The 111,973-nt window shown below is 42.6% G+C and overlaps 1 protein-coding gene across 5 annotated transcripts; it reads left to right on the top strand.

Moving 5' to 3' along the window:
- Positions 1–49,129: 49,129 nt before the first annotated feature.
- On the top strand, positions 49,130–109,297 carry LOC102940117 (ATP-dependent translocase ABCB1). Of its 5 annotated transcripts, none has more exons than XM_037890571.2 (29): positions 49,130–49,181; positions 55,535–55,641; positions 57,120–57,204; positions 57,295–57,343; positions 58,210–58,363; positions 59,313–59,391; positions 59,585–59,776; positions 60,851–61,022; positions 61,745–61,869; positions 65,304–65,481; positions 67,358–67,471; positions 69,125–69,235; positions 71,567–71,692; positions 73,602–73,805; positions 74,658–74,828; positions 77,691–77,852; positions 78,699–78,944; positions 82,043–82,189; positions 83,147–83,251; positions 83,920–83,997; positions 85,268–85,351; positions 88,286–88,489; positions 95,629–95,729; positions 98,543–98,683; positions 99,190–99,346; positions 101,571–101,768; positions 102,650–102,856; positions 103,829–103,975; positions 105,501–109,297. In XM_037890571.2, exons 2-29 carry the CDS (start codon positions 55,593–55,595, stop codon positions 105,696–105,698), a joined length of 3,984 nt encoding a protein of 1,327 aa, XP_037746499.1. In that variant the 5' UTR covers positions 49,130–49,181; positions 55,535–55,592; the 3' UTR covers positions 105,699–109,297. The 5 variants fall into 5 exon arrangements, with proteins under 5 accessions (XP_037746499.1, XP_043397019.1, XP_043397022.1 ...); XM_043541084.1 differs by lacking the exon at positions 49,130–49,181 and adding an exon at positions 52,885–52,939; XM_043541087.1 differs by lacking the exons at positions 49,130–49,181; positions 105,501–109,297 and adding exons at positions 52,885–52,939; positions 104,613–105,300.
- The last annotated feature ends 2,676 nt before the right edge of the window (positions 109,298–111,973 follow it).

Below are 111,973 nucleotides of genomic sequence, written 5' to 3'. Positions count from 1 at the left end.
TGTTCATAACGATCTGTATGTTGCTTACATGAGCCCTTGGACTCAGCAATGCAAGAGAGAAACCTTGGAAATGATATAGGGCAACATAAGAAGAGAATGTTCTGAATGTTAAGAAAAGGAAAAATGTATCATTTTACCTCTTTTTTTTCTTTCAAAAGCTAGAACGATGACCACAATTTTCATAATTTCAGTGGAAGAGGACGAAGTTGAGGAACTGTTCGAGGCAAAGTATGAGCTATAGCAAATAAACTGATGCACCTACAAAGCCCTCTCCCCATTAACGAGAGTGGTCCTGGTACCAAGCTATGTTGTGCACCTCCCAGTCCTCACCCCTGTTGTGGAATGATGGTAAATGAGCTGTATGAAGCCTTTCTCTTTTTCTACACAGGATGTGAAATGCAGCTATTAAACTGGACTATTACACAGTTATTTGTACACATAGTGATAGTTTTTGGCACCATTACAGCATATAATTTCTTATAATTATTCACGACATTCACCTCATTGCACAGTCCGTGACCCTAATAGGGATTAAGGTGGTTTGGCTCTAATCTAATGCTACTCGTATTGTTTTGCAGATCCCCTTGACAAGGAACAAGCTTGTAGTTCAAGCTCTCAGAAGAGGAGGGAAACCTCCCTTACAGCCTCTAGAGCCTAGGGATGAAAGAGGCTGTGACTTCAACTACTTCTTTGACAACAGTGATGTAGGTGTACTCCCCTACTGTGTAATTTCAGTCTCTGTGTGATTCCCGTTGTGCTAAGGGCAAGATTTGACCCAACATACCTAAAGAAGTATAAGTCGTCTGTGTCTGTGTGAGTGAGAGAGAGAGATCTGTCCAAAAAGATCTGTGCTAAAAAGTACAATGGTTTGAGTAAAGATCTGGATTATGAGGTGGCACTGTAGCAACTGAAAAGGGATCAATGGGAGTGGGGAGAGAGGAGAAGAAGCTGTTATCAAGCTGAGCATTACTAGCAGAAGAGCAGATTTTGAAGGGTGTTGGGGGGGGTTATTTTGTTGATCTGCAATAAAGAAAAGAACCTTAGAAAGATGCACTTGAAACTCTGGGTTTATAACAAAACATTTAAAATGTACAAAATAAATAAAACTTTAATTATATAGGAAACTTGCTTGGCCTGAAATTGTTTGAGAGGGCGATGTCTCCGGTATTGTAAGCATGAGCAAATAACTTGTGGTGCTGAAGCTGCTAGCTCCCACTGATGCTGTTGGGAGAGTGTGCATGTGTGTGCACATCCAAAGAACTGACCCCTAAATGTTTAGCTAACCCAGTAAATAAGATCTGTTCCCCATCATGGGGAGTAGTGGGCGCACAGCACTCACCAACCTCTAATACCTGGACCCACGGCCTACCAAGGCTGCATTGGGAGAGTGTGTCATGCTCCGCTTCAGCTTCTGTGCTTTCCACTCAGCCCAGATCATCATCTGGCCTTTAATCATTTTCTTGCCTTCAAACCAAACAATGCCCCAAAGTATGAATGTTATTGTTCTGTAATGACATTTGTGAATGTAAATAAAGATGCAATAAAACTATTACCAGCAAAACAAATCGTTCAGGTATCAGTTACTGAAGGGACGCTCTCCAATATATTTTTAAATTCCGTCAAATTTTAATTAGCAAACGGAAACCAACACATTTGGCCAGATTCATTACTGCTGTAAAAGAGTGTGCAGCTCCATTGAAATGAACAGAACTGTGCTTGGAACAGGTCTTAATTTGGCTGATGGAGAATGTGATTTCCACCACTGAGGACTCCTCACTGAAGATATCTCACCCATTGACACAAAGGGCATTCTCAGCAATGTTGGTAATTTGTGTGTGTGTGTGAGAAAGAGAGAGAGAGAGAAGGAAGTCTATTGTGCAGGGCACAGTGACTCTCAAATAAGTCAACTTGACCTGCTCTGCAGCCACAGCCTTCTGGGTGTCTTGCAGCATGGAAAAAACACAGTAGTTTCTTTTGGGACTGTCCAGCCTAAAGCAAACAGGGGGATTCTCCAGCTAAGTTGTAGTCTGTGGGTCCCATTGTTTCATGGCCTCTGCAATGGATATGCCACACAATGTGCAAAGTACCCATCAAATACCATAGCTGTGAGTGAGCATAAACATGCATTTGTGTAACTATGAAATTTCTCTGTGTATCTGTCTGTGCCCATGGGAATACATGGAGTTTACTCACTTAGAGGAGAAAATAATTTTGCATGTGAAATGGGTACATGCATATTTTCCATGGCTCAGTTATTGGACAGGACTTTGAAAGCGTGACCTTGTATGTGACAAACAATTAGGAGGTCAATGTTTTCTCATTCTTCAAGAATAGATATGAGGGAGAATGCTTATGCAGACTGTTCAGCAAACCAGCAGAAAGTTGAATTTCCTATTAAGAAAATGTATTGTTGTATGAAAGAGGGAAAACAGACCATCTACCGTGTTACATATTGTCAAAAATTAGTTGGATCAAGTTCCAGCCAAAGAACCAGACCCTTTTGATTTCAATGATTTTATATTAGCCTTGACTTAAGATTTTCTTCTATGTTTTGTTTCAAGTGTCTCCAAAGCTCCGACGGAGAAAATTCTTATCAAGTGGTTGAAGCATGAAATTAGGATTTGGGAATTCTGGCTTGCTCACTAACTGTTCTCTGTGTGATTGGGCAGTCATTTAATAAGGCCAGATTTAATTGCTAACCACCCAAAATACCAGTTGAAGTAAGTCAGAACTATCGGTGCTTTATCACCTTTGAAAATCAAGTCCTTAATTTTGCCTCTGAAAATGGGTATAATGTAATTATATCTGATTTACAAAAATGATGGCATCAATTAATATTTGTAAAATCTTTTGAGATTTCCTAATAATGTAAAAAGTAAAATTTCTTAAATATTTATTTTTATTTTGCAGACCAAAAAATGAAAAACTTCATTTGTTGCCTAATTTGATGTCCCTGAGTGGACTGGGAAGCATTCATTTGTGCTTCCCCACCCCCACGTTTCTTGCCTTTTAGATTTATCTCTGTTTGTCTCAGTGAAAACGGAGAGGTTGGAATAGAACTACTTGAAACTGTAATGCAATGTGCAGTTTAGTAGTTCAGGTTTTTTCCTAAAAGGATCCTGCTTTCCTGGTTAGTTACTTTTTCTTAAGTATATGAATAAGAAATAAATATAGCATATAAATATATAATATATTTTCTTGAAAAATAAAAATTCATCAAATGGGCCATGCTTCCAGCAACACTACAGAAATCTTCATGGGGCAAAGTGAGTTACTAAATTTAATTAATCTCATATGAGTAATTTGATGCTGAATAGTAGTGACCTAGTTCACATAGAATTTAAGTACCTTAACTTGCCAAATTCTTTTTGCTTATTTGATCAGTACCTGGTTACTATGTCTCTCTTAGCATAATGTGGGTGTTTGCCAGTGAATTAAAGCCTGCAGTGGCCTTTGAGATAAAGGAATTGTTATTCTTTTGCAAACTTTGGCAGTGAAGGCAGTGTTATAATTTTGTTATGACTACAGTGCCTGGATTACTGCAGTTATATCCAATTTAAAATCACAAGTGAGACTCATCACTAGGTATCCCTGAAACATCCAGAATAAACTCTAAGTGAATCAGAAATCTCAGTAAACCCAAAGATTAGGGTACAAAGTGAGACTATTAAATCAATTGGGTTTTTTTAATTAAATCACTGTGAAATGTCTCTTTGGCTGACTATAATAACCTTTAAAATATGAACATTAATATAGACCAATATAATATTTCAACTTTCTATAGCACCTTTCATCACACAGGATCCCAAAGCACTTCACTTTTTATAGAACAGTATGCCAGTATTATACAGTGGGGGTCCAAAACACTGTAGCTTGTATTAGTGATACTGTACTGAGAAATGGATAGGCGAGAAAAAGAAAAAACCCAGAGTGATTATGGTGCTCACATGAAGAGCAACTCTTATCCCCCTGCAGCAGGCCCTTAGAAGATTCTCTGCAGTCCAAACCACTGAGACTTCATAAAGGAATTAACTTGGGGCTAAAGTGTGGAGGCCCTTGCAAGGTGAGGCAATGCCATCCTCAATACAAATCTTAATTAATATGTTTCCACTTTTGTTTTACTTTGAGTATGAAAACAATGGGAAGGGGGACTTGCACTTATGAAAGTCTACTTAAAGGGCCAAATCCTGTCCATTTGAAGAAGTAAGTAAATTCAGCACAATGATATCTAAAACAAGAGATCGTATTCTGCTGATAGGCATGTACAAATCCCTCTAACTTCAATGGGAATTGCACATGCATAGCTGAAGGTATGGTTTGGCCCATAGTTTTTGCCTAAAAGCTAGCCAGCTCTTTATCTTGCATGTGTTTCTCGTAACATACATCATTTTGCCTCCCAGAGGTGCCAGTGTCATTTCATCTGGTGAAATTACAGTGATCATCTGCCTTATTGGGAATATCTTTGAAGTATAATTATTATGTTTCTGCAGAAAGACCTAAGTCCCAATGGATAATCTGAAATACAACTCCACAGGTTCACCTCCAGCCAAAAACATTACACATCAAAATAAGACCAAATGTTATTTGCTCCAATTCCAGTTATTGGTAGCCAGTTGTGCGTGTAGCTCACCCCTCTCATAAGTAAGGTCTCGGGTGCACTGGAGATCTGTCCTTATTTCAGCCATCAGTGGCCAGCCACTGATATAGTTGGTCAGTTTCAGCAAGGGTAAGTCCCCCTGGTGCAAATAGTGGCTTTGCTTGTCTCCATTGTAGGGGGTTACACCAATTCATTTTTATTTATGGCTGGCCTCTAATGGCTGAAATCAGGACAGATCTCCAGTGTAGACAAGGCCCAGAAAGAGGGCACTGGGCTACACTGATTAGGGTCTGGGTTTGCATCTGTCAGGAATGCTATACGTATCACTTTAAGAAGTTTATATATATATATATATATATGCATACACACACACGCACGAGAATATGTAGAAAATGTTTCTCTGTAATAGTGTAAAGTTTTCCAGCATGTTTGGAATTGCCAAATAGCTCTGAGGATAAATCGCATAATATTTGCTCTTAGAGCACATGAGAAAACTTCACTTATGCAGCCCCTCCCAACTGAGTCTCAATACAAACAAGATCATTTCTATTGCCATCTTCAGCAACAATAAATACAAGTGTGTAGGATTTTACTCGTCTGCTTGCCATTTTTATTGAAATTACATCTGTAGCAGCTAAATCTTTGTAAAGCTGCAATTTCACACTATTACTTTTTATTATTTGTAGTAGGGCAGGTACTAGACACTATCCACATATGCAAGGATAAGCAGTTCCCGGGTTCTTCCATCTTACTAAATTGGCTGCAAATATAATTTATAATAAATAAATACGGATTCCCAAATTTTCAGAGGGTAAAACTGCTTGCTTAGGCATGGTTCACACAAAAAAATTATGGCACTATAACTGCTGGTTTGGGGGGCAATGGGGGTTGATTTTATTTATCTATTTATTTATACTTTATTTGACAAATATAATTATGCTGGTATAAACCCTACTGTGGAGGCATTATACCACTACATTTTGTTGCACTTCCTGAACCAGAGTAAGTTTTTCACAGATTTTTAAGGCCAGAAGGAAGCATTAGATCATCCAGTTCCAGTCTGACCCGTATAACACAGACCATTAAATTTCACCCAGTTACCCCTGTATTCAGCCCAATAGCTTGTGTATCACCAATGCACATCATCCAGAAAGGCATCCAGTCCTGATCTGAAGACCTCAAAAGATGGGGAATCCACCATTTCCCTGAGTAGATTGTTCCCATGGTTAATCACCGTCACTGTTAAAAATGCCTTATTTCTAACTTGAATTTGTCTGCACTTTTTAGTGGTGTAATTCCATCAGCACTAGACGGGGAGGTTGTACCATATCAGCATGGTGAAAGCACCAAAACTTTCTAGTGTAGACAAGGCCTAAAAGAGTCTATTCTCTCCTCCATCTGTGCTTAAATCTGTATGGGGAATCTGCATATACCAAAGGGAGAATTTACAAATCTAACTTTACAATCAGAAGGACATTATCTTAACTATTTTTATTTGACTTGTCTATGTCTTGCTCAATTTTTATACAAGCAAACTCGGTGTGTGACATTAAAAGAACATGATATATAAATAGCAAGTTCTCAGCCCAAAGGAACCCAAAGCACTTTTACAAATTATAAGCCAAATTCTGCTCTCTGTGACACTAATGTTAATTTATAGCAGTGGTTTACCGCCTTTTTTCATTTGCAGACCTCTAAACAATTTCAAATGGAGGTGTAGACCCCTTTGGAAATTTTAGACATAGTCTTCAGACTCACAGGGGTCTGCAGACAACAGTTTGGAAGCCACTGATCTATAGCAACACTGTTGTCTTCAGCTGAGTTATGCCTGGATATAATACCTGTGTCAGGGTGTTTTTTGTTTGTTTGTTTGTTTTGTTGGTTTATTTTAACATAAATTATTTCACCCCCTATTCAAATGCAGATGTTTATATGTTGGACTGCAACAGCTGTTTATGCATAGTAACACTACACAATACTTCTGGACAGGATGATATGAAGAATTGCTTATCCAGTTGAAACTGCAGATGGAATTTAAGTAGCTAGAATGTAATTACACATAGCGAAATGTAGGGAATACACTAGGCTTAACAACTCTGATGTTGAGAAAACTGATATGGACTCTTTAATGAGCACAAGTGGTAAGGGCCATAGCTTTTCATCTCATCAGCACTGTGTCCCCTACTGCTCAGCTAGTGGGACATTTTGTGCATTAGTACTGACTCAAAGGAAAGAATGCCACCTACACTAACATCACTTCCTACTGAATGGTGTGTTTTCTTGGTGGTTTCTCATTGAGGTAATAAACAGGACCGACCCCATTAAGATCTGGAGAGGCCACAATCCAGGATGGTATGGCTGCAGGCCATAACTAACATGCACTGAGCAGACTTGGAAAAAACAGTTTAGTTTTTCCATATAGAAACCTTGGTCCAGACACAATAGAAACCAGAACTGCGTATGTGTTGCCCAAGGTCATAGAAAAGTGTTTTGTTTTGTTTTTTTTCAGGGTTTCTGCAACATTGCTTGAACTATTGTAGTGTAGAAGTAACATCTTGCTTATTGAAATGGAATTGTAAGGGGCAAATCCTTCTCTCTTAAACTTCAGACGTGAAAGCAACTGCATGTGTGTAATTGGGAGGAAGTGCTGGGCCTTTAGTTGCTGACTGATGGTTTATAAAAAATAATCCATTCTGGCAGAGAAAAGTATAAGTACAAGAAAGTTTAATCCATTGTACAACATTTTACTGTATTTAATCATCAAATTACAGGGTAAAAGCTACCTTTAATTATGAAACATAAGACTCCAACACAGGAGTGCTATAAACTGTGTAAAACATAGTACCGCTTACAGTAGTGTTAAACAAAGAGGCACTCAGAGACAACAGCAATTAAGGTGGCATAATTCCCTCAACAGACAAACAGAACATGAACTGGATATATTTTACAAAATTAATATAGTTTGTTTTAAAGTGACCAGCTGATGGACAATTTAAACTGAAACTGGACTAATTTTAATTCCATATTTTGAAAAAAGTAAAGAACTCGGTGACTGACAATGCAGTACAGTGCAGGAGTCCTCAGTTTACTGTTTATTTCATAATGTATAATACTAACGCTGGGTATGGTGAGGTGGGAAAAGATTTTTAATTGTATTTGATTTCTTGGTGACTGTTTTACTTAGGGATTTATTTGTTCATTTAAACTCCATTTGACAGATAGGGAGAGGAAATGTTATGACAAAGAAGAAGCTAGGAGTCCAAAATTAGTGCACAAGCTGAACGTATCCTGGAAACGTGTATTATTAGTGTATTATTAGCCCGATTTGTATATTAAGTTGAACCTTCCTCTTTGTATTTTAAAATGAATTGGACCAAATTTCCAAACATGGATGTAATGGCCACACCTGCCAAAAATTGCTCTTGCATGTACTCCTGGGTAGCTAGAGTAGGTGTGTAATCCCATGGGCTGCATGTGCAAATGTGGGATTTGGACAGGTGCCAAGTATATTTCCGTTTCATGGCCACATTTTAAAGGGTGAGGCCCACATTCCATTTTTGGACATTTGATTCACTACAATAAGCCAGCAGACCATGGCATTTGCTTCATTGAATTACTTGATATGGGGACATGATAGAATTCAAGATCGCAGATGAGATTTCTGGTCATGTGATAAAACTTCTCAGAAATAGAATCCTTTTCACAAACTGATTGCTGAAAAAAGTGTTTCTCCTTTTAAAGCCCCAATCCTGCAATTGGATGCAGAGGTGTGCCCAGTCCGTGCCATCAATTGTTGGATCCAGGCCTAATTTTTGTTTTTGGGAATGCAACATTTTTGTATTAATGAGGTGCATGTCCTAAAGTCGTCTAACACTTTGTATTATAAATAAAGAGGGAGGGTGTTATCCTAGCTCCCATTAAAGTCAATGGCATATCTCTCATTGACTTGTAATGAACTCAGGATTTCTCCCAATATTTATAATGGACTTAATTCAGCACAGGAGCCTGAAGGATGGAGCCATATTAGGGGGGAGCTCTTATAAGGAGGTAACTGTGGACACTATGTTCATTTGCTGGATAATTAGAACGTTCACATGCTGTAATGGCACATTGAGAGAGATGATGAGCCCCAAATATATTGCTCAATATTTGTGTTTTGTAAAATATGCCAGTAAGTTTATTTCTTAGACAATGGTAGGAAGGACAAAATCTGCAATTCATTTTCCCTGGCAACATAGAGAGTAGAGTCAGTGAAAATCCTTAACTCTTTGAATAGTTAATAATTGTGAACGTTTAAAAAGATAAACACTTAAAGATTAAAGAGCAGAAGCATAACATAAATTTTGGAGAAATCCCACTTTTTTCATGGGTTAGGGTCACAGCATAAATAGCAAATTTTGTGGATGTGTAACACGTCTGTGAAATGTCTTGTTTATGCCATGACCAAGCCATAAAAATGTGTGATTTCTCAGCTGCATTTCTCAAACTGGGGGCCCAGACCCAAAAGGGGGTCACAAGCCTATTAGTGGGGGCGGTACTGCCACCCTTACTTCCACGCTGCTGCTGGCAGCGGTGCTCCCTTCAGAGCTAGGTGCCGGGCCATGAGCCACTGATCTCCACTTTGCCTTCAGAGCTTGCCTCCAAAGACCAGATTTCATGGGGGAGACCAAATTTCACAGTCTGTGACATGATTTTCACAGCCTAAAATTTGATTGACCCCTATTTATAAAGCTGGAGTAATGGCATGGTGAATCAGGCCCAAAATATATGCATTGTAAACACCTGGCTGTAAGTAAACATGCGCTTTAATTCACACTAAGGAATCAGTTGTGGTTTGTGGTATCAGCGAAATTAGTATATTTATTCTATATCAACTGTCATCTTCCCAATTGTTGTACAAGTACCGTAAATCAACACACTGATTTATACAGTGACTCAGTGACACTGCAAAGTTGCAACATCATCCTCTACAATGCATGGGATCTATGCCACCCGAGGAGTCTACTACTTTAGAGTAATCATCCACTAGCCAGCACTGTCAGTTTCAGGTTCAATTTGTCCCCCTAGAGCAGGGAAATTGCAAGAAATTGATTTTTTCTTTTTTTTGAGAGAGAGAGAGAGAAATGTATTTTTAATTGATTCTATGCCTTTAAAGATGAGCATTGTTTTATGAACTGAATATAGAATCTGATTCTAAATTGTAAACTCACAGGAAAAATCTATAATGAAGTATGGCCAATACGCCTTTTATAACAGCATCAATTAGTGCAGCAATTGTATTCTAATAATATCATTATTTCTATTAAAAAAGGACTGTTCTCATGATGAAAAACAAGCTATTACTTAACAGTGATGTCTTGGATCTGTGAAGGAGTATTTGGTAGTATTTAACATGGGCTTTTTCAGTTCTACACAGTGGTTTCAAATCTCAAGGGAACACTCCTTTCCTCATCAAGGAATCCCTCCTCCACATTTAAATTGGTTAGATATTCATATAACTACTATTTTTTCATCTGTTTCTGAATTATGCCTATTAAAAATCTGCTTTGTTACAGTTTGGGAGACTCTGGGATTCTAAACTGGCCATGTGTCATTGTTTCCACCTGTAAATTCTGAGTTATTCTCAATCTCCATAGTTGCTTTGTGTTTTTACAACTTCATGATTATATTTATTTCCTTTCATTTTTACAGGACTGGGATTCTAGGTGCCTTACAAATTTTAAAACCAATCAATTTAAAGTCATAAACACTTAGACTCCACTTCTTGTTTTGTGTGAGGAGACACCTGTTCTCATGCACCTTACTGAAGTCAGCAATACACCCATTAGATACAACTTCCAAGAGCAGGGCCTGCTGGCGAAATTCACCCTTGTGCGGAGGTTCAACACAAGGACTATGCCCCTCTTTAGTTACACTTAAACCTGAGATCTTCAGTGAGATTTGTGGTGCATAGGCATTGTGCTACACAGGGATGAATTGTCACCCTTGTAGAATTTTCCCTTCCCAATAACACAATAGCCCACCACATTGTAGTAGCCTGTAGATTTAGTAATCTAAACCCTCCATACCACAGCATATGTCAAATCAATTTCACGTCTTTCTTGCTTTTTTTTAAAAAAAGGAACCACAGCAAGGTGGGGCACTGGGACAATTTGTACAGTGGGGGTGCTGAAAGCCATTGAACCAAACTGTAAACCCTGTATGTGATAGAAACTACTTCAGGCCAAGAGGCTGTGGTAGCACCCGCAGGACTCCTAGTTCTAGCACCTATGCAGCTAGATAAAATAGTTTGTGTTGTATATTGCATAATAAATAATGTTCTCGAAACATGAGGAGCCAAATCGTAGTCCCAGTAAACTCAACTGTGAAATTCCCATTGACTTCAATGAGAGCGGAATTAGGTCCTATGAATTTTAATACTTTTTTAGGATAATAAACAGGCCAAATTTCATTCTGTTAAACTTCTGTATTGCCACTGAAGACTCACCTGTCTTTATTTCTGCCTTTGTTTACTCCCTTGAAATTAATGAAGCTGCATGGGTGTAAACGAAAGCAGAATTCTGCCATTTGTCTATTGCTCAAATAATTGATGATTTTTTTAATTTGTTAAAATTAGTATTTTTTGCAGAATATTATATACACTTATGGATTCAAACAACTGTGTTTCTTCCTTGCTGTACCTTGTTGGTTTTGCACTTACATTTATTACATTGTTTTTAAGAGAAGTAGTTCAAATTGAGACTGTTCATGTTATTTGTTCAAATTATTTATTCAGTAAAAGAAAAACCGGTTTAGCATTATTTAAGTAGAGCAATTGTGCCATCCAGTGGCTGGCTAGATTAACTCATGTGAACTGTTTTAGTGTGAAAACGAGGCATCCTTGTGGCACCTTAGAGACGAACAAATTTATTTGTGCATAAGCTTTCATGGGCTAGAACCCACTTCATCAGATCCATGGAGTGGAAAATACAATAGCAGCTATAAGTACACAGCACATGAAAAGATGGGAGTTGCCTTACCAAGTGGGAATGAGACAATTCAATTAACAGTAGAATACCAAGGGAGGAAAAATCACTTTTGTAGTGGTAATGAGAGTGGTCCATTTCAAACAGTTGACAAGAAGGTGTGAGTAACAGTAGGGAGAAATTAGGTTTTGTAATGACCCAACCACTCCCAGTCTTTATTCAGGCCTAATTTGATGGTGTCCAGTTTGCAAATTAATTCCAGTTCTGCAGTTTCACGTTGAAGTCTGTTTTTGAAGTTTTTCTGTTGAAGAATTGCCACTTTTAGGTCTGTTATTGAGTGACCCAAGAGATTGAAGTGTTCCCATCAAATTAGGCCTGAATAAAGACTGGGAGTGGTTGGGTCATTACAAAACCTAATTTCCCCCTACTGTTCTAGCCCATGAAAGCTTATGCCCAAATAAATTTGTTCGTCTCTAAGGTGCCACAAGGACTCCTCGGTGTTTTTGCTGGTACAGACTAACACAGCTACCACTCTGAAACCCGTTTTAGTGTGATCATTCAGGTAGTTTCTTATTTAAGGATAGATTTAATTAACATGGATTTTTTAAAGTAAATGACTACAATGTGACGAGAGTAACAGACTGGATGTTGTGGATGTGCAAGAACCCACTCAATGCATTTTCTAAAAATAGATATTTGAGAAAGAAAAATGTGAATAAGATGAATATTCCTATGGACTATGCTGGTGCTGTCACATGCTCGAGAAATTTCAGGCTTGAGAAATTCAATGTAATAGCCACCCTCTTCTGTATATATACATTAATGATGTGGTACACAGTAAGAGGCACGGCTCCATGAGTCAATTCTTTGGAGAAAGAGTGCATCATTACAAGGATGGTGGATTGCTAAATTGTGGATCATGTATTACTCAGCACCAAAAGTGCCCAAACCAGCCCTGTTTCATAATGCAATACAATATGTATGGTAAGTTCAGAAATATACAAAGTTACAATACAAGTAAAGGGCTATATTGTTTCTGGCCCTGCAAGAGAGTTCGTAGGATAGAGAAGGATGCAAGGAGCCTTTTCTCATCCCTCTGCACTTCTGCTTGGGCTTGTCACAGGCCTTGCGCTCCCCAGGTTCAAGTACAAAGACTCCCTAAGGGGGCTGGAAAGGAGTGGAAGCAAAGGAGAGCAGAGCTCCCATCATAAGGCATATGTTGCACTCTGTATTGCAGCTCCCACTCTGATGTGTGCTCCCCCAGAGGAATTCTGACTGAATAAACCATATCAACTCTTAGAACCACCGCTACCAGGGAGTCACGGTTCTCTTTCTCCACACAGCCCTAACATGGACCATGGCTTAATGAATCATGATATTGTCCATAAAGAATTAAATGTTTCCCTGGGAATTGGATACGTATGTTCTGTATGACAAGGGATAACTGCACAGTCAGCAGCTGAGAGTTTCTATGAAATCTCCTGGTAACATTGTAGTGTGATAATGCCCCTGAAAGACTTGACTTGCTATGTGTTCCCACTGTATGGGTTATTTTGCAGTTTGATAGGAAAGAATAGTTGACCCAGTTGTAACTTTCTTCTTAGGGAAACAGTATATGTCTCTTGAGGGGAAGTGCTTTGAGCTACTCAAAATTATATCTTGGCCTACATTTTTTTAAATGGCTAGTTATTTAGGGTGTTTGGGATTTTAGGTGTCCAATTTAAGACACCTTAAAATGGCTTTGTTTTCAGATGGTGGGAACTCAGCCCTTTTTTCAAAATCAGGCCCCTCCAACACATGTCACTTTGGACACACAAAAAGTAAAGCATCCAAAATCACTAGCCATTTATTGGAATGCAGTCTGAGATGCCTGGGTCCCCCTAAAAATATCCACATCTGTAAAACACCTTTGGTATGTGTCATTATATTGTAGCACTGAGGCTGAAAAAGGCACTTTTATTATTAACCTTTATTTTTCAGGCACTGCCAAATTTCATGAAAAGAAATCCCTTGCCCTGAAATCTCATATTTGGTCTCAGGCTGAGGGTGAAATTTTTGGTAAATTTAGTAACCTTACACTGGGTTATTTTTTTGAGTTATTCTTTCAGGGAAAGCCCAATTTTTCATGCTTAAAAAATCAGTTACTTATTTGTCCTTCGATAACTCAAAAATTGCACAATCGCTTTTTTGTTTGTATTTCATTCAATTCTAATTTTTCTCAGTTCTTATTGTTTTCCTTATTGTTGAAGACCAAGGCTTGTTAAAAACACATAAGCTTGGCCTGGATCTAGTTCCCACTGATAAAATGTAATGAAGAGAAGTTAAGGTTGACTGGAGCCACCTGTTCTTGGTCCCAATAGAAATCAAGTCCTGGTTAGCTGACAACAGCTTCTCAATCAAGATTCCACTTAACTCCCCATTAATGCAATTCCGTTTGGGAGAAGGTACATGGACAACTTTAAAGTCAATGCTAAAACTTTAATTGACTTCACTAGGAGTAGGACCCAGGGTCTCTGCGATATCGGGCAAGCTGTTTAGAACTGGATCTTGGATTAACCTTTGTGAGGTCCTCTGAAGAAGAAAAGTGCTAATAGGTATTCTTATACTGTACTCCAACCACATTGTTATCTGCAGTGCAAGTCCCTGCCGGGTATTCTATTAGTGTACAACAAACAGAACCCACAAGTGAAGTCATGGGAGTTCTGCAAGCAGATATGTAACAGAGCTGAGATCTTTGGTATGAATCTGTAAGGGCTATCTTTTCAAAGGCAGGCATCTAAGCTGTTCTAACAAATGTGTGTAAACGTGAAATATTGGGCCTGCATCAGATGCTTGCATACATTTTGCATGGTGCAACTTAAGTAATAATAAGCATACCTAACTCTGTCTTTATGTTGTGTACCCATACCTCCGCCCACAAATTTAATTTGTCATCCCATCATGAGGTTTTTGCCTTATGTAGGCTGCATACTCCTCATAGAGCTTTGTACTTGGCAGCAAAACTCCACGCATAGCTATGGTGCCATAAACATAATTTTAAAAATTAAGTTCGGTCTTTTACACAAAATGGTGAAAATGAGGGACATTTAATCAGATCATTGAGCAGCTCATCATTCGTGGTATTTCCAGTTGAAACCTGGTTTTAGGCATAGGAAAACACACACAGGGGAATAAGGTTAGTTGGCACCAGACACCGTTAGGATTCTCAGCAATGAGGGTGGCATCTGTTCTGTTTAGAGGGCTTTGAAATTATTAGCAAACTTTCTCCATTTGGTGCTGTATCTGACATAGGATATGGGACTGATTGGAACAGAGGTAGGAGATGTAGGTGGCATTCCAGGCTTCCTTCCAGAAGACTTCAAAATGAGGGATTGGAAGTCTGTGCTCTAGTTCTGTAAATACATTTTTTACTTTTGCCTTATTTTAACGTAGTGAAGATACATGGGTTGGAGTGTAAAATCCAGGACTGTTGGCAGCTGTGCTCATCTAATAATTCATTAGATTCTGACTAGAACTGGAAGGTAGGGGTGAGGGGGGGCAGGAGAGCATCACTTGGTCCTTTCATCTGCTCTTAAAAGGCTCTATGCTATCTCTAGAGCAAATACACATCAATCACCCACATTCCAAATTTCCTTCTGAGGATAAATTCATTAGTGTTTGGAAGGCAGTCAGGCCCAGATACTCAAAGGTATTTAGGTGCCTATTTCCCATTGAAATCAGCAGCAAAATATCTTTGAGAATCAGGGCTTCAGTAATAACACTAATGAGACCATAAGTACAGTACTAAACTAGCTAGCCGTCACCGTAGCATTTTGTTAGATAGTAATAAAAATAAGATCCTTAGATAGTAAAGATTGAAAACCACGTACCAGCGTACATAAAAGCAGGGCTGGCTCCAGGCACCTTTATTTGGGTGAGTATAAAAAGTCCTAGTTTGCCTTAATTTTGTGCCCTGCCCAAGTAAATTTTAATAAATATTTTGGGTAAACTATATTAAACTTCACACATGGCAAGTATTTGAAATAACTAATTGAATGTGAGGAACATGTTCCTATTTAGACTAGTAAAACTAGCTAATCCATATCCTACTTAAATGTCTCTAATTTATAATGTCCATTCTTACTTGTCCATAAGTAATTTTCTTTGAACTGGTTTGCATGTAATTTGCACCCACATTCTCCCCATTTTTGTTTAATATTTATTTAACTATTTATTTGTGCCACTGAAATATGAAGACATTGTTAAACCTCGCCACAGAAATCTGTCACACCTACTGACAATACAACCGTCTTTCCTGAGATGTCATTTATTATGTTAGTGCCAAATATACCATGCGCTGTACAACACAGAGAGAAAGACGTTGTCCCTTTTCTTACATTTTACGCTCCTCAGAGAAGACACCATGTATAGGATAACAAACAGTAGAAGGTGAAGGGGCAAGGAAAGATGAGGATTACAACAATAAGATCACACAGGTACTCCATTTAGTTATATGCACATCTTGGTGTTTGAATTCAAAGGTGGCCTTTAAAGACAATACTCAGTATTTACTATAATTGACTCATGTATTGGGGGATCATTCTTTCATTGTTCATTTACAAAACCTTTTCAGTTCACTCTTAAAAGGCCCTGGGTGCTCCAACTGTGCTGACTGGGGAGGAAGGAGACATTGTCTAAAATTAAAATAAAATGCCTATGTTTGAAAAAGGGATGGCAGCGAAGTCATCAGAATTGCATTCATCTCAAGTTGTCTAGAATCAACCCAAATCAAATGGCCAAAGTATGAGAAATTGTATTTAGCATTATGTGAAGCATGCTTTATCTTAGAGAAATAATGGTTTAGATTTTAAAATAATATATATTGTTCTATTAACCCATATATAATCCTATGGATTTAGTTAACAGTTAATTAAGGCCCCCAATTTAATTCCTGTTTAAGTCTGGGCACCTTTCCATTGGTTTTGATGGGAGTTGCACTGGGTCCAAAAGAAGGTATGTTTTCAGAGTGAGCTTTAAATGAAGGAAACTGGATTGCTGATGCTCTGACTTATGACTTTGTGCTTAATATGATCTGGAACAGTTTTAATTGGTTTTAAGGCCTAAAAGATTATTGTTTTATTATTCATTATTTTCCACTGTACATTTTTGTCCTTATATTTGGTATTAAATAATGAGGCAATATTAACTTTTTTAATCTAAAATATTTGGACATATTAATACCTTGTGTACATGATTAATAATGGCTGAAGGAAAGAGATAGGACTTTGGAGGGAACTTTTTTCCCTCTTTTCCTGTCCAGTTGTCCAAGATGCTACTCCCCCAATTCCACCAAAGACAAGCCCACCGCCTCCCTGAGTCATTGAGCTTCCCACAGCTTCATTGACTCAGTTCTGAGTAAAAATGAGATAAGACAAAAATGTGTAAGTAGAAACAGCAAGCTCTTCTTTCTCCACTTAAGACAATATTTCTCCAGTTAACACTCCTGCTCAGTAAATACAACGAGATAGATTTTCAAAAGCAGCTAAAGGATTTAGAAGCCCAGCTGCTTTTGAATATCTCCTTCACAGTTTTTATTAATGAGGAGTAACTGTGTGGGACTTTGAATGGGACTTAGGTTCCTACATTGCTGAGGTGTGTTTGAAAATTTTACCAAGTCCCAATGGAACTTGAGCTCCTAAATTTCCTAGGTGCTTTTGAAAATCTCCCCATGTAGTTTAGTGAGCACCTGGGTAAGCAGGAACCCAGCTGTCCCCAAGAGGTGGTGGGACTGGTTGCAGAGAGGGGGCAAGACTGAGGCAACCAGAGAATACTCGGAATCAGAACACCTTCGCTGCTACCTTGGACAGTGTCTGGGTGGCCTTCTAACATCATCCCCATGAGCAACAATGGATCTGTGTGATTTATGAGATGGCAAGTCCTACTATGCTTAGCTTCTAACCATTGCAGTCAGGCTGCCCCAGGTATTGAATGGGGCTTGGGGAAAAGATTAGGTCGGTTGATGGAGTGATTTAGGTGAAAATCAGAGGCAAGTTTTATGTGGACTGAGGGTGTGAAAGAAGGATGGAACACCACATTGTGTGGGTCAGCAATAACACTACAGATCTCACAGATTCTCTTAACTGATATGTTTATTAAGAATGATGTATTCAGTGAAACATGGTGCAGGGAGTGTGCTCTGTTCCCTGATGGGAAGTATGGTCTAGCAGTCCATACTTCCTATCCTGATTTAAAGAATTCGAGTTACAGAGAATTCACCATTTACACTAGTTTAAACCTGCAAGTGACCCGTGCCCGAGGCTGCAGAGGAAGGCGAAAAACCATAGGGTCTCTGCCAATCTGATCCAGGGGGAAATTCCTTCCTGACCCCAAATATGGCCATCGGTTAGACCCTGAGCATGTGGGCAAGACCCAGCAGCCAGACACCTGGGAAAGAATTATCTGTAATAACTCAGAGCTCTCCCCATCTAGTGTCCCATCACTAGCCGTTGGAGATATTTGCTGCTAGCAGTCGCAAACTGGCAACATGCCATTGTAGGCAGTCTCATACCATCCCCATTAAAGACTATGAGGTGATCAGATGTAATGGTACATTGTATGTTGCTGATGCCAGTCAGCTCTGTATTCTTGGGGAACCAGGGTGCAGTATCCAGCCTGTCTGACTCATGAAAGACACCCCCACCACCAGCCTCTGCTTAAACCAAAACCCATCAGAGAAAAGACTTGCAGAGAGCAATGAAGGATGGATGATAGACACACCTAGACCCCTCCTGACAAGGGTGAGAAGATAAAGACATCTCCATTAGCATACAGAATGGAAAACAGAGACAACTCCCCTAGCCTCATCTGCATGAAAAATGGGACAGGGAGACATCTCAATTTGCGTACAGAATAGAGAACAGAGAACCGCACTGAACTCTGGGACCAGAAAAACAGGGAAGCATAGCATCATGGGGGATCTCTGCTCCTGATGTTAATGAACCTATGCCTGCACACACCCAGCTCAGCAATGATCAGACCAATTCTAGTAATAAATCCTTGATTGATATCCAAAATACTGAAGCAGCCTAGTTGCATTGTGAGCTCCCTGGAAGCAAACACCACCCATAGCCAAGAGTGATCAGCTCCTATTGTCTAACCTAAAGAAAACCCTTGAGTCATCAGTTTACCCATAAACAAATCTAGTGTTCTCCGTTGAACCATTGTATTTTCTCTACAAAAATCCCTACTTATCCTTCAGTCATTGTTCTGATGCATGGACCCAAACTCTGAATCAGTTCCACTGGGACTCCATCTCCTGACTGATGATGCTGGGGGCTCTGCCTTTCTCCAGCACTCAGGACCCTGAGCTACCACCATCACCTGGGGACCCCGACCAGTTCAAGCTCCATGGAGTGGGTGAGATCCCTCTCTCTCTTCTCTCTCTCTCTCTGTTTTCTTTTCTACCTTTAATAATGTAACTGTTATGCTGGTTTAGGCTCTCCTTGTGTAGTTATCACTATTATTCAGTAAATAACTTTTATGGTTAAGCTGGTTGCTTCTCTCTCTTGTTCTGCACTTTACTCTTTTGTTTTTTTAGCTTCCCCCATATACTCTGCAGCAACACTTCCTTTACCTAAGCTAAGGATCCCTGCAGTGCCCAAAATACTCTGGGGTTTGCTCATCAAGTGGGTTACTACCAGTACAATTGTGACGTGAAAGTGGGGATAGGGACATGCTGAACCTGTGGCATATAAGGGTGACAGCTGAAAGTGCTGCTTGGCCCATCCCATTGAGTACAGGGACATATAAGGGGGTCAGCTAGAGAGTGCTGATTGACCTGGTCCACTCAGACTTGCTCTGTTAGTGTGTGCATGTGTGTGTGTGTTCATCTGATTTTGGGGCTGGAGGAACCCAGCCCTGGGAAACCTAGGTCCTGCAGGATAGCGCCATTGGGAGGGGACTTGCAGAAGGAAGGAGTAGAGCTCCTTATGAACACACAAGTGACACAAGCAGCACATTAATAGAATTACATAACTACCACTCCCGCCCGCCCAGAAGAGTAACCCTAATAAATGAGCATACCCCAAAGTAATGGCCACATCTGGTAACAATGTACCTTAGATTGTGACAATGGCTCAGTAGTTCTGCATATGAGTGAAAGGAAAGCAATGTTGCTGTCCCACATTTCTAACTGGCTGTAGCCAAAAGCCTTTCAAAATAACTACAGGCTGGAGTTGAAGAACAATGGCAATCATTGGAGGCAGATTTTCAGTGAGGTCTGTACACACCACTCTAGCATATCTCATTGGCTTTATGTAATGTATTGAGTCTACAGGTCTCACCCAATGAAGTTTCTCCTTCTTTTTTTGCCTTTCAAGAGCCAGTTGTCCTTGCAGGCAAAACTCTCAGAGGTGTAGAGGCAAGAAAATTCTTATCAGTTAGAGAGCTTGATTCACTCTTGTATTAGGCCAGTTTACATGGGTCTAACCCAGTAAAGCATACTGAGACCTCTACTCCATAGTATTGTATGTGTATTTGCTACAAAACTGCACCATGTGGAGGTATCCCCTGCCCCCACATCCCCCCCCCGCCCCCCCACACACACAGCAGAAGGCAGAACAGTCGAGTCTGACCCTTCAGGAGAATTATCTTTTTTACCTGGGTGAAATTATTTATCTTTTGGCCTGCCACATCAGAGTGTCTAGATGAAGTGCCATGTAAAACGTTGTCTAAAGTATTCTGTCTGTAGTGTCATGTTGTCAGTAGTGTTGTCTCTGTTGTTTCCTGGCTCTGAGTGCGATGCTGGATCGTGTTTGCAAAACACTATGAAACAATTTGCTCTTGGAAATGAATTGCTCTAACGGTCTGTGTGGTGAATGCCAATGGTACGATGCCTACCGTAGCTGTGTCTCATTAGGCACAAGTAGTGACTGTGCACATGAATAGAGAGACCCTTATTCACAGAACTTTAAAAGCTGAAGGTAAGGGCATGGATATTTGAAGATGACAGCACATTTAATCTTTGCTGGAATATTTCATTTTCATTTCCTCGCTGGAGCAGTGCCTATCTGATGTTACTTCATTTTTGCTCGCCATTTGAGGGTACAGTAACATCATTTTTCCTCCTTTGTAGTATTGTAATGCCAGTTATCATTTCTCATTATGTTTTCCAAGTTAGTCGCTTAGGTCTAAGAGTCCATTAGCTAATTGTCAGGATTTATATGTCAGCTTTTTGAAACAAGGGGGGTAGTTTAGCAAGTCTTCAGTATCATGTTTAATAAAAAAAAATACAGTGGATGCAGCTAAAAGTCCCTTTCCAGTTCCAAGTAAGTTAAAGTGATTAGAAAAAAAATTAGGAACTGGATTTTTTTCCCAAGTTCTTTTTAGTGTTTATCTAGAAATATTTCAGTCTCAATTACTGTACCTAATGCACTCCTCGTTTCTCATTACGATAACCAGGGAGGGAGGCAACGCTACTAGACAAACAAATTTACATTAAGGGTAGTCATGGAAAGTGTTTACATTATTCACAGCTGACCTGACATTACTCAGCCATAATCTCATGCTCGATGACCTACTTCAGGAAGTTTTATATAAGTATTTCTAAAACTGATTGACTGATGATTCTCCTCCTCCTGTGCTGATAGCACATAGTTTGACAGAAAAGAGGAATGGCTAAGCAAACAAACTACAGAGCATTAAAAACACGTGGAATCTTAAAGTAAATAACCTTTCACGCACTATATAAGGCAATATCCTTTTGTTGGTTTGCTGGTAAATAAAGAGAAAATAAAAGTTTCCAACAGGCATCCCTTCCCTGACAAGAATATTAGACGTCTTATGCTTTAGAAAGTGGATTGGAGGTCTGTTTTCATACAATGAAATATAGACACACGCTTTCTTATTGAAGCTACAGTCAGTAAACATCAATAATGTAGGTAATTAACATAACAAAGACATATTTTGTTTGTGCAGGGTCTAGCAGAATGTGGCCCTGGTTATGATCATAAATAATAGAACTATACAAGTAATATAAATAATAATATAGCATGGAATATGTACAAGTTTATGACCACTGTAGAGATGTAAGCTCATTAATTCCAGAAGAGCAGGATCATGGTTAGTCCATTTTAAAATAAAAAAATTCCAGGTTGTGCAACACACGGGTCTGTGTCACTCAGCTCTGCTATTGCTTTAGAACGTTAGCAAGTCTGTGTTTTCAGGCCCTCTAAAAAAGTTCCCCTGGAGCTGAGAGCTCCTGTGCACCTCAGGCGAAAGCTGATTTGGTTTAGTTTTTGCTTTGCTTTTAGGGAAGTTTGATAACATTTTTTGTTAAGTGAGAGCTTTAGAGAAGCCCACAAAGGGATGACTCATCCTACCCCCACCCTCCCTCACCGACTTGCAGTGTTACTGCAACACAAAGTGCAAGCAGGGCAGAGGTGGAAGGTCTAGGGAGGGAACTGTCACATTCTCAGAAGTGAGAGACCAGGGATGAATACTGTAAGCCCAGAGTTTGGGGTCAAGGGCTTTACATTTTCCCTGACCTGAGTCTAACAACACAGAGCAGATGATGTCAGTTTCTCCCTAAAAAGTAAGAATTCTTGGATGAAGCTGTGGAGCTGTATCCTGTCAAACTGCATGTGAGAACATACAGATGATTGCACTGAGTGTACTTACTTAACGCTTGGGGGCCTGAATTCTTGTACAAAAAAAATCAAAAATGGGAGGAGGGGGGGAGAAATCTAGTAGCAGCTGAAGGAAGGTTCGGAAAGGGCACGGGATGTGGAGATAGTGAGAAGGGAAGGGATGCCAGAGCAGTGAGGAGTGGACTGGCAGAGGAAAGCAAGGTAAGGAGCCATGTGACTGGCAGAGGAAGCATATGACCAGACAAGCAGCAGCAGAAGGGAAGTCCGGTAGTGGAGGTGGGACAGATTGGCAGCAAACTACTTGCTGCCGGGAACATGAGCCACATGGTAGCTGTGTGTACTAGTCAGCCAGTTGGGAAGTGCAGCAGCGCTGCCCCAGGAGAGCAGGCTCTGCGGAGAGAGGGCTGCAATATATATGGTAACATTGCAGCATGTAAGTGTGTATAAAGCCCTCTGTGGCAGACATAACTTTTATGTCTGTAAATTCTCAGCCACAATATTGTGTTAAACTAGTTTGTTCCTCTAAATCGCTCCGTCCTAGAGATTTTGAGTGAGCACCGACAGTAGTTTCTCATTGCCATGAGAAGTACAACACTGCAAATGAAGGGCAACATCCACTGAAGCCATTCTGATGAGAAATGATCACCAGAACAGCAGGGCAAGCGGTGAAAAAGTTCACATAACACTAAGGTGAACGGAAAAGCTTCTGTATGAAAATTTTAAAAATAAAGCGCTAGTCAAATCAACAGACTTTAAAAGTAATTTTGAATTCCTCCGGTGAAGTGGGGCTTGATACACCTGGCAAGTTTTTCTTAATGTTTACATTTTCTTGAGCTCAAATTGCTCCCCTTCATTTGCCTTTGGAGGCCTGATTCTCTGGATCCTATGAACATATGTGCATGCACATGCTTCCTTGCAGTTGCTAGATGGCCTTATACATGCAGAAATGGATTGTTTTTGCTCATGCAAAGCATCGCCTATGCAGGTAGGTGTTTGTGTGAACAATGTGCATCTGCATGCCCAGATGGAAGCCAGGGTTCGCCCCATTAATAATCAGGTTTGTTGTATCCTAGAAGAATTTACACAACATTATGTGAGTTGAATCCCTGCCAACCTTTCCCAAGATATGATTTTAGAGTTGAAGACTTATGATGACTTTATTGGTTATTCATTGACTCTATTTCCAGGCTCACTTAGTTTCGTTCCAGAAACTAAAGCAGTGATTTTTGCTGGCTGTTTATTGGCTGGCTTTGGGAATTGGTAATACTAGATGGAACTCTACCCCTCTGAGGCCCAGCCTTGCTCCTCTTGGGTTATGATGTCAATGGGAGTGTTATTACTGTATATTATTCATTTGTATTACAATAGCACCTGCAGGCCACAACTGAGATCCGGCCCTATTGTGTGAGGCACTATATATATATACCCATAAATGCTTACACCTTAAATAAACATATTGACAGAGGTTGGGCTAAAGGATGTATTATTATCCCCATTTTACAGATAGGAAACTGAGGCACCGAGAAATGGAGTGACTTGCCCACTGTGACACAGGAGGTCTTGGGCAGGAGTTAGTGCTAGGTTACCAGTATGAGGCTAGCTCAGATTGGCAGTAACCAAACAAATTCTTATCTAACAGCTTCAGTGATGTGAGCTCAGCTAGTGGTTTCAATCCAGGTGGCCAGATCACAAGCATCTTTAATTTGGTATTTCCTGACTTTTGAGTGAGTAATTTTAGAAGTTTGATGTTCTCTTAAGAAATTCCAGGGGGGGAAATATCCTTCATTATGTGCTTTAAAACAATACAATACCCATTTGCTAGACGGCAATAGACAATTTGTACAAAGCATGCACTCCTTTAGAAAATGTGCACTCAAAGACATTAAGAACCAAATTTTAAAAAAAATCTTCAGTACCCAGCAGCTCCCATAAAGTGCTGAACACACTTTTGAAAACCTATTTCATTTCGATGCTGAAGGGTATGTCTACATTGCAGTTAGCGGGGTGATTGCAGCCTGGGTAGGAACACCAGGGCTAGCTTTAATCTAGCTATCTCAAGGGCCGAGAGCAGTGAAAGCATAGAAGCAGGGGCTTCCCAGGTGGGCTGTACAGCGTGTGCTGAAGCCCACTCTGCTATGGCTTCACTGCTCCTGGTACCCAAGTTAGCTAGATTAGGGTAGCTCAGATATGTCTAAGCATGCTGCCGTCACAGCTTGGATTGCAGTGTAGACATACCCTAAGTGGGAGCAGAGCTCTTCCTCCTGAGTCTGTGCCTTATTGAATAAGGCACTGGGTCACGCTGAGCCCTGCCTTACTCAGAGCGCAGCTGATGAATGAATGAGTCAAAGTTCAGAAAATGATTCTTAAAGAACTCAAATTCCATAATGGTTCGTGCTCATTGCAGCCCTCCTGCCATTAGACTAGTAGGAGATCACTATGCCCTTAGCGTTATTTTCAACATTAACGCAGTATGTGGAACAGAGCAGAATTGTTAAATCTCCATAATTGGGCCAAATTGAAATGGATTTTCACTAAAACACTGGAAAGAGCATCTCTGAACAAGAATCAGTTTCCAGGCCAAATGTCAGCTTTCTATTATACCCCCATCCCTGGCTGAGCAGCTCAAGCTAGCATCCGAAAACGTTTATATTGGCGAACATGGGAGTTTTATCCTGGGCGTTCGCCAATAGGCTGACTCTCTGCTCCGACTTTCCAAAACCCATTGCCCCCGGCTTTGACATGCTTAACCTAAAGTATCAGCTATTACAAGCACCTGCAAAGGGAGCCTTTAGCATTAGAGGCTTAGACTCCAATAGGCCACGATGAATTAGGATGTAATTATAGGGTTGAACATAAGGGACAAGGAGTCAGAGATTTCATTCTGATCCCCCAACCTGGACTGACTTGCTTTTTTGGTCCTGAGCAAGTCATTTAATCTCTCTTCCTCTACATAAAATGGAGTGATAATATCTCTTTCTTGAGGGTGTTGTAAGGATTCATGAGTTTGTTTGTAAATCACACTGACAATATAAAGCACTTTATCATTATAATAATTATGAGGCGATAAAGCCAGCAACATAATAATATAAAGTCCAAGAATTAAGTTTGAATAATGAGTGCCATCCCACAATGAATCCCACAATGAAATCACAGATTCAGTATTCCAAATGTTCCTGTTTTTATTTTATATAAGACATAGATCAAAATGTTCAAAAATATTCTTCTGTTTTGGCCTTGGGGGTTGATCTGAATCACATCCCAAGTGGCACGCTGACACAGTGGAAGTGCTTGTTTTGATTAGTTACATCTGATAATTCACAGGTGTTATGTTGCACCTGGCAATTACACTTTTTAAAAAGATGAGCTTTCTATTGGATAATGGACTGGAGAGTGTGTTTACAAAATTTGTGATTGCAGCAACCTGGGAGGGGTTGCAAACACTTTAGAGGATAGGATTAAAATTCAAAACAACCTTGACAAATTATTGAAATTCATCTGGTTGATCTCAGACCAATTTATTTAATGATAAGTGCAAAGTAGTACACTTAGAAAAGAAAAAAATCAAATGCACAGCTATAAAATGGGAAATAACCAATTAGATGGTAGTACTGCTGTAAAGGATATGGGGGTTATGGTGGATCACAAGTTGGATATGAGTTAACGTGATCTGTCGTGAAAAAGGCTAATATGATTCTGGACTCTATTTATGTAAGTGTCATATGTAAAACATTGGAGGTAACTGTGCCACTCTGCTTGGAACTGGTGAGGCCTCAGCTGGTGCTGTGTGTCCAATTTTGGGTGCCACCCTTTAACAAAGATGTAGAGAAATTGGAGAGTCCACAGCAGAGCAATAAAAATGATAAATGGTTTAGAAGACCTGACCTATGAGGAAGGGTTAAAAAATTGGGTAAGTGTAGTCTTGAGAAAAGAAGACTGAGCAGAGACCCGATAAGAGTCTTCCAGTATGTCAAGTGCTTTATAAAGAAGACTGTGATCAATTGCTCCCCATGTCCACTGAAGATAGGGCAAAAAGTAATGGGCTTAATCTGAAGCAAAGGAGATTTAGGTTTGACATTAGGAAAAACTTAATTCGAAGGGTAGCTAAGTTCTGGAATAGGCTTCCAAAGGGAGGTTGTGGAATCCCCGTCATTGGAGGTTTTTAAGAACAGGTTGGATAAACACCTGTCAGAGATGGTCTAGGTTTACTTGGTCCTGCCTAAGCCCAGGGGGCTGGACTACATGATCTCTTAAGGTCCCTTCCAGCCCTACTTGTCTATGATTTTATCTTTAGTAAAGTATTGGGGCCTGCTTTTGCAAACCCTTTTGACTCCTGCAGTTCTCACACATGAGTGATCCTGTTAATTCCATTGGGACTGCTTGCATGAGGGTTTTGGGGATCAGGCCTTTAATTTGGCACAGGATCACATACATGATACAATATGAATGACTGCTTTCCGGGGCTGATAGCAGCCTGCTCTTTCCACCTGAGCCAGTGTCTGGTGAGCTTCAGGTACAATGCCAGGCCTATCTTATCATTGCAGTAAAAATCAGATGGCTCATTTATTTGGCCACACACTTTTAGGAGCTTTTGTTTATTTATGGTCATGATTTTTCAAAAGGAACTAGTGACTTTTGGTACCTCACTTTTTGGGGCCCACCTTAGAAGGCCTGACTTTCAGAGGATACATGATCCATGCTTTCTAAGAATCAGGCCCCTTTAAGGTATCTAAAGTTGGGCACCCAAAATCACTAGTCACTTTTGAATATATGGGCCTGCATTTAAAATGTTTTAATACCCACCACAGCTGCAATTGCTACAATAAAAACCAATTAGTAAAACTCAAATGACCACATTGTATAAAGCCTTTGAATTTGATTTCTGATTGTTTCTTAAGCTTGGGCCCAATTCTCCTTTCAAGGCAAAACTGCTATTGACTTCAAAAGGAGTGAGATCAGTTCTACAGTCTTGAAAAATCACATTTTTCAGAAGATGTTGTTCTTTTGAATTTGTTCCAAAGTGTATGATCTGCTGGATACTTTCCTCCTGCTGGAAATTTCCACTTTCTCTCCATGTGGAAACCATTTCACTCACCGGTCTGTAAGATACATCAAATCTAATAAAAGCCGCTCGCACTGCATGGCTGCTTCTGTAGTGATTTTAAAACTTCTTTTATGAATCAGCTGGCCTACTCTCACAGTCCTAAGTCAAACTAGTTAATTCTTTTGTCCTCTTCTGTAATGTTTAACAGGCCAATCACCACCACTATCACATGACAAGATAAAATCCATCATTCCCACTTAGCAAAAATCTTTCATGTCTCTTTCAGAATAGTGGTCTGTGTTATCCTTTTTTTGTTTTGTTTTGTTTTGTTAATGATTGACTCATTTCACCTGATGATGGCTTCTCTTTGTTTAACCTTGTCTATAGTTTTCACATCTGCAATTAAAAACAGCCTGTGCTTGTTATATTTTCTCATTAAACATTCCACCAGATCAAGTGGTGCATGCTAAATATTTTCTGCTAGAATAAAAATCTATACACCTGTCAGAAGAAAGGCCATATCTGTTGCCTTTTTCTGAGTAGAAATATGAATGTATATGGTTACTATACTGGAAAGTTCCAGAATAACTTCTAGCAACCTTACTATTTCACTTTTAGCTGAGCCAAGGATGAAAGCTATCAGAGAAAGAGTACAATATTTTCCAATAGCCCTCAGTAATATAATTTTTTTATTGAAAAAAAAAACTTTTTTATTTAAACAAATTAAAATTGCTTTTAATATTTGTAATAATCCTGGCCTGAGGCAAAAGGTCTCAGCTCCTCAAAAGCAGTTAGGCATCTACTCCCCATTGAGTTCAATGGAAGTGAGGCTAGCTTTGAGGTTCTGGCCAGTTTCTCCGATCTCCACAGCCTGTCAGCATGACAGAGCTACAGTTTTCTTGCATTATGTTTCTCTAACAATATGTTTTCCATAGCATTAAGTCTCAGTGTCTCTCATTAAGAAAACAGAGCTTGACAATTCAACTTCCAGGGATAAATGAACTATCCTTTTACAATCTTGTCAGTTTTCAGAGTAGCAGCCGTGTTAGTCTGTATTCACAAAAAGAAAAAGAGTACTTGTGGCACCTTAGAGATTTCCACTGAATGCATCCGACGAAGTGAGCTGTAGCTCACGAAAGCTTATGCTCAAATAAATTTGTTAGTCTCTAAGGTGCCACAAGCACTCCTTTTCTTTTTGCGAATACAGACTAACACGGTTGCTACTCTGAAACCTGTCATATTACCTGTTTTCCCATTAGTCATCTGCATTGACTGCTGCTTAATATGCCAGCTACCCAGTGATGAGCTGCCAAAATCTTAACAACCGGTTCCCTCCTCACCCCACGAGGGGGTCATGGCCCACCTTCCCCCTCCCCCACCCCAGCCCCGGGGACTCCTGCCCCATCCAACCTCCTCCCCTGTCCCCTGACTGCCCCCAGAACTGGGCAGGAGGGTCTCATGGACCACCATAGTGGGTGCCCACCATGCCCCGAAGAGCCAGAGGGACCTGCTGGGGGGCGAGGTGGGAGTCCCGGCGGGGCTTACCTGGGGCAGCTCCCAGGAAGCATCCGGCAGGTCCCTCTGGCTCCTAGGGGCAGGGGACCGTAGCTGGGGGGGACAGGGGGAGCGGCTGCTTCCCCCACTGATCACATCAAAAGTGGCCCCTTAGGTGCCGACTCCGTGGGTGCTCCAGGGCTGGAGCACCCACGGGGAAAATTTGGTGGATGCAGAGCACCCACCGGCAGCTCCGCACCTGGCCCCAGCTCACCTCACCTCCGCTCTGCCTCTGCCTCCTCCCCGAACGTGCCACCCCGCTCTGCTTCTCTGCGCCCCCCCCACCCCGTTTCCCACGAATCAGATGTTCGTGCGGGAAGCCGCGGAGGGGTGAGAAGCGGCGGCTTCGCGCTCAGGCCCAGGGAGGCGGAGGTGAGCTGGAGTGGGGAGCGGTTCCCCTGCATGCCCCCCACACCCGGTTACCTGCTGTGGCGTGGGCGGCCCTCCTTGCGCCCCAGCTCGCCTCCGCCATCCTTGGCCTGAGCGCGAAGCCGCCGCCTGCTTCTCAGCCACCCCACCCCTCCCCCTGGCTTCCCGCGCGAACTGCTGATTCACGGGAAGCTGGGGCGGAGGGGCGGAGAAGCAGAGCGGGGCGGCACGTTCAGGGAAGGAGGCGGAGGCGGAGCGTAGTGGAGGTGACCTGGGTCCAGGTGCGGGATGGGGCGGGGAGCTACCGGTGGGTGCTCTGCACCCATCAAATTTTCCCCATGGGTGCTCCAGCCCTGGAGCACCCACGGAGTCAGCGCCTAAGGCACCACTTTTGGCCGGTTGTCAAATTTAGAAGCCCGCACGGGACAACCAGTTCTAAAAGGGCTTCTAAATTTAACAACCGGTTCTAGCGAACTGGCTCCAGCTCACCATTGCAGCTACCTATGAGGAAACCTACTTACACTTCCCCAAGTGCCAGATATGTGATTACATTCTATTGTGTTGTCAACTGGCGATTGGCTAAGAGTCCGCCAAACTTTTGCCTAAGTTCCTGAGACTCCAACTGGGTGCTTCAGAAAGATCCTTCTCCAGGGATTTACAGTGCTGCCTGACTCAGGAATATCATGAGAATAGCTTTCCTGACAGTATTTTTGGCCCTTCAACTTCCAGTCCCCTCTGGGATCTGCAGGTTCAGAGAGATGTAAAAATGAAAAATAATATTTTAAAAAGTTAACCAAACTTAAACAATCCTCTAAAATTGTTTAGTTTAGGTTTGGGGCAAAGATTCAGGGAATGCTCCTTTAATCTGAGCTAGTCCACCTATCTCTAATTTCAGTCGTGCGTTAGTAAAATGTAGGAGCAGAGATGATGGTGTGAAGTGCCAGCAGTGAAGTGGTTAATATCAGTAGAGGTCACTGCTTGGTATTGAATGTCAGGGTTTTGTTTTTTTTCCTTCCCCTGACTATATAACTGCTCTATTAGTTTCATGAGAGTGTGCAGTGTACCTGTAAGTTCCCCTGTGTTTTGAATTGACCATCTCCCCTTGAAATGACTTATATAGTGGAGTCTGCTTTTTGGGATATTGAACACGTAATAAGTGTAAAGTTAAAACAGAGATGTGATTTTTTTGCAATACTAATGAGGCCTCATGTGACTAATCTGTGGAGTTACACAAAGTGCTAAGAAACAAATATTCCCATGAGACAGGAATTGCACACAGTAAATGGGGCAAAACATGTTTTAACCTTTCATATGAATGGTTCTGTTTTATTTTCCCAAGGGTGAATGACTGTATTGCTGTATTGAAGCTGGTAAATGCACTGATTAAGCATGCGCTCGGTCTTTTTTGTTTTGTTTTGTTCTTGACTACAAAACTACGCACTTTGGGCCATTCCATTGACTTCTCTGGGCTTTCAGAGGTGTCAGTGAAGAAAGAGTCTGGCCCACTGATTCCTCACACTCTTCCTATTAAATACAGTGGAACTTCACCATAAGTTAAAACTCCTTTAACCTGCTAGAGTCCACTTTGGAATTTGTTACAATCAGCAAAGAACTAGGTCATGGATCTCAGGTGTCCCTTTTAAAATCTGATAATCCATTGCAAAGAAACTGGCCCCAATCCTTGGCCGCAGCTGAGGTATGCATGGCACAGCTTCACACAGTGTATGCAGAGTTGGCTTTTAGTCAACTGTGTGCTACCCCCATACTGCGACAGCTGTTTGCAAGGGTTTAAAGAGTGTGCTAATGTATATTGCTGCCAATAGACCCAGGGTGGCAGTATTGCAGCTGGAGATAGCCAGGGCATAGAGAAACCCTTGGCGTACCCCCAGTGCTGCCAACCAGGGGAAGGTGGCCTAGGAACTGCTACACTAATTCTGTGTCTTGGAGAATCTCTCTACACGGGGTGGGGTGGGGTGGGGGTCTGCTCATGTAGATGGGTGTGTTGGCGTTAGGGCTCTTTCACTCTGGGATGCTCTGAGAAGCAGCCCAATGCAGTCGGGGATCATGGACATTGAATCTAAGAATTGCTGCGGTTTTTTGTGTGGTCACACCAGGATTCCTGTTCTGTGTAACAGCAGCTAGTAAGTGGCATGGTGTTATGGAAAAAGAGAGATAAGCAAAAAGAATGCACAGAAGAGTGACATGCACAGCTGAGTTCCAGAATACAAGATGTATCCATTCCTGGTGGAGTAGACAATAAAGTCAACACGATACTTCCATTAGTAGAGTAAACAGGAGGCAGATGTTGTTGTTATTATCCAGACTGCATAGCTTCATGCAACTGATATGTAATCTGCTTGCTTTTGTCTACGGGTATGTCTACACTACGAAATTAGGTCGAATTTATAGAAGCCGATTTTTTAGAAAGCGATTTTATACAGTCGATTGTGTGTCCCCCCACACTAATGCACTTCCGTATAGAGGGGAGGAGGGAAGGAAAAGGCCACACTGTACTTCAAAACTTATTGAATGCCAGCCGTCTGTTGCTTGGGCAGTCCTCTGGGGTGGAGTGGTTGGGTGCCTGGAGGCCCCCCACACGCCGCATTCTTGGGCGTCTGGTTACATAGGGGCTGCAGTGGCAGTCTGCGCCTTTCCTGCACCTTAACCATATGCCAGAGCATATCATTTTTATCCTCCAGTAGCCTCAGCATTGCATCCTACCTCCTCTCATCATGCTGCCACCACCTTTCCTCTTGATCCCGCCACCTGTCCTCACGTTCATTTTGTGCTTTCCTGGCCTCTGCCATTGTCTGTCTCCACGCATTCTGCTGGGGTCTTTCAGTTTGGGTGGACTGCATGAGCTCAGAGAATGTTTCATCGCGAGTGCAGTTTTTTTCACCTTCTTATCTGCACTAGCCTCTGGGATGGAGATGCTAGTGGCAGCGTTGAAACATTTGCAGCTGCGGGAGGGAAAAAAAGGGAGACTAAAATTGAAAAAGACACATTGGCCATTTAAAAGGCAGGGCTGATGTTTTCGGGTTAACCTGCAGCACAAACCCAACTAACCCGCACACACACACCCAATTCTCTGGGATGATGGCTTCACCCCTCCCGCCACCGCGCGTCTAACAGCGGGGATGATTTCTTTTCAGCCACAGGCAAACAGCCAGCAGGAACGGCCACCTCTGAATGTCCCCTTAATAAAATTTCCCTATTTCAACCAGATGACCATGAATGATATCACTCTCCTGAGGAGAACACAGAGAGATCAAGAACAGATGTTGCTTGAATGCCAGCAAACACTGGGACCACACGCTGCCATGCTGTCTTATGCAATGATTCCAGACTACGTGCTACTGGCCTGCCGTGGTAAAGTGTCCTACCATGGAGGACGCAATAAGGCTGCCCTCCCCAGAAACCTTTTGCAAAGGCTTTAGGGGTACCTCCAGGAGAGCTTCATTGAGATGTCCCTGGAGGATTTCCGCTCCATCCCCAGACACGTTAACAGACTTTTCCAGTAGCTGTACTGGCCACAAATGCATCCCAAGTCTTCAGGGCAAATTAATCATTAAACACGCTTGCTTTTAAACCGTGTATTATATTTACAGAGGTACACTCATCAGAGGTGCCTTCTCCGCCTGCAAGGTCCGGGAGCCCAGGTTGGGAGGGTGCTGTCTCCAAGGTGATAAACAGTTCCTGGCTGTCGGGGAGAATGGTTTCTCCACTTGCTTGGTGTGCGCTATCTTCCTCATCCCCAAAATCCTCATCCCTGTTGCGTGAGTCTCCCTTGCAGGAGTCCATGTACAGGTGTGGGGTAATTGTAGGGGCACCACCCAGGAATTGCATGCAGCTCCTCATAGAAGCGGCATGTCTGGGGCTCTGACCACGAGTGGGCATTTGCCTCTTGAGTTTTTTAGTAGACTTGCCTGAGCTCCTTAAGTTTCACATGGCACTGCTGCGGGTCCCTGTGATAGCCTCTGACCTTCATGCCCTTGGAGATTTTTTCAAATATTTTGGCATTTCGTCTTTTGGATTGGAGTTCTGATAGCACAGATTCGTCTCCCCATACAGCAATCAGATCCAGTACCTCCCGTTCGGTCCATGCTGGAGCTCTTTTGCGATTCTGGGACTGCATCGTCACCTGTGCTGATGAGCTCTGCATGGTAACCTCTGCTGATGAGCTCACCTCGCTGGCCAAACAGGAAATGAAATTCAAAAGTTCGCGGTGCTTTTCCTGTGTACCTGGCCAGTGCATCTGAGTTGAGAGTGCTGTCCAGAGCGGTCACAATGGAGCACTCTGGGATAGCTCCCAGAGGCCAATACCGTCGAATTGCATCCACACTAACCCAAATTCGACCCGGCGATGTCGATTTCAGGGCTAATCCCCTCGTCAGGGAGGAGTACAGAAATCGATTTTAAGAGCCCATTAAGTCGACAAAAATGGCTTCGTTGTGTGGACGGGTGCAGGGTTAAATCGATCTAACACTGCTAAATTCGACCTAAACTTGTAGTGTTATCCAGGGCTACTAGTTACATGCTTGGGAAAGAGAATGTAGCAAGTCATGTTCTCCCTAAAAGATGCCAAACACCCAAGTATGTGGTTGCTAAATAGAATATTATGAAAAGTAAACTCTTGTCATCCTAGGGGTCTGGCTGCTTACTGTGGACTGTGAATCTTTCTCTTTCTCTGTCACCTATTCCTTCTTCCATTGCTGTTATTGCAGGTAGGCTTCTTGCAAAGGGGTGTCCATGATCAAGGCTTTGAAAATGGACAGCCCTAGTGTTCTTATCTCTTCAGAGAGTGTGTTCCATTGTAAGGATCCAAGAATATCTTACTTTATCTACAGCACTGACAGGGTTTGTCTTCAATGACTGCACTTGCCTTAATGAGCTGCAAATTAACAGACAGTCTCTGAGCTAGGCTGGTCCAAACTGCAAAGGGCTTTGAATGTGGATCCTGAAGCAATGGCAAGCTACTGGAGAGCATGAAGTAATAGTCAAATGTGTTGTCAGAAATTTGGCCCACCTTTACTAGCATCAGTGATCTGTCCCAAGACTGTGCATTCTGGGCCAGGACTTACACAGACCCTGTGTGATTGATAACTTTCACGATTACAGGGGTCGTTACAACTCCACCCCTTTCTGGTCTCTCTGAGAACAGTCGCATCAGATTTTGGTCCTCTTGCCCTTCCCTGTCTCATGGTAGAATCCCATAATTCTCTCACTCCTAGATCAGGACATGGAGTCACTACCCTGGTTATGACAACCACTTATCACCCTACAAGCCGAAATGGGCTTGGGGCACTGCATTTCTTCCCTTTGGAAAACTGAGCAATGATAATGACCAGTATCCTTCTTAAAACAAAGTATTTTTCTTTAGAAGTTGGAACAAAGCATTGGAGAAGAGGGTTTTAAAACAAGCAATCTGTAGAGATGTCTATCTTATCTAAATACTAGTGTCCTATAAGGATGACCCTGGAAGGCTTAATTTTTTTCAGATGCCCTCATGGGTTCCTATTTTTGTGTTTTCTCAGTCTCGTTGCCCCTGAGGGAATGTGTCCTAAATCCTACCAGCATTCTTTGCTCTCCGAGAAGCTTCTTCGAGTCTCAGAGGATTTTGGCCTCCCCTGTTCAAGCAGTTCAAGGCTTGGGGGGTGAGGGAGGGGTCAAGCAAGAGTTGTCAGAGCTAATAGTTCTGGGCAGGCTCTTACATACCCGTAAGTGGAAGCCGTTGGGTGACCATCTTGAGCCACCTTCCCCTTCCTACCTGGACCATCCCAGATGGTCACCTATTGGGCAGCATTTAATCACAGATCTTCGTGCAGAAACCACCCTGCCAGAGCCAAGCCAACAAACACTATTAACCAGATATTAGAGTTTTCCGATGTTTGTGACAATAACACTCTGCAGCTAAAGCTGTTTTGCCGAGTCTGCAAGTCAGAAGGCCAGAGAAAGCTAGAATTCTGTTTGAAACAGGACTACATAAACACAAACTAGGTACCTCTTCATTTGTGCCAGCAGGGTGTATATGGGGAACACTTTAGAGTTCGCTACAATTTACACTCCCATAGACCGGACTGTGGAGCCATATAGACAAACGCGGAGATTTCTTCCCTCTCACTTTTTATGTGTTGTGGATGCTTTGATGGTAGGTCTGAAGAGGGACCTGTTCTGTATCTAAAATCAGTTTGGAACATGATTCTCTCTCTACCTGTATTTTTCTACTTTTTCTAGTCGTGTTCATAAATGGGGCTAGTGTTCATTGTGAGTTTTCTTTTAACATCCCAGAGCTCCCGTTTTTTGGTTAGTATAACACTGCAGTACTCAGTGATGCAGTAAGGTTTCCTTGAAACCCTTGTGTTTAACATCAAGCAGACTCATTGTGCACCTCTGTGTCTTCAAAAGCCCCAAATGATACATGCTGTCAGTATTTAAAGATTCTCTACATGATAAAACAAATAAGAAATACCCTTTTATAGACCCTATACTGCAAACCTTCTGCATATGGAAGTACCACTGAATACAATAGGAGTTGCATACAAAGGTTTTGCAGAATCTGCATACATTTTAAAGATGGAGTTTAGTTTGGTTTCCTTTTATGGTAAGAGGATAACTGAGAAAACTCTCACACATTCCTAAGTTAATCATAATGTCTCTTCTCATCACACACTCCATCTAGGGGAGGTGAAAGTTGAAGCACAGTCACAAAATGCTGACTGCTAAATTCAGATCACAGCACTTAAGCAATGCGTATATCAGCTGTTTAGCTCCCTTTGCTCCAAGAATGTTCCCTACCAATAATAATGGACCTAACATGGGCAATACCTTGTTGAGAATTGGCCCTTAATTAATCCATGCTGTAGGAATCTAAAATTGATTGCATGGAGCAGAAGGCCAATAGTTAATTATTTTCACATTCCTGAGTCACCTAAAATTGAAAAGGAAATATTATTATACATTATTACATATTAGAAGCAGGAGGAAGACCAAGGACAGGATAGGCCCATTACTCAATGAGGAGGGGGAAACAGTAACAGAAAATGTGGAAATGGCAGAAGTGCTAAATGACTCTTTTTGTTTCAGTTTTCCCCAAAAAGGTTAGTAATGATGGGACATCTAACATAGTGAATGCCAGTGAAAATGAGGTAGGATCAGAGGCTAAAATAGGGAAAGGACAAGTTAAAAATTACTGAGACAAGTTAAATATCTTCAAAGTCACTAGGGCCTGATGCAATACATCCTAGAATATTCAAGGAGTTGACTGAGGAGATATCAGAGACATTCACGATTATCTTTGAAAAACCATGGAAGATGGGAGAGATTCTAGAGGACTGGAAAAGGGCAAATATAGTGCCCACCTATAAAAAAAAGGAAATAAGGACAGCGCGGGGAATTGCAGACCAGTCTGCTTAACTTCAGTACCCAGAAAGATAATAAAGCAAATAATTAAGCAATCAATTTGCAAACACCTAGAAGATAATAGGGTGATATGTATCAGTCAGCATGGATTTGTCAAGGACAAATTGTGTCAAACCAACCTAATACATTTCTTTGACAGGGTAACAACCTTGTGGATAGGGGGTAAGTGGTAGATGTGGTATATCTTGACTTTAGTAAGGGTTTTGATATTTGTCTCGCATGACCTTCTCATAAACAAACTAGGAAAATACAGCTTAGATGGAGCTACTATAAGGTGGGTGCATAACTGTTTGCAAAATCATTCCCAGTGGTTCACAGTCAAGCTGGAAGGGCATAACGAGTAGGGTCCTGCAGTGACCAGTTCTGACTCCAGTTCTGTTCAATATCTTCATCAGAGATTTAGATAATGGCATACAGAGTACACTTCTAAAGTTTGTGGATGATACCAAGTTGGGAGGGGTTGTAAGTGCTTTGGAGGATAGGATTATAATTCAAAATGATCTGGACAAACTGGAGAAATGGTCTGAAATAAATAGGACGAAATTCAATAAGGACAAATCAAAGTACTCCACTTTAGGAAGGAACAATCAGTTACACACATACAAAATGGGAAATGACTGCCTAGGAAGGAGTACTGAGGAAAGAGATATGGGGGTCATAGTGAATTGAAAGCTAAATAGGAGTCAACAGTGAAACACTGTTGCAAAAAAAGTAAACATCATTCTGAGATGTACTGTACTACTAGGAATGTTGTAAGCAAGACACAAGAAGTAACTCTTCTGCTCTACCCCATGCTGATTAGGAACTGGAGTATTGTATCCAGTTCTGGGCACCACATTTCAGGAAAGATGTGGACACATTGGAGAAAGTCCAGAGAAAAGCAACAAAAATGAGTAAAATCATAGAATCATAGAATATCAGGGTTGGAAGGGACCTCAGGAGGTCATCTAGTCCAACCCCCTGCTCAAAGCAGGACCCATCCCCGACTAAATCATCCCAGCCAGGGCTTTGTCAAGCCTGACCTTAAAAACTTCTAGGGAAGGAGATTCCACCACCTCCCTAGGTAACGCATTCCAGTGTTTCACCACCCTCCTAGTGAAAAAGTTTTTCCTAATATCCAACTTAAATCTCCCCCACTGCAATTTGAGACCATTACTCCTTGTTCTGTCATCTGCTACCACTGAGAACAGTCTAGAGCCATCCTCTTTGGAACCCCCTTTCAGGTAGTTGAAAGCAGCTATCAAATCCCCCCTCATTCTTCTCTTCTGAAGACTAAACATCCCCAGTTCCCTCAGCCTCTCCTCATAAGTCATGTGTTCCAGTCCCCTAATCATTTTTGTTGCCCTCCGCTGGACTCTTTCCAATTTTTCCACATCCTTCTTGTAGTGTGGGACCCAAAACTGGACACAGTACTCCAGATGAGGCCTCACCAATGTTGAATAGAGGGGAACGATCACGTCCCTCGATCTGCTGGCAATGCCCCTACTTATACATCCCAAAATGCCATTGGCCTTCTTGGCAACAAGGGCACGCTGTTGACTCATATCCAACTTCTCGTCCACTGTAACCCCTGGGTCCTTTTCTGCAGAACTGCTGACAAGCCATTCGGTCCCTAGTCTGTAGCGGTGCATTGGATTCTTCCGTCCTAAGTGCAGGACTCTGCACTTGTCCTTGTTGAACCTCATCAGATTTCTTTTGGCCCAATCCTCTAATTTGTCTAGGTCCCTCTGTATCCTATCCCTACCCTCCAGCGTATCTACCACTCCTCCCAGTTTAGTGTCATCTGCAAACTTGCTGAGGGTGCAATCCACACCACCCTCCAGATCATTTATGAAGATATTTGAACAAAACCGGCCCCAGGACCGACCCCTGGGGCACTCCACTTGATACCGGCTGCCAACTAGACATGGAGCCATTGATCACTACCCGTTGAGCCCGACAATCTAGCCAGCTTTCTATCCACCTTATAGTCCACTCATCCAGCCCATACTTCTTTAACTTGCTGGCAAGAATACTGTGGGAGACCATGTCAAAAGCTTTGCTAAAGTCAAGGAACAACACGTCCACTGCTTTCCCTTCATCCACAGAGCCAGTTATCTCGTCATAGAAGGCAATTAGATTAGTCAGGCATGACTTGCCCTTGGTTAATCCATGCTGACTGTTCCTGATCACTTTCCTCTCCTCTAAGTGCTTCAGAATTGATTCCTTGAGGACCTGCTCCATGATTTTTCCAGGGACTGAGGTGAGGCTGACTGGCCTGTAGTTCCCTGGATCCTTCTTCTTCCCTTTTTTAAAGATGGGCACTACATTAGCCTTTTTCCAGTCATCTGGGACCTCCCCCGATCGCCATGAGTTTTGAAAGATAATGGCCAATGGCTCTGCAATCACATCCGCCAACTCCTTTAGCACTCTCGGATGCAACGCATCCGGCCCCATGGGCTTGTGCTCATCCAGCTTTTCTAAATAGTCCAGAACCACTTCTTTCTCCACAGAGGGCTGGTCACCTCCTCCCCATGCTGTGCTGCCCAGTGCAGTAGTCTGGGAGCTGACCGTGTTCGTGAAGACAGAGGCAAAAAAAGCATTGAGTACATTAGCTTTTTCCACATCCTCTGTCACGAGGTTGCCTCCCTCATTCAGTAAGGGGCCCACACTTTCCTTGATTTTCTTCTTGTTGTTAACATACCTGAAGAAACCCTTCTTGTTACTCTTAACATCTCTTGCTAGCTGCAACTCCAGGTGTGATTTGGCCTTCCTGATTTCACTCCTGCAAGCCCGAGCAATATTTTTATACTCATCCCTGGTCATTTGTCCAATCTTCCACTTCTTGTAAGCTTCTTTTTTGTATTTAAAGTAGAGGTCTAGAAAACATGACCTATGACGGAAGATTGAAAAAAAATTGGGTTTGTTTAATCTGGAGAAGAGAAGAATGGGTGGAGGGAGGGACATAACAGTTTTCAAGTATCAGGGGGTAGCCGTGTTAGTCTGTATCCACAAAAACAACAAGGAGTCCAGTGGCACCTTAAAGACTAACAGATTTATTTGGGCATAAGCTTTCGTGGGTAAAAAAAACCAGTTCTTCAGATACATGGAGTGAAAATTACAGATGCAAGCATAAATATACTGACACATGAAGAGAAGGGAGTTACCTCACAAGTGGAGAACCAGTGCTGACAGGGCCAATTCAATCAGGGTGGATGTAGTCCACTCCCAAGAATAGATGAGGAGGTGTCAATTCCAGGAGAGCCAAAGCTGCTTTTGTAATGAGCCAGCCACTCCCAGTCCCTATTCAAGCCCAAATTAAAGGTGTTAATTAAAGACATTGAAAAACTGTGCTGCATGTCATATAAAGTCAATGTTAGGGAGACTTTTTTAAAAAAAACAACTGAGTGCAGATGAGGAAGGGACTGCTGCTATGTTGTGTAACGCTTACAAAATCCCAGAGCTAAGCACAATAAGGAAGTTTATCTTATCTTAGCATCTCCATTTTTCGCCATCTCAGTCTAGTAGGTCATTAGACTACTGGAGTCTATACATGGCTCATTTGATGGGATGGAGATCATGATGTGTCTCCTCCTTTCAGTTCAGTTCCACTGTGCCTGTGTTATGAACAGTTTCAACATCTGAATTTTAACTGTAACTTTTTTGGGGAAGTGTAACACTAACCAGAGATCTTGCAAGATTTACTAGCAAAGCTCATATTATACAGTGGTCAACCTGTGTACCTTTATCATCCCAAATATGCATTCCCTGCATACCTCAAATTGCCATTGACTTTAACGGGCAGATGTACAGGGCAGGATCTTATAATGGGAAGAGCCTCACACCCCAATCTCTCACTGTCTATTCCATGCATAATATACCAAATGCTTACTGATATGAATGGCAGGAAGGACAGCTGGCCTTGTGACTGCAGGACTGATACACAGGAGATCTAAGTTCAATTTCATTTTCTGCCACTGACTTCCTTGGCAAGCCATTAACCTCTGCACTTCAGTTCCACCATCCAAAAAGTATTGCTACCTCACTGGAGAGCCGAAGCTAAATTAACCCCATCAAATGAGTCATATATAGACTCCAGTAGTCCAATGACCTACTAAAAAAAATTTTTAATTGGTTCCTGTTATTATTTACTATTTCTATTATGGTAAAGACTATGGACCTCCGAGAGGGATGAGGGCCCCATTGTACTAACAAATAACACAGAAAGGCCCTGCCCCAGAGAGTGCAGTCTGACAATATACACCAGATGACGAAACAGACAAACAGGGAAGTACAAGGTAGCCCTAGAGACAAGTTATTTTACATTATTAATCACAATAGTTTATCTAGTCTAAGATACTTACAGGACCCACATTACCATAGTACCTGATTGCTTCACAAACTTTAATGTATTTATCTTCACAACACCTCTGAGGTGGAATCTGCGGGTGCTATCCTGACCAGAGGGAGGTTGTCACCATGTGTCCTACAACCCTAGATTGTACCTTACAATCGTTTGCTACTGTAGTTCCCATCCTGGGATGCTCACGACCAGCCTACAAGCGTTAAGGTCACACCCTGAACTGTCTGTGCGCTAGACAACCCTAGTTCAGCAGCCCTGACCCCAGCACCCTGTCTACCACACTACAGCCCCACTCAGACTTCCAGCAGCCTTGGTTACAACCAGCAAGATGACCGCAACACACTCCTGGTCCCGAATCTTCCCAAAACTGTGTGCTATTATCCAGAGCTCTCCTGGATAGTTCAGAGAAATAACAAGGTTCCTTTAAAGACCCAAAAGTATATCACAGCCTATTAACTTTAAAGGGAAGGGTGTACTTACTCCAGTTAACACACCGTAGAGTTAGTTTATAGTAAAAATAAAACAAATTTTATTAACAATAGGACATAAGTTACGTGATGCCAACTAAAGGGAATATAGTTAGAAAGGGTTACCAGCAAATCTAAGTGAAAACATGCTTCTAAAAGTCTAAAACTTAATCTAGCAAGTTACAGGCTTTGTTCAAGACAGTTTCTCATTCTTCTTCCCAGCCATGGCTAACTTCCTTCAGTCAGGATCTTCCACAAAAGTACAAGGTGCTGGCTTTCCTTTTCTTCTTAAGCTGAAAGATCTTTTCCTAAGCAGGTTTCTCATCTATATTCAGTTCCAAAGACTTCACCCCCTCTCCACCCTTGATTGAAAGACCCATCTTTCTTAGCTTGCAAGAGCTCGGTTGCCTTGTGTGTCTAGCGATGGATGCCAAAGGTGGCTTCTGTCTATGCTCAGATCTTCCAAAGTTCAATGACTTTGTTTCAAGAGGCAGGATGACCTCATGTTGTTCTTTGCTTCCTATGGGCTTCCCATCCCCCTATATGTAACTGGAGTTTCCATTGTTTTGATTCCAGCATGCTTAATTTACACAGGAGACAGGTAAATAGTTGCCTTCTCTCCTGTATGGGAGGGAAACTTTTTCTCCCTGTTTTCCTGAAGAATTTAAAACATAACATCATTAAGTATCCATATGTCCTCAGATAGTGGTAATACATACATTTCATAACGATATTATCACTGGTGAGTCATTAGCTTTCATAAAAGACCTTAGTTTATACACTCTTATAATACAGTAATATTGTATACAATCCATTAATTCAATTGCTCGTTCACCTGCACATCTACCAATGTGACATATGCCATCATGTGCTAGCAATGCCCCTCTGCCATGTACATTGGCCAAACCAGACAGTCTCTACGCAAAAGAATAAATGGACACAAATGAGACATCAAGAATTATAACATTCAAAAACCAGTTGGAGAACACTTCAACCTCCATGGACACTCAATTACAGATCTAAAAGTTGCAATTATTCAACAAAAAAACAAAACTTCAAAAACAGACTCCAATGAGAAACAGCAGAACTGGAATTAATCTGCAAACTGGACACCATTAAATTAGGCTTGAATAAAGACTGGGAGTGGATGAGTCATGACACTAACTAAAAACTATTTCCCCATGCTAATTTTCCCCCTACTGTTACTCACACCTTCTTATCAACTGTTTGAAATGGGCCTTCCCACTACAAAAAAGGGTTTTTTCTCCTGCTGATAACAACCCACCTTAATTGACTGGTCTTGTTAGAGCTGGTATGGCAATCCCCATTTTTTCATGTTTTCTGTGTATATATATATATATATAAAGACCTTACTTTCTCACAACACACAGGGTGTTTCCTCTTCTCCCCTTTTAAAGTAACAGATAAACTACATTGACCTAAAAAAGCCAGAAGACTACATCCTGCTCCTTTTGAGGAAGAGGTGATCTGAGACCTCTGCAGATTCTTTGCACTTAATTAAATTTCCCCTAGGGCCTAGAGCAGACGTATAAACTTTTCAGGAGGTAATTAGAATGTCATTTTTTTGTTTTTCTTCCTTATACAGATGTGAACTAAAGCAGATGTGAACTAGGAACTCCTGAAAGTCCCTGAATTATCCAAATATCTGTAAGTGATCAAGGTGCAGAAGGAATTAATGGGTAAGATCATCCTCATGTGTACAGAGCCTGTGTGAACTGGTTTAACACAGGTGACTGAGGAAGGGGTTGGGCTAAGAGAGACAGAATCTTATACCGTAACTGGGGCATCAATCCAGAACTGTTTCCAGGCTGAAATTTAGTCCCTACAGTTCGCCATGGACACCCACCATTGCTGCTTAGATAGCACAACCCGGAGGAGTTGGGAAACAGTTTTTTAAAGTAAACTAATGTCAGGCAGAATTGCCTTAGCTACAGTATCCATCTTGAATCTAAATTGCCAGAAAATTAATAAAGTATATATAAAAAATTATCAGTGAGAAATCAGTCATGTATCCAGGTCTACATACCTATCATTATGTATTGATCAACATTTTTAATGAAAAGCTTGTGATGACAAGCTGTTTAGGAGGGACCATCTTTAATTATATCTGTATACAGTATTTAGTACAAGGAGGCCATGTTCTCTGGCTGAGGCCCTGAGGTGCTACCTCCAAACTATAAATGTCATAATAAATGTTGTGTTTTATGTTTCACAATAATGCCCTAGAACTAGGGAAGGTGAGTGTGACAGTGGGGAACGCTGGGATTGTGGAGGTGACCTAGGAAACTTCAGAGTGCTGTGCCATCAGTTTCCCTCTCAGCTCCTGATTTTTAACCAATATTGGAGCAGAAGGATTTTTTGTTGGTTGTGGTGGTGGAGTACTAATTATGTCTTTATTTAAAATGTAGTAGCTTACTCTATCAACTAGAATTGGTACAATGGGCTAAATTCTGCCCTCAGTTACACAACTCTAACCCCGCATGGGTTGCATGGTTGTAACTGAAGGTAGGATTTAGCCACCAAACTCTTAACTCTGTAACAGTTGTCCAACACCAACCAGGTCTGGGTACTGCTGTGAGAGGCACCCAAGAAAGGAATTCTATCTTCCTGGTATTTGCCTACTATCTCAGGGGTGGGTGTGTTAAGCCGAAAACGGTATCTATTATTTTACCATTGCCATATGCAGATATATCATTTTGAGAGTTGCCACACATTGTGGTATTTTCAGCTTAATCACTTCAGGAAAACAAGGTGTAACTTGTTTTTTATTAATGTTATAGTGGGTATATTCCAGTTGTAACCAATATTCCCTTTAAACAGATACCACCCTCCAGTCTTGCCAGTTAGGGATGATGCTCAGTTAACTCAACTTGACTGATGCTGCACTCAAGTGATTAGGCCCTTCCCATTAGCAGCTGCCTCTTGGAAGGGCAATCAAATACAGTGACATTCTGGAACAGCCTCACAATAGGAATTGCTGGGACAAGCAACTTAATTTTCAGAGAGAGCTGAACAAATTTATGAGTGGGATTGTATGATGTGGTTGGTTAGGGGATCTGGCTTCCCAGCCCTGAGCGTCCCTTCTGGTTCATGTTTTATGTTCCTAAAATATCAGGCTGAAGGGCATCAGCTGGTCACCCGCAGGGATTCCCGCCCCCCCCACACACACATTTTATTCTGGTGTTTATCTCCTTCCTCTAAAGCATCAGAGATGGCCATGGCTGGAGATGGGGTACTGGATGAAGTGGGCCGCTGATCTCAGGTGTTACTGAGAATTTTCTTATATGCTTAGCCAGCTGGCTCTTGCTCATATGCTCAGGGTCTAACTGACCATCATATGTGGAGCTAGGAAGGCATCTTCCCCAGGTCAGATTGGCAGTGAGCTGGGGGCGGGAGGTGGTTGCCTTCCTCTGCAGCATGTGGTACAGTTCTTGTGTTAGAATCACCAGGGTATATCTTATTAACTCAATTCCTTGCCATGCCTGGTGCACCTCCATGCCTCCTACTCTCTGCCTGTGACAGTTTAATCTCCTGAGGGATTTAATACTTTGGTCTAATTTCAGTTGGGGTTTAATGCCTGGGTTTTGGTGGCCTGCGATACACAGCAGGTCAGACTAGATGATCTGGTGGTCACTTCTGGCCTCAAAGTCTGACATTTTGGACCTGAAGATTGTCTATTTCTAACCAAAAATGATTTTTAAAATGAATTGAGTGGTTTCAGAAAATAGAACACCTAAAAAGGGAAACGGCATTCTTCCTTCCAAAGCGCACACTTTCCTTAAATCGTAAACAAAACAGTCTACAGCAGGGGCAGGCAAACTTTTTGGCCTGAGGGCCTCATCGGGTTTTGGAAATTGTATGGAGGGCCAGTTGGGGGGGCTGTGCCTCCCCAAACAGCCAGGCATGGCCCGGCCCCTGCCCCCTATCCAACCCCCCTACCCCTGCTTCTCGCCTCCTGATGGCCCCCACAGGACTCCTGCCCCATCCAACCCACCCTGTTCCCTGATGGCCCCCCTGGGACCCCTGCCCCATCCACCGCCCCCCCCACTCCCTGTCCCCTGACCGCCCCCGGAACCCTCACCCTGACTGCCCCCCGTTGCCCCATCCAACCCCTCTTCTCCTTCTTGACTGCCCCCCAGGACCCCTGCCCCGTCCAACCACCCCTTCTTCCTGACTGTCCCCCAAACCCTTGCCCCTGACTGCCCCCCGCCGCCCCATGCAACCCCCACTCCTTCCTGACTGACCCCCCGGGACTCCTGCCCTCATTCAACCCCCTGTTCACCGCCCTCTGACCACCCCGACTCCTATCCACCCCCCTGCCCACCACCACCACCCCAAACTCCCCTGCCCTCTATCCAACCCCCCCACTTCCTGCCCCCTGACCGTGCTGCCTGGAGCACCAGTGGCTGGTGGCGCTACAGCTGCACTGCCCAGCTGGAGCCAGCCACGCCACTGTGCAGGACAGAGCACCGGGTCAGGCTGGGCTCTGCAGCTGCGCTGCCCCAGGAGCTCGCAGCCCCGCTGCCCAGAGCATTGCGCCAGTGGCACAGTGAGCTGAGGCTGTGTGGGAGGGGGAATAGCGGGGGCGGGGGGCTAGCCTCCCAGGCCAGGAGCTCAGGGGCCAGGCAGGAGGGTCCCGCGGGCCAGACGTGGCCCGCAGGCCGTAGTTTGCCCACCTCTGTCTACAGTATTCTACAGTAATGGCCCAAAATACTGCAGAGACACTACTGTAAACTATAGTGTTGTGGATCACGACAGTTAAATACTGAAGCTTTATTTATAAGCTTATGTCCGTTCTAGTTGCCATCACATTTATTTCAGTCCACTATCAGTTCTGTTCAACTTTTAAATAATTATGGTAATCTTTTACTTATAAAGGAGGTTTAAAAAAATAATGCAATTTGCTATGACTTTCCCTGGTCTTCTACCAAGTGATAAGTGGGGCCCTTATTTCTCACCAGGTTACTGCAGGAATTATTTGCCAACTCTTCCCTTTCTCCTCCTCTCACTTTCCCTTTGCTTCCCTGGTTTTTACTTTTTAAATTTGCTTATTAACATTACAGCTGGTCAAAATTTTTTAGCTAGAACATTTTTCTGTCATAAAATTCCATTTCATCAAAATCTAAACTTTCTGTGGGACTGTGTCAACCCTGACAAAATTTTGTTTTGAGGGGGGAAAGCATTTTGATAACGCTGAACAACGTGTATTTACAATGCCTAGCACAATGTGGCTTCAACCTTGGCTGGGGCTTCTACACACAAAAACAGCAGACTAATTGGGGACTGAAGAGTTCATAACATTGAAAAGTTCATAAAATTGAACATCTCACAATGACAGTAGGTACAGTGTGCGTTGCAGCATGGTGCACTGCATTCCTTTCTTCTTGTCCTTCAAACCACAGCAAAATATTTTCCAACACACTGAAGGCCTCAAAATGTGAAGGGATGTCAACTTGTTCTTCATCAAATCATATGCATGCTGTGATTTTCTACTTCCTCCCCCCAATCATGGGGAAGGGTGGGAAATGATTCCTGTAACTGGCTGTTCATCAGATTGATGGTCATAAAATCAAGGTTCTACTGTAATAGTAAAACGGCTTGATTTTCTGATGTGCCAAGCACTCAGCAACTCCTCGAGATTTCAAATAAGAGTTGTGGGTGCTGTGACAGGGTCGGGCCAGATGGCTAACGGAGAGTTATCGAAAGCAGATATATTAGCCCCAGGTTAAGTAGGTCCCTTTTCCCTGGGTAAGGTAACAGGGAAGGTTCCAGAACAATCAGGAACTTTCTGGAAACAATTAAGGCAGACAGGCTGATTACAACACCTGCAGCCAATCAAGAAGCTGCTAGAATCAATTAAGGCAAGCTAATCAGGGCACCTGGGTTTTAAAAGGGACCTCACTTCAGGTTGTGGTATGTGCGAGGAGCTGGGAGCAAGAAGCTGAGAGTGAGAAGGCGTACTACTGGAACACTGAGAAGTACAAGCGTTATCAGACATCAGGAGGAAGGTCTTATGGTGAGGATAAAAAAGGTGTTGGGAGGAGGCCATGGGGAAGTAGCTCAGGGAGTTGTAGCTGTCATGCAGTTGTTACAGGAGCCGCTGTAAACAGCTGCAATCCACAGGGCCCTGAGCTGGAACCCAGACTCAAGGGCGGGCCCGGGTTCCCCCTAACTCCCTACTTGATACCAGAGGAGTTGAACTGGACTGTGGGTTCCACCAGAGGGGAAGGTCTCTGGCCTGTTCCCCAATCCACTAGGTGGATCGGCAGAGACTGTGGGGATTGTTCTTCTTCCTTTCCCCATGTTGGCCAGTGATGAGGCTAACTGAGTGAACGGCAGATTTGAGCCACGAAAGTGGCCAAACTGAGGGCTGCCGTGAACCTCTGAGGCGAGAAAATCCGCCAATAAGCGCAGAACCCACTAAGGTGGAGGAGGAACTCTGTCACAGTGCTTAGCATCTTCAGACTTCTGGTCAAGACTTTCCTATTTAATTCTCCTTATATTCTTATATGGCATTCATTGCTATAGTATCTGAGTTCAACCATGACCACAACTAAATCTATGGCCAGGTCTACTCTTGAAAAGTCTTTGCCAGTAAAGCTATACCAGTATACTACACTGGCAAAACGCTCCTAGTGTGGATGCAGGAGTTGTTCCTGTGCCTACTGAAATGGCAAAAATCCCACCGACTCCACTGGGATTAACACAGCTGGGGACAATCATATATTTGTGCTTCTCACCTTTTCCCCCCTGCTAAGATCTACAGCCACAGACTTCTGAGCTATGGAAGCCAAGGAGTTTAGAAACTCTTAGGAAGAGTCAGTCCCTGTCCCAGTTTGTTTTATACAATGCCTAACCTAATGGGGACTGAAGCTGAGTCCTGTAATAAACTTTACAACAAAAAAATAATGTAATGAGAGCATGGGGCCCGAGAAATAAAGAGACTTGCGGTATAGGGTTTTGAGCAATATCTAAGTCCAGCTGTAAAGTAAAAGGTGGTGTGGTGAAGAAAGCGAGGGGAAATGTTACCTTTTCTTTCAAAGGATATTATAAATTTTTACCCCGACCGTTTGGGGCGGGGGGGGGGGGGGAGGATGAAGAGAACTCATCAAACCGGGCCCATTTCTGAACTCTTTAATCAGGCAAAACTACCCCTGGTTTCGCTGACTTTCCAAAAACTCTAGGCACTCAGATTCCAGCATGCTGAGGATGATATCAGCACCCAGATGGTTGGGAAGATAATTATGGGATTTTGTTTTTGCACAGTGGAAAGGAATGGGGGAGCCCCAGGGCATGTGAAGTCTGCTTAAGTTTTACCATAGCAACTGATAGAGGTCCCTACAAGTATGAGCTTTGGGGTGCTTTTCTGAATCAACTCTCTGAACTTTTTAGAAGACGTTTAAAATCATTTAAGCAGGAAAGAACCACAATTGGAAGTTTAATCCTTCTACCCATTTCTGGTCCACCCAGCGGCATGTCATCACCAGAAATGGTTTTCTTGTTTTTGGGCAGGGAGTAACTGTGGGAAGGGGGTCACTGACAGGAGATGTGGAAAGGGGGCCCGAGCACATTACCTTGAAACCTGATCCTGCGGGAAACAAGCGAGCTGGAAACTGGGCGGCAAGAAGCAGCCTGCTGTCTTGGGGCAGGGTAAAGCGGGCACTGAGGTTTAGGGAGAGCAGCGTCTGGGACACACCCACCCCGGGGCGTCTGCCTTGGCTCGTGCGCCAAGGCAGGTGTGGGCACTCGGTGGACACCCCTGGTCTGGGAGCAGCGGGCAGGTGAGGCGGGCTGCGGGAGGGAGACTCGGAACCGCTAGGACGGGGGGAGTCTCCTGCCGAGGAATCTCTCCCGTCCCCCGAGAGAGCCTTTACCCGGCTGCCTCCACAGTCACAACCCCCCCGCCCCGGGCCAGAGCGATGGGGACGCTCCAGCCACTCTGGCGCCAGCAGCGTGTCTGAGCAAACCCCTCGCCCGCCTCAGGGGCGCTCCCCGGGCCGCCGCACGCGCCTCCGGGGCGGGCCGTGAACTGGGGGCTGCTCGCTCCATGGCCAATGGCAGCGCGGAGTGACACGCGCACCAAGGGCGCGCTGGCAGGGGAAGCGAAGGGGTCCAGGGCGAGTGGCTGGTGCCGTGGTCACTCTGAAGCGGGGGGATGCCACGGGTGACCGTGTTGCTGCTGCTGCTGCTCTGACGCATCTCCCAGGGGGCAACACCTCTCTCCAGGAGGCACTGAAGCTGAGAGATCCTCAACTATAGGGTCACTAGTTCTACCTTAGGTTGCATTGAAGCTGAGGGATCCTCTATGGATCCCCTTAAAAAACAGGTGCTACTTCTGTATGCCCCTGCCCTGGAGGATCCTTCTGGTTTTTTTTTATTTGTCTGTTAGTGGCTGCATGTAAATGTCATTAGGGACCAGGCTGTCTCTAGAAAGTCTGTAGGTACATGGCAGTTGAGGCGATCCTGTAAAGTTCTTTGTCTCTGTGCCTCTTTCTGTGCTTACTTTAGAGCTGAGGGGACGTTGCAGTTGTAGAAAACTCTCATTATGGTTCTATTTATGGCTATATTGAAGCTGGAGAGACCCAACAGGGGGCCTTGTGCCTTGCACTCCCTGTCCCTCCTTTCATCTCTCTGTGGTAAGAAGTAGGTTGGTTTTGAAAGTGGCTGTGATAAATGAGCACATAAATAAGTGTAATCCCTTTTTACAATGGTCATTTGCATCTGTATGGTTGTCCTGGCAGTAATCTATATCCACAGGAGTTTGTGGGAGTGTCCAAACTAAAGGTGAGACTACTGGCCATTACAAAGTTGAAAGGTAAACTATAATAAATTAATTCTAAAATCCAGACAGCAACATACACTAGAAATTGATCTAAAAGGAAGCTGAAGGGTAGAATAAGGATTTTGCACACAATGTTCTTGTTTAGATGTATAGGACAGCTTTAGTTTTGTTTAATTTTTAACATGCCTCGAGAGCTGTTGGACCCAGATTCAAATGTATTGTTTTATAAACATACGTACGTGCCATATAAAGGAACAAAACCGTGGGGGTAGAATGTTGGTCATCTGTAGAATGTTGGTCATCTGTTTTCTAAGAATTCCACCATTATTTAATTAATTCACAATGCTTTATCCTTTCCAAGTATTATTTGGATCTTTGCATAGTTACCATGATCATGATATAAATGGAAAAAATACTTTAGTCAAATACAAGTTAGTGGGCTCAATACAGAGGTAACAGGGTGAAATTTTATGGCCTGTTTTATACAGGATATCAGATTAGATGATCTAATGGTCTCTTTTGGCATTTAAAATCTATGAAAGTGGTTATCTGAGTGTGACCAAGGAACCCCTTGGTGCCAACTGACATAGGGTACAGGGGATGCACAGGGTTTTGCAGTGGTCAGATATATGCATATTAAGTTACTAAATGGTTGCCTGTAAGATGTCTATCAAGAGCCAGTAGTCTACTAGCTAATCATTTTGCAATGTATGGGTGGATAATATTTGAGGAGTTATGTATCTGTATTGGAAACTATGATCTCAAAGCCTTGGAGTTAAGACAGGTAACCAAGACATCATGTCTTACATAGGTTCCTTTTAAGCAGGAGGTTTCAGACATAATTCCTCTGTCTGGTCATGTGTGTATTGGCCATTTTATGTCTCCTGTGGATGCCTGTTTGCACACTGAGCCTGATACCAGTTGAAAGAATGCATAATCTACCAGATTTTCAGGAAGACATAAACAGCGGCAAGGGATCCCGTTTATGTGTCCAGACAATGGATTGTGGGGGAATATCTGGGAGTGCAGATGGACACGCAGCACCTTCACCTAGGAGACAAGCTGACAACATGTCTTCTCTCATGGAAAAGGGTTCATGCCTGGAAGGAAAGCACTGGGGAGCAATCATTTATTAGACATGAGAGTATTTAGTTAATTAAGTCTAGTTTCTAGAATGTGTGTTAGGGTTTATTTTATATGTAAGTATTTGTTTCCAATAGTTCTGCTGGCTACCACTTGACTATGTAGTGCCACTCCCTCCCCCCTTAGCAAGGGGGCTCTATCCCAAAGGAAGAGACATACCTTTTGGGCCCCTGTGAGGTCCGCAACAGAGTCCTGTACTGTTGACTTCCCCAGCAGCAGGAGAGAAGGGGAGTAGGATGCAATGGTTACCCTGGCAACCCTCCTTTTTCAACCAATTGGAGGTGGAGACAACAGCAGTTCTCAGAGGCCAGGAGACAGCTAGGCAAACTGCAAGCAGTCGCTGACCCTGTGGAGAGCCCTGGAGGCCTGGGAAAGCAGGAGGAAGGCTATGAATAGCTCAGCTTTCCCTCCGGTGGGAAAAGGTGGGAGAGACCAGTTGGGAAGCAGAGGAGAGAGCAGGTCTGCCTGCAGTTTGCCAGCACAGCACTTCCAGGCCCACAACTGGCCTATCTTGTAACCCCAGCCTGCAAAAAAGCCCTAGGTTAGGACAATCCTCCTGTCACCACCTGCCAGCAACTGGAGGAGACAGCCTGTCTCTCCTGCCATTCACTGCCTCCAGCCTGCCTGCCCTGCAGCCAGCCCATACCAGATCCGGGATTTTGGATCCAGAGGCCTGACCGGCTTCCAACTCAGCCCATGGGTTTGAAACTTTAAAGACTGTCAGCACTGTTTCAGAAGAGAGTGGTTGGTTAGTCCATTTCCAGTGATCCCTAGGCAGGACCCACTTGCCTGAAACAGTCTCCTGACGCCTCAGCCAGAAATGGAAACTGAGGCGGTATCCTGTATTAGAGTTATATGGGCAGTTAGGTTGTAATTTTGCACCATGAAGGCCCATTGCATCTGCAGAAGGATTTTCATCTACCTGGATCATCAAGACCTGCCCTGCCAATTCTCAGTATAATAAAGTGTGTTTCTAACAGCATCTCCTTACAGGCCTGCAGCATGTCTCCACATGCACCACCTGAGATGTGGGGGACAGAGTGAACTGGGAGTGGGTGTGGGAAGAGACACTTTTTTGTTTAGGAACATTGAGAGTGTGTGTGGTCACGTGACCTAGTGTGCCTCTTGGCAGAGCCTTTAGTAATTACAAAGCATTGTTGATTTCTAATCATTTAATATTTTCACTGATTGCCTATTTCTCTTTGGTCAAGTCCTTACATAAAGTTTATAGTTCTTGTTTTTAATGTGTGTGCTTGTGTGAGTTTGAATTATTCATGAGTTCAAGTGCTGTTAGCCACAGCCTTAGTGTGGTTATCCCTTGTCTCACTGGAAGCACTGCCAAGTAGCTAAATCCTTTAGCATACAGGAGGGCAGGCAGGCAGGCACCTACCAGCAGCACCGCAAAATGAGCCCTGGGTGACCGAAACTTTGGAACTGTCCAAAAACTGTGAGATACCCCTCTCCTGTTTGCACTGCATTCAGGTATTAAGCCAGCACTGAAAGGGGGGGGGGGGGATTACATCTATTCTTTTGTTAAATAAACTTTTGCTCGTTTTCACTGAAACGTATCGAAGTGCTGTGTGTTAAGCAAAGAGGTGATCCAAGCTGGAACTGGTAAGCTGGGGTGTACTGTTCCTTTCCAAACAGCAAATCTGTAAATGCTGTGAGTTTGCAGTGGAGCAGGGGCTTCACACTCCAGGGAGATGCTCGGAGGCCTCAGGGGTTGGAATGTGCCTCTTGCTAGGGTGACCAGACGTCCCGTTTTTAAAGGGACAGTTGCATATTTAAGCCTTCCCGCAGGTGGCCCAACTTTTTCTTTAAAAATGAGAAAATACTGGACAATTTGCCATCTCCCTCCCCCATCAGTACTGGCACATAGGCGCAAGAACTAGGGCTGCTGGTCTCGCGTGCCCAGGGTCCCGGCTGCTGGCCTCACATGCCCAGGGTCCTGGCCTCAGCTTTGGGGGGTGGGGGTGGATAGGGGTAAGGGGGCTGGCTTTCTGCTGCCCACCCATGATGTGCCCTTTATGTGCTCCCCCCCTCGCTGTCCCCTCCCTGCTTTGCCCCCACCCCGTGCCCCGCTGCTCCTCCATGTGCCTGGGCTGGGAACATCCCACTCCCAGTATTTGTGGAGAACCAGCCCCTGGTCGGAGCGCTTAGCTCACCAACAGCCAGGCTAGCAGGCTCCTTCCTTTCCCCACTGCCTCTGGCTGGACTGGCACCCTGGGAAAGCCCAAGACCCTTCGGCTTGAGGCGCTGGCCAGGAGGAGCCAATCCCTGCATGTGCCAAAGCCCTGCACAATGCTGGCATGGGGAAGCCTCTCTGCCCCTCAGCTAAGCTCTGGAGTCAGGGGAAGCGATTTCCAGCCTGTTCATGCCCCAAACCTGCAGGCTCCACATCAGCCCCCAGGGCAGGGTCTTAGCACCCTCTTCACCTGACCCCCCCCCCCCCCCCCCCCCCCCCCACTATCCTGGCTGCTCTGTCCCCTAGGCACTTTCCTGTGCTGAGCCAGCTCTCTGGCCAGGTTCACTTAAGCCCTTGTAGTCAGGTTCCCTGTGCCTGGTGCACAATGCATCCTTCTGGCTTAATCTGTTCCTGCCCGCATTGTAGCCAGAGGTGGCTGGGTTATGTTGATGACTAGCAGCAGCTTGGAGGTGTTAGCTGCCTTTTTGACACTGTGTTGGCAGGAAGGGACAAGCTGTTTCTATTCACACGGAGGGTGGGGTGGGAAAATAGATGATCTCTGCAAAGACACAAGCCAGATCATCCCTTCCCCCTGCCCTCCACCCCACAGCTGGAAGCAGCTCCCATCCCTTCCCTCCTGCAAAGTGATGAAAGGCTGCTGCTGGCCACATTCTGGTGTGAACCCTGGCAGAAATCTGGGGAAGGAGGCATGTTACCCTGCATGCCCCGCTGCATGTTGCCTCAGAAAGACGCAGCGCCAGGTACCAGCAGAGGCAGGTCTGTCCCGGGGCCCAAGCCTGGCATGGAGGAATGAGTGTGTGAATAGGAAATAAATGCTTCAGAAAAAGATAAGGTGTGAAAGCCAATGTTAGAGCCAGATAGTCAAGGGGGGAAAAAAAATTAAGGAAGGGCAAATTGACGACTCTGAAGTGGAGGCTGGCACCCTTAAACACAAAATAATTAATTAAATCGAAACAGGACAGAATGACCCCATCCCCAGAGGTGTTTTGGAATGCTAACATAAAAAAAAGCCATCAAAAAATAACACCAGCTGAGAAGTAACCGGTCGTAAAATGACAGAGCAAAATCCATAAACATCAACAACAACAAAAAACTATAAAAACAGAGTGCTTTGCAATGGGACTTTGGGTTCGTCTTGCCAACAACTCCAAAAGCCTCGGATCGTGACCAACAGAGCCTGGCTCCCCTCTACAACCAATCTGGCTGGCAACTAAATCAATCCAGACTCTAAACTGGTAACTATAACATCTGCTGGCGGGACTGTGTGCATGGGGTGTGTGTGTGTGTGTAATTAAAAAGCATATGCTAACGGCTATATTCTCAATAAATGTGGCGTATTGCCTTTTCCCCATAGAAAAAAATCTTGTGTACTTTTTATAAGCATAACATGGGGGGCGGGGGGCACGCTAGGGGTGTATGTGTGACCCCTAAAGCCTTAAGGATAAGAAGGTAACTAAAAAGAATCCAGCTATGCAGTATTTCTTGTTAACAGGGGCTCAGTCAACTTGATATTAATTTGAATGTTTGTACTGCATAGTTCCAATTGCCATTGAACTCCCTTGAATACGAGTAATTTTACCAGGTGTCCCATATTCAGCATCAGGAAATATGGTCACCCTACCTATCGCTAACCTGTAAAGAGACAGCAGGGCCTGCACAGGCCTTGAGGGGAGTACTTGTGTTGCCTGTGGCCACTAGAGTTGGGGAGCTGACCCCCCTCAGGCACAGACAAGGCTTTCTCATGCTAAGGGCAGGTGGCTACAGCCCTGGGTACCCCCAGGAAGCAGGCCACATTGTTGTTCTAATTTTTAAAAATTAACATAGCTCTTTAGAAAAATAACTTACCCTGATGTAAAAGTAGCATGCAATGATCAATATTTTTTCTTCCCTAGGAAAAGTTGTTGAAAGGAAACAAATAATAAAGAAACATAAAAATATCTTGATGTGAACTCTTTGAATGGCTATTGTCTCTGAAAGGTTGTGCTATTCTCTTGTGTATGCAGATTTTACCCAAAGTGATTTACTTCTGCAAGTGTAATAACCATACAGCGGAATAACACAATGAAGGATGATTTCATAAATCACACAGAAAAGGAACCACCTAATCCTAGTAAGTTTTTCCGTTAGTTGTTTCTTCTTTTTAATGTTAGGCTAGTTGTTGGAAAGATGTACTCCATTGCCACGAAATTAAAGCCACATTTTGAATCCTGTCTAGTAGCCATGAGGGATTTCTATGGAAAAACAGATCAGCCCTCCCATCATCCTCCACAACTCATGCTTCTCTGGCTATTAAGCTTCCTACTGTGGTGTCTTTACCCAGCAAGAATGGGGATCTATGTGGAGGAAATAGCATTCAGAAAAAATTCTTAGCTAGCACTGAATCCATGTATTCTCTTAACTTAATCATAGCATTAGCTGGGCGTAGCTCTGTGTGGCCTTCTACCAACTTCAATGACCCTGGTGTGCCCAGTGAGACACTCTAGTTTAAAAATAACTAAGGCTCCCGTCCTGCGAGCATTTATGCACATGAGTAGTCCCATTGAGTTTCAATGTGGCTGCTCACATGCCTAAAGTTATTTACATGCATCAGCAATGGGGCCTAAGTGTGCAAATGCTCCATTATGTGAGTCAGGAGCCAGCTAACTGCATTTGAATTGTTCTATAATCAAAACAAACATAATAGTGTCCTGTAAGTCTCTACAAAGTTGTTCTAAAAACTAGTGATGGAAAACACAGTAGTTATAGCTCAAGTTGAGATAGAATAGACAGCTGGTGTGTTGTGACAATCTTTTATCCTGTAGTTCACAGTTACCTCACTATTCCATTGTGATTCCTCTGTCCGTTTCTTTCATCCACGTGTAACTTCTCATCTTATTCTTTGATTATAAACTCTTTTGGGCGGAGATCCTCTTGCTTGTGTTTGTACAGCCATAGCACAATAGGGTTGAAGCCTGTAGATACTACTGAAATACCAACAAATAATAAGTATGCCTGTTGCACTTAAAGGCCCCAATCCTAAAAAGGCCTGGTCTACACCTAAAAATTAGGTCCACCTTGATACATTTCTCAGAGGTGTGAAAAATTCATGCCCTTGCGAGACATCGGTAAGCCGACCTAATCCCCAGTGTAGACACCATTAGGTTGACAGAAGAACTCTTCCATCAACCTAACAGGTGGTTTCACTAATCCCTTCCATCACTGTAGTAAGTGTACAAGCTACAGCAGCATAGCTGCAGCTGTGCCACTGTAGCACTTCTAGTGTAGACATACACTTAGGCATACACTCAGTTTTTGCAAGACTGAGGCCCAAGTTAGTCTTTAATGACTTCCCTTAAAATTAGGTTTTGGGGCTGAAAATGATGTTTGTTCTCAGCTTGGATGTGAACTTTGGGGAGGAAAACATTGAAAGTTACTGAGCTGTTTCAAGAGCATGAGAAAAATGTGGTTTTCCTGCCTTTTTTTTTTTAAAAAAAAAATCAACTGTTTTGGTGCTCCGATAATTCAGAAAGGGATTTACTGTGCTTCATAAGAAGCTGGCTTAAAAGACCTTACTATCTGTGAAAGCAAAACCTACTTTCTCCTCCACAGAATCTGCAAGTAATGGCTATGACAATCCTGCTTTCCAACATGATGAAAAACCTGAGCAAAATGACGAGTTAAAGAACGAGAAAAAGTAGGGGTTTCTTGATCTTAATACGCTGTTGAATTTCTTGCCCTGCCTTTCAAGAAAGGACCTAGATTAATTTTGCATTAATCTCTTTAGAAAGAAAAATGAGACGTCAAAGGAAAAGATGGTTGGCATTTTGAAATTGGTTAGTGCATAGTTTATTGGCTTGATTTATATTTCACATTGTTCCTTTTCTTTGCCTGTTGTACATTATGGTAGCAGACCAATTTACAACCACAATACGGCATTTCAAAAGCGAAGAAAGAGGTCTGAGCCAAATTTAGTATTGCCGCACAGCCATTTTTGTGCCTTGATCTCAGGCTTCCCTCTTTAAAAATATGGCCTGTTGTGCATAACTGCCAGTGCTTGACAATGTTTCAGCACGAGGACGGAGTGAAATTCACCCTTGTTAAGGACTGAAGTGAACCATATGTGGTAAGTAGGGCTTTTCCCTGGCTCTCTCGGCTGGAGATAATTTTACCATTCGTGCACAATGTCTCGTGAATTATCCAGGGAAACAAGTGCTGTGTTTTTCTTAAATGTGGTAACTGCTACATACCCGTTTCTATTGGTAGGCAGCAGCCAAATGTTTGTCAACTACCTATTCTTGTTCACATTTTAAATGCGCTGAATAAATATGTGAGGTAGTAGACTGCACACAGGGAGGCAGTGAGTTGCACAGGTGATGTTATCACTTTATGAAAAAATGTAAGATACGTTATTTTTTCTGCAGATTAGGGGATTCATCCTGTCATTCTGCCAACATGTCCTAACTCCCTCAGTAAAAACTGGCCTAAAACTGTGTGTACGCTTTTTCAAAGTGCATCCCAAGTGTTGTGTTTGCCTTCACAGTATCTAATTCATCACTTCATAAAGTGTTTTGGGATACCCAAATTGCGAGCGGTGCTATGTTAAAAACAAATCCTATTCTGTGTGTCTTAGTAGGATATTGTCACAATTATGTGACTTTGTCAACCTTCAATTAATTCCTTTTTCTTTATACTCATGTAGTTTGGGTATGCCGATTGGCTGGATATCATTTTGATGATGATAGGCTTAATTGCAGCTGTTGCAAATGGAACAGGGATGCCACTTCTAATCGTTCTCTTTGGAGGTATGACAAACCGCTTTGTGACGATTGGCCAAGCAGTATATATGTCTTCAGGTAAAGTTTGTTCAACTTCTGAAAATATTTGTTAGGGTCTCTTATTTACTGGATTGGCAGAGGTTCAGAATGGAGTGCTGCTGTGGTGTTAAAAGCCATGAAGAGCATAGTGAATTCTGAGCAGTCCTTCCTTTTTACCCTGCTGTATAGTATAGTACAAAATAGACACTTGATAAATTACAGAGCAGTACATTTGGTAACTGTAAAATGATTTACTACTTTCTATAGTTTATAGTTCATCCATGGAATTCACTGTCCCAGGAGGTCACCAAATAAACTTCTGTGACTGGATTTTTAAAACAACGAAATAGGATCGTTAACATTATTTTGCCTCTATATGAGCTAAGCTTATGATAAGGGCAATCATAACTTACCTTAAAATATATGTGCTAACACCTGGAAGGGGTCTCCTATTTCTCCCAGGTCTGAACAGTTTTGCACATTTGGTTAGGTGCATTATTAGTGAAATTTACGCTTTTGCAGACAGCCAGCAAAAGGCTGAGCCACCACTTCGACCCCACTTGGGCCCAGTTTTGAGGCTTGGGTGGAACCTAAGTGGTGCATAAAAGTCAGACTTATGGTGTCTGCATGGATGAATTTTGCCTTATGTGAGGTAGAAGGGGGCATTATCAACTTCTGAAAAATCAGATATTGGCCGCTGTTGGAATCAGAAGGTCAGATCAGACGAAGCTATGATCTGACTAGTGCCCATTGACGTAGTGAGCTAAATCCAAGACATCACTCTACAGTAACTCTCTGAGGTGACTCAGAAGTCTGCCCTGTTTGATCCTCCGCTGGAAGGATGATGGCTACCATGAAGGTTATAAATCGACAGAGCTGTTGCAGGGAGTGTAGTGTCATGAAAAACGCGCATAAGATTATGACCTAAAACTGCCATGATTTGTTTTGTGCCTGTTCTAATAAAACTGAGTATTTTTCTTTGTTACAGTTAATCTTTCAGCTGTGATGAATAGTAGCTCTACTTGTCCAGCAATTCTAGGTTTGGATATAGAAGCTGAAATGACAAGGTAAGAACCTCTGCAATTATTTTCATAACAATAGCGCAGTGTAGTTTCTATTTGTTTGGTCCATTAGACCGTAAGCCAAATTTGGCCTTCAGTTACATCCCATTGGCTTCAGCAGGGTTAAACGTGACCTGATGTGTCTGTCTTCTCTTGCAGGATGCAATTGACCTTATGGACTTTTACTGTTTTACTACAGGTTTGCCTACTACTATGTGGGTATTGGCTTTGCTGTAATAATAGTGAGCACCATCCAAGTCTGGACATTTTTGACCTCAGCTGCAAGACAGACAGCAAGAATCCGACAAAAGTTTTTTTTCGCAATACTTCACCAGGAGATGGCTTGGTTTGATACCAGCCAGATGGGAATGTTGAACACACGACTGACAGAGTGAGAAGGCTCTATTTATCTATGCACTAGAAACATGAGCTAAAAAGATGACTGATGTTTACCTTTATAGAATTAGCTACAGGGAATTTCCAGGAAACCTTTTTAACTATGACCCAAAATACTACTGCTATCTGAGGGAGGAATTTGTTATCATTTTTCACTTCATTTTCAGGTTTTCAGTGACATTTCCATTGTGAGGGCTTATGCTGTGAAATACAATATCCTACTCATCTGACATTGTCTTTGTAGTGTCTGAGCTATTTTGCAAACTACTGTAGATAAACAGCTCTGCTGTTTCCAGCTAGTGTACAAACATAGAAAACCCTGACATTGTATGAAATGAAACTGCACTCATAGTGCCCATAACTATGTTATCATTTTGAACCTGATCCAAAACCAATTAAAATAATTAGGAATCTTTGGATCAGGTCCCTTGTGCAGGGATTCAGAGGAAGGTGTGATCTGGGTATGCAGAGTTTCTCCAGATTTAATTTTTGCAGAGAGGGATATGCCCAGTTTTTTGGAAGATGTGAGTCCTGAAGGGAATGAGAGAGGCTTGATTTCACCAATCCTAGCTCCCACATATGTAAATAGCAAGAGAAAATTAGTGTGACACACAATGGTTATCCAAATAATAATTTACTAACACTGTGCTTGTCACTGTATAGGATGCAAAATGGAGGTGTTCCTTGCTTCAAAGATCTTAAAATCTAATAACAAAATTGAAGACGATAGGATACATAGGGGAACTTGGAAGAAAAAGTAATGAAAAGGTTTTGGGGGTGAATTTTTTTTGTTTTTGCATGGATTATTCCTTTTGGATATTGCATAAATGAATTGAGTCATGTGTGAAAGAAGTCTATCTAGAGGTTACATCACAGAAAATGAGTTGTGATCTGCTAGTTCCTACACCCACAAAGAGCCATTACTGCTGTTCAGTACCCATGTCCAAAATTTTACTACCCAATGATTTGAACAGTTAAACTTCTGACAAGCTTCTCTCCAGCAAAACAGAAAAATGTGTGAAGAGGAGGCATTCATCAAAGTTAACAAATCTCTTTTTTTAATTAACAGTGACATTAACACCATCCATGAAGGCATTGGAGACAAGATCTGTATATTTGTACAATTATTTGCCACATTTCTGACAGGGATTATTATAGGATTCATCTACGGGTGGAAACTGACTTTGGTGATTTTGTCAGTTAGCCCTCTCCTTGCTGCATCAGTAGCAGTTGGATCAATCGTAAGTGCTGGGGAAAAGCAAATAAGAATTCTACCTCTAAAAACAGATTGAGAGGGAGTGAACCCCAAAGCAACATGACCACAACATTTGGAGAGCTGCCTTTCTCCTACTCCACTGACTCCTGCCCCAAAACTTGCAGAGCTCTGTCTACACTAAGCATCCGCAGGCAGGCATTGGCATGCCATGGAGGCCTGGACTGCTTCCAGTCACTACCACTCACCACATGAGAAGAGGGTGGTCGCAGTTGATGAATGCAGATCATATTAATAGATATTGCTTGTAATGCACAGAAAAATTTACCAAGTGTTTCCATTTATAGGTTGTATTTTGTTTTCTCTGCCCATTTTGCCCCACCCAAGCACTGAAAATGGTGGAGGAAAAAAGAGGATTGTGGTCTATAATTAAGATAGCTAAGTTATTTACCTGGCGTCCACTACTGTAGTTTCTGAGTGCCACACAATCTTCATTGTGTTTAGCCTCACAACACCATGCAAGATAGGGGATTCCCATTTTACACATGGAGAAGTGAAACACAGAGAGAAGTTACTTACCCAAAGTTGCCCAGGAAAACGGTTGGAGTGTTGGAGTGGGGACTTGAACCCAGATCTCCTAAATTCTAGACTCTTTCCCTAACTGCTTCATCGCCCTTTGTATCAGTACATAATTTACATCACTTAAATAGATTTTGATAATGTACTTTCCTCACCCTCCCAATTTTCCAGTTCCTGGCATCATTCACTACAAAAGAGCTGACTGCTTATGCTAGAGCAGGAGCCGTGGCAGAAGAAATTTTGACTGCTATCAGAACAGTTGTTGCTTTCAATGGACAGATGAAGGCATTAGCAAAGTGAGTTTTTTGAACTAATTATTGATTGTACATAATACTGGGGAAAGTTAAGGTGGTTATTTTAAAAAAAAAAAAAATCAAAGATGATCTGTCAGTTTATCCCCCAGACAGCTGAGAAGTTCAGATGAAGATAAATATGAGCATATGGAAGGAGATGTTTTGTCACCCATGAACATTTGCAATCACTCAATTGACCTACGTTATGGAGGGGCATTGTAAGGCCCAATTTCCCTTTGACACTAACCTGAAGTTGAATTTGGAAGCTGAAGCTATAGAAAATGCAATCTTATCTAAGGCTCCAGCCAACAAAGCACTTCTGCAAATACTTAACTTTAAGCACATGCATGCTCCCACTGAACTCATTGATTAAAGTGTTTACAGTTAAGCTCATGCTTTACTGGATCATGACCTTTAGGTAAGATTGCCTACCACTTTCCTATGTCATCGACTTCAAGGGGGCTACCCACGTGCTTAAAGTTGAGTGCGTGCTTAGTGCTTTGCAGATAATCCTCTTCTTGATCTAATCTGAACAGCACCAATGATATCTGAGCAGTTTATGTGGAAGAAATTAATTGCACATCATTTTAGGATCTCTTCACTACTGCGTAAACTGTGCCATTCATTTTGGGCCTTCCCACTTTTGGTCAGGGCATTGTTGTACACAATGTGTGTTGAGAGGTTCCTACAAAGCTTCTGAGCATGTCATTTAACAATAAAATGATATGCATGTCCTCCTGAAAGGTTCTGAGAACATTGCTGGGCTGAGTGGTGCTTTCTGTAACTAACTGTTAATCTTTGTCCTTGTATCACAGGGTTTAACTAGCATAATATGGTGCTTAATTTGTATTTGATTGCTTTCTATTGGCATATAACTTGGTAACTTAGTTTATGAGAATAATTCCTGGCTTCCGACAGCATTCAGCAAGAGAGAACTACTGCCAGGTTGTGGAGTCAAAGGAGATTGTGGCTTCTGTTTACTTGTTTGGTTTTATCTAAAGCACTTTTTCTTTTTCTTCAAAAATTGAGTGAGCGCTAATTCTTACCTTTTGAGAGCTGATATTCATAGAATCCTAGAAATGTAGGGCTGGAAGGGACCTTGAGAGATCATCAATTCCAGCCACCTGCACTGAGGAAGGGTCAAGTATACCTCGGCCATCTCTGATAGGTATTTGTCTAACCAGTTCTTAAAAACCTCCAATAATGGGGATTCCACAACCTTCCTTGGTAACACATTCTAGTACTTAACTATCCTAATATTTAGACAGTTTTTCATAATATCTAACCGAAATCTCCCTTGCTGCAGATTACCCTGATTATTTCTTGTCCTGTCTTCTGTGGATATAGAGAACAACTGATCACCATCCTTTTTGTAACACCCTTAGCATATTTGAAGACAGTTAGCCAGGTCCCCGCTTAGTCTTCAATTCTCAAGACCAACATGCCCAGTTCTTTTAACCTTTCCTCAGGTTTTCTAAACTTTTTATCATTTTTGTTGCTCTCTTCTAGACTTTCTCTAGTATGTCTACACCTTTCCTAAAACGAAACTCTACTCTGGCAGAGGCCTCACCAGAGACAAGTAGAGTGGAACAATTGCCTCCCATGTCTTAAATATGATACTCCCCTGAGTACACCCCAGAATATTTATCTTTTTTCACAACTACATCATGTTGTTGGTTCATATTCCACTTGTGATATATTTGAATTCCCAGATCCTTTTCTGCAGTACTACTGCCTAGCCAGTTATTCCCCATTTTGTATTTGTGCATTTGATTTTTCCTTCTTAAGTGTACTACTTTGCACTTGTCTTTATTGAATTTCATGTTGTTGATTTCAGGCCAATTTTTCCAATCTTACATAAGAATGGTCATATTGGGTCAGACCAATGGTCCATCTAGTCCAGAATCCTGTCTTCTGACAGTGTCCAATGCCAGATACTTCAGGGTAGATGAACAGAACAGGGCAATTTTTGAGTGATCAATCCCATCATCCAGTCCCAGATTCTGGCACTCCAACATTTAGGGACATCCACAGCATGGGGTTCCATCCCTGACCAGCTTGGCTAATAGCCATTGATAGACCTTATCCATGACCTTATCTAATTTGTTTTTTGAACGCAGTTATACTTTTGGCCTGGCAATGAGTTGTTGACTGCATTATGTGAAGAAGTACTTCATTTTGTACGTTTTAAACCTGCTACCTATTAATTTCATTGGGTGACCCCTGGTTCTTATGTTACATGAAGAGGTAAATAACAGTTTCCTATTCACTTTCTCTTCATTCGTTATTTTCTAGACCTCTATCACATCCTCTTAGTCATCTCTTTTCTAAGATGAACAGTCCAGTCTTTTTAATGTCTCCTCATATAGAAGTTGTTCCAAACCCCTGCTGATTTTTGTTGCCCTTCTCTGTACCTTTTCTAATTCTAATATATCTTATTTGAGATGGGGCCACCAGAACTGCACCCATTATTTGAGGTGTGGGCATACCATGGATTTACACAGTGGTATTATGATATTTTCTGTCTTATTAGCTATCCCTTTACTAATGGTTCCTAACATTCGGTTAGCTTTTTTGACAGCTGCTGCACACTGAGCAAATTTTTTGAATAATTGTTCATGATATCTACAAGATCTTTCTTAAGTGGTAGCAGTTAAATTAGACCCCATCATTTTGTATGTATAGTTGGGATTGTTTTCCAATGTGCATTACTTTGCATTTATCAACACTGAATTTCATCTGCCATTTTGTTGCCCGGTCATCCAGTTTTGTGAGATGACTTTGTAGTTCTTTGCAGTCATCTCTGGACTTAACTATCTTGAATAATTTTGTATCATCTGCAATTTTTGCCACCTCACTGTTCACCCTCTTTTTCATATCATTTATGAATGTGACCAGCACAGGTCTCCGTACAGATACCTGGGGGACCCTGCTGTTCCCCTCTCCCCACTGTGAAAACTGACCATTTATTCCTGCCCTTTGTTTCCTATCGTTCTTATCCCATGTCTTCGCTTAAGAGCGTTTGGTTTCCCTTGTCAAACGCTTTCTGAAAGTCCAAGTACACTATATCAACTGGATCACCCTTGTCCACACACTTGCTGAAACTCTCTTAGAATTCTAATAGATTGGTGAGGCACAATTTCCATTTACAAAAGCCATGTTGACTGTTCCCCAACATATCATGTTTATCTGTGTGCCTGATAATTCACTCAGAGCAGCCACATTCAGTGAAATAACACCAGAAGGCAGACCTACTGTTGACAGTTATTGGGCCAGATCCTCTTATGTAAAATCAATGAAGCTGTGTTGATTCACACCATCTAAGAATCTAGATAATTGATTTTTATGGCAGAAAACCCTGGAAGCATGAAAGGAAGCTAGGGAACTGAATGTCATCTGGGTACATACCAAATTTAACATTTATCACCTGTTTTCAGATATGATGTTAACCTAGAGAATGCTAGGAGAGTCGGAGTCAAAAAATCCATTACTATCAACACAACTTTGGGTTTCGCAGAGTTTGTTTTATTTGGAGCCTATGCGCTTTCATTTTGGTATGGAACCAAACTCACAGTGGAGGAGAAAGAGAATTATGACATTGGACGTGTGTTAATTGTAAGTACAGCACAGTATCGTCTGATTAGCTGAGGCAAACTTTTTCAAAATGGTCTATAAATTAGAGAAAATGCTTTGTTTAAGTACTACATAAAAAGATCCATAATTTCTACTTGGGCACAAAGTACCCGTCAGACTAAATGTTAAAATATGTTTAATATAAATCAACAGAGATGTTGAATCTACATATTTAAGACCTCCAAGTTCCATAACAAATATCTCATTTGGTCACTGTCATGCTGTCTGGAGTGGTTCACAACCATGAGTGCCTACCTCAGGGCAGGCTGTCAGAAAACAGGGCAGACACCCCAAACTGGTGGTGTGTTCTATAATTAGATTTCACCAAGCCAGTAACAAATGTGAATTCCTGGATCACTATACCGATCTTATCATGGAGTCACAGACAGACTCTCCAGTCTATCTTGCCACCCAGACAAACTTGACTTAGTGATAAAAGGTCATTTATATAAAAAAATCACACCACGTTCGGGTTGCTCAGACTAATCACTTGCCGCAGATCAATTGGTGTCCTAGATTTTTATATCAAAGACCATGGTGATAGTTTACTATAGAATTGGCTAACTAAAGGTTTATTAGCTAAACGAAGGTAATAAGAGTTATTGAGAGATTAAAGCAGATAAAATATGTGTACAGATGAGTCAGTCTATAATTCCAAATGGTAGCAGAGATATAGTGATCTGCCAGTTTCTCAAAAGTCTCTCAAGGCTACCCAGAATAACTCAGGGAATCTCATCTCCACATTCATTTATTCTGCCCTGTTAAAATCCAAACAGTGCAGAGATGAAGGATTTTTCCCTGAATCCATACTCCTAGCTTCTCACAGAAAACAAGCTGGCAGGGTCACTAGTCATGTGGGCTTTTCCTTTGATGGTAGAGAGTGAGGAATGCATCTGGAGTCTTTGACCATCACATGCAATGACCACTTGCTTTGAAATTACACTTTTTTTCTGTTCTAGTTCTTCATGTGCATTCCACAAGGGTTCTTTCTTGTTTGATGGGTTATTTACTGATAGGGGCATACAGTATGTAAATGTTTGCTACAGCAGTATAACGGGATCCGGATAAGTAAAAACAATGCATTAGTGAAAACAATGCATTAACATCCCATTACTTTTCATGAAGTTTAAACACCAAGTAGATTCTTATACATTTAACAATCACTTTGATCTATACTAATACACAAGTAAATTGTCCTGGCTTCCAGCTATGCATCTGTAAGCATTCAGTGAGGTCTGGTGCTGTGGCATTAGCTGGCACCTGGTCTGCCAGTGTCACAGCCATGTGATCATCTTTCATTTGTACTTTTAGATTATTATTCGTTTCCAAAGGAATAAGGCCCTGATCCTGAAAAGACTTGGGTATGTGCTTCACTTTATGCACTGTGAGTAGCCCCCTTGACTTCTGATGAGAACTTGACTTCAGTGGAACTAGTCACAGTGCATCATGTTAAGCATGCGCTTTGCAGGATTGGGGCCTCAGGAAACCAGATTAACTCTCTTTGAGGACGCTGAGGTTTTTAATATTGCAAAGAGATGGTGAGATGTCTAATTTCACTATTTATCCTCTTAATGGGAGTTAGTGAAAGCAGCAGCAACAAAAAAAAGCTAATCCAACAGTTAAAGGGCATGTGGCTGCACACAATAGCTATATTCACCACTTCCTGTGTCAAATCCAGCATAAGAATAAAAACTGGGGGAGCTGGAAAAATGCAGCCTGAAATCTTAGTTTTGATTTTTATTTTTATTTTTTTCTGGAAAAGCTTTTACAGAACCACCAGGATTATCATGGCATTTAGCACTAAGGAAACTGCAGGTCTGGAACACTGTACACTAGCTCCTGTTTTTGTTCCCTGTAGATATACTTCTCTGTGCTCCTTGGTGCATTCTCTCTCGGACGGGCCTCCCCTCACTTGGAGAGTGTTGCCAATGCTCGAGTTGCTGCCTATGAAGTGTACAAAGTTATCAGTAAGGTACTTAATGTCACTTTTCTAGCAGTCTGAAATTTCTGACTTATTTCTCGAAAGATTCAAAAAGTGGATGAACTCCATAGACTCCTACCTCTGAAAACAAAAGTAAGAAGACCTTTCTAGTCCTTTTAAGGAGACACGAGCCTTAACCAAAGCCCTAAATGTGCTTACTGCAAACTTGGGGGAAATTCAGATTGGGGCCCCCTTTCCTGTTAGGTTTGTCACGCCCTCATTTATTTATTTTTTAGAGAAGTGGTGAAGAGCTAAGTGAAATGACATTGCTCTTTAAAACACAAGTATATGGAGTAGACATGATTTCAGTTCAACTGCTTTTGATTTGGAGATTAACAGTGCTGGTGAAAGCTATGGTAATACTGTTGCTGGGGAAGAGGGATGCCACACTTTCAGTAACTAACTCTCTTAGAATTTTGTACAGCAGTTTGTTATATATCTGCAGTCTCAGGTTCATATTAGGTTAGAACAAAGGCCTGAGTTTTTTGTCCTCTGTTATGGCTATAAATGCCTATTGGTTTCAGTGAGGTTGTGTGGTTATAACAAAGGGCGGAATTTTGCCAGGAGGGACTAAAATAAGGGTGATAAAACTCTGGGTAACGACCTCTGGAGTTGGTTGTTTCTGACCTATTACACTGAGCAAGTCTTTAGGGGACTCACCCCAGATGACAGCAACAATGGCTACAGAGGCTCAGGACTCTGTTTCCCAGATTGCCTAGAGTCAGAACACGCTGGAAGCTACTACCAGAACCAATCGGAAACCACAACTCAGATGAAGGGTTTGGTTTTATTTTTGGTTTTGCTGGTCTTGGAGTGGAGCAGAGAGAGCCTAGGAGGTCCCCTTTAAACTTCCTATTCCTACTCAAAGAGAAGATTTGAATTCTGCTGGTGGTTACTGGGTCATTGAAAAGTGTCAGTCCAACAGAGATCAGCAACCTGGGAAGTGGAGGAGCAATTCCAGGTCAGGCTATTGAGCGCCAGGCTAATTTTCCACTGGACTTCAGACCAGGGAGCCTCAGAATGATATCTTTTTAGGGGTGAAGACTTTGTAATAAATCCCCAGTTTGTTTGTTTTTGCTTGTGCATTTTAAGCCAACCAACAATTACAGGCTGCATCACTCCTCCAAGAGCTGATTCTCAATTCACATTCTGCCTAGGTAGACGCTGGGAGGGAGCTAAGGGATTTGGGCCCGTTGTAAATGTTGGGAGGTGGATGATTTAAGGTATAGTTGATGTTTTATTATTCTAGGTTTCAGAGTAACAGCCATGTTAGTCTGTATTCGCAAAAAGAAAAGGAGTACTTGTGGCACCTTAGAGACTAACCAATTTATTTGAGCATAAGCTTTTGTGAGCTACAGCTCACTTCATCGGATGTTATTTTTTATTATTATTATTTTATTTATTATTCTAGTTACTCCTATTCTTTCCTTGTCCCCTATCCAAAAATGCTTTGCAAGATGTGCACAAGGATTGCATTTCACTGATATGCAGAATCCTCTGGGGTGAAATACTGCAACCATTGATCAGTTAAACTGCTATGTAGTGTTGCAGTGTTTCTCTTACTGTGCTAAACAACTTATCCATCTAAAGCCACAACTGTAAAATCACAGAAATGTGTAATACATTTTCAAAATCTCTCTCCAGCACCGTCTTGTAGATAGCAGCGCCAAGGAAGGATACAGACCAGACAAGCTCAAAGGAGAGATTGAATTCAAAAACGTCCATTTCAGTTACCCATCTAGACCTGATGTTAAAGTAAGTGATCTTTTTAAATTCATCTTTGCAGTGAAAAGCTGCTGCCATTATCTGTGTGACCAAAAAGAAAACTGATATTTTATCAATTTAATGTATTTATTTTTAATTCAACTTTTTTTTTTAAAAAAAAGTGTCCATCCTGTACTCTGGGTATTTATGCACCACAGTGTGGTCTAGTTGAAAGAACACTGGATGAGGACTCAGGAGACCAGGATTCTATTCCCAGCTCTGCCACTGGCCTGCAAAGTAACACTTGGCAAGTCACTTCACCTCTCTTCCTCAGTTTCCCCATCTGTAAAATGGGGATAGTAATACTGACCTCCTCTTTAAAGTGCTTTGAGATCTATGGATGAAATGTACTATGTAAGAGCTAAATGTTGTTATAATAGTTATAAAAGTATAACAATAATGCAGGATTAATGTCCTTCCAAAACTAAACCCTATCTTCACCACCATCATCCACCTTTTCTTCATTTTCACGTGCTGTAAAAAGCAAGGGAGAACAAATGGGGCTTACAGCATAACCTGAAGGTGAGTAAATTTGGCCTCTGGTGAATTGAATCAAGCAAATTCTTCTTTCGAGCTCTCTCACCAAGAATGCCTCACCTCCAGCCCTCATGTGGTTAAACCCAGAAAGCTGTTTGTGTCAGTGCTTAAGAAGATCTAAGCTGCTGTAGTATCCCATGTCAGGAGAGGTGATCTTGGAGATAGCCAGGACTCAACCTATTTTAAGCCCTATTTGTTAAAGCCATTATTCTAAATCACTCCTGACAATGAAATGGAAGCCAATGTAGATCACAAAGCATGGAGGTAAGATTCTCCCTACAGAAAATGCCCTCTAAGAAACAGACTGCCATACTCTCCACCAGCTGAAGTTTGTGAGGGGAGTTATCTTATTGTACAGTCCCATGTATGGTACTTTGCAGTAATCCAATATTTCTCTCTGGATTGACATCTGTACCAGAACTGAAAGTTCAGAATCTTCTGGCCAAGCGTAAAAGACAAACAAAATGCTATTAGCCACTGCTGCTTCCTGCATGCAAAAGCAGCTGTGGATCCAACAGATTACAAACTCACTTGAGCATGCTGCTGTTAGCACTGCCATTTCTTCTGATGGGTTCCTCCAACCTACAAGCATAAACTCAATCATCTCTGAGGTGAGTCACAGCTGACTTGCCTGCATCAAACCCACCCTGTAACTTGCTGGCTAAGCCAGTCAACTTCTCCCAGCTGGGTCTAATGAAACAGAGACCTGGAGCTATATTATCTGAATACTGAAGACAGTGTAGTCTGTCCTGTCTCACTATCTTCCCCTAATGGTCTTGCATTCAAATTGAGCAGGAGGGTGACAAGACAGAATCCCACATCAGTCTACACAAGAGAAATCCTGGGCTGGATGAGCCACACTTTGGACCTGTGGCTGGAATGGGATGGAGTCAGCAGTGGCTCGTTATCAATGGTATCAGAGGTAGCTGGCAAAGCTAAAAGAATCATCCTAGATACCTGGTTCTCATAAACACCAGCCAAAGATGATCAACATACAAGATCAAGGCAATCTCCATTTAGTACCTAAATTCGGAATGAACTGGGTCACAGAGAGCTGAAGACTAGTTATTGTCAGCGTTCCCTTAACATGCCCTTTCCTGCCTTACCTAAAAAGGGAGGTTAGAGATGGGATGGTCGTGATGAGAAATGATGTAAAAGGGGTGGAGAATGATCCTCTTGCTTGGTTAATCAAACACCAAAGGTTATCTGCTATAAGCTTACTGGAAAACTGGAGCTCTTCCGGTCTAGTATAAGGAGATGAGAACAATATTACTGTTGTTCTGATCTTCTATTGCAAAAAAATTGTGTAGTTGTAACTCAGTCTAAATATAAATATACATAAGAATTCCCATAGGAGACCAATATTTTGGCCACTAATAATATTAGACATTTATGAGATGGGATAAACGGACTGAAGTCAAATGTTCCTAAATGTGAACACAGCAACAAAAGTGTCATTCTCCATAACTAATCCCTAGTAAATTCTAGAGATTGTCGAACCCTGACTCTTCATTCCATTGGGGATATTAAAACACCCACTTTGTTTTCAGAGCCAAAGGTTTTTTCTTAGGGCAATCTTTATGGAATAGGAATAGAACAAAGCAAGATTGTTAGTAATAAAAACTTTTTCTTGTCACCTTCAAAGTGCTTTCCAACCAGGACTGGAACAAAGGACTAAAAGCAGGCCTGGGAGTTCAGGCATCTTAATGGACCTTTTTCTAAACAAGCCATTTATTTAAGTAGCTCTATATTTATTGGACTAACATGTTAAGATTATATTTCCAGATTCTCAATGGCCTGAACCTGAAAGTTCAATCGGGGAAGACCATAGCTCTGGTTGGCTCCAGTGGCTGTGGCAAAAGTACTACTATTCAGCTGCTACAGAGATTCTATGATCCAGTCCAAGGAGAGGTTAGTTTGGATGAACTGTCGATATTCATGGCTACTAGGATGAAAGTTAATTTCCTGAATAGATTAAACCTACACTTTAAAAGGACATTACAAAAACTTGGATTCTTAAAAGAACAAAAGATATGTAGCACCCAAAGAAATTTTGATACTTATTTTTCATTACTTGTATGCCATGATGATGAGAATATTGTAAAAACCTAGATAGGATTTTACTGATATTAAGTTTCAGAGTAACAGCCGTGTTAGTCTGTATTCGCAAAAAGAAAAGGAGGACTTGTGGCACCTTAGAGACTAACCAATTTATTGGAGCATAAGCTTTCGTGAGCTACAGCTCATTTCGTTGGATGCATACTGTGGAAAGTGTAGAAGATCTTTTTATACACACAAAGCATGAAAAAATACCTCCCCCCCACCCCACTCTCCTGCTGGTAATAGCTTATCTAAAGTGACCACTCTCCTTACAATGTGTATGATAATCAAGGTGGGCCATTTCCAGCACAAATCCAGGGTTTAACAAGAACGTCTGGGGGGGCGGGGGGGAGGGGTAGAAAAAAACAAGGGGAAATAGGTTACCTTGCATAATGACTTAGCCACTCCCAGTCTCTATTCAAGCCTAAGTTAATTGTATCCAATTTGCAAATGAATTCCAATTCAACAGTTTCTCGCTGGAGTCTGGATTTGAAGTTTTTTTGTTGTAATATCACAACTTTCATGTCTGTAATCGCGTGACCAGAGAGATTGAAGTGTTCTCCGACTGGTTTATGAATGTTATAATTCTTGACATCTGATTTGTGTCCATTTATTCTTTTACGTAGAGACTGTCCAGTTTGACCAATGTACATGGCAGAGGGGCATTGCTGGCACATGATGGCATATATCACATTGGTGGATGTGCAGGTGAACGAGCCTCTGATAGTGTGGCTGATGTTATTAGGCTCTGTGATGGTGTCCCCTGAATAGATATGTGGGCACAGTTGGCAACGGGCTTTGTTGCAAGAATAGGTTCCTGGGTTAGTGGTTCTGTTGTGTGGTATGTGGTTGTTGGTGAGTATTTGCTTCAGGTTGGGGGGCTGTCTGTAGGCAAGGACTGGCCTGTCTCCCAAGATTTGTGAGAGTGTTGGGTCATCCTTCAGGATAGGTTGTAGATCCTTAATACTCTCTGGTCATGCGATTACAGACATGAAAGTTGCGATATTACAACAACAAAACTTCAAATCCAGACTCCAGCGAGAAACTGTTGAATTGGAATTCATTTGCAAATTGGATACAATTAACTTAGGCTTGAATAGAGACTGGGAGGGCTAAGTCATTATGCAAGGTAACCTATTTCCCCTTGTTTTTTTCTACCCCTCCCCCCCGCCCCCCCAGACGTTCTTGTTAAACCCTGGATTTGTGCTGGAAATGGCCCACCTTGATTATCATACACATTGTAAGGAGAGTGGTCACTTTAGATAAGCTATTACCAGCAGAAGAGTGGGGTTGGGGGAGGTATTTTTTCATGCTTTGTGTGTATAAAAAGATCTTCTACACTTTCCACAGTATGCATCCGATGAAGTGAGCTGTAGCTCACAACAGCTTATGCTCAAATAAATTGGTTAGTCTCTAAGGTGCCACAAGTACTCCTTTTCTTTTTACTGATATTAAGGGAAGTCAAAATTTGGATTTAAATATTTGGGGATATCCTTTTTGTTTATCCTGCTCCTTCCATTATTCTAGTCTGAGGTGACTGTGAAGACACATTTTTAATTTTTCCTGGTCATGTTTTACATTTTCTTGCTTTATTCCATGTGAGAAGCTGCTAAACAAATACTTAAGTCAATTATTATATCATTATTATACCATTATAACAACTAATTATTTTAAACATAATACATTTCCTCAAACTCTTCATTTATGTCTTTCCACTCAGATTACCTTAGATGGACGAGATATTCGGACACTTAATGTAAAGTGGCTAAGAGAACATATTGGCCTTGTAAGCCAGGAGCCTATTTTGTTTGCTACAACAATAGCTGAGAACATTCGCTATGGCAGAGAGGGTATTACTGATTCTGAAATTGAGAAAGCAGCTAAAGAAGCCAATGCTTTTGATTTTATATCCAGACTGCCTGATGTGAGTTGATGTACTTTTGAGCACCTTATAACTATGACGAAGTCTTTGGTTTCTCTCTCAGTTCTTCCGAAATTTATGGCCGAAATTCTCTGCTGGTGCAAATAAGTAGTGCTTCACTAGCTTTTCACTAATGTTTTGCCATTTCTTCCAATTGACAATTTGGCCCACAATGTTCTTAATTTAGAATACTAACTGTGTGTCATGTGGCAACATTTTTTTAATAGGGTAGATAAGGAATTTCTATGAACAATGAGAGATTTTTCAATTTGCCAGATTGTTTTGATTCTGTTTTCTTCTGCTAGGTATTATCTATCTTTTTCCCACTTCCAATATTCCTGTCTTTTGTATGTATTTTTTTAAACTGGCTTGAGATTAGCAAACAAAATTGCTTTGATGTGGTCCTTAGTAGTCACTGGTTATTATTGTTCGCCAATCAAATGGCTGGATTCCTTCAGCCAGTTCTAGTTTGTCTGTTTTTTCACTTCAGTTGCTTCTTTTTTATAATAATTGAAAAATCTAATTTTAGAGTACATTCTTTAAGCTAATAGAAAACCATCACACCACATACTAATTCCTGGCCAACTAGAAGGTGAGACCGAGACAAAAATGTAAACCGATCATTAGACATTTTAAACTGTCCTCTGCCTCAAGGGGGAAGAAACACTGAATGTAATTGGCCAAGACCGTTCTTTTAGAAGTAATTTTTCTTAAAGCATTTATTTGACCATCCATCACAAAACTTTTGAAGAGGGAATTTCTGATTGTGATAGTAATAATAAGATTGAGGGAGGGGGTTTAAAAGGATTTCAACTGACCCCTTCTGCAATCTCTATGCTCCTCTGGTTTTCTCAGAAATTTAACACTATGGTGGGGGAAAGGGGAGCTCAGCTGAGCGGAGGGCAGAAACAACGAATTGCTATTGCTCGTGCCCTGGCAAGGAATCCCAGGATTCTGCTGCTGGATGAAGCCACGTCTGCTCTGGACACTCAGAGTGAATCTGTAGTGCAAGCAGCTCTTGATAAGGTAGGAATCCTATTGCTGATTATCAATCAATATTAAGAAGCACAACAACCATATGGCCAGCTTGACATTTAAAGACTAAAGCATGCCATCAGTTTTTAAGCATAGCTCTCCACTGGTTTCAAGAAGGGCATGGAAATCAATAGGGATGCATGCTCAAATTTTGGTGTCATGATATGACCCTGTAATAATTAATCAAAACTCCATTAAGCAATCTTGGGTTGCCGCCCCGTCTTCTGCCTCTTCCCCTGAGGCCCCGCCTTCATTGCTCGCTTCTCTCCCCCTGCCCCCATTGCTCTCTGGACCATCTCAAGGAGCTTGCCTGCAGGTAGGTGGCGGCCCGGCTGAGCAGAGGCTGGTGCGCGTTAATGACCCAGCACTTCTCCCCGCCCTGCAGTAACTGAGCTTTTGGTTCAGGTGCCATAGGGTTGCCAAGTCACCAAAAACTGGGCACCTGGAAACCCTAAATGGCACCTGGACACAGAAGCCAAAAACCAGACTATCCAGATAAAAACCCAGACAGGTGGCAACCCTAAAGCAATCACAGGCTCGATTTCTCTTAATGTCATTCCTGATTGCCAAGATATTTGCATGTAGACAGAAGTTTTCTTTAATGCTGGCTTCTACCACAGACAAGCAATTGTGATGTAAGGCAGGAGGTGGTGAACTGTGAATGTGGCATCAGTAATTTAACTCCTACATTATCAAAGCAAGGTGCCAGAATTGTATGGATTTCTTCAGGGCAATAATAAAAATACATTGTGCTTCTACAGCACTGTATCTTATCCAATCATTAAACAGATGTTTTAATAATTTTCATAACACTGCTGGGGTTTACGGATTATTTTCTCCATTTTGAAAATGAGGAGACTGAGGCACGGACAGGTTAAGTGACACACGGTGAGTCAGTGACCGAATATGGAGCTTCACCTGATTGTGGCCTACAGGACTAGGCTGCAGCATTGCTTTAGGTTTCTGACATTTATTTGTATATAACCAGTGGTGTATCATAAAAATAAGCTCTATGAGAAAGCTTGCCTGCCATTAGTACTCAGTAATAGTAAACACAGAATAGCATAAGTTCTATGCTTGGCTCAAGGGCACTATATGGCCCACAGCATTTATCTGCAATAAATTTTAAGTCGGTGGGCCTAAATTCTGCCTTCACTTATACCCATCTGACCACACTGATATCAGTTAGGGTTGCCAACCCTCCAGGTTTGGGCTGGAGTCTCCCGGAATCGGCATCCATCTCCTGGTGACCATAGAAAGCAATCCAGGAGATTTTAATAGGATATTTTAAGAAAATGAGATTGTCATGTTGGAGAGGGGGAGGGGGAGGAATTCTCCTGGAATAGCTTCAGTCAGAATTGGCAACCCAAATATCAGTGCTAGTGCATGGTATAATTGAGGGTAGTATTTGGGTGCTGAGCCTTTATATTATGCATAGATATCATTATTTATATTGAATTTTACACACACACACACACACACACACAACATGAAAAGAACATTAAGCACTCCAAATTTAGGGAATGACAGAATTAAAGTTGCCTGGTCAACATTCATTTGGTCCCCGTGTGTGTCTGCATTAAGGGATAGTCTTCAATTAAATGATCACATACTATTTTTTTCCACAGGGCCCCTGCTTCATTCAGTGCACAGGATGGTGCTTCATTCAGTCCTAGTGAATATTTCTTTTTATCCTCCGCATTCAATGTATGCCCCCATGCCATTCAAACCCTGCTCTGAAAACAAAATTATTAACTCTATGGCAGAGACAGGGCTAGAATCCAATTCTGCAGGGCAGTATTCAGCTGCCATAACAATAATGAGACCATCCTCTCTTTTCCTGCAGTCCCCTGGCTCATTCACTACACAACATACAACTTCTGCAACAAATAAGGCGGGTTTCCTGCAGACAAGAGCATCCTTTACTGCATAACTTTGATTCCTTCCACAATGACTATTCATTCTGCTTTCCCTTCTCTTGTTTTGTGCCTGGAGCCACAACTCCCCCTGACTATAGGGAGGAGAAATTGCAGGCAAAGTGCTGCTCAGTCCCCCCCAACCCCCGGAGTCCTGGGCTGGAACATGCTTAGTCACACTGTGGGGATGGTGCATGTGCACTCCTGTCATACAATGCAGCGTGCTTAAAGCAGACTGTTTCTTTGGAGAATTTAGCTGCTGAACACTAACAAGTCTTTACTGAGCACGTGCAAACTGAGATTTTCAGAGCCTCATAACTCGGCCAAATTTGGGCAGATTTTCATGGGAATGGTAAAAGGCACATCCCTGATACCAGTGAGACATGCCCATCTCCTCCAAATTTCAAGTCCCTGCTCTCAAGCATTTAGGTGATAAAGCTTCTCAATTAAAAAGTTATAAGAATGTTTTAATATGGGCAAAACAACATTATTTTCCTCTAATCTCATTCTGAGAAACCATTGAACCATTTTTGCTGAAATTTAAAAAAACAAAACAAAAAAACCACCACAGCCTGAGGCAAATACCAGCATGGAAAGTTTCAGCCCAAATAATTAAATCTTGGCAAAGTTATAAGCATCTGACAACCAGTCTTCCAATTGGAAGGGTCAGGCAACCTTAGCTATAGGCATTGGTACCTACACAGCCTATAAAATTAATTCACTTTTCCCTGTCATTATTATAAATGTGGATTTTGTAATCAGAAGTGTCCTTTGGTTGTCAAATCAGACCGCATGCATGGAAATAATGATCAGCTATAAAGGGTCAGCAGGGCATTTAAGCTTGCATTTTCCACACTATCGCTGTGCTGGTAGGTAGGGATTTTTTTTTCCCACCTCATTTTAAAGTACCTTTTTTTTTTTTTTCCCCTCCTGTAAGGCTAGGGCTGGACGTACCACCATTGTGATAGCTCACCGGCTCTCCACAATCCAGACGGCTGACATTATTGCTGGATTTCACAACGGTGCTGTTGTTGAACAGGGAACACACAATGAACTCATGACATTGAAGGGTGTCTACTATTCTCTTGTGATGCAGCAGGTAATGATAGAGCACTCCTGACTAAATGCTTCAGATTTACTGGCCGTCTCTCTACTCCAGAAAATTATCTGTATATCTCACTCACAGGTGCTGATTTTTGTATTTGCCAGTGGGTGCTCCTCTTCCCCCCCCCCCCCCCCCCGACACCGTGTGTGACCTGTGGGAGGGGCCTTGGGAGAGAAGAGGCCAACCGGGGAGGGGCCTTGGGGCAGTGTGATGGGCAGGGGCTTGGGGCGGAGCCACAGTCCAGGTGCTGGGGCCCACAAAAGATTTGTCCAGCCCTGCAAGTGCTGAACACCCCCTACTTTTTTTTTTTTTCCAGTGGGTGCTTGAGCCATGGAGCACCCACAGTGTCGGCGCCTATGATCTCACTGGTACTATTGCTGACACATGCAGGTTCTGCACTCAAACAGCTGGGCCATTTTCGCTTTGCAGTTTCTGCATGTTTTCTAGTTGAGTGATAGTTGATCAGTCAATCTTGTTTATAAGTTGGAAGTGGTTGTTTTTCACTGGTAGCAGTGCTTCACATTTACCCAATGTAATGAGTCAAAAACATAACTGAGCAGAGGAGGTGGATGACATCATCACAGAACTGTTAGATCCCAGATTTGACTGAGCTACGTGGAGGGGGGGGACATAGAGAACCAAATTCTCTGCAGGTGTAAGTTGCAACTGCACCAACTTATACTGGCAGAGAACTTGGCCTATACAAATTACTGTGTGAAAGTGACCAATTAACCAAAGTGGTGGTGTTTTTTTGTTTGTTTCCATACCAAGTATACTGTTCCTTCCCCTTGCGGCAAACTGTCTTGTGACTGTGTATCACTATTCCTTGCTTCTTACTAGGGTCATAGTGGAAACACTCAAAATGAGATATCAGAATGTGATGAAGAGACACAAAATCTAGATGATCTCAGGATGGAGAACGTGACTGATCTTGGCGGTTTTGAAGAACCAAGAATCCTTGAGATGGAAAGCATTCCTGATAGATCCAGAAGGTGTAAAAGCAGAAAGACCTCTTCTAAAAAAAAGTCATCTGAAAAGAAGGAGACAGAGAACAACAAGGAATCCGGTGGCACCAAGGAGAAAGAGGTTAGTGTTAAAATTCAGTTTAATCCTAAAGTTTAGTGATAGCTTGTGAGAATAGGAACAAAGGTCATTTTATTTTCTTTTTTAAAAAGGCCTTAAGCCATGCCACCTTTGCTATGATCCTGTCATATACAACATTGACCTGGATGAATTCTTGAATTGGGAATCTTCAGAGAAAACACAGGGGTAAACAAATCAGTCTGACCTCTTGAGACAGAATTAACCTGATACACAATATGGTGGTAAGGAGGTTTATGCTTGTTAGTTATCTTTTTATTAAGAAGTTCAAACAAGTTCTCAACCTCTTGTCAAACTTCATAAGATTAGGCTGGTAAATCCACTGTCCTGGCCAAGTTCGTACTCAAGTAATTAAATTATACCTACTTACACAGGCATGGTGTTTTACCAGTGGATGACACAATCCTTGCGATATGTATCCCAGTTTGTAAAGCACTTTGGGATGAAAGGTGCTCTATATAAATGCAAATTATTATAATTAATAATAGTGTTGGCCACACACTAAACAGAGAAAATGTTCAAATCTCTATTTTGAAATGCAGCCTAAATTAAAACAATAGAAAAGATTTACCTTTTTCTCCAACCACCTCTCTCTCTCTTTCAATAGGGCCAGCTCCTGAGGTCCTTACTCTGTTTTTATTCAGACAAAATTCCCCTTCGTGTTAAGGTATTTTGCCTGAGTTAGAACTGAATAAAAACCAGGTAAGGACTTCAGGTTTTAGGCCCTGCTTCAATGGACTCATTGAAGTCAATTAAAAGAATTTCAGTGGTCTCTGGATTAGACCTTGTCCATAAGGCCAAACAAGGACTTTATTGCAGAATATATATATATATATATTAGTTTGAACTGCACACAATATAATTATTCACATCCTTGTATGAGGCTGGTTATAGAAGACCTACAGAACTTTTTTCAATGATCTGCTAGTGCAAAGAGCTAGAATATAAATGTAGGGTGAAATCCTGCTGACATTGAAATCAATGGGAGTTTTCCTGGGATTTCTTCTATAATATGTTTGATTAGTGAATATAATTTCAGAATCCATAATGTACCTAACCTTGCCAGATGTTTGTGTTTTTGTTTCTCAACCTTTCTCAGCTCAGACCCTATGTGTAATGGTCTGTTGTGACCCAGAGACTTCCTGAGACACCCCTAGACCCAATGCCACCCGACCCTGCAGGGATCCATCAGGGGTTTGGTGGGACTCGGAGCTAAGATTCCAGGTGTTCTAGCCAGATGTAAACAGAAGGGGAACTGCCCCCACCAACAACTGGGGGGAGGGGTGGTAAACCAAGACATGCCCTTCAAAAACACCCCCCCACACACACACACACAACCCATTGGGGGTGGTGAGAATAAGGGGCTGGTGGTAAAATGGAGAGATTGGGAGTCTGGGGATGTAATGAGGAAGGAGTTGGAGGGTCTGGGGAAGGAAATGGTAGCAGAGGGGTGTGGAGGTGCAGTTGGAGCCTGGGGGAAGGATATGGAGGCAGACAGGTCTGGGGGAGGGGGGTCAAACTGATAGCTCCCCGAAAACCACAGACACCTCATGCAGCCCCTGGAGAGAAGAGGGTAAAGGAGTGGAGGGATTTGGGGTCCAAGGGTAACAGTGAGGGGTGGGGGAAGGAGTTGAGGGGGCTGGAGGCCACAATAGGTGGTATGAGAGAGGGAGAATCGCTTGGCTGTGGGGGAAGGCTACATCAGGGGGTCCAAAATGGGGTGCAGGACAAGGGTTATGGAAGAGGGAGTGTTGCCCAGATGCGAGGTGGGGGTTACATCAGGGGGCCAGTGTTTGCCAGAGATTGTGTTCCCAGCTGCTCTCTCCCAGCTCCTGTCCCACTGGGCTGGCTGGGCTTGGCTTCCCACTCTGGGTGTTGCAACCTCAGAGGTTGCAGCACTGCTCAGGTTTGGCCTGGCCATCCTGATGAGGGAGCCAACCAGGCCAAATTTGTGAGAGTGGCATTGCAGCCATGTGCACCAGGTCACAAAGCCCAGAGGGGGGAGCTGAGCACAGCCAGCCCTGTGATCCTTAAACACATTCAGATGACCCAATTTTGGGTCGCAACCCACCAGTGGAGAAACCCTGTTCTAGGAGCTCTTCTTTTTTTTTATTATAGTATAGTCTACTGGTAGAACATGATGCAAACAATATGCAGCAGCTGGATGCATTCTTACAATGTATCACCCAGAAGTCCAGAACACATTTTTTATCTATTCATAACTATTGCATTTGGGCCTTGTCAGAGGAAATAGATGGCAAGATGCATGGCTTCAGAATTCATACTGTTTGCAGTAAAGTGAAGAAATCAGATGGGAAGCCATGAAATTATTTGTCACAAAGTTCAGCATGCTTGTATGGTTGAAATGTGGACAGGTTTTTCCAGTATCTGAAACACAGGCAAAGCTAACCAAGCGAGGCCATCGCAACTGGCCAAAACCTCATCTAATAATCTGTACCCGTTCCTATGTTTTCATTTCATTTTCCACAACTTCCTCAACAAATGTATGGACATTTTGAATAGTTCAGTGAAGCTGAATTGAGCTGCCATGTATTTTTTTTAGGGGAGATGAAGCCTAAATCACTGTTTCATATGCCTTTTCCATGCATCTGGTAATGATTCATAGTCTGTATTTTGTAAAAGACAAAACAGACTAACTGACATAACGAGACCCAATTGTATCCTTGCCAACCCACTAGCATTTACAGAGGCTGAACTAGACTGGTCTTTTTGTGCTCAGAACAGTGAGACTTTCAGGTCGCTATAATGATTCATGAGTTAAAGTTGCAATCCATGGTCACTGACCCTATCTGACATTTCACTGAACTATATAGACCCCACCCCAGTTAGCCTTTTGTGAAATTTATGCCTGCAGATTTTTTTGACTTGCAATTGCAGTTTTAAGACCTTAAATTACAGAGTGGCAAATCTTCAGTCTGTTTGCTTATTCAGTGTGTACATTGGAGGCTGGGGCGAATTATCTGTGAACAGTTGCTAGGACAGTTTACTGATTTACCCCTGAGCTGGGGAAATTGTCATGTTCCACAACTTTAGTGAACAGCTGAATTTTATCTCTTATTTAGGAGGAAAATCTCCCTGCTGTGCCTTATTCCAGAATTCTGGCTCTGAACAAACCGGAGTGGCTGCATATATTCTTTGGCATGATTGCTGCTGCCTTCTCTGGTGGCGTCTACGCTGTATTTTCTGTTATATTTGGAAAAATCATTGGGGTAAGTTCAGAACTGGATGGTAAACTAACTTGAACCAGGCACAAATGCAGAACTTTAAATCCTGCCTGACCCTCCAGCTAGTCCTCTCTAGTGGTGCCTTAGAGCCTCATTCTACTCCCACTGTCATTGAACTCTACAAGAGTCTTTCCATTGACTTGAGTAGGAACTTGATCAAGCCCTTGATCTCCTCTCCCCACTTGGGACTTCTTGCCTATTTTCCAGCCCCTGTATTTGGAATGACTTCATCTTTCCAGTGAAGCAAATCACCTTCCCTTATCAAACTCAGTTTTCACTTACCACTCTCCACTGTTGTGCAGACTCCCTGCCTTGTACCTGACCCTGCTCTTTGCACAGTACCCATTCTCTTCGGACAGTAAGCTCCTCCAAGGTGCCTTGCATTCCACCATGTCTGTAAGTACCAGGGGCATCCATAGGACTGTCTGAATAATTAACCCCTTGATTCCTGAATCATTGCAGGAAAGAAATGGAGTCTTCCGTTGGATTCCAATATATGATTGTTGGAAGCTGCTGAGAGTTGGAGCAGCAGCCAGGAAGAATAGTTGGAGCAAGATGTTGAGGGAATCTTTTATCTTCAGGCAAGAGAAGAGGGGTGTTGTAGTCAGCTGGAGGGGAGGTGGATGGTCTGACGGAGTGACAGCATTCAGTGGAAGGCAGATAAGAGCTGGTGAAGTGGCAGCTTGGAGGCAGGGTTTAGTGGAACTGCAGGTCACAGGCAAATGAGGAGAGGGTCTGGTGGAGGATTGGAGAAGGAGTAGCTGATGAGAGGCAGGTCAGCTGGGAGAGGTGGAGTGACCTCCTGGCCAGCAGCGGAAAGCTGAGAGGTGGCAGAGTTCAGGAGCCGGGGAAGAGCTGAGAGAAGGTAAAGTTCAATCATTTCTACAGTGTTTGTTTCTGAGCTGTTGTAACTGGTGGTCACTTTGTGCTTTTCTTACATAGGCTTTTCAAGAAACAGATCCTGAAAAAAGGAGCAAAACCACCACGTTGCTTTCTCTAATGTTTCTTGTACTGTCAGTGATCAGTTTAGTAACCCACATAATCCAGGTAAACTTCACTACATTGAAAAGTCAAAGCTAAGTGTCTGGTCACATACGTTATGGTCAAGATTTTCAGATCTCCTTGAGAGGCTGTTTTGGGAACATAATACAACTTTGTATTCACTATGTTTCTTATAAACTGTTCCAGAGCCAAGCCACTGAATGACTTAATGACTGGGCTGGTATGGAATACAGAACCTTACTCTTCTCGATTGCCAGTTACAAAGCATCCCAGGGCAGCAATGCCTGAAAGGTGCTGCTGACCGGTCTGTGTCCTGGGGAAATGCGTTTGGGCACAGCCCAGTTCCACTACATTTGTGTGTTACAAAAAACACCGGCATAGTCGGCACTGTTAGATAGTAGAGTAGAGTGAGTAGTGAGGCTAAGGAATGAGTAAGCCAGGAAGGTGACTTCACTGCTGACCTCTGCAGCTGGCTGCGGAAGCATGTGCGTGGGGCAGTATGATGAAACTTCAGTTTCCAGAAATGCATGTAGTACCTTTCACCAGCTTTAAACTAACCTCTGAAACCATATCCCAAAACACTGTGTAGTTTCTGTAAACTGTGTGGCTGAACGGTTGAAATATCATCACATTTACAGGAGGGTGTTCTAAATATGACTGTACAGCCCAGCACATACAATTCAACTGTTTTATTTCTTATTCTCCCTTTTCAGGGATTCATGTTTGGAAAGTCTGGGGAAGTTCTGACCAAGAGATTGCGATTTTTGTCATTCAAAGCATTGATTCAGCAGGTATGGGTCACATTTCTGGATAAGAGCAATAGACAGCAAATATACAGCACTCCTGCTATGTGAGCCAGATGGCTTTTGTGGGCTGTTTGTATAACACCATGAAAATTCCTGGTTCCATACGGCCTGTCTAGAGCCTCCCTCCAATACGGCTTCAAGAGAACCCATCCTTTTAGTGAAATTTTAACAATGCACAAGCGGCAAGTCTCTGAGCACAGATGCAAAACAAAATAAAGCAAAAGCATGTACAAATTAACTCAGTGCTGCTAGGAGAGCTTTCTAATTTTGATGCCATCTCTTTCAATATAGACCATACTGAAGAGTGTATAAAACATGCATGTAGCTGAGTGCATTGGTATATTTGCAAAGATTAACAAAACAAAATCTCTATCTGACCCGATGGTCATGATATAAATGTTTAGATAAATAGGTTTAGGTCTGTTTGCATCAAACTCCATAGCAAACGGACCATATCATAACAGGTATAGGTTCTCAAAGCATTATCTTTGCTCACGAGAGTGGTTTCTCTAGTAAATATGACCAGTTGGATCAGAAATGATTTACAATAATACTATTGCAACATGAGTGTCCTTGGATACTCCCTGCTGATGGATCCCTGGGAAAGGACACACCTCTGTTTGTTCCTGGCAGAGGATTCTCTGTGGGTGGACAATTTGGCACCTAGCACACCCATTGGTAGCGCTTGGTATCACAGGGTTCTGCATATGCACAGGAGCATTCAAAGGAGATAGGGGAGGAGAGGGAAAATTACAAAAAAAACCCAAACATCTCCTTCTTTTCCACTACCTTTAAGGATAATGACGCTGATTCTCCTCCCACATGCACCCATATCGATCAGGACTAGCTCCACAGAAGTCAGTGTAATATAAAACATGTAGGAGAGGAGCACTGTGCCCATCAGATGTTGATATGGGCGTGGAAGGCACTCCCATTATGGTGCATGACACATACGTGACTACAGTCTAAAATCTTTGCAGTTAATAGCACCTGGATTGTTACCAGTTTAATGTTCTGAGGGTAAGAATAGTTTATTTTAAGATCGTTTTTAGTTTATCTGACAAATGTTACGCACTCTTTTTTTGTGATGAACATCTTAGTGCTTATGTTGGCTCTCTCTCTTCCCCCCACACACACATGCTAGTCAAGCTTTAAATGTCCATACACTGTACTAATGACCCTGACAAGTCTGAGTTACGATAAGAACATTTCATTTACTAAAGCAAAAATAACTGAACCATCTGTTCACTTTCAGGAGATTGGGTGGTATGACGATCATAAAAATGCCATAGGGGTTTTGTTAACCAGACTAGCTACAGATGCTTCACAAATCAAAGGGGTATGTTTATTTTTGTTTTTACGTTTTGCATACAAATATGAATTGCTGTGTTGGCAAGGGACGATGAAGTTATTTTGGAAAACAAGTTGGTAAATCTACTCTAGAGACTGGCTGATACATTTAAATGGCACACTATCAATGTCTTGGAAACCGTTTCAGTAGTCCCAATTTATGACTACTATCAAAGCTTCAGCAGATGTTCGTATACCTTCCATTTCCTTGCTGTAAGCTGCTAAGTAAACAACTTAATAACTTTAAAAGTAAGCCATGTCCAAGGGCCAGTGTAAGCACTTCTGCACCACTTAAACCGCATAATGGAGCAAAGTCTTCAGTGTATCAAGTGGCTGTAAAGCCCCACTTCGGTTGCTTGGAGGAGCTGTAGTTGTGGGAGAGTTGCACTGCAGCCCATGCCCTGGCCTCTTGTCGACATGGGTAGATTTCTTCTTCCCAGCTCTATCCACTGCATTTCATTCACAGAAAGCCTGTTTATGTGGGCTTTATGGGGTGAAGTGAGTGGTCATTAATACAGAGTGTCAGTGATAGTAGAAGCTTGAGGGACTGTGTGATTTCGGGAGTGGTGTAGGATAGGAGCCACTGAAAATCCTGCAAATAAGTATGGCAAAGTTTGCAAAATTTGCCATAATCTCCCCTTTCCTCCCCACCACACGACCCAATTAAAAAAATTCTGGAACATCAGCCATACTTTTTAAAATCACTCCTGAGCAAATGGTAATGAGTTTCCTGATTTATTCACTAGTTTAGTTTAAAATTAAATTAAATTTTTCTACTTCACCTGTCTTTTAAAAAAAAAAAAAATCCTTCCTCAACTCCTGAATTCACTAGATCCTCAGACTCACTAGATTTCATACTCCCTCCCATCTCCTCTTTACTGGCCAGCACAGAGTGGGAATCAATCAAATATTTGACTGAACATACAATTACTTGAATCTTTAAAAACTGCAGCTTAATTCTTGAGGATAAGGTCCATCATCCCAGCTGTCAAGGTAAAACGGGAAGAAGGTGGTGCACAGGATCCAAACTATAAAAAAAGAGCTTAATAGAGCAAAATGAACATCAGAACATTGCATTCTCCAGAGCAGTGGTTCTCAACTGGATGCGAGCAGGTTTCAGGGAGTCCGCCTAGCAGGGCCAGCATTAGACTCGCTGAGGCCAAGGGCAGAAAGCCAAAGCCCCACCTCATGGGGCAGAAGCCCAGGGCACTGAGCCCACCACACGGGGATGAAGCCAAAGCCTGAACAATGCAGCTTTGCGGGGCCCCAGACAATTGCCCTGCTTGCTACCCCATAATGCTGGCCCTTGATTTTATATGCAGAAAACCAGTTATTGTGGCACAGGTGGGCCATGAAGTTTTTATAGCATATTGTGGGGGGGCCTCAGAAAGAAAAAGGATGAGAACCCCTACTCTGGAGAACAAAGAATTATCTGTGAGTGAGAGACGAGGTGGGTGAAGTAATATCTTGTATTGGACAAACTTCTGTTGGTGAGAGAGAGAGAGGCTTTTGAGCTTACACAGAGCTCTTCTTCAGGTCGTCATCTTCACGAACAGAAGTTGATCCAATAAAAGATATTACCTCACCTATCTTGCCTCTCTAATACCCTGGAACCAACACTGCTACTGCTAAGTAAGTGGGCAGCCATATGTTATGCTAGCTGAAGTCTCAAAGTGATCTTTATGTGTAAGCCCCTAGAGTATATGGCAATAATTCATCTTGGCATTGGTTTGATTTTATAATTTTATTGACCATAAGTCTCTTGAGGGCAGGAAAGCCTCTGGCTAGCGAAGAAAGAATCATACTTCCCACCCAAGGTTTTCTTGATTTGTCCACAGTGCAATATTTGAAAGATGGATTGTTTCCACAAAACTTTCCATTTCATCTGCAGGCGTGAATAGAGCTGGCCAATATGTTTTCAGTGAATGGTATTTTTGCTGAACTACGTATTTTTAGGGGTCCCAAATCTATTCATGAATTCAGGTCAAATTTGACTAATCGTCAAAAGAGATAGGGAGGGAGATTTGTTTTAAGTCTAAATGTTTCATTTTGACCATTTAAAAATATGCCATTTCTACTTTTGTTTTGAAATGGCATTTCATTTTCAAATTTGACCAGATAAAAAAGAGGAGAAAAACACCGCAAAATGGCCAAATCAATACAAAAATTGGGGGGAGTTTTTAGTCCACCAAAATGTTTTGGTCAATTTGAAATTATTATTTTTTTATTCGACAAAAAAAATTTTTTGTAATTGGTTCAGTTCTAATCAAATCAATTTTTTTCCCCTGATTTTTCCAGTTTGGCCCCCAGTCTGGAGAATCCACTATTTGCTCAGCTCGAGCCATGAGTATTGTCACAGTTTACATAGATCCAGTGTGCCAGTCATCACTTTTAAATTTCTTGATGACATGGATGTGCAGATCCTCAGGGAGAGTAGAGCTCTTTGGTGTGAACACTCATATCCTGCTGCTAACACTGCTGAAAAACAAAGTGCCTAATTAAAGGAACCTGCAGCTTCCATTATCTTCAGCTGATACACAGCACCTCTGAAAATCAGGCCCTAAGTGCCTTAAGCTAGGCACCCAGTAACTGAGATGCCCCAAATTAGAGGCTGTTGGCTCTTCATGATTTCTGTGCCTTGTTGTGGCACAGGAGGGCCCTGATATTTTTGTTGAATTGAGCCCATGTGGCCACATTTTCATCAGGCTGCCTGAACCTAACCCACAGATAGGGGTATTTTGCATATGTAATTGTCCATATGAGTTTTTGCATATATAATTGTCCATTTTAAACGCACAACATTTATGATTGTTCTCCCTCTGAATATTTAATCCTAAGGAAACAATGATTTCACACATTTGATCTATATTTTGTGTGTCAAGAATTAACTCTAACTTTGGACTGTTTTGTTTGCCTTTGATAGGCTACTGGAAGCCAACTTGGCTTGTTCACTAAGGCTGCCTGTACCCTTCTGACCGCCATCATTATTGCTTTTGTATATGAATGGCGATTAACTTTGCTTATCCTGGCCTGCATTCCTTTCATTATTGCTTCAAATGCTATTAGACTAAGATCTGTGGCTGGTCACGTATTAAAAGATCGAAAAGCTTTGGAAGAGGCCGGAAGAGTAAGTTCTCCCAATATAAACTAAATGGGTATAATGTTATGTTGTTTTAATGACATTGTTAGTGATGATTTTCTACAGAAATTACTCTGAAAATATATGAAATAAAGCAGTGATAAAGAGAGAAATTCATTATAGTGGGATGCTAGCTCCACTCTAGCTAAGGTTGAGGATGACTTTTCTTATTGCTTTAAAATCCACACAGTTACTCATATTGCCTTGTAATTTAATGGCAAAAAAAATATGTTAACACAAAGTTAAAGTTTCTTGGTGGCATGTCGTCCCCTTAGAGATCCTTGAGTTGAGCAAAACTCAAACTTCTGAACATCAGGAATTGCAGAGTTAAGGTTGTCCTCTTTCAGTAATTCCCCAGTACTCCCTGTTAACACACATATCTTTACTCTGCCAACCCCACAGTTGCTGAAATGTTCAAGCTCTTCACTTTCTTCTACACTCCATTCAGTGTCACCCACAGGATTCCATCTAACACTATGAAAGGACAAAAAAGGGTAGGGGAAGGTTGACCGTGCTAGCTTCTCTCTAGCCTCTTTCAGCTATGCCTCACTGTGCACGTACTCTCACTGGCCCTTGGCACTATAAAGATTCAGAAGGTTCCAGATTGTGGCATACACAATCACACTTAGCCAACTTCCCAGAAATAATATCATACAAGTATAATGTTCGAACTGCTTTACAGCCTTTTACAGCTCCCGTGCCCTGATGGTACATCTCAGCTGGGAGGTCTGACTCCCAGCTCTCCTAGACATACGCATGCAACTCTGCTCGAGCTAGTGCACTAAAAATAGTAGTGTAGCTGGGGTAGCCAGGATGGTGGCTTGGATGAACCTAACAAGTAGTATGTACCCAGGGGGTCTGGGTGGGTTTGTGCTCATGTGGCTAGCTCAAGCCACTGCTCGTGCCACCCTAGCTATGCACAGTGGGTACATCTATGCGAGCTGGGACTCGCACCTCCCAGCTTAAGTGTAGGGCTACTGTTACACACAGGATACCATCTCAACCTACACTTTCACTTAGCCATCCTGAAAGCATTAGAATCCTTTCAAATTCCACCTCACAGCTGGCAATATCCTTTGTAATTAAAGCCTCGTGCCCTGTTACTGACATAACCTACACAATTCCACGTAGAACTGAGGCATACTTCATCCTGAAGGTACACATGCACCTCCTGCCTTTCTCCACACACGCGCACACACACACACATCTCCTCATGTCTAAGTCACAGCTCTGTCACACATCTCGCTAACATACCTACCAAGCAGAGCTAACCAGTTCCTCTACTCTTCAGTACAGCTCCATCTGCCCCTGAGCATACTCAGTTTGCCTGGAGTGTGCATAGATAATAAATGCTTAGATTGCTCAAAAGCCAGCTCGCTACTGGAAAATACCCTTTCTAATACAGCCCCTGTGCCCTGCTAATGATATAAGGTACACAATTCTGCACTGTACTGATGCACACAAGATCCTGAAGGTACACACCTAGCTCCTCCCTTTGTTCAGACGTCGGAGGATGGCAAACACAGAGTTCCTCCTGTCCTAAGCTCTGCTCTCACACACCTCAGAGTGATCCACATGTGTTCACATCACCAACACACTTACCAAGCAGGCCCAACTACTGCCTCCACCATTTAGCGTAGGTACACCTAGCACCCTGATTGCAACTGGAGTCTATGCAAATAATTCCCATTGGCTACTGCCAGCTCTAGGGAACAGATGGAACATGCGGTGGGAAGGCTTTTTTTTTTTCTTGTCCTGTAATAGTGTTAGATGGAGTCCTGTGGGTGAGAGTGAATGGGCTGTAAAAGGAGGCAAAGAGCTTGTACACATCAGCAGCTACGGGGTTGGCAGAGCAAAGGCATGTGTGTTAACCTGGCACTGCAGAAAGAGGGCAGAGGTAAGCTTGCCTGCACAACCATACTTGTGCATCTCCTGGTTTTCAGTAGTTGGAGTTTTGATCCACACAGCATTCTGCAGGCACACGGCATACCCCAAGCAACCTTAACTCTGCATTTAACGTCATTCTTTGCTATGGAATTTCCTAGGTTGTTGGTTATTTTTTTTTAACAGGAAAAGCTATGGTGGCGTTAGGAGGTAGTGGCCATATAGGCAGTTGTACATATTGTGCTCCACAATTAGTGTACTGAGCCAGCTGCACAGCCCAACACACACATTCATCAGCTGTGCCTCACTAGCCCTGCTTCAGCACACCGCCCCAGCCATGCTTCTGACCAATTCACTGCATTCCCCCATCCCCACTACCATGGAGAGGCTTCCCTATTGTAAGCCGGGAACACCTCTCCCTGAAGTCTTCACTCCCTGTGTACTAACTTTTCTATTGCTGTCACTTCCTCCCTACTCTAATCTGATTCACATGCAGTGCTTGAGATGAAGGACAGCTGTGTTACAGTGGCATAGTGTTCCTCGTCGTGTTTCAGAATGGCTAGATTTCTCCCACCAGCTTGCTACAAAATCACTGCTAGGGTTTGTGTTCCAAAACACTGACCATTTTATGTTTGAGAGAAAAATCCTCTGACCCCTTTCCGATAGATGTACCCCATCTCCAAAAACCGTGAGGTGTCAGCGCTTGTAATGGTTTCTGGTCAGCCATGAACCCTCCTATTTCCCGATTAATGTTCGTTCAGTAGCTTTCCTGTAGTGTTGGGGTGCACTGGTAGAGCTGGGGTATAGGAAGGTTGAACTACACTGAAAGGGCTGGGGCTGCAGGAAAGTTGGGGTGCATGGGGATTGTGGTGCAAAGACAGCTGTGGGATGCAGGGGGTTAGGATGCCAAGACCAAGCTTGGGGTTGGAGTGCAGGAAGGTTGAGGAGCAGGATGGTTTGGGTTTATTGGCAGTGGGGGCACAGGGGGTTGTGGTGCAGGGCTGGGGTGCACTGGCAGAGCTGGGGGTCACGTGCCTCCATCACCTGAACCTCCGACCTCATACCTCCCTTACCACCTATTCCTATTTACCTCAATCCTCCCACCCAGCAGGGTTGCCAATTTTGATTGAGCGTATACCTGGAGGTTTCATTACATGACACAATCTTTAAAGATTAATCTTTTAATTCCTGAAAAACAACTAGGAGTATGGTGGCTTTGTGGATACAGACTAACACTGCTACCCCTCTGATACTTTAATTCCTGGAAACTCCAGGACAATTCTAGAGGTTTGGCAACCCTCATTCCCAGAAAGTTTACACATCCAATTTTCCACCCAAACACTTAGATTACATTTCTCCCAAAATGAAATGACCACCTATGACTCTGACATTGTAGCAAGCTCCAGCCACTCAGTTCAAAATTCCTTTTGTCTTAAGTTCATCACAACCCCCTACCTATCTTTAGCAGTGTTAATTGAAGGGTGAGTTCACAGCCATCCAGTGGTCTGTGATTCATCTTCCAGTCTTTAGTATCTACCTATGAACTCTAGCTCTAGAGTTCTAGCTCTAAGTTTTTGGTTTTTTTTGTTTTGTTTTTTTAAAAACCCACCACCTAGAAACATTTTTTTAAAATGGCTGGTTTTAGGGTTTCTCTCCAGAACATCTGGCTCAACAAATGTTAAGTTTGGGTTACTAACCCTACCTTGCCATCTCCTGAGGTGCACCACTATAAATTGGTGAACCTTATGGGAGTGAAAGGTACGTGTAATGATCCAAATTTGGGGTCATTTGACCAAGGGGTTCATGAGATGCCGTCCCCCACCAAATGAGCAGCTTTTCTAAAGATTCATTCTAGTAATGGTTTTTTGCCCATGGGGCTAATCCTAGCACAAGGGTCTCACTCACTTGAGGGTTACCCCCAGAAAATGCATTGCACCCACTAGCCCTTTAGGGGAAGCAAGATTCAGAACATTATTAGCAAAAGAGTTTGGCCATCCACTTAAGCTCTTGAGTAGAGGTCAAGCACTCCACAACTTACATTGAGCATGTATGTAAACCAACCCCAAAGGATTTGCAGGTAGAATATCGTCATAACAGCTGGATAGACTGAAAAGATGTGTAGTAAGTGTTTGTTCCTGAACTTACCCAGCTAGTGACCGTTCGAGGCCCCCTTTGTTAAAAATCTGGGAAAGCGTGGCTGGCATGTTGCTAAAATCTGTTCCTACCAGGCTTTTGTTTTGGAGGGGGCGTGTAATGTCATCAAAGTATTTTTGTTTAAAAAAAAAAAAAAGCATGCAAATGCTTGCTGGCAAGAGAGGACCATTTTAGGGAAATAGGGTGAGAGGGGTTTGGGGGCTGAATGGAGAAGAGGCGGGATTATGGGGAGGAAGATAAATGGGGACAGGTAGTAGAGGAGGTTGGGTTTAGGGAATGGATACTGGGAATTAGACATGAGGGTTTGTTGCAGAGGGTCTGGGGGGAATAGGGACAGCTTCACATTCTCCCTTTCTGTCCCTTTTGTGTGTGTGCTGGAATCTGGGGGACCCCCTAGCTCTCTAAGGGAGTCAGCCCCTCTCCCCACCCCCTGCATGTCAGGTGGAATTTGTGTGCACCTGTCCCGCATCTGTTTGCCAGGCTCTGAAGCTGCCTTGCCTACCCATGGGGATCTATCTGCCTTCCATCCCGCCTCTCATGTGAGCCAGGGTCTGCAGGAGGCATTGCATTCCGGGGGCATCTAAGCCCGTCTCCCTACCCCCTCACATGAATTGGAATCTGGGGTGCTTTGTCCCTCTGAGGGAGTCTGGCCCCCCCTCTTTACCTCTCCCCATGTGAGCTTGGATCAGGGAAGTCTGGATCCTCTGAGTGGGGAGCTTAGAACAGGCATACTCAGAGCATGCCCCACGAATACACTGCTGAGAGAGGGGTGAGGAGCTGAGAAAGGGCATGCTTGACACATATCAGAAACTCTCCAACTATGGGGAGGGGGAATGGAAAAATCCACTGGCATGAATGGAGCAGTTCATATGTCTCAGCATAGGCACCAATTTTTCCCGGCACCGGTGGGTGCTCAACAACAGCTGTTTTGTGGCGGCAAGCGCTGGGAGCTAGGGGGAGAAGTGGAGCTGCAGTGCGCTTAGGGGAGGAGGTGGAGGTGAGCTGGGGCGGGGGGGGCAGGGCACCCACCAATTTTTCCCCAGGGGGTGCTCCAGCCCCGGAGCACCCACAGAGTCGGCGCCTATGCCTCTCAGAGCTAGGTTACTAGGTGTCTCAATTTTATAGGGACTGTCTGGATATTCGGGGCTTTGTCTTATATAGGTGCCTATTACTCCCTACCCCCGTCCCGATTTTTCACACTTGCTATCTGGTCACCTTACTCAGAGTTAGATTCTGGCTGGATTCAGGCTGGGTGTTCACTTTCAGCTGAGAACATCTCATTGAGATGAATGGGCCACTTCACACCTCTCTGAGACTGTTATGATGCTGATGGATGTGTGGAGCACCTCTGCTCCATTGGTCTTCTAATTTTATACAGCGTTATAACTGAGCACCAGCTCTGCTCTAGCTAAGGTGGGGAAGCCCTTCCTGTTTAAAGGATGACTACTAAGTATGCTAAAATCTGTGTGTTTACACAGATTGTGTTGGAATTTGCTATGTGTCATGAAAGCATAGGGTAGGGTGAGTGATCAGAAGGTGGGTTCATTTGAGTAAGGAGTTCCCCACAGCCTCCAGGGGGAAAAAAAAAGTTCACAGATTCTAGAAGCTTTGAAGGTCTAAGCCCACCTTGAGCAGAAATCTGAGAATGAAATGTAAACTCTTGTTTTGTTTTAATTTGGAAAAATGGAATCTGAGCACAACAGATAATTAAGAAGGCTCTCGAACTATGTTTGAAAAGAAAATTAATTACAAGGGGTGATTTGCCGTGCAAGAGTTAAGTGGGAAAAAGGGAGCTGTTTGGGGTCTGGAGCAAGGGATGGGGGAATAGGCGCCGACTCTGTAGGTGAAAAAAATTAGTGGTTGCTTAGCACCCACTGGCAGCCTCCCCCCTCCCGCCCACCAGTAGCCCCGCCAATCAACTTCTTCCCCCTCCCTCTCAGCGCTTCCTGCCCACCACGATCTGCTGTTCCGCAGTGTGCAGGAGGTGCTGGGGGTAAAGGGGAAGCAGCGGAGATGAGGTGCACTTGGGGGCGGGGGCAGAATAGGGTAGGAAGAAGCGCAGCAGGGGGTGGGAAGATGGGAGTGGGGCCTTGGGGGAGGGGGGAGTGGGGCCTTGAGCAGAGGCAGGAAGGGGTGGAGTGGGGGGCAGGGCCTGGAGCTGAGTGGGGGTTTGAGCAACCCCGGGGAAAGGAGGAACCGGGCACATGGCGAGGGGGGATAAATGAGGATGGGTGGCAGGGGAAGGAAGAAGGGTTGGGGCCTCAAATAAGGGGAAGGGAGAGGATTAGAGGAGTGTGAGGGGTGGCAGAGGAAGCTGGAGATTTGGGGGTGGGCTGTGAGCCCTGAATTCTCCTCTTCTGTGTATATGCTTGGATCTGGGGGAGCCCTGCTCCTCCATGTGAGCTGGGATCTAGGGACCCTGCTCTTCCTGAAGTGTCTGAGCCTCTCACCTTGCCCCCCAGTGAAGACAGGATCCGGGGCGGGGGCGGGGGCCTAAAGAACATGCAAATTTAAACATCTGAAATCTAGAAAATGAAAAGTTAAGATACACGTAACCCTTGTGGGAGTGCTGGCCGAGGAGAGGCGGACTGGGTGGGCCTGGCATATGGCTGGGAAAGCCTGGTAGGAGCAGGAGTCCCCACTGGGGGTGGGTAGTAGGAGTGTGGGGCTCACCCAGCTCAATGTGCAGCTCAGGCTGCATAATCAAGGTAGCATGCAGCCCTCCAGTGAGCTGCTGCCTGGAATACGTGTACTCAGAGAGCAAGGAGCAACTTCTTACTTTTTAATGGCTTCTATAGTGCCAGCTAATGCTGCTGCACAACAAAATGTACAGGTGGTGGGAGGAGTACTTAGGAATCACAGATCAGCCATGTTGGCTTAGTAGAAAGACCTCTGTGTGACCTTAGGCAAATCATTTAATTGTTGTGCCTCAGTTTCCCTGAGGGTGATACTTGTTTTTCTTTTTTAAAAAAGAAAAACACTTGGAGAGCAAAAGATGAAAAGTATTACAGATGTGCTAACTACATAGTGGTAGGAGTAGACTCAAACATAAGAGAATACTTCATATCTGTCTTGTCTCCTGATTTTAGATTTCAATAGAAGCAGTTGAAAATATAAGAACTGTGGCTTCATTAACTAGTGAAGATGCATTCTGTGAGAGATATAGTGCAAGTTTGAATGGTCCATACAGGTAAGATTTGCTCTCAAACAATTCTGTTTTTTAAAAGCAATGAATACATGTTTTCTTAATTTAAAACAACTCAAGATTTATTCATATTACATTCATTTGCAGACTGAAAATATTAAACAAATAAATGATTTGAAAGGATTTTGGCAACCTTTTAAAAAGGGTTAAAATGTATTTACTCGGTTTCTTTAAAATACCTTCTTAGATGTTATGTGTGTGTGTCATGTAAAATTTGTATATAAGAGAGAGAGAGAATGTAATGACCTGGTATAAAGTTTTAATTAACATGCATATGGGAGATTTACTTGCTTCACAAGTATTGCAGCAGAATGACTTGCATAGGTCAAGTGGCAAAGACTTTATACTACATAACGTCACCATGTATTTCAACTTGCACTGCAAGTATGGACTTGCAGATCTTGAAATAAGGTGCATTTATTTTTCCCCTTTGGCCTTTTCGGTCACATTCTACAAGCTAATCACAACAGGCGCTAATTTCTAATATCCAAATATGTCAGACATTTTCATAGTCTCCATTTTATTTAAATGAAATCTACCATCCATTTTGTTTCTTTCCTCTTAAATACAGTATGTTTTAAGTAAAAGCAGGGATTGAAAATGATAGTCCCCTGCCAATGACAGTTTTATGATTCAATATTCTATAAACCATCAGTATGAGAAAAAAATCTATATTTCATTGGAGAAATGGGATTCTCAGCTTTAGCGCTTGTCTCTGGTCCTGGCAGGTCATTGTATTACAATATTATGATTTATCGAGAAACTATTTTGGAAAACATTTTAAAAATATATGAGCACTAGAGATAAGTGAAAATCTGAATTTCCATCCTGTGGGAAATTCTAATATTTCAAACTCTGTTTTGCTCTGAATTGGGACAAAAAGTGAAAATATATCAAATTTTTTCTCGGAAAGAAAACTTTTTAGAAAAATGTCAATTTGGGGGAGGGATAGCTCAGTGGTTTGAGCATTGGCCTGCTAAACCCAGGGTTGTGAGTTCAATCCTTGAGGGGGCCATTTAGGGATCTGGGGCAAAAATTGGGGATTGGTCCTGCTTTGAGCAGGGGGTTGGACTAGATCAGGGATCTCAAACTCAAATGACTACGAGGGCCACATGAGAGCTAGTACATTGGCCTGAGGGCTGCACCACTGAACACCCCCTCTGCCCCTTTTCTGCCCCACCTCAATTCCCCCCCCCCCCGGGGGGTGCAGGAGAGGTGCAGGGTGCAGCGGGGGCTCAGGGCAGGGGGTTGGGGTGCAGTAGGGGTGCAGGGTGCAGCAGGGGGCTCAAGGCAGGGGATTCGGGGGGTGGGTCCGGCAGGGAAGCCTGCCTGCCCTGCCCTGCCCCTGCACCGCTCTGCTCCAGGAAGCAGCCGGGACCTGGCGGGTGCACAGGGGTCTGTGTGTTGCCCTGGCCGCTCCTCCAGGTACCTCCCCCGAAGCTCCCACTGGCTGGGATTGGGGAACTGCAGCCAATGGGAGCTTCAAGGGAGGTACCTGGAGGCACGGCCAGGGCAATACACAGACCCCTGTGCACCGTCCTCCCCTCCCTCCCTTCCCCGCCCAAGGTCCTGGAGCAGTGCGGGGCAGGGCAGGCAGGCAGGGAGCCTGCCCTTCCCCCGGTGCACAGCAGGCCGGACCCGCTCTCAGTAAATGCTAGGGGGGCGGGGTGCCGCGGGGAGCTGGCGGGCCCCAGAAAATAACCCCACAGGCTGCGTGCAGCCTGCAGGCCGCATGTTTGAGACCCCTGGACTAGATGATCTCCTGAGGTCCCTTCCACCCTGAGATTCTATGAATTTAGAAATGGCAAATCCATTCCATTTTTGCATTTTCTCTCCCAACAAAATATTTTTATATTCCCAAATAATTGAAATATTTAATTTTTTTTTCTTTTCTTTAACTGACCTGAAACTTTTTGTTTCTATCTAGTTCAACATCAAACTACATTTCCCTGTTTTGGAACATTGTCTCTCTTATGGGCCAGGCTCCCTGCTTGGACTACATCTCCCATGATGCAGTGTGGTCTCCCCTCTGACTGAGTGGCATAATGCATTATCGGAGTCACATGGCTATGGGTGCAAAGCAGAAGTATTTCAATTCAGGTCAAACCAACCCAGAATAAAATATTTTGTTACTTTTTTTCCGAATGGAAAATTTCAAATGTGCAGAAATTGCATTGTCAGAACTAGTACCAGTTTCTTTGTCACAGCAAGGTCTGCACGTAATTAAGGTAAACCAGTTTTACCATCCCACATAACAACATTGGTCACCACTGCACAGTGGGGTCTGAATTGCTACTCCTCTTCCTCCCCCCGCCCCCCGTACTCAGAACAGGCAATATCTGCAGTGCTTCAGTTATGCTGTATTGTAAACATTGACTTTTCTATGGTGACCACTACATTTATCCAAATTGTCCAAAAATTCAAGCATTCAAAGATCATAAGAGACTTATCGAAATTATCAGTTTGCTTTGTGTCAGATTGCTTTGGCCATCCATAAACATTTCTTCTGGAAACCAACATTCAAGTGTTAAAAGTTTTTGCCTATTAAAGGTAATTTTATCCTAAGGTCCTATCCAACAAACAGCTAGTTGGGATGAAGAGATCTCATTTGCCATAAGCTCTCTCCAGAGGCACCTTCATGGAGCCCCTAGCATGCAGCTTTATTCATTATTATTTGAGTGAGTGAGGTATAGGGTTTGCCACCCCTAATCCAAAGATCTGACCTTCTCCCAGCCAGTCTCTGCTCTTGGCATTTCTTGACCATTTTTTCCTTTAACATAAATCTTTTCTTTTATCAGGGACTCTCTAACAAAAGCCCCCCTATATGGATTTACCTATGGAATAGCCCAGTGTACACTCTACTTTTTTGATGCAGCAGTCTTCACGTTCGCGGCCTGGCTCATTGCTAATTGTTATACTGACTTTGAAAATGTATTTATGTGAGTACACATCAGTCCAAAGACAGTGATTTCAACACATGTTAATTGTATATAAGTCTAATTACTGAGGCAATGGTGCAAAAGGTCCTACAGTTTAGAATCTGGTCAGGAGTTCAATTCAGGCAGAAGGGTTATTTCTTGGAGAGGAAGCATGGGAGCAGTTGTGTTGGCATGTATAGAGCCGGGCTCAGTTTATTTACTATGGAGAAACTTTTACTGCTGACACTTCATTGCAGACAACGGGCTTTGTGAAATGCCTCTGCATGGAGAAATTACATACCATTAGCCACCCATTAAAAAAATATTTGTACCTGTAAATATTTGTAGCTGTAATCTGTTTCTAATCCTGTGTGTGTAATTTTTCTAAGCCATAAAGTTCTCGGATTTAGAGATAGTGTTAAGTCTGTTTGTTTTAAATAACAAAAACAACATTTGTAATTTATGAACAATAATAAAAAAGTATCTCTTTAGATGAACTGAAAGATGTTTTGTGTTTTGGTTTTCAGAGCCTTTTTTTCAGTTCTATATGCTGCTTTGAATATTGGGCAGTCCATTTCTTTGGCACCAGATTTTGGCAAAGCTAAAGTTTCTGCCCAACGAATCTTTCAGCTTTTGGATCAGAAACCCTTAATTGACAGCTATAGTGAAGAGGGGACAAAACTGGTAAGGTCATTTAGAAAGTCCTTGAAACTAACAAACCTGGTGGTACTGTATTGTCCTTAATTGTATTAATCTTGTTAAATTGCCTTTTGCGATGTCACAGAAGACAGGACCAGACAGGTAAGGTAAAATTTAATAGCAATAACTTAATTTTATATTTGCTCAGTGCCATTTAATACCTTTTTGCTTGAGAAATTAACAGAATACTTTTAAGCGCAGTTCTAGTCTGAAAAGTGACTGGAAGAATGACATTTCATTCACCTGTTCTCTCCCTTGGGGCTATTCTGAGGCCTTGTCTACAGTACCGGGGTAAGTCGACCTAAGTTACGCTACTCTAGCTACGTGAATAATGTAACTGGGTTCGATGTAGCTTAGCTTAACTTACCGCGGTGTCTTCACTGTTCTGCATTGACGGGAGACGCTCTCCCATTGACTTACCTTACTCTTCTTGTTCCGGTGGAGTACCGGAGTCGATCAGAGAGCGCTCTGCCATCGACACCCGCTGAATCAATTGCAGCAGTGTCAGTCTCCCCAGAGTGAAGACAAGCCCAGAGTTCTAACTGCTCTGCTTGAGCAATACAAGTATGTTTTCACTGCTTTTTACTCCTGTCTACTATGCAGCTGTGTAGGAGAGTGAGTTAGATTCTGTTCCTTCTTGTGCATCGTCCGCAGACTTGTTTGCTAAGTTCCAGTCAGTTACATCTGTGTAAAAGAGAGTCAAGGTGGGTGAGTTAATATCTTTCCTTGGAACAAATTATGTCGGTGAGAGAGACAAGCTGTTGAGCTTGGACAGAGCTCTTCTTCAGTTCTGTGAAAGCTTGTCTCTCTCACCAACACAAGTTAGTCCCATAAAAGCTATTACTTCACCCACGTTGACTCTCTAATAACCAGGGACCAACATGGCTAAACAACACTGCATACAACTTTTGTGTAACCTCATTTAAGTCAAAGGGGTTGCACAAGTATTACTGAGGACGTAACTTGGCCTGCAGAACCTTTTGTTCCTGGTGATTATATGTGAGATGGAAAGAACTCAGCTTGTCTCTCAAAGCCCAGAGTTGACAGAAACTCATCTTTGTATTTATAAACTGAACACATTTCATACGGAAAGCACTGAGAGACCATAAATGCTTTTACAAGCAGAACCAGCCTTTCAGAAACTTGAAATTGCTTTCGAATTCCAGCTTTTGGATAGTGGCCTTGATTCAGAAAAGGACTCGGGCACATACTGTAAGCATGCCAGTAACTCATGGGCACAACTTTAAGTCACACATGCTTGACTACTTTCCTGAGTCAGCTCCACATGCCCAGACAACTAGTGGTCCAGGGGAAATATCTTCTTGCAAATAAAGACGTTAATTGAAAGTGCAACCACTCTAGGCCAAATCTTGATGCCAGTGAAGCAGCTGCCTTTGACTTCAGTGAAGCTAAGATTTGGCCCAAAGAGTTTAAACCTTGAAAGTCCAGTTCTCTAGGTGCTGTGACAGCCCATTGTACTCACAGTGCTGGTATTGTGGTCCTGGAGCTGTGCCACCCCCTAAGGCATCAGACGAGGCTTCCACAGTCTCTCCTAACATCTCCTCCTTCATTCACCATTGTCTTCAAGTCTTCTTCCTTGCTAACTCTTATACTCAGAGCTCCCTTCCTACATAAAAGAGCCAATCAACTACCCTTTCCTTATTCAAACCACCACTTAAAACATAGTTGTCCTTGAAAACTACGAATAATCCATCAAAGTAAAAATGTTTAACCCAATCTGAGATCTGATGTTCACCTTGTACTATGTTCATCCTGTGTACTGTGTGTTTAAATTACATTATTTAGAGAGTGAACTCCCAAGGGCAGGAACTATGTTTTCCACACACAATGATAGTGTCTGGATTATATGCATTGGTGACATAAAAGAGAGGTATTAGGGTTGTTTACTTACCTAAAGTAATGATAGCTCTTGTGAACCAGGCTGAAAAGGAATGATAGAAATGAGAAAGAGATGCAGAAAAGAACCCCTCAAGAAGGAGGTCCTGTAAACAGAAGATACCAACCCAATGTCACTGCATATTTAAGCAATAATAAACTGACAAAAATGCTCTGGGTTTGAAAATGCCATACCATTTCCAATTGACTTGTCAACGCCTTCATTTAAATGACCATACCGAGTTGTGTTTGATGCTTCTGTACAAGATAGACAGGTCTTCTGTCATACATTTGTATTTTCTACCGTTTCCAGAGTCAGTTTGATGGCAACATTGAATTCAGGGATATCCATTTTGTATACCCTACAAGACCAGAAGCTCAAGTTTTGCAAGGATTCAGCCTGAAGGTTAATAAAGGACAGACGCTAGCCTTGGTGGGGAGCAGTGGTTGTGGCAAAAGCACATCCATTCAGCTGCTGGAGAGATTTTATGACCCTATAGCAGGACAAGTGGTAAGAAGAGATTTGTGCAGCTATTAACACTTAGAGCTTATAGAACTGTTCTTCAAACTATTTTACAAATATTAAAACATCCGCACAACACCCCTCTTGAGGTGGATAAGTGTTACAGGTCCTGGTTCTGCAGAGAAGACTTGGGACTTGCTTAAGGTAGAACTGGGAGTAGAACTCAGGATCTTCTGACTCCTGGCTTTAGATCACTAGATTGCATCTCTTTGTTGATTTACTTGATATATTGGAGGGGGCATTAGAATATACTTCCCATAATGTAACCCTTGTCACTAGTCCTGTACTCACGTTAACATGACACAATTTGAGGTCTAATTCATCACTTGGTGAGACTTTCGATGCAAGGCCTATTAATGATGATGGGAGCTCCAAAAAGAATAGCCTAGAGATGGGTGAGTCAAAGGATGTTTGAATAAATGCCCAAAGATTTGGATTCTTATCGGAGCTCTTCAACCATCTAGATCTAAGAAGCTCATGAACAGACTTTCTCATGAGATCCCTGGTACCTGCCATCATCAGTAAAGATGAAAATTCTGTGGGCACATCTCATTATAGATTGGCAATTCCACATCTATTACGGAAGCTAGCAGAGCTAGACATGCACAAAAAAATAATTCTGAGAGGAAAAGGTTATCTGAGCTTCTCTTGAATTTTCGAAGAGTTTTTTTTGGTTCAGTTCAATTTTGGATGAAAGATCTGGTCATCTATTATTAAATCAGAAGTGGTTCACCAACCACTTTACTTTTACTGTAACTCTAACACAGGTCAGAGGATTTTTACAGATTCATGTTTCACGTTTACATTGTATGCCTGAGGAGGAGTATTGCACTCTGCAGGGAATTATTTTTCCCTTTTTCTGTTTCTAGTTTGCAGATGGATTCGATACCAAGTATTTGCATTTGCAGTGGTTAAGGTCCAAATTGGGTATTGTGTCACAGGAGCCTATTTTGTTTGACTGCAGCATTGCTGAAAATATCCAGTACGGAGACAACAGTAGGGTTGTCAGTCAGGAGGAGATTGAAGAGGCAGCTAAAGCAGCAAATATTCACACCTTCATAGAAAATCTTCCAGAGGTAAATGAAAATGTCTTTCCATTCTCAGTGTGGGGTAACTATTCACTGGGACCTATCTAAGCAACTCCCATTAATGCAAAACAATATGCTTTTTTGTTTTTTAAAAAAAGCTTATTTTCTTGTGTGTCAATTCTCAGAGAGGAAAATAGGAAGCTGATGTTTAAAAATGTAACTTGCAATATGTTTTAACACATTCATAATCATAATTAGCTAATTCAAATGCAAAATCCGAGCTCCAGTCTTCTTGTTTTCCTCTATCACAGTGATGTTATATAACAACTATAAAAGAGACATTTGATTCTAAACCTTTATTTTCATTTCCTCATAAACTTTGCCAATTCTTTTTCTGTTTTTGGCTGAAACTTTCTCTAGTTTTAGTCTTATCTGAAAGGTAAAATGTTTCAAGTACATCTTAACCTTCATGTTTGCCATGGACTTAGTTCTCAAAGTGGAGAAAGACCTTGGAAAAGCCCAAAGAAATCAGGCGTACTGTAAAGTTACATAGAATTGAAAATGACAATTGAAAATTGAAAAAAACAATATTTATTTTTCATTACCACCTAGTTTTTTAAAATGTGCATGGAAGAAAGTTTGGATGTGTAAGAAATAAAGGATCACCTCCTGAGTGTGGGTCTTTAGGGCCTTGAAATTACAAATGTCTCTTGAGATCTATATGTATAAATACAGGTGTCTTTGACTAGACACATCAGTGGTTGCATCACTTGGGAGTTAGTCTTTTTCTAATGCTGAGATGAATTTTCATTACAGAGCAGTTATCAATATGTGTAACTGTAGAGATGCATTTTGATTCAAACAGTTACTAAAGTCTTATAAAATTTTAATTATTAAAAACAATTACATTATTCTTTTTTTCTTTCAAGGTGGAAATGCTTAATATAGTATATTTTTAATAGCAGAGAATGTAACTTTCTGTTTCTAACTTTCCTTCACAACGAATACTTACTTATACAGAAGTATAATACCCAAGTGGGTGACAAAGGAGCACAACTTTCTGGAGGTCAGAAACAAAGAATAGCAATTGCTCGTGCTCTAGTTCGTAACCCAGCAGTTCTGCTTCTAGATGAAGCCACATCTGCTCTTGACACGGAAAGTGAAAAGGTTAGTAATATACATTATACCATTTGTAATACACACAAAATTATGGAGTTCGAAAGCTTCAGTGCATGAACACAGACGCTCCGTCTACAATACAATTTTGGAAGTTCCACACAACAATCCTTAGCTCGCTCTCTGTCTACGGCCTGCTTTTTGTAGAGTGCCCTCAACTCCTGGTGTCTAAATTGGGAGTTGATGGTGTTCAGCAACACTTGGGACTGGAGACAAAGTGGGATTTTCAGAACTGCTCAATTTTGGCCTGCCTCAGTTCCGTTAAAGTCAGTTATGAAGTCAGTGGGACTTCTAATGTGTTCACAGTTAGGCCAATGCTGAGCACTTCGGAAAATCCCATTCATAATTAGCAACTCCTGAGTCTGTGAGACAGGTGTCTTCAAACAGTAGACTGTGATCTACTAGAGGAGGCCTTGTAAGGCAAATCACCAGTTCCTTCCTCTTCCCTTCAGCCAGCAGCACTAGCAGCAAAAGGGGTCTCTTTCTGCACTATTTCCTGCTCTGTCTGGGTAAACAGGTGTTGCTACAGAGACCGAGAGGGATCCACTCTGCCAGTAGAATTGCTGTTCTGTCAGGACAGAATGGAACAATGAAGTTTAATGTTGTCCTGCCTCTGTCCTCGTCCCAGTCCTTTGATCCACCTGCATTCAGCGGGTAAGAGGTGACATGCAGGAGCAGCTGGCTTGGAAAAAAGGTTTCAGCAACACCTCCTACCCCTTAGGAGATGCTGTGCAGTGAAGAAAGAGTAATTAAGCTATCCTCTGCTGCTCAGCTGGCTGAGCTTCCTCACAGCATTCACCATCTCCAGGAGAGGAGGGAGACTCCACAGGGACGAATAAACTGTTCATTTGGATAGGGATGCAGTAGAAGTGAAAAATGCAACCATGCAAAATACCATCCAGTTGTGAGGCAGATGTCGGGATCCTGAATTTTGGATTTTTATGGGCAACAAGAAGTGTCTGGCATTGCTGGTGCTATCGATGAACGTGCAAGTTTTATTCATGTCTATGTATTTGGCTGGTCTGCTTTCTGCAAAATGATCTCAGTACTGTGCATGTCTGACTGACAAGTGCATATCTGGGGGAGGACAGAGGTTGTTTCCAACTACATGCCGAATTCAGAGAAACTAACAGACAGCATGCAATGTCAAATATAACACACACATTTGGTAAGCAGCCAATATCACAGACAATTCATTACACCTCTGCAAATTAGTTGTGTTGCATAGTAAATCTAAGTTTTATGTTGGTCCAAACTAGTTCCTTATGGACCTCATTCTGCTAGCCCTTGTTCATGAGAGTAGTCTCAGTGACTTCAGTGGAATTACTCACACAAATAAAGGTTGTAATATCAGGCCCCTGTGTTTGAGGCCTCCTTCATGCATCGGAAGTACTGATTCCTAAACCCCAGTGAGGAACACCCAAGCTCTAACGTGAACTATAAAGGCAAAGGTGTAACCTGTGAAAGGGAAGATTCTCCAGGTAATAACAAGTTTTTTCACTGCATCTGTCTGCAGATTGTCCAGAAAGCCTTGGACGATGCCAGGAAGGGTCGAACCTGCATTATTATTGCTCACCGCTTGACGACTGTCCAGAACGCTGATGTCATAGCAGTGATTCATAATGGAAAAGTAGTGGAACAAGGGACTCACAGCCAGTTGCTGGCAAAGGAAGGACATTACTATGCACTTGTAAATGCGCAAGTTTCTCATTAACATTAATGTTACAACTAATCTATTTTTATAAATACGCACACAACCCACAGCTAAGTAATATTAAGGATGAGTGCATCTCATTACTGAGATGTCTGCAGGTTCAAAACATAGGCACATAGTAAAAAAACAGAGAACAGACATTTATTTTTTCCTTGTGTCACAGCTTTAGTTGACTTAATCCTATTGGTAAGATCCTTTGGGGCATGCTGGTTTATTTTAAACTGCTTTTATATTAATGATTACAAGCCTTTCATGGAAATATATATTGACAAAATAGATCACAAACTGTTTGTTTAAAAATGTATTGTTAAAACCTGTATTATTGACCTAACAGAACTTACTGGTTCTTTTGAAACCATTAAGGCTATTTCAAAAAGACTTAAAAATAATTATTATTGGCCCAATGACTATGATGGCTCCTTTTTGGAGCTGATTAATGTCAACTGTGTAAATAGCTACTTAACAAAAAACGGTGGGGGGGGTGGAGGTTCACCATGCGAAGTTAGATTTAAGCATTTTTTTCAGCTTTTTAAATGGAGTTTTAGAAATGTTGATCCATCTATAGTCATAGTGGTTTACACAGCTGTTATAATATTTCATTCTCAGTGTGTTTTTCCCTTAATATAGTCAACCATCATGCTTAAACAACAGTTGAGGAACATATGTCATCTACTTATTAGAGAGACAGACAGACTCGGTCAGCCCTGTTTTGGGTTTGCTTCTGGCAAACTCACCTTTTGGTTTGCCAAGGACAAAATCAAAACCACCTTTGGTTTTGGTTTAGTATTTTCACCCTACAGGAGCTTGGAATATTTCATACTTTCAGATGCCACTGCTTACTTGTGACAGACAAAAATTAAAAATAATTATAATCTCCTTTGCCCTTTTGTTTCCCTGCTTCTAGGTCTGAGGGAAACAAAATATAAAAACACATAAACTTTGCTCTCAACCTCACCAAAATACATGTGGCCACTCTTCCCCATTCATCCTCATCCCCAATCAGCTTTTCTCAGCAGCTACCAGGAAGGGCTACTTCCACTACGGGCCATTGAGCCTCTGTAGACACATGGGAAGGGGCTGGTGAGTTTCTGCTGGCACCACCATGACATGTGCAGGAAAGTGACTTTTCACTTCTGGTTATAGAGAAATCAGTGGCTGTTCTCACAGTATTTCCCTGTTATCCAAACTGGAATCAAATGTGTCCCTTTGTCTGGTTTTATTTTTACACTGGAACCAATTGTTAAGTCAGTTTACGGTAAAGTTGAAGCCTATAATGTGGAAATTCATTCAAATATTACATGGAGGGGATTGCCAAACTTAGTTTATTTTAAGGCCACGTAATGTATGAACTATATAACATCTGTACCTAGTTAATGGGATCTCATAGTCACATCAACACAGATAATGTAGAGTAGAGGCCAAAATGCTTCACTGCTCAATCTGCTTCCAATCTGATAACTTTGAACTTGTTTTAATAGAGCTGGGCAAAACATTTGAGGAGACATGCACAATTGGACATTAAAGGTTTAGAAAAGGGTTCTACTTCGGTCAACCGACAGTACATATGAGCTGCCACAACCATTAGGCATGTGGTCCCATCATTTTGCCATCTTAGAGAAAGGTGTCAGCGTTACATGTGACGTACAGGAAGATGATTGTACGTATATCGTTCTTGGCATGTTGCTTAACATTGTTCGTCAGTGCATTCCTGTGTGTGGCAATAGCCAGCCAAATTCAATCAAGTCTGTATTGCTGGAACAGTCGTTTTGAAATAAAAGGCCTGGAGGTGTCAAGTATCAGACCATTCTTTAAAATATTGTGGGATTAGAAGTTGCTGCGGCCAGAACAACCAGCTCTTTCTATTTAGTGTATTTTAGTCTATGCTTGGAGTATGCGTTCAGTGATGATGCTCATCTTATCTGTGGGGAAAGGACACGGCTCTGTGGCTGCACCTCACTTCTTAAAAAATGAATCTGGAAAACCTCCCAGTGTATACATCTGGCCTCTTCACTTGTATTTCAAAGGAGGAAATTTTAACAGGAAAATGGCAAATACGATGAAGGTAACATGGGTCAGTTCACTTAGTCTTCCACAATTCTACACCCCCCACTACTTAAAAGAATATTTATTTATTTTCACTGTAAATAATACACACCAATATCAGTCTCCCTTTAAAATTACAATCCAGAGCAATAAAACACAATGCAACAAAAGCAAATCCCAGACAACATAAAACAGCCAGACACCCAGAAAACGGAACAAACTCTTCTTCAGATTTGCAACAGAAACCCCACACAACCAAATGCCTGTTAAAGTATGTGGACTGTGCTGCATGAATCTAAGCAGATCTCTGTGTTGCAACCTTTGGTAACAAAAGATGGCCATACACTCTCACCCATGGGGGTTGGGGGGTCCTATAATCAGCCATATTCTCTGGTAGCTTCTCCCAATCCACCATAATCACCCCCCCCCCCCACCAGCCTGCTCTCATGTCTGCCCCAGTCTCACCCCATCACTGAAAGATACCCACTTGCATTTTCCAGTCCAGATCAGCTGGAGAGAGAGGCCCAGGCAGCCTGCAAATTGGTCAAGATACTGGCCAGCAGTGAAGAGGCAAAGGTGGTATTAAGCCATCTTTGCAGATTCCAAATTCTGGGACCAACAGGCAACAACCTGGTGTAAGAGAGAGGAGCCACTCCAGGGGACCTGTAGGCTAAAATGACATTTTAGCCCCACCTGCTTCTGCCTGGCCATATCTGCTACACTTGGTGCCAGAATAAAACCTTACTAGCATCTTTGCCACTCACCTCTGGACAGTATCTTGGCCAGTTTGCAGGCTGTCTGGGCCTGCAAAGCCAGAGGGTTCCCCTACTTAAGAGGATTTCTCCCCTGCCCAAACTGGCTGGTTATGTGGCCAGTTTGCACCAGTGTGGCCATGAGCCTGGCCCGCCATGCTGGCTGTCGTCAGCATTCTGGAAAAAACATCATCCCATATCTATTCACTAACTCTAATGGCCTCTCAAACCCATTGAAGAAGGGGGAGGGGGCATAAAACAGGTACATCACAAAGTACGTTATGTTAGCGCTTATCTAAGTGTGCTAGGCTATTGCTGATGTATGAAGTTGTGAGAGAACAAGAGTGCACCGAGATTTTGGAGAGCAGCCACAACATAATTAATCATTCAGCTCACCTGTAAATTCAGCATAAATTGCTGTCAAATTTGATTAACTTTTTGGGGTCAGGAATCAAATTTACACTGATACATGCTCATTCAAACTTCAGCCATGGTGAGAAGCATAGTATGAATACTTAGACAAACTGATAGTAGAAGATGCCAATTCTGCTGGTGTTGAGGAGTTAAATGTCCTTGTATTCTTATTTGCATTAGTGTAGGACAATCCCAATGGGTGCTGAAGTTCCCTTTGTTTCCTTCCCAAATATTTTACCTCCTCTACAGTCTATAAAACTCCTATTCGCACCAATCCAAAAAGTGTAGAGGATTGTATAACTCCATAAAGAACTACTTCTTAAAGGCCTTATGGGGATAAGGAAGAATTTCATTGGAATCACCATTTGCAACCCTCAGATCCTTAGAAACTTTCTCCCTTTTAAAAACAGATTTGCTATCATTTTGAAAAATAAAAAAGTGTTTGTTTATTCCATTCAGCTGAAATGCTAAATTAGTGTGTCTTTATTTTCCAGGGACTAGCTTTATGAGTCTAATTTAAATTCTGAGCGAGTTTATGAAATTTTGTGATACAATCCATGACAGGCAATAAATAATCTGTCTATTCTTGGCTGCTGTCATAAATATAAAGGGAAGGGTAAACCCCTTTAAAATCCCTCCTGGCCAGAGGAAAAACCTCTCACCTGTAAAGGGTTAAGAAGCTAAAGGTAACCTCGCTGGCACCTGACCAAAATGACCAATGAGGAGACAAGATACTTTCAAAAGCTGGGAGGAGGGAGAGAAACAAAGGGTCTGTGTGTCTGTTGGTATGCTGCTTTTGCCGGGGATAGAACAGGAATGGAGTCTTAGAACTTTTAGTAAGTAATCTAGCTAGGTATGCGTTAGATTATGATTTCTTTAAATGGCTGAGAAAAGAATTGTGCTGAATGGAATGACTATTTCTGTCTGTGTGTCTTTTTTGTAACTTAAGGTTTTGCCTAGAGGGATTCTCTATGTTTTGAATCTAATTACCCTGTAAGGTATCTACCATCCTGATTTTACAGGGGTGATTCCTTTACTCCTATTTCTATTAAAAATCTTCTTGTAAGAAAACTGAATGCTTTTTCATTGTTCTCAGATCCAAGGGTTTGGGTCTGTGGTCACCTATGCAAATTGGTGAGGATTTTTACCAAACCTTTCCCAGGAAGTGGGGTGCAAGGGTTGGGAGGATTTGGGGGGAAAGACGTGTCCAAACTACGTTTCCCAGTAAACCCAGTTAGAGTTTGGTGGTGGCAGCGGTTATTCCAAGGACAAAGGATAAAATTAATTTGTACCTTGGGGAAGTTTTAACCTAAGCTGGTAAAAGTAAGCTTAGGAGGTTTTCATGCAGGTCCCCACATCTGTACCCTAGAGTTCAGAGTGGGGCAGTAACCTTGACAGCTGCAATCGACATATATTGTACCAATGACTTTTTTACTTACGTGTTTATAATTGTGAATATGTCTGGCTAATGAAAAGCTTTTAGGTCTTATGTCATATGAATAGTTAGGAAAATTCCTGTCACGGTTTGGTTTGTGCCACATTGTCAGCCAGCAGTTTCTCCAGCTTTTCTCCAAATGTTAATGGGATATGACTTTTCCCAGTTAGGGGAACCTTGAAAATACTCTGCAGAATTGTTAAGGTCTATTCACCTGACGTTGCTGGAGGGTTTGAAGCGAAAGTGCTTTCAAGAGACCTTATATGCCGTGTTGTAGCTGTGTTGGTCTCAGGATATTAGGCTATATCTACACAGCAACTAGACACCCTCAGCTGGCTCATGCCAGCTGACTCAGGATCGCAGGGCTCCGGCTGCGGAAATGTTTCATTGCTGTGTAGACTTCTGGGCTTGGGCTCGAGCTTGGGCTGTAGGACCCTGTGAGATGAGAGGGTCCCTGTCCACACAGCACAGTCCACACAGCAGTGAAACAGCCCCGAAGCCCGTGCCCTGCAAGCCTGAGTTGGCTGGCATGGGCCAGCCAAGGGAGTCTAGTTGCTGTGTAGATATAGCATTAGAGACACAAGGGGGATATAATCTCTCTTATTGGACCAACTTCTCTTGGTGAGAGAGACAAGCTTTCAAGCTTAGACAGAGCTCTTCCTCAGGAAGAAGAAGATCTCTGTGTAACCTCAAAGCTTCTCTCTTTCACCACCAGAAGTTGGTCCAATAAGAGATTATCTCACTCATCTTGTCTCTTTCAAAGACCTTGTCTACACTAGGGAAATAGCTACCCTTGTGACACGGGATAAAAATGCCTGTTCTAATGTAGATCAAGAACTTACGCCATGGATAACGGATGCAATGGTGCTGAAAAACAGCTTCAAAATACCCGAGTGCAACTACACTCTATGCTTTAGCTGCTGCACTAATGCTAAGCTGCTACTGTAGACTGGGATTGGGAACTTTTTTACCACCTTTCAGGGAAGGTTTTTGTGGCATTGTGATAAAAATGCCTGAGCCCATCTACACTAGCGCTTACAACATTGTTGCAACCCCTAATGCTACTGCATTGTTGGGGCCAGTTCCTATCATACAGATACTAACTTTTCTAGTCCCAAAGGAGAAAGGGGTTCAAATGACACATACATAGATCTGGCAGTGTCTTGCTTCATTCTCCTACACCTGGAGAAAAAAGGGACCCAATGACAGAGCAAAACTTTGGAAGAGCCTCCATTTGAAGACAGGCTTTGCTTACAATAGAGAAATTTATCAGGCTCCTCCCTCTGTAGCCTCGCATGCCTGTAACATACTTCATATCCACCCATATAAGTACTCCCACAGTACATCTACCATTTCAACTAGACTTATTTCAAGCAAAGTTAACTGCTGCATGATTGCCACTTAAATGCCAGTGTATGTGGAAATCATTGCCATAGTAACCCTAATGGTAGAAATAATCCTTTCACCACTAACACACACACTGCACAAGTCAGTGGTTAAGCGGCTTGTCTGGAGTGCTTTCTGCAGCCCAGTGTCTCCCACAATTCTGGGCATCCAGGCTGCTCTCCGCGCTTGCAGCTTCGTGGAGGCAGATCAGCTCCACCCGCTCTGGCCACACCTCCTCTGCTTCT

The sequence above is a fragment of the Chelonia mydas genome, chromosome 2 (genome assembly GCF_015237465.2).
Source record: "Chelonia mydas isolate rCheMyd1 chromosome 2, rCheMyd1.pri.v2, whole genome shotgun sequence".
Lineage (NCBI taxonomy): Eukaryota > Metazoa > Chordata > Testudines > Cheloniidae > Chelonia > Chelonia mydas.
This window is presented reverse-complemented; position numbering and strand designations above follow the sequence as displayed.

Coding starts and splice junctions, on each gene's coding strand:
- LOC102940117 (XM_037890571.2), top strand. CDS start 55,593: ATGAAGGATGATTTCATAAATCACACAGAAAAGGAACCACCTAATCCT. Junction 71,693..73,601: donor ATGATCCAGTCCAAGGAGAG/GTTAGTTTGGAT, acceptor CTTTCCACTCAG/ATTACCTTAGATGGACGAGA. Junction 88,490..95,628: donor CTTTGGAAGAGGCCGGAAGA/GTAAGTTCTCCC, acceptor TCCTGATTTTAG/ATTTCAATAGAAGCAGTTGA.